This window comes from Solanum dulcamara, chromosome 4, assembly GCF_947179165.1.
Source record: "Solanum dulcamara chromosome 4, daSolDulc1.2, whole genome shotgun sequence".
NCBI lineage: Eukaryota > Viridiplantae > Streptophyta > Magnoliopsida > Solanales > Solanaceae > Solanum > Solanum dulcamara.
In genome coordinates this window covers 10,850,625-10,994,803 of record NC_077240.1, presented here as the reverse complement: position 1 = coordinate 10,994,803, position 144,179 = coordinate 10,850,625, and the positions used below count along the sequence as shown (strand labels likewise).

The 144,179-nt window shown below is 35.7% G+C and overlaps 10 protein-coding genes, 1 long non-coding RNA gene and 3 pseudogenes across 13 annotated transcripts; 4 read left to right on the top strand and 10 right to left on the bottom strand.

The window, feature by feature from the left end:
- The window catches only part of LOC129886185 (probable linoleate 9S-lipoxygenase 5), a 3,888-nt pseudogene extending 2,434 nt beyond the window's left edge, over positions 1-1,454 (top strand).
- LOC129886186 (uncharacterized) lies at positions 191-4,078 on the bottom strand. Its single transcript, XR_008766184.1, has 3 exons — positions 4,041-4,078; positions 3,652-3,835; positions 191-226 (listed from the first exon to the last, which is right to left on the bottom strand). It is a non-coding gene; the product is annotated as an uncharacterized LOC129886186 (long non-coding RNA).
- A 348-nt stretch (positions 4,079-4,426) lies between these two features.
- Positions 4,427-5,122, bottom strand: LOC129883980 (probable linoleate 9S-lipoxygenase 5; annotated as a pseudogene).
- Positions 5,123-5,173: 51 nt separating this feature from the next.
- LOC129886184 (probable linoleate 9S-lipoxygenase 5) lies at positions 5,174-7,517 on the bottom strand (annotated as a pseudogene).
- Positions 7,518-10,519: 3,002 nt separating this feature from the next.
- On the bottom strand, positions 10,520-14,605 carry LOC129886183 (probable linoleate 9S-lipoxygenase 5). 2 transcript variants are annotated; one of them, XM_055960762.1, is made up of 9 exons: positions 14,370-14,605; positions 13,800-14,071; positions 13,176-13,416; positions 12,769-13,092; positions 12,600-12,685; positions 12,289-12,393; positions 11,900-12,204; positions 11,529-11,792; positions 10,520-11,429 (listed from the first exon to the last, which is right to left on the bottom strand). In XM_055960762.1, the coding sequence occupies exons 1-9, from the start codon at positions 14,536-14,538 to the stop codon at positions 10,676-10,678; spliced, it is 2,520 nt and encodes an 839-aa protein (XP_055816737.1). In that variant the 5' UTR covers positions 14,539-14,605; the 3' UTR covers positions 10,520-10,675. The 2 variants fall into 2 exon arrangements, with proteins under 2 accessions (XP_055816737.1, XP_055816736.1); XM_055960761.1 differs by having other exon boundaries at positions 12,289-12,396; positions 14,370-14,604.
- A 1,209-nt stretch (positions 14,606-15,814) lies between these two features.
- LOC129883979 (probable linoleate 9S-lipoxygenase 5) lies at positions 15,815-16,530 on the bottom strand. The gene is made up of 2 exons (XM_055958374.1): positions 16,437-16,530; positions 15,815-16,284 (listed from the first exon to the last, which is right to left on the bottom strand). The coding sequence occupies exons 1-2, from the start codon at positions 16,528-16,530 to the stop codon at positions 15,815-15,817; spliced, it is 564 nt and encodes a 187-aa protein (XP_055814349.1).
- Positions 16,531-21,152: 4,622 nt separating this feature from the next.
- Positions 21,153-48,510, top strand: LOC129886181 (DNA polymerase zeta catalytic subunit). The gene is made up of 20 exons (XM_055960759.1): positions 21,153-21,403; positions 21,482-21,564; positions 23,091-23,148; positions 23,556-23,605; positions 23,717-23,829; positions 24,431-24,473; positions 25,140-25,208; positions 26,235-26,387; positions 26,479-26,650; positions 26,722-26,813; positions 26,899-27,273; positions 27,490-30,995; positions 31,918-32,221; positions 33,101-33,715; positions 34,015-34,173; positions 35,472-36,109; positions 36,743-36,860; positions 37,916-38,268; positions 38,740-38,838; positions 46,754-48,510. The coding sequence occupies exons 1-20, from the start codon at positions 21,292-21,294 to the stop codon at positions 47,934-47,936; spliced, it is 8,295 nt and encodes a 2,764-aa protein (XP_055816734.1). The 5' UTR covers positions 21,153-21,291; the 3' UTR covers positions 47,937-48,510.
- Positions 48,511-57,893: 9,383 nt separating this feature from the next.
- On the top strand, positions 57,894-59,124 carry LOC129886180 (probable 3-hydroxyisobutyrate dehydrogenase-like 1, mitochondrial). The gene has a single exon (XM_055960758.1). It carries the CDS (start codon positions 57,897-57,899, stop codon positions 59,016-59,018), a length of 1,122 nt encoding a protein of 373 aa, XP_055816733.1. The 5' UTR covers positions 57,894-57,896; the 3' UTR covers positions 59,019-59,124.
- Positions 59,125-60,896: 1,772 nt separating this feature from the next.
- Positions 60,897-66,056, bottom strand: LOC129883978 (receptor-like protein EIX2). The gene is made up of 2 exons (XM_055958373.1): positions 63,103-66,056; positions 60,897-61,107 (listed from the first exon to the last, which is right to left on the bottom strand). The coding sequence occupies exons 1-2, from the start codon at positions 66,054-66,056 to the stop codon at positions 60,897-60,899; spliced, it is 3,165 nt and encodes a 1,054-aa protein (XP_055814348.1).
- A 6,653-nt stretch (positions 66,057-72,709) lies between these two features.
- Positions 72,710-76,427, top strand: LOC129886178 (chaperone protein dnaJ C76, chloroplastic). 2 transcript variants are annotated; one of them, XM_055960756.1, is made up of 7 exons: positions 72,711-73,055; positions 73,658-73,738; positions 74,104-74,141; positions 74,323-74,402; positions 75,090-75,173; positions 75,390-75,498; positions 75,755-76,427. In XM_055960756.1, exons 1-7 carry the CDS (start codon positions 72,774-72,776, stop codon positions 75,894-75,896), a joined length of 816 nt encoding a protein of 271 aa, XP_055816731.1. In that variant the 5' UTR covers positions 72,711-72,773; the 3' UTR covers positions 75,897-76,427. The 2 variants fall into 2 exon arrangements, with proteins under 2 accessions (XP_055816732.1, XP_055816731.1); XM_055960757.1 differs by lacking the exon at positions 73,658-73,738 and having other exon boundaries at positions 72,710-73,055.
- A 230-nt stretch (positions 76,428-76,657) lies between these two features.
- On the bottom strand, positions 76,658-79,419 carry LOC129886177 (probable microtubule-binding protein TANGLED). Its single transcript, XM_055960755.1, has 4 exons — positions 79,077-79,419; positions 78,251-78,393; positions 78,106-78,161; positions 76,658-78,007 (listed from the first exon to the last, which is right to left on the bottom strand). Exons 1-4 carry the CDS (start codon positions 79,164-79,166, stop codon positions 76,893-76,895), a joined length of 1,404 nt encoding a protein of 467 aa, XP_055816730.1. The 5' UTR covers positions 79,167-79,419; the 3' UTR covers positions 76,658-76,892.
- Positions 79,420-81,375: 1,956 nt separating this feature from the next.
- Positions 81,376-95,804, bottom strand: LOC129886176 (sucrose nonfermenting 4-like protein). Its single transcript, XM_055960754.1, has 13 exons — positions 95,059-95,804; positions 94,710-94,797; positions 93,127-93,306; positions 92,407-92,514; positions 92,219-92,278; positions 89,188-89,277; positions 86,878-87,012; positions 84,889-85,033; positions 84,650-84,823; positions 83,224-83,287; positions 83,036-83,105; positions 82,283-82,400; positions 81,376-81,745 (listed from the first exon to the last, which is right to left on the bottom strand). Exons 1-13 carry the CDS (start codon positions 95,181-95,183, stop codon positions 81,651-81,653), a joined length of 1,452 nt encoding a protein of 483 aa, XP_055816729.1. The 5' UTR covers positions 95,184-95,804; the 3' UTR covers positions 81,376-81,650.
- A 2,213-nt stretch (positions 95,805-98,017) lies between these two features.
- Positions 98,018-104,781, bottom strand: LOC129886175 (cullin-1-like). The gene is made up of 9 exons (XM_055960753.1): positions 104,635-104,781; positions 104,194-104,341; positions 102,996-103,095; positions 102,400-102,585; positions 102,258-102,305; positions 101,976-102,179; positions 101,776-101,853; positions 100,411-100,497; positions 98,018-98,584 (listed from the first exon to the last, which is right to left on the bottom strand). The coding sequence occupies exons 2-9, from the start codon at positions 104,322-104,324 to the stop codon at positions 98,546-98,548; spliced, it is 873 nt and encodes a 290-aa protein (XP_055816728.1). The 5' UTR covers positions 104,325-104,341; positions 104,635-104,781; the 3' UTR covers positions 98,018-98,545.
- Positions 104,782-113,092: 8,311 nt separating this feature from the next.
- On the bottom strand, positions 113,093-141,882 carry LOC129886174 (protein MICRORCHIDIA 6-like). Its single transcript, XM_055960752.1, has 20 exons — positions 141,289-141,882; positions 138,715-139,061; positions 138,321-138,395; positions 138,171-138,205; positions 135,907-135,985; positions 135,696-135,785; positions 135,548-135,623; positions 133,744-133,822; positions 133,260-133,388; positions 128,581-128,679; positions 128,392-128,493; positions 128,150-128,296; positions 126,796-126,888; positions 121,589-121,640; positions 121,367-121,478; positions 120,941-121,140; positions 118,101-118,210; positions 117,020-117,093; positions 113,563-113,605; positions 113,093-113,463 (listed from the first exon to the last, which is right to left on the bottom strand). The coding sequence occupies exons 2-20, from the start codon at positions 139,052-139,054 to the stop codon at positions 113,353-113,355; spliced, it is 2,046 nt and encodes a 681-aa protein (XP_055816727.1). The 5' UTR covers positions 139,055-139,061; positions 141,289-141,882; the 3' UTR covers positions 113,093-113,352.
- Positions 141,883-144,179: the final 2,297 nt, after the last annotated feature.

Genomic DNA, 144,179 nt, shown 5'->3' with positions numbered 1-144,179 from the left:
TCAATGTACTGAGTAATAGTGATTGGAAATGTTTGTTCTTACCTTTTATGGTTGAATTCACATGCAGTGATCGAGCCATTTGTGATTGCAACTAATAGGAAACTTAATGTGCTTCACTCCATTCATAGGTTTCTCCTTCCTCATTAACGCGACACGATGAACATAAATGCTTTAGCAAGACGAATCCTAATCAATGGTGGCGGAATTCTTGCGTTGACTGTCTTTCCTGCCAAATATTCCATGGAAATGTCATCAGTAGTTTACAAAGACTGGATTTTTCCTGAACAAGCACTTCCTGCTGATATCATCAAAAGGTAAATGAAAAGCCACAAAGGTCTTTACATACTTTGTACCAAATCAGAATATAATTCACCAAAGCATTATTTTTGGTGTTACTTTCTTATTAATATGTGTTACACAATTTCAGGGGAGTGGTTATTGAGGACTCGAGTTCCCCTCATGGCATTCGCTTACTGATTCAGGACCATCCATATGCTGTTGATGTATTGGAAATCTGGTCAGCAATCAAAAGTTGGGTAACAGAATATTGCAACTACTATTACAAATCAGATGACGCGGTACAGAAAGACAGTGAACTCCAAGCTTGGTGGAAGGAATTCGCGAAGAAGGACATGGTGACAAGAAAGATGAGCCTTGGTGGCCTAAAATGCAAACTTGACAAGAGCTCATAGATACTTGCACCATCACAATATGGATAGCTTCAGCACTTCATGCAGCAGTCAATTTTGGCCTATACCCTTATGGTGGTTACCTCCCTAATCTCCCTACATTAAGCCAAAGTTTCATGCCAGAGACAGGAAGTGCTGAGTATGAAGAGCTTAAGACAAATCCAGACAAGGTATTCCTCAAAACAATCACTCCTCAGCTGCAGACATTGCTTGGAATTTCCCTCATAGAGCTCTTGTCAAGGCATGCTTTGGATACCCTTTACCTTGGACAAAGGGACTCAACTGAATGGACAAAGGATCAAGGACCACTTTCAGCTTTTGAGAGGTTTGGAAAGAAGTTGAATGACATCGAGGATCGAGTTATGCAGATGAATGGTCATCATCACAAATGGAAGAACAGGTTAAAGCCTGTTAAAGTTTCATATACCTTGCTCTTCCCCACAAGTGAAGAGGGACTCACAGGCAAAGGAATTCCTAACAGTGTCTATATAGAACTTTATTGAATCCATTTCTTGTCATTCTCAATAACATCAAACTATTTATTCCAAATAAAAGAAACCATCAGGGGAAGTTAATTGAATGCCATTGTAAAAAGAATAAATGAAACTCAATGGATTTCACTTATTTAGAGTTTAGCCTTCTTATCCCCAAGGATAGGAAACCCATAATTGGTTTTATTTTTCATCTTCTTTTTCTCGTTACTCTAGGAAGTTACAAAAGTTGCAATCTATTGAACCAGGACTTATTGGCAAAGGAATCTCAAAAAGTGTCTCAATATAAAGTGTTTATAGTTGACATTTGAACTATGGCTTGTTTCATTTGTGCATATACACTCATGATAACATGTTTTCATTAGACACTTTTAGTTCAAATTTGGAAACTTTTGTGTGCATGTCTTCAAACGTTTATTAGATAGTTAAGTTAATCAAATAAAACATATATCTCTTTTAATTAATATATGCATCAGCCTCAATTGGATCTGGTTAGAGATTTTACTTCTTATTGAGGCTAATGTATTCAATTGAAGAAGGTGATATGATATATTTTAACTGGTTAACTTATTTACATAGAACGAGCACAAAAGTGGGAAGTTAATAACCTAGCAATTAGCAATGAGCTCTAACAATCATATCGATCGATAGTACGACACGCACCACGAGGTGAGATTTATTCATTGTTCATCATTCCTGCAAAATTTAATGCGGATCTACCTACTTATATTCAGGTCTAGTTGTACTCTCTTGGTCGCAATTTATGTGATATATTTTGATTGGTCACATAATTTAACAAATATGAAAAACCTTTGTAATGTTCCAAAACTATTCTCAAATAAATGAAGTTTTAAATAGAAAAATACAATTTTGTGGACTTTGCCAAATTTTGATAATATCATTAAATATTTGCTAAATAAGAAAGTGTGTCATTCTTCATAGAACGAACTAGTAGAGTATATCAGTCATAATATTTAACCTCCTGGACAAATGATTGAGTCAGATAAGTTAGTATGGATGATGGAAAATAAAGTAACATTTTCTGTGAAATCAGCTTGGCAGTATATAAGGCATAAAGAAGTAGAAAATAAAATTTATAAGTGGATCTGGACAAAAAGGCATCCCTTTTAAATTGACATTTACAATGTGGAGATTATGGAAATTCAAACTACCTGTAGATGACAGAGTGAGAAGATGGGGCTGGAAGGTCCATCTAGGTATTGGTGTTGTGAAAAACCTACTTAGGAGACACTTGCTCATGTGTTCCTGAGATCTTTTTTAGCTAAGAGGACTTTGGTCCTATTTTTGTTCTTTTGCAGGTTTTAACATTGAAGGACTGCACTTGAGGGAAGTGTTAATGCTATAGTGGGAGACATATGTTAAAAAAGGAATGAGACCATACTATAGAGCTATCCCTAGCTTTATAATATGGGAACTTTGGAGTAGGGTATGGGCTTGGTCCTATTTTTGTTCTAGAAGCATGTAAACATAGCAGACAGGAACATCACAATAATATAATCATTCAAACAGACTTTATGTTATTGTACAAGATTCTAGAAGGAAAATGGTCATATCCCTGTATAATCACAGAGATGGTGACAAAAATCAAAACATCCTTATAGGACAAACAACATACATTCCAGCACATTCTCAGGGAAGGAAATTAACTAGCAGACTGCTTAACAAATATTGCAATCGATAAAGGAGGCAACTACCAAGATTTCAGTAGTTTGGAAGTAGCATGAAGAAAGATCATTAACAGTGATAAACTAAAATGTTCCTATTTGAGAGTAACTCCAGCTAAGGGATAGGGAGGATAAAAGTGTTAGTTGTTTTATTTTTGGTTGTTTGTTTATTTCTTTCCTAGTTGATTGGGCCATGTAGGGAATACGTTTTGCCCGAAGTGGTGTTTATACTTATTACTTCATTAATAAAATATCGAAATTACCCAAAATAAAAATAAATTCTCCTCAAATATGGCATAACAACGTCATGGTGGTTCAATATGAATTGCTTGTTGGTCTTGATTGCCTGTTAAATAAGAATACCAAGTTTTGTCACTACCATGACAGGCAATCAAGGCTAACAAGATATTCATATTGAACCACCATGACATCGTTATGCCATACTTGAAGAGAATTAACACGACGATAAACACAGAAACTTATGCCTCAAGAACTCTGCTTTTCTTGCAAGATATGGAACTTTGAAGCCACTGGGAATTGAACTAAGTTTGCCACATCCAGATGGAGATCAATTTGGTACTGTTAGCAAAGTGTATACACCATCTGATCAAGGTGTTGAAGGTTCTATCTGGCAGTTGGCCAAAGCCTATGCAGTAGTGAATGACTCCGGCATTCATGAGCTCATCAGTCACTGGTAAAACCTGAACCTTTATGTGAAACACAACTTACCCATAACCAAATTCAATGTATGATTGAGTAAAATTAATCGGGAACATTTATTATTACCTTCTCAGGTTGAATACGCATGCGGTGATCGAGTCATTTGTGATTGCAACAAATAGGCAACTAAGTGTGCTTCACCCCATTCATAAGCTTCTCTTTCCTCATTTTCATGACACGATGAACATAAATGCTTTAGCAAGACAACTCTTGATCAATAGTTTTGGAATTATTGAGTTGACTTTTTTTCCTGTCAAATATTCCATGGAAATGTCATCAGTAGTTTACAAAGACTGGATTTTCCCTGAACAAGCACTTCCTGCTGATCTCATCAAAAGGTAAATGAAAAGACACAAAGGACTTATAAACTTTATACTCAATCATCAATCTATAAATTCAATAAAACAATATTTTCGGTGTAGCTTTCTTGATAACCTGACCATAATTTTACTCACGTTCAGGGGAGTGGCTGTTGAGGACTCTAGAGCTCCACATGGCATTCGTTTACTAATTCAGGACTATCCATATGCTGTCGATGAGTTAAAAATCTGGTCAGCAATCAAAAGTTGGGTAACAGAATATTGCAATTTCTATTACAAATCAGATGACACGGTACAGAAAGACAGTGAACTCCGAGCTTGGTGGAGAAAACTCCACGAAGAAGGACATGGTGACAAGAAAGATGAGCCTTGGTGGCCTAAAATGCAAACTCGACAAGAGCTCATAGAATCTTGCACCATCACAATATGGATAGCTTCAGCACTTCATGAAGCAGTCAATTTTGGGCAATACCCTTATGGTGGTTACCTCTCTGAAAATAAGCAAAATAATACTTAGAAGTTCAAGAGAAATTTAGGTAAATGATTATCTTTTCATATTCTTTTGATCTTTGGAGTTTAGGCATAGCTTGGTGGGGGAAAACCCAGTCCTTGTAAATGGTAGCTGACATTTCCAGAGAAAACATCCCAGGAAAAACTGTCATTTCTAGAATTCCATCAGCATTGATGAGAATTTGACGGGCCAATGCATTAATATACATTGTGTCGCGGAAGTGAGGGTGCAGACGCTTATAATTGGATGAACACTTAATTGTCTGTTTGTTGCTATGATAAATGGCTCGGTTACTGCATGAGTGTGCAACCTGTGGTCAAAAGAGGAGTGGATTGTTGATGAATTAACAAATTTTACACTCAGGCATTGCATAATGATGAGGACTATATGGTAACAAATTTTACCAATGGGAAACAAGCTGGTGAACCCCGGAGTCATTCACTGTAACATAAGCTTTTGCAAGCTGCTAAATGGCTGCTTCAGCACCAGTTTCTGCCGGTGTATATACATCGCTAACAGTTCTCCCATGCTCATCCTCTCGAGTTAACTCAATAGCAAGTGGCTTCAATGATCCATCATCTTTCAAGAAAAACAATGTTCTTGAGGCATACATCTGTGTGGTAGTTGTGTTTATGTGTTTCAAGTATGGCATTAAGCTGTCATGGTGATCCAAAATGAACAGTCTCTTGTCCTTGATTGCCTTCATTGTATGTTTCCTTGTTCAAGCAATTACAATTGACATATCTGAGGAAAACTAGTTTTAAAAAAAACCTTTGATGCTTACCTGCTCTATGGTCAATCCATTCAGATTGTGCTTTACATGTTCCTCTGTGATTGTACTCCTCTGCTCACCAAATAAGGTTGGATCTAGCTTGCTTATCGGAGGAAATTCCTGTCAGCAGAAAAAAGAACAGGTCGATCATTGAATTTTATATTTCAAGAATATTCTGTTAGCTATCAAGGGATGACTTAGAAAAGAAAATCATGAGTGTACTTGGAGACAACGGATAACAACAGGGTTTAGTCCAGCCAGCATTTCTCTTGCAAATTCTTCATCAGTCCCCCATGCAGATTTATCCTCTGTCCTCCAAACATTTAAATGTGAAGAATTTTTCAATGAAATAAGTCTGGTACTACCTAGTTAAATAAAGTGTAATAACCATAACACATGCACATTGCCATATGCTTATTCAGATTCTTTAGAAAAAAACGAAAGTGTGCTTTTGTTTTAGTCCTTACCTCTGATTACTTGTGGCATTGGGAACTTAAAAGCATAATCACCATCAGATCGTAGCAGTTCTTTAAGCAGTTCTAATGGAAGGTGGTCTCGTATTTTGTCCACGAAAGATTTATCAGGCAACTTGATTCCACATTCATAGAGTTTCAACATATCCTTAAATGAATTAAACTCCAAGGGTGTTTTATTAAAAAGAGCTAAAAACCCCAGGACAAGGAACTGAAATATTGATTTCAGTCCAGTTGCTGCAAAATCAGACATCTTTAGTGGGCTGAATCTCTCATCTCTAGGCACATAAATATCCAAGGTTTTCCTTAATGGCAGCCGGCTTTCGCTTTTAGGATCTGTAAGAAAAGATAAACGAAAACAGCCTTCCTGTAATGAATGTCCTAAGTGAAGAAATAAAAATTGGACAGATGATTGAACTTTGAGATATTCTAACCAATTTTTGTACGTGGCTGGCCGTTCTTCCTCTACGAGGATAAGGGTAGTCAGATGATCCTCCAAGAATCTTGCGAATGTGTGTTTCACCCTTTTCAGGATCACCTAAATCATTATAGACATCGTAGTCGTAGACCCTGTCCCATTCCTCACACTTCCCAGTTCCATTTCCTCTCAGATTTTCCAGTTCTTCTTCTCTATAATACTGTAAGGGTGCTGATGCTTCATTTGGAAGGTAAGTCTACAGCATGAAATAAAAGGTTTTTGCTCAGCAGAGAACTAAATTTACATTGAAGTTAATAGGGTAAATATGCCACCAACAGATGTTAAAAAGAACAACATAGTTGCACATATTTGGCATATATCTTTCTCTGAGGACTTGAAAAGTCAATTTGTATAGCACTTGTCTTCCCAAAATACAGATATTCAATAAAGCAAATTATTATGACTTTACCAGATAAGGTGAATCATTTGCTACACAATTAGGCCATGATTTTCTGACTTTTAAGATGATATCCCATAAAGCTTTACACAATACAACAACAACCCAGTGATAAAGCTTTACACAATGTTAGCTAAAATTTTAAATACTGGTATAAGTCCCTTTTAAAAACTCAACTGGGAATGTCTAGCTTTAGTCTTACCTGATTGGCAAAGAAAACGGGATCTTTTTTATAGTACTCAGAGTGGTAAATCCAAGAATTGCAGACAAAATAAACTTTTCCCTGGCCTGGAACATCATCTAATGTCAAAGTTTTTAGATAGAATTCATTGTGGTGAGAGTTCTTGATCAAGAAAGCCCCCGGGACCCCAATCTCCTCATTCCATTCAAATTGACACTGAATGTAGCATCTCTTTCTGTTAAAGTTGAAATCTTCCAACCTTCCAAGTGTGCTGGCTTTCCAAGCTTCCCTCTGCCCTTATTAGCTAAAAATAAATAGAAAATAATGTTAGTCTCATGATCCATCTAAGAGTTTAAGTGTCTCATGTCACCTAAAATTGGGATTAGTAACTTGAAAAATAAGGCTTACATGTTACAACCGGTAAAATACACCGATATGTAAATATTCTTTATACTGTCAGAGTATACGACTCAAAATATGATGAAAAGTAGATCATACCAGGGTCAGTGTTAACAGCACTGATGAGCTGCAGAAAGACCTTATGTCCAAGAATCTCATCAATTTGGTCAACAACAGCATCCTTGGCATCAGTTAAATCCAAAAAGTTTTTCTTCATCAAAACAACTGTTCCCTTTATGGTTTTGGTTTCACCAGCCTCATATCTTGCCTTTTTGCTGGCATTTTCATACATGCTTGAATCTGAAAGTTTCCTAGACATAGTTGCTCAGAAGAAAGTTTCACTAAGTAAAAGAAATGAGAGCTAACTTTTCATAGTGAAAATGAGACATCTAGCACTTGTATTTATAAGCAGAGAGAAGTGTTGATGCTATATAGGCACAAGAAGCTTCACTTGTTCAAATCAGTCCTTGAGTTTTTCCTTCTTTAGTTAATTAGAAAGACTCTTGGCATGGACTTGATTATCTCATTTTATAAAAGTAAAACCATGGGCTACCTAATAGTGACTTTACAATTACCACCTTCCTTTGTTCATAAATGGTTATTAAATTTAGCGTTTAACTCCTTCACACTTCACTGTCAAGATAACTACATATAATTGTCCATGAAAGTGTGGTTAGTAACCTAGATTTAACTGATAATATAAAATTTTATTTACAGTATCGGCCAACATAAGTTACATTCTTAAATTCAATACCATGCTAGGGTGCAGATTCCCAGAACATGTATTATTATTTTTGTTTGCATGGATATGGGAGACCAACGCTTAGATCCGGCTCTACCCAAACTTTTCTGGTTCACCCCAACATTCCCCACTTGTCCGACTGTTGCTGAGCAGTTTTTGGATATCAAATTCATTTGGTTCATATTGTCATTGACTAGTCTAAGATCTAACCAACCTCTTCAATTCTTCTCAACTCATCTACTCTACTAGTTGTACTAAAATATTTTGAAAATTTATCACACTTCTTCCAATAATAGATCCTCACTGTGACCAAGGAAACAACCCCCCCCAAAAAAAAAAGAAATTCCATATTAGTTGAATTTCTAAGGTAATGCACACATATTAAGAAAAACATTCAAGAACAAAATTTGAACTATATTTTTCTCTATTAACATTTTGTTTAATCAATCTCATAAAGAAGATTATGTTACAAGAAGGGGAAGAAGGATTAGAAAACAGAAAATTGAAGCAATGAATAAAATGTAGCTGTAAATTGCTACACACTGCAGGGAAGAAGAAGAGAAAGTTGGAATATTTTTAAGTATTCTTCTTATTTCAAGATATTCATTTCATAGGCTACACACACATATATATAGTGTGTGTATGAGGACTACAAACCACAAAACAAGCAGGAAAAAAAACACACAATACATAAGTGGCCAGCTAACCACCACTCTTTGTGGCCAACTAACCACCACTTATTGTGACCAGCACTTAGTTTTAAATAAAAGACTTGGTTACTACATAAAAATATCTACTAAGTAGGAGTTTCTTAGATAAATCTTAATTTCCTAACACTCTTCCTTAAGATTTTTCATTGAAACTCCATGCAACAACCTTTGAAACTCAAACTTATTGATGGGAAGAGCCTTGGTTATACTCAAACTTATTAAGTGTCTTTTTAATAAATAAAAAATAATGTTTCAAAACAATTTTTATCTTAAAAAATCAAGACAGAATAATGTTTCAATTTTACCGTTGATATTGAAGGGGTAAAAAGTAATTAGCACTACTCATTGGTCAATACACTTTATAAATAAGGCCGACTTGATAACTAACGTTTTGTACTAAATGTGTTTTTAATCAACGTGTAATTAAAACCTTATGGAGTCGTTTGGTTGGTGGGATGGAATAGTCAAGAATAAATGGTGAGATAAAGTATTTTTTGAAGCTAATCAACATTTATAATCAGATGCGGGGATAAAATAATTTCAGATTCTATCTTGGAATTATTATCTTTATCCCACCAACCAAACGAATTAAAAGATTCGTAAAATTGGATTGGAGGAAATAGTAAAATTTTGACTGCCAAAAACTCTTAAAACAGCAATTTAGTTAAACAAATAATCATTTTCATCTTCTTAGCACAAAAACCATGCCAAATATGAACATGAAAAGAAGAAACAAAATTTTGCCAAAAAAGAAAAAGAAATAAGGGCTAAGCAAATAATGATTCCCAATTACATAAACAAATTATTTTCATTTTTTTGGTACAAATCTTAAGTATTATTCAAGTGCACAATTTGAAAGTTTTTTTTTCTAAAGTAAATTCAATTTATGTACACTTACAATAAAGAACCATTGCCTATGTCATTGAATACTCTGCATCATTTTCTAAATAACGTAGTTAGCATTCTTCAAGAAAGTCAATTAAACTTAGTATTTGTTTTGCTCCAAAGTTGTAAGTTCCTAATTGGCAACTTATTTTAAAGATGTCAGTTGGACTATTAGATTAAATATTTAATCAAGTACAAATTTTTGTTAAACATTTCATAAAAAGTCGTTCCGTTCTAAGATAAACTAATGGAGTAATTAAATTCATATAGTGTAATAAAGGAGTTTGACTTATCGATTAGATTATAATCAACCGACTACTTACAAGTACATTTTTTAAATATTAAAATTTTATTACGTAAAATATTGAGAAACAAAGGTGAAGTTGGACATCAATCTAATCTCACTAGCCATAAGATTGATTAACTAAATATCCTCTTTAGATAAATTTATGAAACATAAAAATAGTCGAAAAACAAAAACAAAAATAAATATCCATTTTGCTATCTGCTTTGGAAAATAAAAGTAAGGGGACCATGAGATTAGTGATGATATTATAATATCATACGATTAGGGATCAAATTGCATTAAGGGGATTAGTAGTCTATTTGAGGTTAACAAAATGTCATATGCAAATTATTTATCCACAGTCTCTGGATAACATGTTAAAAAATTAGCCCTTTGATTTGCTGATAAAATTGGAGTGATTATAAATTTACTAGATTTCTTAATATATACATATAAAGTGTAGGCAAAAGCTATTGAATTCACGTGAAGGATAATCAAGCAGCTTGATCTACCTCTATGTCGATTTAAATAAAGTGGAATGAACCAAATCAAAGTCGGAGACAAGTATTACAGTTTGAAAAGTCTAATTTTGATTGTAGTCGATAAACCGACAAGTCATACTATGGATTTACTGGATTGTACTTAAGTACAGCATTATCAACAGTTGGTACTAATTGGATCAAAAGCTTTATATGGACACACTGTTGGGAATAATATGATCCTGCTTGGTGTCTAGCAAATATATATATGCAGAATTAAGACCTGGAAGAGAAATTGTCATCAATCCAAAATTACAGTACCAACTTTCATATATAGTAGAAATATTTTTCCAAAATATTAGTCACAGACTGTTGCTGTTTGTCTTAACTTCCAAACTAGATAATTAGGAAGAGTATTATTGAAGTCTAGTGCCAAAAGATAATAAAGATAACAACTTTATATTGAGACACTGTTTGGTATTCCTTTTCCAGTAAGTCCTGGTTCACTTATAGGATAAAGCAATGTATATGGCATCTTAATAGGCCCCATCCTGTTCTTCCATTTCTTCTCATTGTTCATCTTTATAATTTTTTCTTCAATTTCAGCCAGCTTCTTTCCAAATCTTTCTAAAGCTTGTAATGCCTCTTTGTCATTAGTCCATTCAGGAGTGTCTCTTTGGCCAAGGTAAATTTCATCTGAAGAATGTGTTGACAAAATCTCGATTGCAGAAATTCCAATTAGAGTCTGAAGTTGTGGTGTAATTGTCCTCAGGTATCCTTTTTCGGGGTTTGTTTTCAGCTCTTCATACTCAGGACTGCCTGGTTCAGGCATGAACCTTCGGCTCATTGAAGGGCGGTTTGGTAGGTAGCCACCATAAGGATACTGCCCAAAATTGATGGCTGCATGAAGAGCAGAAGCTATCCAGATAATTATGGTGCATGAGTCAGTCAGTTCTTTGAGGGTCTGCATTTTAGGCCACCATGGCTCGTCTTTCTTGTCACCGTGTCCCTCTTCTCGGAGTTCCTTCCACCAGGCCTGAAGTTCAGTGTCCTTCTGAATCATGTCATCTGTTTTGTAATAGATGGTGCAATACTCCTGAACCCAACTTTTGATTGCTGACCATATTTCGAGCCCATCCACAGCATATGGATAGTCCTGGATTAGTAGACGGACGCCTTTTTCCGATTCAAGATCCTCAATTGCCACACCTCTACAGCACAATACAAAACACAAAAGCATTTCAAGAAACTTTTTCCCATTGTGTACTTATCGAAAACTTTAAGCACATTGCAGGGATTTAGTGAATTACCTCTTGATAAGATCAGCAGGGAGGGCTTGATCAGGGAAAACCCAATCCTTGTAAGCAACTGATGTCATCTCCATAGCATATTTTGTAGGGAAAACTGTTTGCTCAAGAATTCCTCCAGCATTAAGTAGAGTTTGTCTAGCCAAAGCATTTATGTGCATTGTATCACGAAAGTGAGGATGCAAAAGCTTATAGATAGGATGAAGCACACTTAGTTGCCTGTTTGTGGCGATAACAATTGGCTCTATTGTGGCATGAGTATGTAACCTGAGAAAAATGAGAGAGAGAGAGAGTCAAAAGAGGTTCTTGAAAAGAAAACAAACGAAATTGATGATCATTAGCCATAAAAAAAAAGCATTTTCAAGTCTAAGCACCAGTGGCTGATTAGCTGATGAATTCCAGAGTCATTGACTGCAACATAAGCTTTGGCCAATTGCCATATGGAAGCCTCAACACCGTCTTCATGTGGTGTAAAAACTTTGCTAATGGAACCAAGTTGATCTCCATCTGGATGAGGCAAGCTTAGTTCAATGGCTAATGGCTTCAATGTCCCATCTTTTTGTAGAAAGAGGAGAGTTCTTGAGGCATAAATTTTTGTACTTGTCATATTGATCTGTCTCAGATATGCCATAACTGTGTCGTGATGATTCAATATGAAAAGCCGATTCTCCTTGATCGTCTAACAAGGTAACATATTTATCAGATACAGGTACAATTTAGTTAAACAGGTAATCAGAAGTATCATAAAATCAACTCATAGAACCTCTTCTATAGTGAGTCCATCCAACTGATTTTGAATATGTTCTCTGGTTATTTTGCTAGTTTGGTCACCATAGACTTTGGGGTCCAGTTTACTAGTCAGAGGGAACTCCTACAGAAAAAGAGTTTCAGCTCATAATTTTTAGCTAAACAATAAATTACTTCAGATTCGTTCACATGACGAAAGATTGAGATAATGTGAATTTCATTAAGAAGTTAGGACCTAAGAATACTTCACGTTTGGTTCCTTTTTCCTTTCTTTTCATATAGACAAGAGTAGAAATTCTAGAGGAAGAAAAGATAATATTAGTTTACTTTAATGCCACAAATGCAGACAGGGTTTATTCCAGCAAGCATCTCTCTTGCAAATTCCTCATCAGTCCTCCAAGATGACTTATCCTCTGTTGCAACCATGTAAAACTTTGAGGAAGCACAAAGTAAAAAAAGAAAGTTGACTTACTGTTACTCTTTCATCCAAAAATACCTTTAATAACCTGTGGCATTGGATACTTAAGAAACCCCTGACCAGCACTTTGAATAAATTCCTTGAGCATCTCTGCACTATTTCTCTGCAAAACATCATCAGGAAAATTGATTCCTCCATAAATTTTTAAAATATCTTCAAAGCTGTTGAACTCATTGAGGTTGATGTTTCCTAAAGACTCCAGCTCGGGGACAAGGAGCTGAACGATGACCTTAAGTGCTATACCAATAAAGTCTGTCATCTTTAAGGGTGAAAATTTCTCATCCCTTGGAACATAAATGCCAAAGCTCCTTAGCAGTGGAAGCCGACTCTCTGAACTAGGATCTGCTCAAAATTTGAGGAAATCAGACATACTCAAAAATTGTATGCCTTATAGTAAAGATCTGTGTGATGCAGAAATGAGTTACCTGTTTTTGTTGGTGGTCTGCCGGTTCTTCCTCTACGCGGATAAGGATACTTTGTAGATCCTCCTAGGATTGGCCTGACATAAGTTGAACCTTTTTCTGAATCTCCAAGGTCATTGTAAAAAGCATAGTCATAAACCCTGTCCCACTCCTCAAGCTTTCCAGTTCCATTTCCTCTCAAGTTCAACAATTCCTCTTCCCTATACCAGCGCAATTGTACTGGAGTTTCACTTGGAAGCCAAGCCTGCATCAAGTAAGCAAAGTGCTCTATCATAAACCACATAGGCGTGTGGACATATATATTTGAAAATCAATGTTTATTTCATAATATTTGCCCCTTTTTCGACTTAAACGTGAAGTAGAGAATTTGAAGTTCAAAAAATGGTTCGAGGAAAATTTCAAGTGAAATAATGAGTTTTACTCACAGAACTTCAACTCTTTTTTTCCAGTAAAAAATTGTGTTCAGACATAGCTCTAACTTCTAAATGATCTTTTTGAGCTTCAGCTTCAGATAATGTCTTTTCAAGTTCAACCAAATATTGTCCAAATATAAGATAACTAGGCAGGTTTCTCTTCTCCTTTTCTTTTTGGGAAATAATCATGAAATGTTTTACATATTATGCTCACCTGATTCACAAAGAAAATGCGGTCTGATTTGTACTTTTCAGCTGGATAAATCCAAGAATTGCAGACGAAATGGATACTGCCATGACTTGGGTTATCAACTTCAAGAGTCAGTTTCTTGAAAAAGAACTCACTAGGATTAAAGTTCTTGATGATGAATGCTCCTGGAGCTCCAAGCTCTTCGTCCAAATCAAATGTGACACTGAACTTTGATTCATTGCCTACCTTATTCTCATCTCTCAAGTGTGTTGGGTTCCCAAGTTTCCCTTTCATTTCTTTCCATTCAAGAATAAAGACATCAACTTAAAAATTCACCATTATTCAAGAGTTAAAAATGCATATATAACACGAGACCAATAGGATGACCACAGTATTACTAGTATATAAAAATTTTACAAAAGGATGACCACAATATTACTAAAACAACAATCATAATTGACCATGTTGAAACATTTAAGCTCATCTCAGACCACTATTTTACAAAATAGAAAGAATTTCACTATATTTTCTACTGACAAAAGGATAACCACAGCGAAGAATAAGGAAAATTTGAAAAACGAAAAAAGTAATCACCTGAATCTCCATTAACAGAAGTGATAAGCTGCAGAATAACCTTGTTTCCAAGAATCTCATAAGCTTGCTGTTGAACCGCTTCAGATGGCACAAGCTCTAAAGCTCTCTTTTTTAAAAGGACAACAGTGCCATTGATCTTTTTGCTTTCAAGTTTACTAGTTGATGCCATTAAAGATGACTACTATCTTTGTGGTGTTTAGGCTAAATGAAAGAAACTATGAATTTATAGGCAAAGGACATGGTTGTGTTATGATCAAGATACTTATTTATTTTTTGTATTATAGACAAATGTTAGTGAAAGATAATGTACTTTTGAATGGAATTTTACTTTAATACCTAAAGTGCTAGATGATCAAGTAAATTTACAAAGATTCCTTGCAGCTTCCTGATCACTTAATATCCCTGAAGTTATAACCATGCCATGGTGGCTTTGCACGGACCTCGACTATTTCACCGGCTATCTATTAGTTCCTACTAGCACACATGTACAGAATAACTTTGTGTACCAATAATAAGACAACTAAGAAAATATCACTTAGATTTTTTGGTTTCTGCGGGGATTTGACCCCATGGTTTTCACTCATTGCCTCAACCACACCCTTGAGTGTAACGTCTTCGCCTTGCAGATTTTCATGGAAAATACTTTTTTTTTTGTTGTACAATGTAGAAATGACAACGTTGTTTCTTCAAAAGGACCTAATAAATAGAAGTCTTTGTCCCATAGAAGCAAGGCTAATAAATGCATATGTACAAAAAAATACAGCCAAAATTCCATTTACACAAGTAGGTGCTCTTTCAGGTATTTCCAACTCCTGAGAAAATTGCAATTTCTACTTTCATTGTGTAGAAGGAATCTTAGGAAGTTGGAACCATTTCTTAAAGTTCCTTCTAATACTATTTTCTTTATTATGCTACTAAATAGAGTTAGCATCACCATTTCTCAAGAATCCAAAAGTATGAAAATTTGTCTCTCTTTTGGCTCTTTTTACTTCTTAAGACATTGTTAAAAAAAATTCAGTTGAAAATAAATCAGTCAAGTTTTCAATAGATTGCAACTTTTGTAACTTTCTTCATGTAATATGGAGAAGATACTTTCTAATGGTAAAAATTTCATCCCCAAAAGAAATAACAAGAAAAAAGAGGTTCATTAATTATGTTGCAAGTATTATGGATATATCATATGGTACTCTATTACTTGACCTCCTTATTATGAAACATCACAAGCTAGAACTGAATTCTTGTAGACACAAATGCATTACTTATACAACTTGTACATTCGGATGATTGTTACCCATTGTTTCATAATGTATTGTATTGTGTTGCATATTATTTTGTGAAATACAACATTTGAATAAATTGTATCTTTGATGTGGTGTAAGTAATAATCAAAACAAACAATATATTTAAATAACAATACAATACAAGTTGTTATAGAATAGAAGAGTTTACAGCATTACATCCTTTATTGTAACTGGAATTTCTGAAAATACAGATTTTATTTGGTATATATATATACTGTTAGGAATTCCTTTGCCTGTAAGTCCCTCTTCACTTGTGGGGAAGAGCAAGGTGTATGGAACTTTAGCAGGCCCTGACCTGTTCTTCGATTTCTCATGATCACCATTCATCTGCATAATTTGATCCCCAATATCACTCAACTTCTTTCCATACCTCTCAAAAGCTAAAAGTGGTTCTTGATCCTTTGTCCTTTCAGGTGAGTCCCTCTGTCCGAGGAAAAGTGTATCCGAAGCATGCCTTGACAAGACCTCAAAGATGGAAATTTCAAGCATTGTCTGCAGCAGAGGAACGATTGTTTTGAGGAATACCTTGTCTGAATTTGTCTTGAGCTCTTCATATTCAGGACTTCCTGGTTCTGGCATGAACATTCGGCTTAAGCTAGGGCGATTGTGGAGGACTCAAGCCAACCACATGGCATCAAGCTAGTAATAGAGGGCTATCCATATGCAGTAGATGGACTCGAGGTTTGGTCTGCAATCAAAACATGGGTGAGAGACTATTGCAAATTCTATTACAAAACCAATGAAATGGTCCAGAAAGACACAGAACTGCAGTCTTGGTGGAAAGAAGCACGTGAGAAGGGGCACGGAGACAAAAAGGATGAGCTATGGTGGCCTAAGATGCAGACTTGCGAAGAACTCATAGATTGTTGCACAATCATAATATGGATAGCTTCAGCACTTCATGCAGCAATAAATTTCGGGCAATGTTCCAAACCACCCCTCAATGAGCAGGAGGTTCATGCCTGAACCCGAAACTTCTGAGTATGAAGAGCTTAAGTCCAACCCTGAAAAGGCTTTCTTGAAGACAATCACTCCTCTGCCACAAAGCATACTTGGCATTTTCTTGATAGAAGCATTGTCATTACATATATCTGATGAAGTCTTCCTCGGCAAAAGAGCTCCTGAATGGACCACAGATGAAGAACCATTACAAGGATTTGAAAGATTTGGGAAGACGCTAGAAGAAATTGACCAAAAGATTATTAAAATGAACAATGATCCAAACATGAAGAACAGATTTGGACCTGCCAATATTCCCTACACTTTGCTATGTCCTAGTAGTGAGCTTGGACTTACTGGCCGCGGAATTCCAAACAGTGTTTCAATATAATTCTTATCAGCCAGAGGCAGACTTAGCTAGGTTCAATGAGTTCAATTGAATTCATTTGCTTTCGACTAGAACCATGTTTACATAATAAGATTACACTTATAAACGGCCAATGACTCTAAATCGTGGATTCACCTTTATTTTTTATTAAAACTAACTGAAATTAGTTAGTTAGTTAGAGATGCTGTTAGTTGTTGATTTGCTGTCATTAAGTGGTCCCAGCTCAGTTTGTTAGAAATTAACTAATTTGGGATCTATAAATAGTCGATTGATGTATTCACTGAAGTTCAGGCTTTAAGCATCAATGAAATGAGTTCCTCTTCCTTCTTCTCTATACTCTGTATGTATAGCATCTGAGATTCCTTTTCTTCCACAATGTAAGTGCTTAATTGAGCACAATTTGACATTTTTAGCCAAATAAGAAGCTTATGTTCAGTCATCTTGTATTTGTCACTAACTACTGGGAAGAGGCATGTGCAGCAAACATGAATGTGATGTTTCTGTATTATTAATCAAAAGATAAAAGATTATTCTTTGGTTTGGAAGTAGAAAGCTGCTGAAAATTAAATATAAATCATGTATTTTAAATTAAATTTAGGGTCTGTTTGGAAAGCCACCTGGTAATTGGAATGGTGTAATTACTAGAGTAGTTAATTACCAGTCTAGTAAGTACACAACCTAGTAACTATGATGATCTGTTTGTTTGCCACAATATAATTACAGTGTAATTATAATTGTACTGTTTGGTTGTACAAGTATAATTATAAGGGTATATTAAATTTTTAAAAAATAATTCATTTATATTTTTAAAATTAGTATATTTTAATTAATTAATCATAGAAGCTAAAAATACAAGATTTCTTTGACCATCATGAAATATATGTTTGACAAAAATATTAATATTATAAATATAATGTCATAAACTTATTAAAACATTTGACAAAGAGGTGATATATCAAGTCTAACTAAAAAATAAATGGCTTGCAATATGAAATATCAAGTCAATACTACTAAAATAAATGAAACTGAGAATGTAACATAAGTTCTAAATTCAAAATAAAATTTTAAATACAATATTATTCTTATGTCAAATTTCAACATTTAAAAAAAAGAAAAACGTAAATTTACAATTTTATTCAACAATGATTTCTACTTTATTTTAAAAATCCGAATACTAGCAAAATTATGCTAATAAAAATAATAAACATAGAATAAAAAAAAGTAATACAAAAAAATTTATGGAATCACATGAAGTAAAGGTTGAGAATGAGAAGGAAATGAAATTTAAATAATAATAAAAAATATTTTTAGAAAATATTAAAAATAACAAGAACTTAAAAATATTAATAAAAATAAATTAAATGAAAAAAATATAAATATAAATAAAAGAAAGAAATTAAAAATAATCAACTTGTAATTACACCATGCAATTACACCAATTTACGCCCCCCTCCTTAGGACTATAGAGTGTAATTACACCCTGTCAATTATACATAATTACCTGCTGATCAAGTAATTACATGATCAATCAAACATACCAGACAATATAATTACATTCAATTACACCAAATTCAATTATCAGGTGACTTTCCGAACAGAACGGGTTAAAAGGGATATAAGTATGACTATGTGACTACGTCAAACTCCATAGCTATATATCTATCATTAATTCATGACTAATTTGTTGCAAGGCTATACTCATTTTACTGAATGACATGCAACAAATGGAGATTCGATCAAAATATCTGAAAGTCAATACATCTACATCATTATTCTTAGAGTTAAGATTTGATTATTTTTTAATTTTAATTTATGCATTTGCAAATAATAATGCTTATAATCTAATACACCCGCACGTACATGTAGTAAAGTTTATGTTGTTACCAAAGGATGTAGAGTTTTGAAGGAAAAAAAGAAGAAAAACAAAAAAGAATAATTAATTTTTAAAAAATAGTGTGAAATGACATATAGAGCCCGTTTGGATGGGCTTAAAAAAAAGTAACTTTTATGTATAAAGTGCTTTTAGAACTTTGAAATGCTGAAAGTTATTTTTATAAATAAGCACTTGAGTGTTTGGATAAAAGTGCTTATGATGTGAATTTTAGGGTTAAAAGAATAAAAAAAGGTAGTTTGAGAATTTAATTAAAATATAAAGGATATAAAAGTAATTTTCATGGTCAAAGAAAATGACTTTAAGTACTTTGGAAAAAAAGTTAGAAATCCTAACTTTTCATTTTTGACTGACTTTAAGAACTTTATGGCTTAAAGTCAGCATTAGACAAACACGTCCAAAAGCTAAAAAGGCCAACTTAAAGCCAATCCAAACGGGCTCATAGTTGCTTTTTCAACCAACTTTTTAGTTGATGTAGATAGTGAAGTCATAATTTTTCAGGCCAAATTCATCGGTGGTCCCTAAAGTTGGCATCAATTTTCACTTAAACATCTAAATCAGGAGATATTCATTTTAAACACCTAATGTAAGAGTCGAATGTGTCATCTTGACACTTTTTTGACAGTTGGCAACTCGCGTGTTTTCCACATCTCTGAGGCGTGTAGAAACTATTTTTTTTGTTTTTTTTTGTTGTTGTTCTTCTTCATTTTAACAATCCCCTTTCACTTCCATTATTAGCCGGAGAAGAAGACTAGCAAGTGCCCCTAAAAAATCCCATTCTTTTTTTTTCTTTTTTTCCCTTTCTTTTTCTCTGTGTAGATGCTTTTTTATATAATATACTAAATCTATACTCTTCTTATGTAATCGATAATCTGTTGAAATTACTTGAAAAAATCTTTTACTTTTTTCATCCATAGTTTAAGGTGAGAATTCATCATAGGGATTATGAGAATGACTCGAAGCCTATGAAATTTCCATATGAAAGTTCACAAAATTGAAAAGGTATGGAAAATGCAAAAACACCTCACAAAATCAGAAGTAGCCATAATTTCTATCTGTTGAATTAATCAAAACCAAAAAAATTTATACAGAGATAAATTTTTATTGAACTTGTTTGTTCTTATTTTTTTTATTAACTTGGATGTATGTATCGAGTTGGGTGGGGAAGGGGTTGGGGTTCGGGTGGGTGGGTTGGAGAAGATGACGGCGGGGTGGAGGAGGGGTTGGTGTTAGGGTGGGGTTGGGAAGATGACAGTGGGGTGGGTGGGGGGTTAATAATTGTTAATTTTTATTTTTTTGGATAAAAAAAATACCACGTGTCATTAAATTATTGGTCATTTTTTTCATTCAAAAGATATTATTTGATAATTATTTTTATGCCACGTGTCTTTATTTAATTTGCTGTTTTTGACAAATCAGGCGACTGTAAAAAAAGTGTCAAGATGACACATTCGACCCTTACATTAGTTGCCTAAAATGAACATCTCCTAATTTAGATGTCTAAGTGAAAGTTGGTGCCAACTTTAAGGGGTCACCGATGAATTTGACCTAATTTTCCATGTCATTTGTCACTGAGAAATTTTAGATAGAAAATATTATAATGAGGAGATAACAACACCTCAATATGTCAAAATTTTGGGATTTTAGATATAAATGGTCGTAAAAATTCATGCTGTTCCACTAGTGTCAATAGTATGACTTCTCTCAGATGTGGTCGGTAAGATAGAATCTTCTTTTTCCTTATAGAGGTTGTGGATTATATTCAAGCCTTTGAATAATATAGTATTTTTTTAGTAATTCATAATTTCAATTTATTCATTAGAAATATGTTTTTTCCCCCTTTTTCTTTTGTCTTTTAACGAAATCCCTATAAACACCATATTTTACATATTTCATTTCAGAAAAATTGATCCGCTTTACTTATAGTTACTCTTATCTTATTTTTTTGTATTTTTATTTTATTGTAATTATCTTGTATTCATTTTCATGAAAATAATAAAGATATTTTCTTTCTCAAGCGTACAAAAAAAATCTCAAAAATATTTTGAGCAAGCATCTTAGTAGGCCTATGATATTTTTGAAAATTTTATAGCATGCATATCATTTTAAAATTATTATTTCTCTATATATTTATTTTTTTGAAGAAATTGAAAAAGAAGGAAGCATTTTCTCTCTTTAAAATTTAGCCAATTTCATTTTCTTGGGGAAAAAAAAAAAGGATTGAAGGGGTAAAGTTGGCCCGGACCTACGGACCCAAATCTTGCAAGGTAAGTTTCCAAGTGGGCAAAAATAAAAAAGAAGAGTTTCAAGGCCTCTGATATAAAAGCGCAAAAGCGGCGCCAAACGGAACTGGTACCAATTTCAAAAGCAGATGAAGCAGAACCACCAAATCGAAGAAGAAAAATGGCGGATTCTCAGACCGATTCGAAATTATTCAGTGTTCGAATTGTTTCAGTAGACTATTATATGACCGCTCCCCTTCCTGGCTTCGACATTTGTTACAGCAGTTTCCAAGGTTTGAATTTGACTACACGCTCGCTTGAATCGAGAGCACATGTTTGTGATTGTTAATTTTTTGTTTTCTTTTGAATAGGTGGGAGAGTAAATGAGGTCCCTGTGATAAGAGTGTATGGTGCCACTCCAGCTGGTCAGAAGACCTGCTTGCACCTTCGAGGAGTAAGCCCGAATTCTATATTCTTTACATATTTTATACTTTTTTTGTTGTAAATATCAAACGAGTGGAGAGACTGTATTTATTTTTGATATATAAGACAACATAGATGTGCAAAATTGTGCCAACTGTAGTTAGTAAGCTTGTCACACAATGAGACTTTGGAAAATAGGGGTAAAGGGAAACTAATAGATTAAAGTTCTGTAGAGTTACCATAATTTATAGGGAGAGAAAGAAGGATATCTACATAAAAGAAAACTATTGATAGGAGAAAGCATAGGATATAGTGCCCAAGAAAAATGGGTTGGTGAGTGATTAGTAAGAAATAATTTCATACTAGGTATCTAAGTTCCACGAAGGATACTTTATCAATCAAAGAAAGTAAATAAATTCCACCAAGGATATCTTCAAAAGAGTGATCCCAACGGCTAGAACAGTGAGAGTGTACTCTTTTACTGTACTCTTTTATGAAGGATATGTTCAAAAGAGTGATCCCAACTCTTTTAGAAAAATACTGGTTTTGTAATTTCAACATTTTGAATATGGTGAACATATGAGCAGTAAGACCTGAGATTGCTTTACGTGTCTATCTGTACTGTTGCTGGCCCCTTTTGTTATTATTATGTTTTCCCAGATTGTGAAGAGAAGACGGTTTGGTGCGTCTGTTCATGAATTCTTTTGGAAACATAAGTTTAGTTTCTGTTGTCAGTAGTTTTTCCAAATAAGTTTTTCAATAAAGAAGAGTTTTAGAGGGTTTTTGTATTGAAACACCTCTTGCATGAAAAAACACTCATGAATCTTTTTAAAAAAGTACCAATTATTCAAACACACTTTCCTTTAGAACAAACATTTTTCTCCTAATATTGTTTTCCAAGAAGCTTTTTCCAAAAGTCTCCCAAATGGATTAACAGTATAAAATATGAGCTGGTCGGGTGTTTGGTTTTTTATTTTTTTTGGTGTTTTGACATAGTATAAAGGGGATATATTTGGATTATCTGAAAAATTGTCTCCTCACCTTACCAATTGAGACTTGAGAGTCAATGATGTATTTGGAGTTTGCTAAAAGTATAGGAGTTGTGTAAACATATGATATTTCATAATGATTGGAATCTATTGCAAGAGTAAATGAATGATATTTTAGCAGCACTTCTCAAATGTTTTAATGTTGATCAAGACATGTTTAATAATATAAAAGAGGAGATTATCTTTCTAGTTTTTTTGAAAAATTAACATTTCCAACAAGATGCTTTAATCCTTTGAGTAGAATTATAAGAAAGATCATATAGCAAGGAGGGTGAATTGTTATCTGCTGTTGGCACTTCCTCTTTTTAAAAAAAGTTGCATGCTTAAAGGACAGAAATCCTAGTCTATTAAATTTTTCTTTCTTTTTTCCTGTTCAACCTTGGCATGAAACTCTCTTTGCCATCCTTATCACAAACAATTGTTGACATTGTAATTGAACAAGTTAACATGTTTATACAGAGTGTTTGCTCTCGACTCCCTAGCTGACCTAACATGGATCACGTTGCAGGCCCTGCCTTATTTCTATGTTCCATGCTCGGAGCTCTTCCTCCAATCAGATGAAAAAGGTAAATGCACCTTTTAACTTCTCTCTTTTTGGGGGTCCATGGTGTGGAGAGTTAGAGGAAGTTGAAGTGGTATGTGTTTTGATCCAAAACTAATTACTTATAAGTGGAGAAACTGTTTATTGATGCCTTCACTTATAGTTAATCCAAAAGATTCATTTTAATTGGAAAAATACGTACAAACTCTTTGAATGCCTCGAGATATGTACTTTGATTGATTTTTACTAAGGTTTGTATTATATGAAACCGTGGGGTGCATTAGTAGTTCACGTGGTCTGTAGACAAGAACAAGTTAACTCAGAATTGGGTGTGCATAATAAATTTTAGAAGCTTATTAGATGATTTATTTCCTACTAAAGTTGATGTTTCACTGTTTCCTCTATTTAATTTTCTGGATTCAAATCTGTTAGGGAGCGAATGCACGAATGCTCTAGCTCTTGCTCTTGAGAAGGTGCTCAAGGTAAGTCTGATCTGAGTGGAGTATCCTTTAAGAATTTGATTTTACAGGTGACACCTTTCTGCAAATTGCTGATTCAACTTATGCATGGACTTGTCTTAAAATTTCTTTCAGCTTAAAGGCAATGCTGGTTCAAAACGTCAACATGTCCATGGCTGCAGCCTTGTACGAGCAAGGAAGTTTTATGGTTATCATTCTTCAGAGGAACTGTTTTTGAAGATCTATCTGTATCCTACATTACCTAATGTTAGTGTTTTTTGCCGAGAATTAATGTAATTAGGTAATAAACAGTCATAGTAAATTCAAAAATAGTCACAGTCAGGTGGTCCCTGCCTCTTTATTTCTCAAGCCGTGAGGTTTGTTAAATAATTGCCCTGAACTGTCATTCAGCCCTCTTTGCAATGAAGCTTCTTAATCTTTTAAGACATTGAGACTAGAGTTATTTATAGTTTTCTTATACTCTCTCCATTCCATTTTAATGTGCTGGGTTGATCTTCTCTAAGTTTTAAGTGTAACATGCTGGAGTGATTATTGTATCAAGTCTGGTAGAGGAGAGCTTGAGTGTGAAACATTTATGAGTTGGTTGAGAATATGGAGCTCCAAATCTGAAGTAATATAAAGTAGTATTATTTCATATTAGTTTGAAATGCTGGTGGCAAAAGGAACTTCCGTTGTAGGAAAGAGGTCATATTCTTGAGATGCACCAATGGAAAAGGCAGGATAAATCAAATGAAATGTATTATATTTACTTAAGAAACTATTTGGTGTTGTGCTCATATCTCTTATTATTTTGAGTTTTGCCTAGGAATTCCTTGACAGAAATATAAGCTATCATCCGCAGGACGTCTCACGCGCTGCCAATCTTCTTCTGGTACATGTAACAAATTCTTATTACTCTAGGTATTTTTGTTAAACATAACAGAGGTTGCAGGTTATTTACTTTAAAAAATTTCCTAACACCACATTGTTGTGAATTGTGATTGTAATACTTAGAAATCTAGGCAAGATATGTTTTCATGATAAGGTGCATGTTAGTTGTTATAATCCAACTCCATGAGAGTATTTAAGATGCTAATTAGGTCCATAAATCTTCTAGATCAAGCAAACATAAGTGTTTCGGAATTGTTTTGCCCATATCTCTGTTTCTTTTCTCTTATGTGCAATAAAATTTCAATGAGTTCTTGAACTGCATTGTAACTGAACTTGGTGAATGAATAGCCTCCAGGTACATCTTTAAATCAAGTTATCAAACTATTTTTAGCTGTTTCATGTTTTATTCACCGTTAACTAGAGTTTGCTTCTTCTTTGTTTTTTTGTGCACACTGTGGTGCTTGGACTACACATTAATAGGTAAGCTATTCCTTAGTAAATTAGAATGTGATATATCTGCTAGCTTAATGTTGCAACTGGCGAAGAAACAGCTGTCTCCTTGACACTGAAGTTTCTTTCACTGCCTTTAATACCTTAGGAATTGAAGAATGGACAATCATTTTATTTTTTCCTGTTTGCATTACAATTTTCTGTTCCTTCTTTACAGGGAGGTGCAGTGCTGGATAAGTCATTACAGCCCCATGAATCTCATATACCTTTCCTTCTTCAATTTCTGGTAACCACTTTTTAATTCATGGATAGTAAACTCTTGTATGACATGCTAAAGTGATAAGGGGTTAAAAGTTCTCCAGGGGCAGGGGGAAAGTTGTGTCTCAAGCATATATTGAAGTTTAGAAGTACTTAAAAGACTAATAGATATGCTATAATTTTTTAATTTGGGAATACATTTATACATACCACTATTAGCAGCAAATACATCTAGTGATGATCACCTCTGCATTTAAGCAATTGCCTTTTTATTTGGCTCTCCTTTGTGAATATTATAAGTTTTATTCCCTTTTATTAATTCTTTGTCCTGGTAAGTGGAGAGGTCCACGTATCGGATCTCAAACTGAAGGGGCATGTTTCACTTGTTATTTTTATTTCTATTCTCAACCACTGTTTCTTAAGTTCAGAAATCTAGAGTGATTACTGAAAACTAAGAAAGAGAACTGTAAATCTATTATTAACTTTGAAAAAATTAAGTTGCTCACAGCTAAGAAACAATTCTGTGTTAGTTAATTCTTTGGGAACTGGTTTGCCGGCTTCTATATAGACAATTCTGTGTAGTTGATCCCTTTGTATGTCTTCTAATTGAACCTTATTTGAGAACTGATTAGTATGCTTGGTTGTTTTTGTATGGTTTAATGATTTCTTATTACACAAAATTTGGTCTGAATAATTTGTTGATCTCTCTTTTTCTTCTCTTTTTCTTCATTTCTGTTAGATTTTCGTGGGTAACTTAAATTTTTGATGTAAATATATGCTACTGTTTACTTGTCTCTGCATATCATCGCTGTTTACTTTTTTCGATTTTCTTTCTGACTCTCATTGTTAATAGCTGGTGATGTTGGACATGCACTTAAGTGTGAAGATATTATATCTTAGTTTCTAAATTTCTTCTTAGGTGAAAATCATATACCATCTTCACAAGTGTATTATAAATGCTGCCTTAGTTTCTAATAAAATTTGAGATCCTTGCTTAATTCTCTCTGGCTTACTTATGAAATGTTCTTTTACCCTTCATGCATAAAACATTCAGGTTGACTATAATTTGTATGGGATGGGCCATCTACACATATCAAAGATGAAGTTCCGCAATCCAATTCCAGATACTTTCTCCCCAAGGAAGGCCAACTATGTTGACAGAAGAAGGCCTTCTGATATGTCCACTTCCACAACTGCAGAGTTTCAGGTAAAAGGGCTTTCACACTATAGAAAATATGCGTGCTGATAGTTTAATACGTGCTACAGTTATGGCATATAATATTGGTTACATCTCTTAGGTTGATTTAGATGGTGAGGCTTGTTTAGATATGCCAATTTGGATATCTTCTACAATTCCGGACAATTGGATGTGGAAATACTCTAGTCAGGCTGATCCTTCAACAGACCCAGATATCCCTAACATTAAGCGACAAAGTATCTCTGAACTTGAAGGAGATGCTAGTGTTGATGGTTGGTTGGTTTTTATGACTTTACACACAACACTTCGATTAAATTTCTTAATTCGGTGTATGCTTATGCAGCAATTATGAACCAGAAGTGGATATCCTATATGTCGCTCTCACAAACCTGTTCCCAAGAGAAAATGGTTCAGTCACTAATACCGATTTGGGAGGTTTGTTATTAACAAAGTTTATTTCAGGCCCATTCATTTTTTCTAATCACTCTGGTTTATTTTATATGCTACTTTCTTGTATCAGGAGGAGTTTGCAAGGAATGGGGTGCATGAAGTGGGCTTGCCTCCTGATCCTGGTAAACCACTTCGAGATGATGTCTTGAGAACACTTTCACATGAGATTGGATATGAAGAGATTCTAATGGAATTAAGCAATGATGTGAAGGTTTCTTCTGATATGCTGCAGTTAATCAACTCATCATTGAATGATGGGAACATTGCCAATATTGGACATTGTGGCTCTTTAAATAGTATACGAGAACCATCCAGATGCCCAAAAGAGGGATTATTTCAAGATCATGTTTTGAAAAAAAGGGTGGAAACATATGCATGTCCCAAACAATTGTTAGCTGATCAATTGGAAGCAACTGTTTCCATGGCAGCCTCACAGGATGTGAAGGTAAATTAGACCCCTGGTTGTTGACTCCGTCACTCTGTGCAACATGGCTGTTGTTTCAGATGCTGTTACTTTGTTTACTTGGGCTCATGTTTTGCTTGGATGTGACCTCTGGTTGAACATCCTGTGCATTTGTTGCGTTACATTTCTTTGATCTTCCAAGTAGTCAATTCTTAATTTTCCAGAATCCATTTCTGATTCATATTGTTTGCAATGTAGGCTTCAGATCAGGACACCTTGAGACTTCTAAATTGGCTTGCATCTTCTCAAGCTGCAGAAGACATAGACTCTGATGATGACCTTGCTCGGGAAACCATTTTGAGCCCTTTAATGCCCGCAACAACTATTGATACGGTGTTGGAGAAGGCAAATGTAGCCTATGAGAATGAATCTCAGAAAGAGTGTGAGGACATTCTTGATTCTGTTCATGATTGTTATTTTGAAGAATTAGACAGAAAGACTTCTCAGTCCAGCAGCAACGATCATTCATGCAGAAGTTCATCGAGTATGATGATTCCTCAGCTGGATGGCTCCAATGATGATCAAAGCCCCATTTATTTTGTTAATGAGTCATCTGAAACACATAAAAAACCTGGGACATCTTCCCAAGCAGATTCTTGGAATAAGGCTACTTTAGCTACTAGCAATAAACACAAAAAGGAAAAACCACGATGGTGCTCTTTACCAATTGCTTTGGGTCAGAATCAGAATGATTCACATCCAAATCCAGTTAACACCCCTAGCAGTCACATTTGTGACGAAAGAGATGGCGGAGGAACTTCTTCTCACATGAATTTTAACAAATACCAAGTGGAATCTAGTATGATAGTTGAATGCTCTACACGTGATTTGATGAGGGTCAAAAGATCCTATCAGGCTGAGCCTTCTGAATACGGAAATCAGGTAAAAAAGGTACAACTTGGTGCAAAAGGAAAAGAAGATTCTTTTCTTTATTCAGAATCCAGTCATGATGAGAAAGAGAAAATGCCCCGTGATTCCTTGATATCTCGATCAGCAATCACGGATCAACCAAGAGAATGTCATGAGAGGAACTCATGTCTTGCACTTCAGATGCAGGTTGAGCCTGGTGACATCAAAGCTGACAAATCACATAGTCCTTCATATGGTAAGTTGCCACTTCTATCCAGCTCTATGCTGAAAAATGCATCAAAAGATGGAGTGTTTCTTTCTTCTGAAGGGCATCATGTTGAGGTCGGCAGCAGAGCATCTGCAGGTTTGCAGAATTATGGAACGAGTGGTGCATCAACATCACAAGGGACTAAAGATCTATTCCAGCTTCCTGATGTTGAGAATCAAAAATCTGCTGTTTACATGGGAAGCTGTGGATGCTGTAGTTGCGAAAATGTCGACAGCTGTGTGAAATGTACAAAGATTTCAAATCCTGATCTTTGTACTTCTGTAGTTGCTCCATATTCTCAGTTCACATCTGAAACTGAAGAAAAATTTCCTGGTTGTGGGAAATTGCTGCAAAAGAATGCGGTAGGTTTAAGTCAATCTCCTGCTGGTCCTAGTCATTCAATATCTTCAGTAACCGGAGTATCTGGTGATGTTCTTGAACTTAAAGGCATGACCTTCATCAAGAAACCTCCTAAGGTGGAGTTCACAGATGAACCTAGACTCAATGCTCAGTCTGCATGTGGTACCCCTAGTAACCATGTCAACAAGAAAAATAAAACAAGGACATGTGATCAGGATAGAGGTTTAGATAAATGTCCCCCTTTCTTTGAGGGGAATTTCCTTGTAGGAGAAAAGATTTCCAGTGCTAATTGTGGAACAAGCAACTATGTTCATTGTCAAGACAATTTGTTGGGTGTACCCGTTCACTATAAAAATGATGGGTCTTATTTATACATGTTGACTCCTGTATATTCACCACCACGAAGTGAAAGTGTTCGACGATGGCTGTCACTTGATTGCGTAGATTCTTCTAAAATGAATGTGGTTTCAGGTCCACCAGTGTACCCATCAACAAAGGTTTGCTCTCATGATTTAGCAGAATCACAGGGTTCTCAATCCACCTTTGGTGTACAAATGAATCCTGTTGTCCCTGATGCAAGAATAAAACAACGAGATGAAGGGATTATTTTGAAATGTGAACCATCAATGCGTGGATCTCAAGATTTCTCCCAGATATCCGGTCCTGATAGAAAATCAAGGCTAACTCCATTAAGTCAAACTGGCTTTCGACACCCGGCTAGTATTGGGGTTGGACAGCAGTTAACAATATTGAGCATAGAGGTCCAAGCAGAATCCAGGGGTGATCTGAGACCTGATCCTCGGTTTGACGCCGTAAGAATTGTTGTTCTCGTTTTTCAGGAAGATGATGATTTTAGATCTGATACTCATGTACTTTTGCATTGCAATGGTGAATCTGTTCAAAGGGACCTTGATGGAGTGTCTGAATGTAAAGTTTTAACTTTCTGTGAAGAGAGGCAAGTATTTTTTCATTTCATAAAGATGATTAATTCTTTTGACCCAGACATATTTATGGGCTGGGATATTCAAGGTGGTTCCCTTGGTTTTCTTGCTGAACGGGCTGCATACCTTGGCATTGGTTTGCTTAACAAAATATCTCGCACTCCATCTGAGGGCAACATAGCTTCTAGAGACTCTGAAAGAGGAAAACTAAGCGATTTTTTTTCTGAAGCTGTGGCTGCTGACCCAATGTTTCATGAAGATGCTGCAATAATCGATGATGAATGGGGCCGAACTCATGCCAGTGGAGTCCATGTAGGGGGTAGAATTGTCCTTAACGTTTGGCGACTGATGCGTGGTGAAGTGAAGCTGAACTTGTACACACTTGAGGCCGTGGCTGAAGCAGTGCTGAGACGAAAATTTCCTTATATTCCTAACAAGGTATTGACAAATTGGTTTTTAAGTGGTCCTGGACGTGCAAGATACAGATGTATAGAATACTTTTTAGAGAGGGCAAAGTTGAACCTTCAGATCATGAATCAACTTGATGTGGTAAATCGAACATCAGAGCTTGCACGGATATTTGGCATAGACTTTTTTTCAGTTCTTTCTCGAGGTTCACAGTACCGTGTTGAATCTATGTTCCTGAGGCTGGCTCATGCACAAAATTATGTTGCCATTTCTCCTGGAAACCAACAAGTTGCTTCTCAACCTGCCATGGAATGTATACCCCTTGTCATGGAACCAAAATCTGGATTTTATGCAGACCCTGTAGTCGTTTTGGATTTTCAGTCACTTTATCCATCCATGATAATTGCATATAACCTCTGCTTCTGTACTTGCCTTGGTAAAGTTACTTCTACGAAAGCTAATATCCTCGGTGTTAGTTCATATTCACCTGATAAAAATGTGATGCATAATATAAATGACGAGATATTGCTCACTCCAAATGGTGTTATGTATGTGCCTCCCAAAGTCCGAAAGGGGGTATTACCCCGCTTGTTGGAAGAAATTTTAGATACTAGGATTATGGTCAAAACAGCAATGAAGAAATTGGCTCCTGGACAGCAAGTTCTTCACCGGATATTCAATGCAAGGCAACTTGCTTTGAAGCTAATAGCAAATGTGACCTATGGGTATACAGCTGCTGGATTTAGTGGGCGCATGCCCTGTGCTGAGCTCGCTGATAGTATTGTCCAGTGTGCCCGTAGAACTTTGGAAAGTGCAATTTCATTTGTTAACACAAATCACAGGTGGAATGCTAAAGTTATTTATGGTGATACGGACAGGTATTAGTTTATGCTGACTATTTAGTTGAAATGCTTGCCAGGTTTTAAAATCTCAACAAGCAGTAGTCAATATTTAATGCTTGCATTGATCTTGAAATGCCACATGGTTCTGAGTCATATGAAATAGCGAGGTGTAATGTAATGGGGAATAAATGAAATGAGTTTATTCATGCGCATGCACTTGTTGTATTTGACGATTCCTTTTTCTCCAATCAGTCCAGTATGAAGTCTAATAATTTATTTTCATGCTCCACTCTTGTTTCTCTCCGTAGTCTGTGGCTTCCGACTTTGTACGTTGTGGGGTCATTGTTATCTGTAATATCTCACATTTTTATGATGGCAAAGGAATGATTGTAGAATTGGTAACGAAACTAGGACTGTCAATTTTTTTAAAATGTCTGTGGGACATAATCAAGTTCTCACTAGCATGTTTTGATTGCATCGTATGAGATATTTCTCATTTCAGCAACCATCTGATCTTGTCTGTGAATGCTACTGAAAATTGCTGGTTAATCTTTGGCTATAAAGTAGTTTTTGAAGTGTCCATGTTTATTACAAAATCAAGTTCTCAGTAGCATGTTTTGACTAGATCATATGAGATATTTTTGAGTTACGCATTGGTCAAATCAAAAAGTAGTTTATTTTATTGCAATATGAAGCATTTAGAGATTTGTTAGAGTTAAGTTATTTTATTTTGTATTTGTAGCATGTCTTTTCTCCTCAAAGGACATGACAAACAAGCTTCCAACCACCCCACGAAGTTGCACCTGTGATGAACCCAAATACTGTCTAATTAGAAATGGAAAAACCAAGGATTCATTCATCAGACTTGATGTGTTGCCTTTGATAATTTAGAGTTCATTTCTCCCAGTATTGTGTTGTTCTCATGCTTCAAGGTTGATCCATGCTTTTGTTTTCGCAGTATGTTTGTACTCCTCGAAGGACGGTCTATTGAAGAAGCTTTTCGAATTGGTCATGAAATTGCATCAGAAGTAACTGCAATGAATCCAAATCCAGTCACGTTAAAGATGGAAAAGGTTTACCATTCGTGCTTCCTCCTTACTAAGAAACGATATGTTGGTTATAGTTACGAGAACGTTGACCAAAGCAAACCAGTGTTTGATGCTAAAGGTATTGAGACAGTACGAAGAGATACATGTGGGGCTGTGTCCAAGATAATGGAGCGCTCTTTAAGAATCTTTTTTGAATATAGGGATATTGAGAAGGTAATTTTTATGTGTACGGGCCTATGTGGCTTCCTTTGGTGTTATTAAATTCTTTGAATATTGAAAATCAACGAAGTTAGAACATGCTTGAGTATGCAGCTCTATAGCGAGTTCTGACATGTCAGGACATGTCTGTCTATGCATGATCATACACACTTTTCAGGCATTTTACAGACCATCTCCTTTTCATGAAACCTTTCTAAGCATGGAAAATTTCCTGACTAGTTAATTGCATTAACAAAGTATTGACTGGCAAAATAAACAGTCTTGAGTTGATGTTGAGCAACAATTACTGGTAAACTAATGACTGGTTTCTATCTATTCTGGTTTAGAACCAGTGGCTATTCGACTTTAAGCAGTCTTTTCATTATGTGTATATGCATGTGATGTGTTCGTTGAGTATTTATCTTCAGTTCCTATAAATCTCTCATCATAGCCATAGCATCATATTCTTTTAGCCTTCTAGAGCATGAAGTGTAACTTACATTGATTGCTATTTCTTGAAGGAAAATCCCTTTGGAAGTAATTTTATAGGAGTCCTCCAGATGAACATCCCTTACCTTCATGCACCTTCTCCAATTGGGGATGGGGATGATTCATATTGCCGACCCAGCTAGTTTGGATTGAGATGTAGTTAATCTTACTTATCTGCATGGTGACTGCTGTTTGTGAATCCTGAGTTTGGAATCTCTAGAATACCAATGAGAGGAAGTAGTACAACAGCTCCAGCTAGTTGAATTTAAAATAGTAAAATTACTAGATACTCATTTTCTGATCGGCTTGAAACAGTTATTGTCAATGCCATCAGGTTGATCCGTCTGTTAATGGTCTTCCAAACTATGTAGTATCTGTTACCTAAGTTCTTTTATTTGTGCACAGGTGAAATCTTACCTGGTTCGTCAGTGGAAAAAGATCATATCAGGCAGAGTATCTCTTCAGGATTTTGTGTTTGCGAAAGAGGTACGGTTAGGCACCTATTCTGCACAGGCTTCTTCACTTCCACCAGCAGCAATTGTTGCCACTAAAGCAATGAGAGTAGACCCTAGGGCAGAACCTCGGTATGCAGAGCGAGTGCCTTATGTTGTGGTTCACGGTGAACCGGGTGCCAGGCTGGCTGATGTCGTGGTAGATCCCTTGGATGTTCTTTCAATTGATTCACCTTACAGGTTAAATGATATATATTACATCAAGAAACAGATAATCCCAGCTCTGCAACGAGTATTTGGGCTCGTTCGAGTTGACTTGAATCAGTGGTTTTCAGATATGCCTCGTCCAGAGCGGGAGGCTGGCGGTAAACGTCACCTATTTACTGCAAATGCGCACAGAACTAGAATTGATTATTACTATCTGTCAAAACATTGTATCTTATGCGGAGAGCTGATCCAGGCATCTAGTTACGTCTGTCAAAACTGCTCCAGAAATGAAGCTGTAGTTGCTGCTGCTTTAACAGGAAGAACTTCAGTGTTGGAAAGAAACATCCAACGCCTTGCTGCTGTGAGCACTTTAACTTGTCGTGTTTTATACTTATATAATTTCTTTATTAGATTGATGTTGATAGATGTTAGTTTCAAGCAAAAACTCACGGCTCCACAAAGTCAGGGTTGATGATGATCCCCCCCCCCCCCCCTACCTGCTAATTGAGCTTCTCCTTTCTTTTTTTTTTAAAACCATGATAATGATCCACTAAACAGAGCACATTTTTCCTGGGAAATTCCCCGATACTCCAAATTCTTTTTACACATAATAGCATGTTATCTCTGATATACATGCTTATGATTGTTGCATCCTTCTAGATATGTCGGCACTGTGGAGGAGGAGATTGGCTCATAGAAAGTGGGGTGAAATGCACATCTCTCACATGTTCTGTTTTCTACGAGAGGAGGAAAATCCAGAAAGAACTCCGATCTCTTTCTGTTGTTACTACAGAAGCAGGTTTTTATCCCAGGTGCATGGTGGAATGGTTCTAACTAATGCCTCTTCTGCGTCAAAGGTTTTGAAGTGTGAAAGGGTATTTAAATATCTAAAGAACAATGTCTATACATATGTTGTACCACATTCTGTGAATCTTTTGTAAAAAATATATGCAAAATAAACTAAGCCTTGTATACTATAGGATTTTCATATATACTAATGGAATGTATTAACAAAATGTTGTAAAGAATTATTTTACAGTATTTATTTTTAACCAAAAAAAGCCTTTGATGGTAAGTTGATTGTGCGAATGCAAATCATATGGAAGTGTTCTCATGTGATGGCAAACTGATGTTCAAAATTCCATGCCGCTACGTTGAGCATACATTTTTTTTGTACAAGATGTTCCTTGCTTATAGAATTATCCAAATACATAATGAATGCATTTTACATAAAAAAAATATAAGTGAAAGACGTTAATAAATTTATGCCACTGTAGAAAGGTGAAATGCTATGCCACTGAAAGAAGATCTCATGAATGTAGAACAATGTAATAAAAAACCACCACCTCCACCTTTGTTGTTACCACTAACATCAAAGCCTTCTTTGCCGTCATAATCACCCTCGCCTTCACTTTACAATTGTTGAACTTGTTGTAACAGGTAAGTCATTTTTTAAACTTTATGCCACTCAAGAAGATCGCATGTAGAACAATGTAATAAAAAATGTTGAAAAACTTAGAAACTGGTGAAGATTTAACAAAAAATGTCTTTTAAATCTTATTTTTAATATTGGTGAATTGAACTTTTTCTTAATTTTGAAACTCTTTTGTCACCTTTAATTAAATTCCCTAGAAACTGTATAGGGGCTTTTGAAAATCAAACATTGCTTATATTTTCTGGTGCCAATGAATAAAACATTGCAAATTTTATTTTGAAAACAAAGGACTAATACCCCTATGTTTAATTATTTGGTGAGAAAGCAATCTCTAGAAAAGTTTCTTTCTTTAAGATAATAGTCATGTTATATTTATATAAGAGGTTCGTTTAGTTTAATTGCATGATGCTGTAGTGATAACAATATGGTAAAACTAAGATAAAAATAATAATGTAGAAAAATATTTTTTTTTTATTATTCAATTCTTACTTCATGATATATTATTAATATTGATATTAGTTATGTTAAAGACTATTTTTCATGTATTATTGGATTTGATGTATTAAAAATAAGAGTTCGGAACGAAAGGGCCATATATTGAAGCTAAAAACCAGCAACATTCTGTTCAATTGCAAGGGTTTAAGGTTTCCCTCCACCTCCTCCAATGGCAGTGAGGGTTTAGCAATTTCTTCCTTTTTCCAGTTTCCCAATCCAAGCAACCATGGTTCTTTCTCTCCTTCTCCTCAAACGCTTATCTTCCTTTACACCAAAACCCTATCTTTTCACCCTTTCACAAACGAAAACCTTCTCTTCTTTTTCACCTTCAGATAAGCCTTCTTCTTTATCAGCTCGCATGAGCTTCGTGTTCGACCAAATCGATGCTATTGAGAAAGAACGGTCCGAAAAGGACCAAACCCTTCAACGAATTCGGGCCTGGCGTGAATCCAAAAAGGGAAATCAAACTCAAACCCAAACCCAAACCCAAGACCTGGTTGGTTCAAGCTCGGGTTTTTCTGATGTGGGGTCATCGGAAATGGAGTTGGAATCGAGAAAAAATGATGGGTTTGATGGTGGTGGTGGGTTGATGAGTAAGAAAGTGGAATTGGTGCATCCGTGGCCCGAATGGATCGAGTTAATGGAGCGCTTGGTTCAGCAGAATTACTTTGATCATAAGAGAAAAGATGAGGAAAAAATGATTGAGGATTTGGGGTTTAATTTAGCTGGCGTCGCTGAAGATGAGGGTTTTGATTTTACCAGGGATTGGAAGACTGTTCAGACTGCTCTTCTCAATTTTGGCAAAGACCGTTTCGATATATTAAGGTCCATTTTCGATTAAGAACACATTTTAAACCATTTTTGTTCCCTTTTTGCTTTCTGGATTGAACTTTTAATTATCAGATGAGTTTAATTGAGCCGCATTGTACTCATTGCGTAAGTGTTTAGCTGGGCAATGCTTTTCAAGCTAATTAGATATGACGGTGTTCATTTTATCCCCCTCAATTCATGTTTCTTTAGGTAGCTATGTTAGTAACTTAATTGACTCTCGCTATTGAGGAGTTCTTGTTTTCTTCTTATATGACTATACCATGAGAAGTACTCCTAAGTTTTGATAGATGAATGAGATCCATAGTTACAAATAATAAATTGGGTAACAACCTGAGAGTCTAGTTAATTAACTTGTGTAGTTTTCACTGTTCCTTTTATTTTTAAATTTTAATTATACATAGTGGGAAGGGGAGGGGGAAATGGACCAAGTGATCCCACAGTGAGTTTTCACTGTTCTTTCAAAAGCATTGCTAATAATTAGATTGTTTGGTTATTGATCAAAAGGAAGCCATAGATTTTTATGGGATTAACCTCACCTTTTTATGCCCTCCCTACAAATAAAGTGTGCAATGATTTTCTAGTGACAAACTATAACTCTTGATGCATAGGGTGATTAGTTGATTTCAGGTCATTATCGAGACAGGATCTCCAAATTTTGGTTGGTTATGGATGCCCTAGTACAGACAAGAAGGTGGTTTTTTCTGCCAAGTTATTGAGGAAACACGTCCATCTGGACGAAGGGGATGTAAGTTTGGATTCTTTGTTGTAAATATGTATTGCATGCCTTATTAGAAGTCCCGTTATTGATTCTTTATGAAATGTGGTTTCTCATTCCTATTTCATGTATTTACTTCTTGTTTGGGCTCAGTTTATTTCTTGATAAATGTGAAGTCTTGACAAGATTTTCCATGAATGGAGGAAGTTCACATTCTTGTCATTTCGTGCATTTTCTGAAAGGCATTGTCTATTTTAATCTTCTTGTTCTCAAAATGCATTAAAATCTCCTGTTGGTGACTTTGCTTTCAGAAAGGGATAAACTTTAAACTTAGCAGCACAAGATTTTGATATAGAATGTTAAACTTCTATAGATTTTCTGTGTAAACTTATTAATATGGGAATAGTCTGTGTACAAGCAATATACCAAAAAGTAGAGAGCCTACATGAAAAATGGTTCCTTGAGAAATAGTACTCAATGTGGAAAATAGGAACCTCATGGTGCACTAAAATGAAACTAAAAACAAGAGGTTATTTCCCAATGGGAAAAGTTATTTTCTGCTCCACCAAAGGCTCTTTATTAACTAAATAAAATTGTTCATTTTGTAGCAGATTATGCTTTTATATGAGGTGGTTACTCAATTCAACAATGTATTAGCCTAAGATCTAAAGAAAAATCAAGTTCTTCACCTGATTCACATATAAAGATGGTTTCAGATTAGCTGAATTGCTGGTAATGTTTATCTTGCACTTGGAGTGCTTGAGATTGCATCTTTAAAGCATCTGAAGATAACCGTGTTATTGGACATACTATAACATCATGATTCATGAACCAGTGTAAGGAAGCTTTCAAAAGTCTAAAGTGAGGTGAACATTGTTCTTTTGTTCGGTGAATATTCACTATGGTGACTTCATGATTTGTTGAGTATACTATGATCTGGGCTTTCGCTATCTGTATTATTCAATGACCAATCCAAGTTATTGCATGGTTATATTTTGGTATATCTCTTGTGTACGGCTAAGATGACCTTGTTATTATCAATGAAAACCCTACTCGATCTAAAATAAATTGCATGATTGTATCAGGTTTGCAGTTCTTGCAATTTGAGGAGTTCTTGTGAAAGGGCATATTTACTTACCAATAAGGAGGATGAAGCAAGGACAATGGATGCCATGCGTGTCCTATTGACTTATGGTTTTGATGCAATCAATGGATCAGTTGTTAATGAGAGTCTTATGAAGAAGAAATCTGTAAAGACTGTTGTTCGTAAATTGCTTCACGAAGTAGTCAAGTTGAGTGCTGTTCCAATAGATCCAAATCTTCCACCTCCAGTTTTTAAAAAACCACCTCCAAAGGTGAAGCAGCCACCTCCCCCTCCGAGGAAACGAGTAGGACGTGACGACATTGAGATGAAAAAAGGAGATTGGCTGTGTCCAAAGTAGGTTTGATATCTTTTCTTATGCGCTAAGCTGCTGTCATCCTTCTTTGGAAATCCACAAAGGGCTTTCAATATAATGAAGTTGTATTTCCTGATCCATCTTAAAACTTTATTTGGACATTATTTATGCTGTACAAATTCCATTGTTTAGAAAGCATCCCAATTGACATATGTAAGACATTGTCTGGCTTGATGTGCTTTGATTTGATCAACTTTTTTCCGTTTGATGGTCCTGAAAGGTCTGCTATGACCGGTTAGTATGCCCAGCACAAGCAATGCAGGGCTTCACCTTAAATAGGGTTAATTGCGTGGTGATAAATTGTCTTATCATCTTTCTAAGTTCACTCTTGACCCTAATATCTGTTGATCTTGTATTTGGTTTTTATGATATGAACTTAGAGGGCTGGTGAAATAAATTGAATATAATTTGTCAAATCTAGTTGAAACATTGCTAACAAGTTACACTGCCAGGTGTGACTTCATGAATTTCGCGAAGAATACCATATGCTTACAATGTGATGCCAATCGGCCGAAGAGACAGCTGCTTCCAGGAGAGTGGGAATGTTCCCAGTAAGTCCCCTCTACTTGCGTTTTGTCATCAATTCTCTCTCTGCTGTTGACATGAGTATATTGTTGATTTTAGAGCAATATGTTAAGTTAGTCAGGAAAAGGGGTTCATTTTTGCTATATTTATTCAAGCACCACAATAGTAGATGTCTAGGCTGAGGCTTGAATCTAGTTGTAGTGGCAAACTTAACAAGTTCATCTTTTTTTTGAAAATGGTAAGCTTTACTTCTATATTAACCACAGGTATACTGCACTAAACATGTAGTCCCCCATCACAAAAGTTGTTTCTTACAAAATCCTAATATGTGTAATTACAGCCAGTCGATAGCATTAAAAACATTTTCTGTGCTGTCTACAACTACTTGTTTACACCAAAAATAGTAAAGACCTAAGCAGTCTATCTTGATCTTCTGTATGTTGCTTCTTTTGCCTTCAAAACATCTTTGATTCCTCTCTTTCCATATGGTCCACCAAATACATGCTGGAACCATAGTCCACCTCTCCTCCTCCTTCCCTGCATTACCATCACTGATCCAGCTTCTTAGTACTTCTTTGATTCTCCCCGTTTTCCACCTTATCTTCCTCTTGTGGATGAACATCTGCCACTGCCACAGCTGGGCTGTCCATTTACAATGCAAAAAGAGATGGTTGACTGTCTCTACCTGCTCTTCACATAGATAGCATCTAGAGCATAGGTTGAATTTCCTCTTGCTAAGGTTTTCATGAGTGAGGACTGCTTCCTTTGCCAGTAGCTATGTAAAGTAGTTTACCTTATAAGGCACCTTGGTCTTCCAGATCATTATCTCCTGAGTATTTGTTCTTGTCAAGTCTTTGTAAGCTGACCTAACAGTAAAAATACCTCTGCTATCCATCTTCCATACTAGTCTGTCCTTTTCTTCTGTCAAATTGAAATTTTGAGGGATTGTATTCTGAAAAGCTGCTATCAAGGTTATATCCCAGTCATTTAGGTTCCTTCTCAAATGGAGATTCCAACCTTGTCCTGTCCATAGTTCAGCCACAGTAGCATCCTGAGCTTGGCTTAAATTATATAGTTCAGGAAAAGTCTACTTCAGAGGCCATTGCCCACACCATATACCCTTCCAGAAGGCCACTTTCTCTCCATTTCCTACCTTGCAACTTGTTCTTGAAGAAACTAGTTGCCATAGGTTCCTGATGGATCTCTGTACACTACAATTATAAGGGGTTGTCACCTCCTCTGTCATCCATTTGTTCTGATCACCTCTTTCCATAAAGCTTCTTTTGGAACTGCAAATTTCCATAACCACTTCATCATCATACTTTTGTTGTGTATGTTTAGTTCCCTGATATTCAAGCCCCCTCCTTTCTTACTTTCCAATAGCTCCTCCCATTTCACTAGATGGTATTTCTTCTTTTCTTCACTTCCTTTCCATAGAAAATTTTTCCTAACAGCATCTAGTCTATTAGTCACACTGACCGGGGTAGGAAAGACTGACATCATATATGAAGGGATAGAATTCATTACACTATTAACCAAAGTGAGTCTACCACCTGAGGATAAGTATTGACTATTCCAGTTTGCCAGCCTTTTCTCACTTTTCTCTATTACTCCACTCCATATGTTTTTGGATTTGCTCTTAGCTCCTAAGGGCATTCCCAGGTATGTGGTTGGGAGCTCACTCACTTTCCCCCCTAATTTTTCTGTCAAATCCTCAATGTTTGGCACTATATTGACTGGGTATATGAAGCTCTTTCCCCAGTTTATATGCAAACCAGATACTGCTTCAAAAATATTGAAGATAACTCTGAGAATCAACATTTGTTCTCCTGTGGCTCCACAAAACACTAGTGTCATCTGCATATTGCAAATGTGTAACCTGTAGATTGTTGCCTGTTCTATCTCCCACTTGAAATCCTTTGACCCATCATCTGATTTTTGGTGTATATATTAGATTGCTTAGTCCCTCCATGGCAAGGTTGAAAAAGAAGGGGGATAGTGGATCCCCTTGCCTTAAACCCCTATGGGAGGAGAAAAGGCCACGTGGGCTTCTATGTATCAGAATTGAGAACTTTAATGTGCTGATTCATTGTCTAATCCACCTGAGCCACCTTGAACCAAAGCCTATTCTCTGCAGCATATTCTTTAAGAACTCCCAATTTAGGTGATCATACTAGGGAATTTACTTGTCAATGAAATTCCACTCATAAGTAGGTTCACATCGTGATCTAAGTTCCATATGATCCCTGCCTGTTTGTCTTTTTGTCTTGAGTCCACACACTCATTTGCCACCAACACTGCATCCATGATCTGTCTGTTCTTTATGAGAGCCATTTGTTGCCTATCTACTAACTTATGCATCACTCTTTTCAACCTTTCTACTAGGACCTTTGCAAAGATTTTATGTACTCCCCCCACTAGACTTATGGGTCTAAAGTCATTTAGTTCCATTGCCCCTACCTTCTTTGGGATTAAAGCCACAAAGTTAGCATTTATACTTTTCTCAAAAGTCCCATCCTTGTGGAAAGCCTTAAAAGTTGCCACTACCTCTTTACTGATGATGTTCCAGCAGTGGCTGAAAAAAGCCATTGTAAAGCCATCTGGTCCTGGTGCCTTGTTCCCAGCACAGGATTTGATGGCATCTACAATTTCCTGTTCTTCAAAAGGGCCCATTAGCATATTATTGTCTTCTTCATTGATCATAGGACAGTCTCTCATATTTAGGTCAGGCCTCCAATCTTCAGTTTCTGAGTACAAGTTGTCATAGTACTCAATTGCCATCTTTTTCACCTCTTCTGGTTCAGTCACTAACACCTCATTGACTTTTAACTTGTCAATTGTGTTAACTCTCATGTGTGCATTTGTTGTTTTGTGGAAAAACACCAGTGTTTCTATCCCCTTCTTTAAGCCAAGTTGCCCTGGACCTTTGTCTCCAAGTTATTTCCTCATGGTTTGTTATACCTTCAAGCTCTGAGGTGAGTGCCAGCTTTGAAACTACCTCCCCTTCCTCCAAGCTTCTTTGTTCTTATATGATCTCCAATTCAGCTAACTGATTTAGGACTAATTGTTTTTGTTGTTTCAGATTACCATAGACAGTTCTGCTCCATTCTTTCAGCTTGTCTTTCAATGCCCTCAACTTTGATACCAGAATGAAATCAGGTTTGCCATGGAAATTGAAAGATTCCCACCAGCTTCTTACTCTGTCATTGAAACCACCAATTTTCAAACTTGAAATATGACTTGGACACCTCCCATTCTCCACATTGTAGAAGTATTGGATTATGGTCTGATACTATCCTCTGCATTACTGATTGTTTAATGTTTCTGAAGGTTGAATCCCAGTCTTCTGAGAACAGAAATCTATCAAGCCTGGCAGCTGTGGTGTCATTGATATTTTGATTCTGTTGCCATTGAACTTTTCAGATGGATATCTGACTGTATTAAAGTCCCCACACAACACCCAAGGTCCATTGATTAGACCTCTGGCTGCCCCCAATTCCCACCATGTTTCCTCTTTTTCTATTCTGTCATTTGGTGCATACACACTTGTGATATGCCAGATGAGAACATAATTCATTCCTTTTAGGCTACAAGACACTGAGTATTTCCCTACACTACTAACCATCCCTTCCTAAATTCTTTTGTCCCACATTATGACTATTCCTCCCCTTGTTCCACTTGCCTCCAAATGCACATGATCAGCCCATCTGCTGCCCCGTATCTCTTTGACATAGTTTGTAATTTCCCCTTCTAGCTTTGATTCCTGTAGACATACTACATCAGCTTTCCATATCTTCAACATATTCCTAACCGTGCTTCTTCTCCTCTTGCAATTCAACCCACTTACGTTCCAAGATATTATGTTCACCTTCATTATTGGCGGAATCCATCGGTGCCCCCCTAAAGTTGGCACCAACTTTCACTTAGACACCTTAACTAAGCTTTGTTCATTTTAGACACCTCAAGTAAGGTCCTGATGTGTCATTTTAACACCTTTTTTACAATCACCCAAATATCTAAAATGTGTGTAATACACTTGCCGATGATGTGTCAAAGTGACCAATTAAACGAAGACATGTGGCTTCGAAGGGACATTCACACTTTGATTCGTGAGCAACTTCACGAGAACATTGACTTTTGAGTAGAAAAAGGTGGTCATTAACTTGATAACATGTGGCATTTTTTACCCAAACAATAATTTAAAAAAAGAAGAAATTATCACTTCTAAAAAAAGTGATTTTCGAAAAAAAAGAAAAAAACCCACGCCCCACCTAGTTGTCTTCTTCACCCAGCCCACCCATCATCTTCTCCACCAACACTCAGCCCAACCCCCACCTAACGTAAATTGTGCACTTCACTTGTCATTTTTTGTCATCTAAAAGCAGTCACTTTAAGAATATATTAACGTTATGTGCAGAAAAAGCATGGACGAAGGAAATGGTGGTTGTTCTGATTGTGTTTGGCACTTAGCCAGTACAATTGTTGCTAGACTCTTGGGAAATCTAATGCTTATAGCAGCTTTCGTGTAGATTGCACCATTTTCTTTTTCTTTTTTGTTTTCCTGCCCAATGACAATGAGATTACAAAATCAAGGTCCAAAGTTATGGAGGAAAACGTCAAGAAGATGGAATATCAACTATAAAATTACATGACAAATGATGTAAAAACGGATGATTTGCGCCGGAAGCTTGATATTCTGATAAATTTTGCCTAACAATGATGGAATTTTGCAGAGTGCTCCCATTGAAACTCAGTCTGAAAGGTTTGATTTTGTGAAAAAATTAAAGCTTGAAAAATGGTAGCGAGAAAATGGAGAAGAAGAAGAACAAGAAAAAAAAATTAAAAAATATTTTTTAAAACAAAAACGCTCTTCACGCGCTCAAAATGGGTGCAACACACGCAATGTGCTAAGTCAGCACAAAGTGTCAAAATGACACATCTGGACCTTACTTGAGATGTCTAAAATGAACAAAGTTTAGTTGAGGTGTCTAAGTGAAAGTTGGTGCCAAATTTAGGGGTCGCCGATGGGTTCCGCCTTCATTATTCCATGATGGCTAGATACCCCATCATGAAATTGAGTAAGATGGCAGGAAAATATGAGATAATAAATGCTAATGAAAGAGTTGAAGAAAACATACGTCGAGCTTGTTAACGTATTTACTCCAAATCTGACGAGGCCAAAACATGCGACACTTGGGTACTTCATTTATGTCTTCCAGATAATCTCTAATGATATTTGTTTTCTGCAGTATATGGCAAACATTGCTGTTACTGCAAAAAACACTCAAAGATGGTTACGTTAGTAGACTTTTCAATTTCTGTAGCCCTCTTCTTTCGCCATTTCCCAATTCATTTTGTGGTCCCCTATCTCCTTGCTTATTTCTCTCTATCTTCATCAACATTTTCTTTGCTTTTTCTTCACATCCCTTAAAATTAACTCCAAACTCCATGCTGAGTCGGACTATAATCGGCTGTATCCATTCTGATATTTTTGAGCCAGACTATTCTTCTTCTGGGAGTTGGATTTGGAATGGCATAGCATCTTCTGTTGTTTGGCTCTGATTATCTTCTATTTGTTGTTCCAAGATCACCATTTCTTTCTTTTCCGCCCTTCTCCTTGTTTTTGATTCGAAATCTCCATTGTGTTCCCTGTTCCTTGTGTTTCCCGTTCATCCTCATTTCATTGAACTAATTTTGTTTGGCCTGTTTGTTCCATAGAATTAGTCGAGATTTCGATATTAGCTATGTCAAAATTTTGGGTCATCTCCGCTAAAATTTGCGATTTTTCTAGTTAGAATGGATCGGTCCTACCTATCCAATCAATAATTGTTTATAACTGACTCGCTATTCACTCAGTTTTAACTTATTCCCCTGCTATTGGGTCTTTGAATAAGCCCAATATTTCTTTCTGGCCCATACCCTTTTTATCTATCTTTTTATTCTCTCTTTCTTTTAATGTTGGGCCCCCTTTGGCATGTGCCCCTTCAGTTGAAGTGCCCACGTGCCCCTCCAGATATTCCGCCGACAAGAGTTCTGAAAATCCTTCCTCGACCTATCTTTGGATAATTTCCATGGAATATTTTCCCCTTTCCTCTCCCTTCTCCGATACTCTCACTGTCACCGAGGTTTCACACCACGCCGAAATGGTGTATGTGAATCCTTCACTGTTCACCTCTACTTCCTTGGGAACATCGCTGCCGTCCCCTCTCACTTTAATTCTGGCCCGGTGGAGATGATTTTTTAGCAAAGTCTCCTCCTCCGTTTCGATATATCCTCCAACGTCGATTCCCCATTTCCTCGAGAACCTTTTTGGACGATAGATTCATGGGTAATCCTAGCAGCCTGATCCAGACCCAGTCTCTCTTGATTTCCGCCGGCCAACATCCGGTGGTTGGTTTTCACCAATCAAGATCTAGCTTCATCCTCTTCCAGATCCATCGGCTCGTCAGAACATGCTCTACCGCTCTCTTTGTCGGAAGTTCAAACAAAAAATGTCTATCGTTCATTGCAAAGACTTTGACTTCTATTGCTGATATCCAGGAATTACAAGCCCATCTCCTCACATCATTCAAACTGGGAATTTCTTGTCCTTGATTTTGGAATTTCCCAACAACGCATCTACCCAGAATGTCGTTCTCTTTTTGTGTTGTTTCCCCGATGATATCAATGTTGTTGGTTGTGTGTTGGATGTTAGCCGTCTCAACTGACTCCGTCATCCATCTGCTACGATTAAAAGCTTCTTTATATGATTTCCACTGTTGCACTTTCTCTTTTCTGTCTATCCCTTGTGCTCTTGCAGGTTCATAAATGAAACCAACTATTTTGTGTGCTATGTTCCCCCAACCCCCTTTATTTTTTATTTCAGGTGTAATAATGATTGATCTATTCTTACCCTGAATTGCAATGAAACTGATGTATCTCCCCTTCAAATTGTATTTAAGAGTGCAATAGAACTCCGCATAGTGGTCCTTCATGTTCCACCTTTTAACTGTCCTCCCCTGTACTTTTGAAGCTTCAATAAATATGGCTACCAACCACCCCAGGACTTTAATGCTAATTTTGACTACTCTTATCTGAAATTGGCTGTGTTCCACCCATTCGAACCATACTTCTGCTCCATTCTTAAATCCAGTGATCTCATACAATTTGAAACCTGCGTTGTAGTAGATATACTTGTTCCCCGCTTGATGTGCTCCGGTTGGGTTGCCGGCCTCCATCAGAACCCTAATCTAAAAGATGATCTTTCTTAAAAAAACTACCAGACCTCTTTTTTGTGTAACCTCGAAAAATGTGCCTGTTTTTTTTTTTTTTATGGGTCTGCTCGGGAAAAATTTTCCAGTGGCCGGCGAGCAGATCTGGAAGGGCTGAGAAAGAGAGGAAGAGATCTGAAGGTTTAGCTTTCAGATCTAGAAGGTTTCTAGAAGAGAAAGTCTAGAGTAAGGCTAAAGAAGGTGAGAGAAGATTTAAAAAGGAGAGAAAATCAATGGTCCGACCGGAAAAGGTATTCCGGCGACCATTGATGAGAAAGGAGGAGAGGGTGTGACGGAAAAGGTGGATCTGAAACTTACCTTGGGACCCATGTCAGAGAGAGTCTGACTTCATTGTTCATGACAGCTCAGAAAATTCACAAGTTCATGGTGATGAGGAGGACAATTAAGAAGCAACTTTTCGGTCTTCTCTTCATTGTCCAATCATTATTCTCTGCTGTGGCTGGAACAAGCTGCAAATTCTATTTATGATTGCATGTATGCCCTATTAAACTTGTACACTCATTTACATGCTCGTTTAAGTTGGCACTTACCATTTGTGTAAAATGTTCGGAAAAACATTGTTGAAACGCTTTTTGCTTGAGGCTTTCACTTTCTGATATGTTTCTTATATATTGATCTACCCTTTCTGTGGCAATGGCAAAAACACTTATTTCCTTTTATGAATTGGCAGGTGTAATTTCTTGAATTATAGGAGAAATGTGGTATGTTTTCATTGTGAATGCAAGCGCCCAGCTGATGACTATATGGCCGCTCAACAGCAGGAGAGGCAACAAGGATCCAAGACACAAATGGATAAAATATCTCGCCGCCAAGATGTTTCTAATGCATGGAATTTTGATTTTGATGATGATGAGTCAGATGGTGCAGACGTTGCTGCCTTTGAGACTGCAGATTCTCAGAAACTGGATGAAGATTTTCCCCTGGATAGTCAAGAACGAAGAGATACTTCTAGGACCAATGAGGATGGTTTCCACAAGAGCAGTAGGCCTCCAAAAGGTTACGAAACTGAATACCCTGCACCTGGGAAACCAGGGGTAGGATTTAACGATTTTGATGATGAAGAAGATGATGTTGACAGCTATGAGATAGACAGTAATGGAGCAAACAGAAGTTCTAGAATAGATTTCTCGGATATTGAGGACAACTCTGAATCTGAAGATATTGATAGTGTTGATGACACTTTGCTTGTTGGTAGAAGGAACAGTTCCATCTCAACTGATGCACATTTTAGACCGAGGCGTCAAAAAGGGGCTTTTCGTGGTTCTGAGGATGCTGAAGTGGATTTTGACACAGATGACGAGCTTCCAATTAAAACTAATATGAAATCTAGCCAGGTTTCTTATTCTAAACCAAGATCTAGGAATAAAGGTGCCAAGAGTTTTGACTCAGATGACGATTATGGCCTCAGTTCCGACTCTGATGATAGAGATTTCACAAGTCAGCAGAATAAAGGGAATAAATGGGGATCAAGAAAGGACTTTGGAAGGAGAAGGAGCTCGTACAGCGAAGATGAGCCCTTCTCTGACTCGGAGAGCAATAAAGGTAGGTCATTTCACAAAAATAAGCAAAGAGGTGGTAAGACAGGTCAAAATGGCAGATGGGACTCATCCGAAGGTCGTGGTGATAGGATAAGAGACAAAAGAACCTCTTTTAGAGATAACATGAAAAGAAGTCCCAGAGACTCACGTGGAAGCAGCAGGAGAAGCCAAGATAATGGATATAATGATTATAGAAGTCGTGGACGTGAAGAATCTTATAAACAGCAACGAGGAAGAAAGATTAATTATGGTGATCAATCAGATAGTTACTTAGACGATGAAAGACATAGGAGGCCTAGAATAAATGTACGATAAGTCTCAACATTCAGTTTATCATTTCAAGAGCTGGTTGGAATAGCACTGTGGGTCTCCCGAATGAGGAAATGGAACTTCACGAAGGGCTTTCCAGAAATCAGAAACAGCATGCCAACTTCTGAATAGCCATCAGGTACGTCAGCTTGAGAGCTAGAAGCTTCTTACACTAGAGATGCGCTACAAGGAAAAGTGTTTCAGTGACTGGGTATATATACAAGCCGGTATACAAATTTGATTGACTAAAGCTTCCTACAAATAAGCCAACCAGGAAAGAAGTAATGATTCCCAGGCAATGACTTCCTCGTAGCAACCCTATGCTTGACCTGCAAAGGTGCAGTATCTTCAATCTTCTTTGAAGTTTTTCATTTAGTTCAGCTGATGATCAGATCTACGCATTGTAACTATAGACATTTTTCTGTAAACAATAATTTGCTAACTATTGATATTGGTCCTGGTTTTTCGTAGTATCCAATAGAATTACACTCATCAATGCAATTCTTACCTTATCTGGTTGCCCAAGTCCTATAATTAAAAGAAGGGCATTGAAATGTTGAGGTTTTCTTTTTTTCTTGAATGGTATCGGTTCATTTGTTTACTAAAATTTCAAGTCATTCAGCTACTTTTACTGAGTGGAATATTACTGAAAGCAATTTAGCTTATTTATCAACTTCCAGTTATACCTGAGTTACGGGTTAAAGATAAGGCTAGTAATTTCTATTTCATGAATCGCTAACTCAAGCGACTAATACTTAAAATTTAATTTTAAAATATTAGATTTCAAAATTAATTAAACTCGCGAAGCAGAATATAACGAGTATTAGAAATAACCTGTATTTCACCCAAAAACAAATTAAAATATTAAAAAGTTGCTATAGGAATTTGTTCCATATGCAAGAACTAGACACAGCTGCCTCTGATAGCATCGGTCCAATATATGTTATTTTTTTGTCTCAATTTATGTGACATAAATAGAATTTAGAGGATCAATTAAATTTTAATATGATTTTTAGATATTTTAAAAATTTTAATTATTATGATCTATATTACTTTTACGTCATTTTCAAACAATATATGTTACTAATCTATCCCTATTTATGTGGCATTTATTCTAGAGTCGATTGAATTTTTTATATGTCTTTTAAATATTTTAAGTTGTTAATTATTATAATTTATAGTATTTTGTACGTAGTCTTGAAATCATAAATATTACTCCTTTTGTCCCAATGTATATAACACAGATAGACTTTCAAGAGTCAATCAAATATTGTTAATTATTGAGATTTACAATATTTTTTACGTAGTTTCTAAATTAAATAATACATGTTACTCCTTTTATTCCATTTTATGTGATACCGATAGATTAATTACAAGAATCAATCATTTTTTTTTATGTTTTTAAAAATATTTTAAGTTGCCAATCATCATTATTAAATAAAACAAAAATTAAAACGGAAGAATCATCGAAAAATTACACATATTCCATCAAACTGCTCAAGCAGGCATGTCAATCTGCAGCATGCTTGAGCAGCGGAAAGCTCAAGTTCTTTAGTTTTCAAATTGAATAATACATGTTACTCTTTTTGTCCCATTTTATGTGACACCAACAGATAATTTCAAGAATCAATCGAATTTTTTTAAATGTTTTTAAGGAATTTCAAGAATCATTCTACCATGACTTTCTCACTTTTGTTATTCCTTGTTTTCATCTTGTTTGTCCTTATCTGACCTCTTATCTTGTTTTTTTCTCTTGAAGCCGAGGGTCTTTCGGAAACAGCCGCCCTACCTTTCAAGGTGAGGGTTAGGTCTGTGTACACTCTATCCTCCCCAGACCTCACATTGTGAGATTATATTGGGTTTGTTGTTGTTGTTGTTGTATAGTATATTTTTTGTAATTTTTAAATATAAAAAAATAACCCAAATAAATTAAAATAAAAAAAATACTAAAAAATTACAGATATATCCTCAAATTGCTCAAACAGACATATCGACCTGCTGCTTGCTTGAGCAGCTTAACTCCCTCTTAATTTTGTTGGATACATTGAGTAATTGCCACACAAGCACACGTGACAATGAAACACAGGTGCTAAATGTGGCTTTTTATATAAGGAAAAATATAAACCAATGTTTTGTAAGTTGGCACTAGTGGATGTCCCACTAGGCAACTTACCTATCAAATTGTCATCTTTTTGTGGCTATAAATATAGCTAAGCACCGAAGAGTGAGAGACGGCAACATACATACGTTTTCTCCTCTGTTATCCTTTCTTTTCTTTTACTCTCTCCTTCCTATTTTGTTAAGTTAGTGTATTTTATAATACGTTATCAGGACGAAATTCTAATTTTCTGCAGATAAATTAACTCCTAATATCAGGTATATTTACTGAAAAGTTTTAATTTTACTTGTCTTTGTTCTTTCTAAATTAATTTCTATCTCAGTTGTCATCATGTCAAATTTATCAAAACTTGAGTTTGTGACACTTGACATTTTCGGAAAAAATTATTTATCATGGATCCTTGATGCTGAAATTCACCTTAACGCTAAAGGTCTTGGTGATACTATTAAACAAGAAAATAAAGCATCAAGCCAAGATAAAGCAAAATCCATGATTTTTCTCCGTCATCACATTAATGAAGGATTAAAAACTAAATATTTAACTGTGAAAGACTGTAATATCCCCTAAAAACGTTGTATACGATGTTTCAATTTTTGCCTAAACATGACACAGCCTCTGTATTTTGGTCATAACTTTTCATAGAAATATCCAAATTGAGTGATTCAAATTTCTGAGTAACCACAAGATCATTACCTACAACTTTTATGAAGACCATATTTTAAGATTCGGAGGTTAAGTAGGTCAAATAAATTAATCTTTGTAAGGTAGGATGCTGTTACGGAAATAAGTGTTTATAGAAGAAAAATCATATCTCACTGTAGGTTTATCCAAATTGGTTGATTCTTGAACGATATGAAACTAGACATCCATAGCTACAATTCTTATGAAGACACCAAATCCTAATAAGGAATTTATCTTATTCAAACGCAGCTCCCAAAACGAGTATTCTGTCAAAGATAACTCATTTCACCTACCATAGAAAGATCTAGATACATTTGACATCACTCATGACATAAATTGTCCTCCATTTAACATCATCCATGACATCAATATAATCCACTAAATTTTCAGATTTTTATTTATAATTATTTTATTTATTGTTAGGTCCTCTTTCCCACCTATAAATACCCACCTTATTTCCTCATTTTATTCATCAAGCTTTCTCAAGCAAATCTTCTCTCTATACACTTCTTTACACATTCTCAAATATAGTTTTAGTTCTTAGTAGTGAAGAAATACTATTCCGGTAATTCATATATTCCGGGTAGTACACAAAACGTTCCGGCAAGGAGAAAAGCTAGGACTCAAGAGTGGTCATTAAGTCTTCCGGTACCAACTAAAGCTTCGGTTTCCAGGTATGTAAGGCTTCAATGAGAGTATTTCTTCCACTCTCATGTCTAAATTATTTTGATTATATGATAAATTATATTTATTTTCTCTAAGCTCTACTCTAAGTTATGTGGGTATTTATCCATGGGTTCTTCCACCCATGTAGTCCAAAAACTCTTTCAATTAAGTCTCTTGATTTCAAGTAATATTTTCTTATGGTAATTCTTAATTTTACTTAATAATATGAATCATGGTTAAACTAATGATTATTGCTCTATTTTGATGCAACATAATTTCATATGTATGAATTGATGGTTTACAAGTAATTCTTTTATTTATCTATTTAAAGGTTCTTGAAATTCATGGTGGGTTGTTTAAAGCATGATTTTTAATTAATGGATTTCAAAGTATTTATGTATATTTATTTACATACATATTTGCAAGTTGAAGTGATTTGAACCCACCTAGTTTTACTATGTTTTTAATAAAGTTTGACTTGAAAGCTTTGACTCCAAATAAATATTTATGAAAGTAATATCTATAATAAAAAAGGGAGTCTTATGAAATGAAATAAGGATGAAATGATATGAATGATGGATTCTTTATGCAATAAGGACAATTCTTGCATATTTGAATTATTAAATGTTTTAATGAGCTATTCTACCGAATATGATGTTTGAATTCTCAAGTTATATGCTATGAATATTTTGAAGTATTAAACTATTCCGTGGGATTGACTTAGCACCGAATGAGGCATTGAGGTGGGATTCGGTAAGGGAATCCTAGTAGCAACCCCTTGTCTCATTAACTATGTGCCAACATAGGAGCCCTTGTAGGCTTAGGCTAATGGATCCATAAATAGCCCTTAAAGTTAAAGTTAAAGAAATGAATGAAGTTGACGGAGTTCTACCTGGCAAGTAGTCTCCCCGGCCAACGTAGGGGGTTATGTTGGATTCCATGTAATAGCTCGCATGGTCTTAAATGTCGGTTATGGTTAATTTCCCACAAAATGAATGTTTTAAAGGATATCCATATGATTTATTATGCATGTATTACATTATGTTCCATATTACATAAATGTTATAATATTTTCTCAATGTTCATGCATCCTTACATACTTAGTACATTCAAAGTACTAACGCATACTCTTTTGCCTACATGATATCACCATGTAGGGATCAGTGCTCCTTCTCATTCTCCTCCACGTGGCTAGTTGATATTCCATTGAAAACTACTTTTGGTGAGTTCCCATGTTCCGGGAACAATACTCCTTTATCTTTCTAGTTTATGATATGTTAAGATATTTTACCATGGAATTTCTTCTATTATGATTGAGGGTGAGCTAGGGACTTGTCTTAGCCCCGTTAAATCTAATAGTTAGAGGTATTGTTGGACATATATAAGTTGAAGATTTATTATGATTTCCGCTTGTTTATTTATCATCATTACCTATGAAAGGCTAAAAGAATGCTAAGAGGCTTGTTTGAGGTACTTTCGGGTTCCTCATTCGCCATGTCACGTCTAGGCCGTAGGCTTGAGTCGTGACAAAGACCCCCTTGAATTATGGACTAATTTGAAGGAACGATATCACCACCTAAAATTTACGGTGTTACCAAAAGCCCGATATGACTGAATACACCTTCGATTTCAAGATTTTAAAACTGTGACAGAGTATAATTCTACTATCCATAAGGTAAGTTCCATGTTAAAATTATGTGGAGATACTATCACTAATGATGACTTACTTGAGAAAATTCTTTCCACTTTTCACGCTTCAAATGTGTTGCTACAACAGCAATATCGTGAAAAAGAATTTAAGAAGTATTTTGAATTAATTAAATGTCTACTTGTGGCTAAGCAAAATAATACTTTGCTGATGAAAAATCATGAAGTCCGTCCCACTAAGTCTGCTCCATTCTCTGAAGCAGATGTTTTAGCAGCACATAATCTGTCTGAATCAAGACAAAATAATTATCGCGGCCGCGGTTGTGGCCGTAGTCGTGGACGTGGATGAGGACATGGTAGAGGAAGAAACAATTATCGTCATCATGATGGAAATAAACATGAGAACAATAAAGTTTCTCAAAATAATTTTTCCAGAGGTAAATCCAATATTTGTCACCGATGTGGTATGAAGGGTAATTGGGCACGTGAATATCGTACGTCTGATCATTTTATGAAATTTTATCAAGCCTCTCTCAAAAGAAGAGATAATAATGTAGAGGCGCACTTGAACTTTCGACATAATGATAATGAAGCAACTACCTCAAATTAATATGAAGATATTGAGGCGAATCTTGCTTATAAAGATGATGATTTTGAAGATCTACCAAATATTACTCATTTGAAAGCTGAAGACTTTATGAATATTGACTGAATGATTGATCTTCCAATTGGAGATAAATATTATAAAAAATAGTTACTGTTTTTCTTATTATGTTTGATATTATGTTGTCCTTCGTAAAATATTTCTTAAGGCAATACAGTTTCTTAAAATTTCTTATGTTGTTAGTTTTTCATGTTCTTATAATGTATCTTTTTGTTTATGAAGAATATGGAAATTCCAGTCCTCGGTTGGATTCAAAAACAATTATGATGATATATGTTTTATTGATAATGCCACAACACACACTATTTTAAGAGATAAGAAATATTTCTCTTATTTGATTATGAAAGAAGCTAATGTTAATACAATATCTGATAGTACAAGATTAATTGAAGGATCCAGAAAAGCTAAAGTTGTACTTATCGGAGAAACAAATTTAACAATTAATGAAGTATTATATTGTAATAAGTTTCAAAGAAACTTATTAAGTTTCAAAGACATTCGTCAAAATGGTTATCATATTGAGACTACAAATGATGGAAAAAATGAATATCTTTACATTACTACAATGATGTCAGGTAAAAAATTTAAACTTGAAAATTTACCCGCTCATTCATCCAACTTATACTTCACAAGTATTAGCATGGTTGAAACACATGCCATAGTAAACCAAATCAAAGATTTACTAACTCAAATAATTTTATTATTTGGCATGATCGATTGGGTCATCCCGATTCTAATATAATGTGCAAAATAATTGAGAGTTCACACGAACACTCTTTGAAGAACCAAAAGATTCTTCAATTTAAAGAATTCTCTTGTGTTGCATGTTTCAAGGCAAATTGATTACTAGACCATTAGTAATCAAAGTGGGCATTGAATCCCCAACATTTCTGAAACGTACACAGGGTGATATATGTGGGTCTATTCACCCATCATGTGGATCATTTAAATATAATATGGTTTTAATAGATGCATCTGCAAGATGGTCACATGTATGCTTATTATCAACTCGTAATATGACATTTGCGAGATTACTTTCTCAAATAATTAAGTTAAGACCACACTTTTCAGATTATGTAATAAAGAAAATTCGTCTTGATAATGCTGATGAGTTCACATCTCAGACATTTAATGATTATTGTTTGTCCACTGGATAATAGTTGAGCATCTGATTGCTCATGTTCATACTTAAAATGGTCTAACAGAATCATTAATGAAACGTCTCTAATTAATTGCTAGACCAATGTTTATGCGAACAAAACTTTTCATTTCATTATGGGGTCATGCTATTTTGCATGCAACAAGTCTTGTGCGGATCAGACCCACAAGTTATCATAAAGTCTCCCCATTACAATTGACTTTTGGTAAGGAGCCGAACATTTTCCATCTTAGAATATTTAGATGTGCAGTATATGTTCCAATTGCTCCACCACAACACACAAAGATGGGACCCCAAAGAAGATTGGAGATATATGTTGGGTATGAATCTCCTTCTATCATAAAATATTTGGAACCTATGATTGGAGATTTATTTATTGCAGAATTTGTTGATTGTCATTTTGATGAATCAGTATACCCAAAATTAGGGGGAGAAAATAAGCAGCTGAAAAAAGAAATAGATTGGAATGCATTATCACTATCTCATTTAGATCCTCGTACAAATAAATGTGATCTGAAAGTTCAAAAGATAATTTATTTGCAAAATATTGCAATTCAACTTCCAGATGCATTCACTGACCTATCACGAGTTACTAAATCTCATATTCCAGCTGCTAATGCTCCAATTCTAGTTAATGTCCCAGTAGGATAATTAATTAATGCAAATGAATCTAAACCATTAAAACGTAGTAGACCGATCAGTTCCAAAGATAAAAATCCTCAAAAAAAAAGAAGCAAACAATCAAGATGGTCATGATATGAAAGAATTTGTTCAAGAAGAGCGAGGATACATAACAATTGATAAGACCTTGGAAGAGGTTAAAATGCCTGAAAATAATAAAGAAATTTCAATAAATTATGTGTCATCAGAAAAAATATGGAACTGAAATAATATAATTGTAGACAATAGTTTTGCTTATAATGTTGCTATTGAAATAATGCAACAAAATGGAGATCTTGAACCAAAATCTATCGATGAATGTAGACAGAGGAATGATTGACCAAAATGGAAAGATGCAATTCAAGTTGAATTAGCTTCACTTGAAAAACACGAAATTTTCGGACCGATAGTCCGAACATTTGAAGGTATAAAACCAGTGGGGTACAAATGGGTCTTTGTGCAAAAACGAAATAAAAAAAATGAAGTCGTAAGATATAAAGCACGACTTGTGGCGCAAGAATTTTCGCAAAGACCTGTCATTGATTATATGGAAACATATTCTTCTGTGGTGGATGCAATCACTTTCAGGTATCTTATATATTTGGCAGTTCATGAAAAATTTGGCATGCATTTGATGGATGTCGTTACAGCCTATTTATATGATTCTCTAGATAACGATATTTTTATGAAAATTCCTGAAAGATTTAAAATACCTAAAAGATATAAAAAATTTTGCGAAACTTGTTCAATAAAACTTCAAAAATCTTTATACGAGCTGAAAGAAGGATATAAAAATGATCCAATTTGCCCTTGTGTCTTTATGAAAAGGTCTGGATCTGAATTTTTCATAATAGCAGTATATGTTGATGATTTGAATATTATCGGAACTCTTGAAGAACTTTCAAAGGCAATAAAATATCTGAAAAGGGAATTTGAAATGAAAGACCTCGGAAAAATAAAATTTTGTCTTGGTCTACAAATTGAACATTTTGCAAATGAGATATTTGTCCATCAATCAACATATACAGAAAATATTTTAAGAATATTTTACATGGATAAAGCACACCCACTGAGTACCCTAATAGTTGTGAGATCTCTTGATATTAATAAAGATTCATTTCGACCTCATGAAAATGATGAAGAGCTTGTTGGTGTTGAAATACCATACCTTAGTGCAATTGGTGCATTAATGTATCTTGCCAACAATTCTAGATCAAATATAACTTTCTTAGTAAACTTGTTAGCAAAATTTAGTTCTTCCCAACGCGAAGACACTGGAATGGAATTAAGCATATATTTAGATACCTTTGAGGGACCACAGATGTGGGATTGTTTTACTCAAATGAATCTAGTCAGAATTGATTTGGTTATGCAGATGCAAGATATTTGTTTGATCTCCATAAATATCGATCGCAGATGAGCTATTATTTACATGTGGTGGTACAACTATATCATAGCGTTCAACAAAGCAAACTATGGTTGCCACTTCTTCAAATCATGCAAAAATAATAGCCATTCATGAAGCAAGTCGAGAATGTATTTGGTTAAGATCAATAACTCAACACATTCAAGAAACATGTGGCATTTCTTTGACAAGAGACGCTCTAACAATATTGTATGAAGACAATGATGCATGTATAGCTCAACTAAAGGGAGGATACATCAAAGGAGACATAACAAAACATATTTCACCAAAATTCTTCTTTACCCATGATCTTCAAAAAAAAGGTGAAGTAGATGTTCAACAAGTTCGTTCAAATGATAATTTAGCAGATATGTTCACCAAAGCCTTGCCAACTTCAACCTTTGAGAAATTGAGATACAAGATTGAAATGTGTCATCTTCAAGATATTAAATGATGTCTTCATCAGGGGGAGTATAATAGCGATGCACTCCTTTTTCCTTAGTCTAGGATTTGTTCCATTGGGTTTTTCTAACAAGGTTTTTAATGAGGTAGCAATCAAGGTGTATTACCAGGTGTGTGTACTCTTTTTCCTCCATTAGGTTTTTTTCCACTAGGTTTTTTCTAGTAAGGTTTTAACGAGCCACAACATCTATGGATATTCAGGATAACTATGTATATTATTTCTTGTAAAGTTTCTTTTATTACACGTGAACATTCAAGGAAAAGTATTTTGAAAGTTGGCACTAGTGGATGTCCCACTAGGCAACTTGCCTATCAAATTGTAATCTTTTTGTGGCTATAAATATAGTCAAACTCTGAAGAGTGAGAGATGACAACATAGAACGTTTTCTCTCCTCTGTTCTCCTTTTTTTTTCTTTTACTCTCTTCTTCTTATTTTGTTAACTTAGTGTATTTTATAATAATCAAGACTTTTTCTCATAAAAAAAATAATAGATCTTCCTTGCATGAACTTCCTCCTTAAAAAAAAAATAAAGAAAATAAATCTTCTTTTCTCTATGACTCATAATATATCTTCTTCCTTCCCTAAATTTGTGCGGCTCCTGCGTATACTTCCCCACCATCACTACCACTGTCGCTACGCGCCTCAAAATATCTTCACCATCTCCGCCGCCATCTATCTCCGCCGTACTATGGCAACCGCCGTTGACCCATCCAATACTCGTCTGGGATGGATCGGTACCGGAGTAATGGGCCGCTCTATGTGTGCGCACCTGATTAACGCCGGTTACACTCTCACTGTCTTCACTCGGACACCATCCAAGGCCCAGGAACTTATCTCCATGGGAGCTCACTGGGTTGACACTCCAAAGGCCGTCGCTTCCCAATCCGACGTCGTTTTCTCTATCGTTGGCTACCCTTCTGACGTTCGCCAGGTAATCCTCGATTCAAACTCCGGCGCTCTTTCCGGTCTTCGCAGAGGCGGCGTCATCATAGATATGACTACTTCCGAACCTTCCCTAGCTGTTGAAATTCACTCCGCAGCCTCTGCCGCTGGCTGCTCCTCCATTGATGCCCCCGTTTCTGGAGGCGATCGCGGAGCTCGGAGTGCTTCTTTATCCATCTTTGCCGGTGGAGAGGAATCTGTTGTCCAAAGGCTTAATCCATTGTTTAACCTTCTCGGCAAAGTTTATTACATGGGTGCCCCTGGAAAAGGGCAGTTCACAAAATTGGGAAACCAAGTAGTTATTGCTTCCTCTATGGTGGGACTATGCGAGGGCTTAATTTACGCCCATAAAGCTGGTTTGGATTTGAATCAGTTTTTGAATGCCATTTCAACAGGTGCTGCTGGCTCAAAATCATTAGACTTGTATGGGAGTAGGATACTTAGTAGGGATTTGGAACCTGGATTTTATGTGAATCATTTCGTCAAGGATTTGGGAATATGTTTGAGAGAATGCCAGAATATGGGTCTCGCTTTGCCTGGGCTGGCGTTGGCTCAGCAGCTCTATCTCTCGCTTAAAGCTCACGGTGAGGGTGATTTGGGAACCCAAGCTCTCATTCTAGCGCTTGAGAGGATTAACAATTTGTCCCTTCAATCTGATGCTTCTGCTATTGGCAAACCTTAGGTCTCTTTGATCCTTGACTACTTTGTATCCGCTTATGAATGTTAATGTTCTTACATTTGTATTATGTATCCATTTATGAGTGTTAATGTTCTTACATATAACAGAAGGTGAGAGTTGGAATAATCTCTAGTAATTTGATGAGACTTCCAGGGCAAAAGATCGACTTTTGTCACTACACCGAGACTTGAAGCTGTTGGCTACAATTTCTTTAGTTGTTCATCATTAATCAGGGTATTAAAAGGCACAGGTACTCCTGTAACTCTGGCTCTAATTGAATGCACTTGAACATAGGCTGTCCAAACAAGCACTCTCCGCACGGCAGTTGAAGAGCCTTTTGAAGGCTTTCCTCCTAGAGGAGAGGAGGAAAACTAATGATCCATGCAGTTCATACAGTGGCATTTCTAGCTAAGCTTATCATCTTATCACATTTGACATCAATTTGCTTCACTTACTTTCTTGTTCAGTTGCTTTGACGCCATTTTATTTAAATACCCCAACTAATCTGGTGATTATACCAGTATTTAGATTTGATGAATTGATTTTTTTTTGATGAAGTGAGATTTCATTAAGGCATCCAGTAGATGCAAAGATACAAAAGGGGATCTGTCAGCTCAATAAGAACAAAAACTTATAGAGCTGAGGAGCTGACAAAATCCAGGCAGTGATCTAAGTTGTTTACAGGGGAAAAGTTAGCCCAGCTAAAAAGGTTAACCAAACAACTAGCCTTAAGCTTACAAATTGGAGTTAAAACTCCATCGAAACATCTCTTGTTTCTTTCATTCCAAGTAACCCAGAAAATACAAGCTGGGGTCATGATCCAGATTTTCACGATTGGTTTTCTTCCTTCCTTAGAGCTCCAACTAGTGTAGGCATCTCTGATATTGAAGGGCATGGACCAACTTATACCAAAAAGCACTGATGAATTGATTTTCTATTGAGGGAAGTTGATAGTGGATAGAACTTAGAAGAAGAACTTTATAGGCGAAAGAAAGATAAGGGCAAGATTGCAGGATGTCAATTTAAAACTTGATTTCTTCATTGGGTTACTGTTTATTTGATTGCCCAGCAACTTCACGCCTTCGTCTGCCCCGGCAAGCAAAGCTTCTTTCAATGGCAACCATTATCAGCAGCCTTCTCCAGACTTCATTTTTTAAAAAAATAATTGCTTCTTAGTGTTATATGTACTGTCATATTCATTCACTAGTCATGATTTGCACTTATTCGGTAGAACTGGCACCTTACTGTTATCGAGGTGATGAATTATCCAAAGAATTTATTCTCCACAAGTTTCCAAATTGTTGCTCAAATCATGCATCACGAAGCACAGATCCTGAAACAACATTGTGCCACTCTGCTGCTGATATCCTTAATGTCACGCTGAATGGAAGATGTTGATAGTTCTCTTAGCCTATGGATTGATGGTCAAAATAATAGTGGACCAAAATGTAAGCATTATTATGGTACCCTTCTTCCATAGTAGGTTAATACTTGCCATACTGCAGTTCATTCTCTCATCCCAATTGTTTATATCCAGGTAATCATTGGATGAAGTATTTTGTATTTCCTGTTTTTGCTTGAAAATTTTCTTAGCTCTGTATTCCCTATATCTGGAAAATAAAGGAAGACCTTTATTTCAGAGCAAGCGAGAACTAAGTATTTTGAAAACCACATGCGATACAGGTAGGCAAGGTTCTAAGATGGCATAGTTGTGGTGGAATGCCGTCAATAATGTTATCCGCAATCTTAATTTTCACAAAGATAAGAGACTTTTGGTTCTGGTATGGCACCATTGATTTTGTTCTCTCCAATATCAAGTGTAAGCAAGCTTTTGCAATTGCTTAGTGATTTTCCAAGTACCCCAGAAAGGTTATTGTGGCTCTATGTCAACCACAAAAGTGAAGTAGTTGCTAATTGCGATTTATACCACCAATCAGGGATCTTTCCAGGCAAATGATTGTCTGAAAGGTCCAATCTCAATAGCTGCTTCACTCTTGTTATGCAATATGGTATTGATCCTGTAAAAGCATTTCCAGAGAGATCTAAAACTTTGAGTTTTGTCATCACATGAACAATATTTAAGGTAAATATCCTGAAACAAAGCTGTTTGCAAGATTCAAATGTGTCACATTTGGCCAAAGAAGTAACTAACCATGGAAGTGATTGGAACTTTAGTCCAGTACTATCCAGCTTGAGATTGATGGAAAATTTACTAACCCGGAAAGATTCCTACCAATGTGATCATCTGATAGATCGAGCCATTGCAATTGTGAGCACATCACATCTTCAATTCTGGTAGTTAAATAACTTGTCTTAGAGTTTCCTTCTATCCTCATGATAGAAAGGTGTGATAAGTGGTCAGATTGTGTAAAATAATGTTACACCATCGGTACGTATAACTTAAACTCTTTGTTAATACAATGGGCAGTCCCATCTCTGCAGATATGCTACTTTATGATTCTGCTTCATTATTGCTATCCTACATAACAGGTAACTTGCACTTTGTGTCATTGAAAAAGGACAATTTTTTTGAAGGTCAAAGTCCTGTACTAGATGTGCTAACTTGGGGAATGGAAGGCAAAGACTAGCTCTATATTTGTTTTCCACTGTACTGTCACGGACTTAGACTTCAAACTAAGACCTCCGTGCGGCACTTGACAACTTACTCACGAATCTTTCACGATCTTGTAAGCTCAAGTAAGCCTTTAAGACTAGATCGCTAAGGGAACTCTAGAAATGAATGTCCCCTCTATTTATACTACTCCTTAGGGGCTTAAGTATAAATAAAAACTACTACACAAGTCCTTCCATATTTACAAACTAATCCCTCTTCTAGATTTCTCTACATAACTAGAAGATTCTAAGGACTTTCCATGCAAATCCATGGAATTCGAAAGTCAGAAATTCTCCACATGTCTCTAGAACCTTCCACTATGGACTATCATTTTTCCTATGTAAGATTTCCACATGGACAACTTTGTGACATGTGGCACTTACATGACGCTTATGTGGCGTGATGATGTGGCGGGTCATCATAGTACGCTATAAATATAGTGAAAGTGAATGATGCGTACTTGATGAAAGTGGATTATTCAACTAACACAAGTACTGTACTTGTTCACCTGTGTCAAGTTGGGGTACAGTCAGTTCACCAGGAGAGAGAGCGTGAGATAGTTGGTCAAATAACTAGTCCAGCTTCCTTGTATCTGAAAGCGACTTACATGACGCTTATGTGGCGTGATGATGTGGCGGGTCATCACAGTACGCTATAAATATAGTGAAAGTGAATGATGCGTACTTGATGAAAGTGGATTATTCAACTAACACAAGTACTGTACTTGTTCACCTGTATCAAGTTGGGGTACAGTCAGTTCACCAGGAGAGAGAGCGTGAGATAGTTGGTCAAATAACTAGTCCAGCTTCCTTGTATCTGAAAGCGACTTACATGACGCTTATGTGACGTGATGATGTGGCGGGTCATCACAGTACGCTATAAATATAGTGAAAGTGAATGATGCGTACTTGATGAAAGTGGATTATTCAACTAACACAAGTACTGTACTTGTTCACCTGTGTCAAGTTGGGGTACAGTCAGTTCACCAAGAGAATCGCCCTCCCACTTCAAAGCTTTTTCCTTGGAAGTTGACTCGTGACTATGGAAGGGCGGTATGCTTTGCATACATTGTTGTGTTGTTACTAAACATTCTCTGTGTTCTATTCTTATTCTATTACTTTTCAGAATTTCAGTTCAAAATTTTTATGCTTTTGGAATTGTTTCGACTCTAATTAAAAAATCGAATTGGAATGTGCAAACATGATAGTATGCTTCAGAAACTACATGATCTCAAAAATAGTGTTTTTAGAAGTAAAAAATATTAAGAAACTCCAGTAGGAACAGAAGACAGAGGTCATCCTTTTTCATTCACTGCAATAAAATCAAGTACTATGCTGAAAAACACCACAGTTAAAGAACTATCAAAAGTACAGTTAAGCAGAAACAGTTCCTGGTTTTAACAAATACTTTAGAAACTAATTCCTTTTGATTCTGAAAAGACTAAACAAGCAAGCCTTGAAAACAATACAGCACCTGATAATGCTTTCTCCAAGTTCCTCCACGAAATTGAAGTAACTATATCCCCAAGACTCCTTTATCGTCAAGCTGCTAAAAGTCACCAAAAATGTTACAACAAATCCTATTCCTGCGCTCATCAAAAACCACTGTCTTTCATCATCATCATCATCTTCAATTTTCTCATTCATTTCTCTTTTTCTTGGTGGAGAACAATCTGTAATCAATGGTTTCCCACTGAGTTCTGGATTACCTTCAAAACTTGAAGGATTAATGAAGGTTCCAAATTGGTTTTTTGATGGGATAGGGCCACCAAGGTTGTTATATGACAAGTTAAGATAGCTCAGTGTGGTGATGGAAGTCATGCTCAATGGGATAGAACCAGAGAGATGGTTAGATGAAAGGTCTAGTGTCTCCAATTGCTGCATGCTCCCTATGTCCTCTGGAATTCCTCCTGATAATTGGTTCCAAGATAAATTCAGAGTGCCCAAGGCTGACAGACCTGTAATCTCATCCGGGATTTCACCATGAAGATTGTTGAAAGAAAGATCAATAAGATTCACTTGATCTAAGGTAGAGGTGTATGTCATCCTTGTTCCCTTCTTAATCAACACCATCTTGGGCGTAAAAACATAGTTGAAATAGTAGTAATTGGGATGCCACTTGTAAAATTTCACCGACTTAAGACCTCTCAAATTTCCTAAGCAGGAAGGGATAGAACCTGTCAAATTGTTATGGGAAAGATCAAGAATTTGAAGGTCAAAGAGTTGGCAAAGTTGTGGTGGAATGTGTCCACCAATCATGTTGTCTGTCATGCTAAGCTTCTGCAAAGATAATACACTTTCTCCGAACCACTCGGGTATGGTGCCATTGATTTTGTTCTCTCCGATATCAAGTGTAAGCAAGCTTTTGCAGTTGCTTAACGATTTTGGAAGTTCTCCAATGAGGTTATTGCGACTCAATCTCAACCAAAAAAGTGAAGGTGATGAACATAATGAAGGAGGAATACCACCTGAAAGATTATTCCCCGACAAATCTATGACATGAAGTTGTTGCAAATCATCCCACCAGTCAGGGATCTTTCCGGACAAATGATTTTCTGAAAGGTCCAATCTCATTAGCTGCTTCACTCTTGTTATTGAATATGGTATAGATCCTGTAAATGTATTTCCAGAAAGATCTATAACTTGGAGTTTACTCATCACATGGCCAATGTTTATGGGAATTAATCCTGAAAACAGGTTGTTTGCAAGATTCAAATGTGTTACATTTGGCCAAAGAGGTAACAAACCATGGAAGCTATTGGAACTTAAGTCCACCACAACACCATCACTGTAACTAGAATAGAAGTCCACTGTCCGGATTTGGGATGACGGAAAATTTACTAACCTTGGAAGATTTCCACCAATCTCGTTACCTGATAGATCTAGAAACTGCAATTGTGAGCACATTGTCCAAAGCCAAAGAGGTATAGGATCTGAAATGGAGTCATTGGAGAGAGTAATAGTGCGAAGCTGCTTTTGAGTTTTCAGCCATGTCGGTAACTTGGAGCCCAAACCGCATTTTCTTATCTCAATATATGTGAGGCTAAATGGAGGAATCCATTCACTGCTCAATTTGACAGCAAACCTTTCTCCACATGATATGGCTAAAAACTTCAGTTGATGGAGTCTTGCAAAGTCATTTTGTGTAAGATTGCCTTCCCAATCATTTGTTGCAAGGAATAACTGAGTTAATTCAGTGAGATTAAATATGCTTTCAGGTAAGGCTCCCTTCAGTTGGTTTTGTCCCAAGTCCAAAATTTCCAACTTTGACAGCTGCTCAATAGATGTGGGAATCGTGCCAGATATCTGGTTAAAAGATATACTAATCATCCTTAAGTTCTTCAAATGTCCTAATGAATTTGGAAACTGCCCTGTCAACCGGTTTCCAGCAAGGCCTAAGAACTCTAGGGTCGTGTTGCTGCAGCCAGACAATCCTTCCACTACTCCACTTATGTCTCCGTGAAGTTTATTCTGTGTTAGATACAAATCCCGCAGATTACAGAATTTACCCCACTCAACATTGGATATTGGGCCTTCAATGTTGTTGATTGCTATATCAAGTGTCTCAAGGGTGGTGGCATTAGACAACCATTTAGGCAACACGGGATTAACAAAGTTATTTCTTGAAAGGTAGAGATAAGAAAGGGAAGTCATATTCCAGTTGGGAAAGGAGTAAGGGAGATGGTGAAGATTACAGTCTTGCAAACTGAGAGTCACTAAAGATGGCAGCTTATTAAAAGACTCGAGCCAATGTGTTGCCGAAGAAAGGTTCAGATAAGAAAGATCAAGATACTTCAAAGAGGACAAACCAGAAACCCAATTCAAATCTTTGATCCAACTTCTTTCAACAGTAGTGTAAGGATAGGAATATGCACCTAGGCTTAAATATCGTAAATTTGACAGATTCCCAAATGAAGGAGGAATACCAACGAGGGATGAACGACTGAGGTTGAGGTATTGTAATTTTTCAAGAGAACCCAAGAAAGTAGGAGTGGCAAGTCCTTGGAAGTCATTTCCACCTAGGTCTAAATGCTCTAAATGTTGCAAGTCAAGTAAAGCAGGACTTATCTTGCCACCCAAGCATGATGAATTGCCAGAAATCAGATATCCCTTTTTCTTCTGATAGCAATTGCCTGATGTATCTTTGAGATCAAGACTGATGACATTACCTGTTTGTATGTCACAAGAAACACCTTTCCAGATGCAGCATTCTTTGCCAATCCAAGAAGCCAGTCGGTCAGAGGGATCCGTGAGACTTTTCTTGAATCTTAATAGACCATTCCTCTCGCTCTCAATACATCTTACTTTGGCTTCAGTAATGTTTGTGAGAGGTAAAGAAGCAGTTCTATTGGCTTCAACTGAAACAAGTAGGGGAAGGGATTGAAGAAAGAAAACAAGTACAGTAACTAAAACTTTCCAACATGCCATTTTGAGATAATCTTATAAGTAAAATAAATGGTAAGTTTAAAGTATATTGCTTTTAGTTGTGTGGTGCCTGTTTATATGGAAAGGCAACTATAAACAGAGGATAAACAATTCAAAAATGTCACTCTCTAAATTTACGATGGAGGAAGGAACATACCAAGTTAGTCATTCATTGCCTATTTATATAAGTCCAAGTAAATCATTTCACTCTCTTAGACTTTTCACATGAGACTAGAAAGAGAGTTGAATAGTACAAGTTGCTCCATTCAACTATCTATTTTAACTCAGGGTACTAGTGTGAGATGAAAGTCAGTATTCAATTTGAATTTCGACTATATATTCTAAAACTAAACTATAAGTACTGTGATTTAATTTGGTTTTTCTCATGTTAATTTATGTGTATAATTATTTTTTTAAAAAAGACAGTTCGATGTACTAAGTTCTTGTTTGCGGTAAAGACAAGTATTATTTGTGGTCCTCTACGTACCTTAACTGGAGTCAATAAGAAAGACATAGTGAGACTGATTATTCAACTCCAAGATTGAAATTTTATACTAGTTACATGAAACAAGAAGAAAAGTCGGCTTACAGTAAATGCACATTTAAGCAGAAAGAGAAATTGTTGGTTTTTTTAAAAGATGGCCAACAAAAAATGGTTAAAAAGCTTTCAATTGCTTTTCAATTATTTTATTAAGTATTGGAGGGCTTTAAATAGCCAATATAAGCATAATTTGAAATTTAAAACAACCTAAAATAACTCAACAACTCTAACAAACTAACTAAAATTCAAAATTTAAATTTATTTAAATAAAACAACTTATTTTGCTAAAAATTACTGCAGTAACTAAAAACAAATTTCAACACTCCTCCTTTGCTTTAGTTACTGCAATTAAAAAAATGGTTCTTCCTCAATTTTTGTTATAACAGTTGATGCTGAATTTTTTTTGGTTATTTTTGAACTTGCACATTTTTTGGATATTGATCTTTCTCTTTTTCTTCTTTTGATTTTGTGCTTCAAAAAAACCTTCCATGACATTGTCTTGTGTAGTAGAACTTCTTTTGAAAGTGTTTTTATTTGGATAATTGTAGGATTTACAAAGTGTTGTTATTATTATGTATGGATGTCCTCTTCCATGTGGGACCCACCCATTTGGAAGATAAGTGGACAAACCACTTGAGCAAATTGCCACAGCATTAAGTTTTCCTGTCTATAAAATGGTAGGTTTTGCAATTGAAAAATATACACACAGAAACGAAAAAATACATCCATAATTCTCTCTTCTGTTCTCTTTTAGTTTCCTTACTTTCCGGCTAATTATTTGTTAAGGTAGTATATTCATAACACGTTATCAGCACGAGGCTCCAGCTATTTTTAGAAGGTAAGAAAAAGTGGTAAGAGTTTTATTTAAATTTATTTTCATAAAATGGCAAATATTTCAAAAATTGAATTTACTGCTCTTGATATCTCTGGAAAAGGCTACTCATCATGGGCACTTGATGCCGAAATTCATTTAGAATCAATGGGTCTGGCAGACACCATTAAAGATGACAATATGACATCCAATCAAGACCATGCCAAAGCCATGATATTTCTCCGTCACCATCTTGACGAGGGGCTAAAATTACAATATCTCACATTAAAAGACCCCCTTAAATTGTGGAAAAATTTAAAAGAAAGATATGACCACCTGAAGTTGGTCATGCTTCCACAAGCTCGTCATGATTGGCTAAATCTGAGATTAATGGATTTCAAAAATATAACTGAATATAATTCTGCTCTGTTTAGAATTATAGCTCAGTTAAATTTATGCGGAGAAGAGATCACTGAGCAGGATAAACTGGAAAAAACATACTTCACATTTTCACCCGCGAATATGCTCCTGCAGCAGCAATATCGCGAAAAAAAATTTAAAAAATATTCTGAATTACTTTCTCACCTTCTTATTGCTGAAAGACATAATGAACTATTAATGAAAAATCATGATAGTCGGCCAGTTGATTCTTTGCCACTCCCTGAAGTGAATCAGACAAATTCTAACCAACGAGAAAGAGGCCATGACCCCAGTCGTGATCGTAGTCAAAGAAGAAATTTTAATCATGATACTCGGCTGGCACCGAAAAATAACCAGCAATATAAAAGGCAGGGTAAAACGCCAGAAGCTTTACCGAAGAATATTTCAGAGACAATATGTCATAGATGTGGAGGTGTGGGGCACTGGTCGCGGATTTGCCGGTCGTCAAAACGTCTGGTTCAGCTATTTCAGGCATCATTAAAAAGGGCAGAAAATAATCCCGAGAAAAATTTTATCTCTGAAGATAATATTGAGCCTATGCATCTGGATGTAGCTGATTTTTTTAATTTTTCAGACGAAAATATGAATATTGACAGAACTAATAATATGTAAATATTTTTTTTTATCTGTATTAAATATGATGTTTGTATTTTCCTAGTCAATGTAAATAAATAAAATTTGTGTAATATACCATGTGTTGATACTTATTTTATTTCTTATTGAAGAAAATATGGAAATACCTCAAATCTTGTTTGGATCAATGATAAATCAAGAGGATATTTGTGTAATTGATAGTGGAACAACTCATGCTATTTTTAAAGACGAGAAATATTTTTTCAATTTACTTAGAAGAAAAGCTAATGTTACTACAATTTCTGGTAATTCAAAAATGATAGAAGGCTCCGGAAGAGCTACTATAATTCTGCCTAAGGGGACAAAAATTGTTATAGAAGATGCACTATTTTCTTCTAAATCCCCAAGAAATTTGTTAAGTTTTAAAGATATCCACAGAAATGGATATCATGTTGAGACACTAAATAAAATGAATATTGAATATCTTGGTATAACCAAGAGTGTCTCAGGCCAGAAATATATTTTGGAAAAATTACCAACTCTGCCATCTGGCCTATATTATGCAAAAATTAATGCAATTGAAGCACATATGATCGTAAACCAGAAGTTTACTGATCCAAATATATTTATGCTATGGCATGATCGAATAGGTCATCCTGGATCAATAATGATGAGACGAATTCTTGAAAATTCAACTGGACATCCGTTAAAGAACCAGAAGATTCTTACAAATGATGAATTTTCATGTGCTGCTTGTTATCAAGGCAAATTAATTGACAGACCATCGACCCTGAAGGTTGGCATCGAATCTCCTGGTTTTTTAGAGTGTATACATGGAGATATATGTGGACCTATTCATCCACCTAGTGGATTGTTTAGATATTTTATGGTCCTAATAGATGCATCATCTAGATGGTCTCATGTGTGCCTGTTATCATCTCGCAACCTGGCGTTTGCGAAGTTGTTAGCACAAATAATAAGATTGAGAGCGCAATTCTCAGATTATCCAATTAAGGCCATTCGCCTTGATAATGCTGGAGAATTTACATCCCAAGCATTTAATGATTATTGCTTATTAATTGGGATAAAAATTGAACATCTTATTGCTCCTGTTCATACTCAAAATAGCCTTGCAGAGTCATTTATAAAGCGCCTACAATTGATAGCAAGACCTCTACTAATGAAAACAAAATTGCCAATTACTGTTTGGGGTAATGCTATCTTACATGCAGCAACACTTGTACGTCTAAGACCGACACATTATAATAAATACTCTCCGTCACAATTAGTATTTGGTCATGAACCAAATATAGCCCATTTAAGAATTTTTGGTTGTGCGGTATACGTGCCTGTAGCACCACCACAATGTACAAAAATGGGCCCTCGACGAAGGTTGGGCATATATGTTGTATTTGACTCACCCTTCATAATTCGATACCTTGAATCGTTGACTGGAGATTTATTCACTACTAGATTTGCCGATTGTCGGTTTGATGAAACACTTTTCCGCCATTAGGGGGAGAGAAAAAGGAACCCGAAAAAGAATAAGAAATTGCGTGGAAAATTTCATCACTATCACATTTTGATCCACGTACCCGCACATGTGAGCAGGAGGTCCAAAAGATCATCCACTTACAAAAAATAGCAAATCAAATGCCAGATGCATTTACTGATTTGAAACGGATAACTAAGTCACATATCCCTGCAGTGAATGTGCCTATCCGTATTGATGTCCCTAAAGGACCATCTACTAGTATCATAGCTTTTGAATCCCAAACACGCCTGAAGCGTGGTAGACCACTGGGTTCAAAGGATAAAAATCCTAGAAAAAGAAGCGTAAGAAATAATAAAGATGATACTACACACGAACTTCCTGAAGAAGGTCAAGGTTTGAGTAATCCTGATATTCTTGAAGAAATCAGTGAACTCGAGACTCAAGTAAATGAAGAACTTTCAATAAATTCTTTCGGTGATGAGATAAATTTAGATCGATCTAAAATCACGGTTGATAATATTTTTGCATATAATGTTGCACTTAACCTCATGCAAGATAGTGAAAGTCTTGAGCCTAAATCCGTCGAAGAATGTCGACGTAGATGTGATTGGCCAGAATGGCAAAAGGCAATTCAATCAGAATTAGACTCATTTGCTAAACGTGAGGTTTTTGGACCTGTAGTCCAAACCCCTGAAGGTGTAAAACCAGTTGGCTATAAATGGGTTTTTGTTAGAAAACGAAATGAGAGAAATGAAATTGTAAGATATAAGGCACGCCTTGTTGCACAAGGATTCTCTCAAAGACCCGGAGTCAACTATGAAGAAACATATTCACCGGTTATGGATGGAATAACATTTCGATATCTCATCGGTTTAGCTGTACATAAAAATCTTGAAATACACCTAATGGATGTGGTTACAGCTTACCTTTATGGTTCACTTGATAATGAAATTACATGAAAATCCCAGAAGGATTAAAATTGTCTGAAGCATGTAAAAAGTCTTGAGAAGTATACTCAATAAAACTCCAAAGATCATTATATGGTCTTAAACAATCAGGGCGCATGTGGTATAATCGCCTAAGTGAGTACTTAATAAATGAAGGCTATATTAATGATGTTATTTGTCCATGTGTTTTTATTAAGAAAACGAAATCAGAGTTTGTTATACTCACCGTTTATGTTGATGACATAAATCTCATTGGAACCCCTGAAGAGGTCCAAAAGGCAATTGAATATCTAAAGAAAGAATTTGAAATGAAAGACCTTGGAAAGACAAAACTTTATCTAGGTCTGCAAATTAAACATTTAGCAGACGGAGTTTTTGTCCATCAATCTGCCTACACTGAGAAAATCTTAAAAAGATTTTACATGGACAAAGCACATCCATTAAGTACTCCAATGGTTGTTCGATCACTTGAAGTGGAAAAAGATCAATTTCGACCTCCAAGAGAGGATGAAGAAATTCTTGGTCCTGAAGTACCATATCTCAGTGCTATTGGTGCACTTATCTATCTTGCTAACGCAACTAGGCCTGATATAACATTTTCTGTTAATTTGCTAGCAAGGTATAGTTCATCCCTAATGCGAAGACATTGGAACGGTATCAAGCATATTTTGCAATACTTACAGGGTACCATTGATATGAGTTTGTTTTATACTAATAAAAGTTGTGCAGACCTTATTGGTTATGCAGATACAGGTTATTTATCAGACCCACATAAAGATCGATCTTAGACAGGCTATCTATTTACACACGGAGGAACTGCTATATCATGGCGATCTACAAAGCAGTCTATTGTTGCTACTTCTTCAAATCATGCTGAAATAATAGCAATTCACGAAGCAAGTAAAGAGTGTGTGTGGTTGAGATCGATGATACAGTTCATCAAAGAAAGATGTGGCCTGGGAAGTGATGTCAAAGTACCCACAATTATATTCGAAGACAATGCCGCGTGCATAGCTCAATTGAAAGGTGGCTTCATAAAAGGAGACAGAACGAAACATATTTCACCAAAATTATTCTTCATACATGATCTTCAGAAGAATGGTGATATTGATGTACAACAAGTTCGTTCAAGTGATAATCTTGCAGATTTATTCACAAAGGCATTACCAACATCAACTTTCGAGAAATTAAGATATAAAGTTGGAATGCGTCATCTCCAAAATATCAAATGAAGCTTTCATCAGGGAGAGTAAAATACGCGCTGCACTCTTTTTTCCTTAACCAAGGTTTTGTCCCACTGGGTTTTCCTAGTAAGGTTTTTAATGAGGCGGCAATCAAGGCGTATTATCAGATATGTAGACACAACATCTATGGATATTGAAAATAACTATGTATATTATTTTTTATAGAATTTTTAGGAAGACACATTATAAATGAACATCCAAGGGGCAGTATTATGTATGGATGTCCTCTTCCATGTGGGACCCACCCATTTGGAAAGATAAGTGGACAAACCACTTGAGCAAATTGCCCACAGCATTAAGTTTTCCTGTCTATAAAATGACAGGTTTTGCAATTGAAAAATATATACACAGAAACGAAAAAATACATCCATAATTCTCTCTTCTGTTCTCTTTTAGTTTCCTTACTTTCCGGCTAATTAATTGTTAAGATAGTATATTCATAACAGTTATAAGTATTTTAGTTCCATAACAACAACATATATAGCATAAGCCATAAAATATAATTTCATTTTTACTGACCAAATCTGATGTGAAGTTTTTGGAAATAAATATCACCCCACGTGTCTCACAAGTAAATAAGGACCACTTGAGTGGCTACAATATTGACCCAAAATATCTTACTTTAGCCCTCTGTTGCCTTTTTTTTTTTTTCTCAATGATGAAGAAAGATGGAATGCTCATCTCTGTACAACAAAAATTCTGTGATTGGAACTTCAGCTTTCTTTCCAAGAACCCCTGAGAAAATTAACCTACACACTTTTCCATCAACCTGTACTTTTCCATTAAATTCTACAAACCCCTTTGCTACCCTTTCTTTTACTAATACAGTGAAGTGTTATGGTCAGAATTATGGGGATGAAGAACCCCTCTCTGCTTCTCTGGCATATGATGTTCTCGGTGTTGCTCCTAATTGCTCTGCAGATGACCTGAAATCTGCTTTCAGGAATAAGGTACTATTCCTTCCGTCCCAATTTATGTGAAAATTGTTTGATTGGACACGGAGTATTAAGAGAGAAGAAAAAAAACTTTTGAAACTTCTGGTGTAAAATAAGCCATAGGAATTTCTGTGGCTATAAGGGTGAAATGGGACGTTTGAAGTTAAATTAGTTGTACCAAACATAGAAAGATTGATATTCTTTTTTGGGTATTGATTAAAAAGGGGAAGAGTGTCACGAAAAATGGGATGGAGACAGTATAAAATTTGCATTTATTGATAAACCATTGAAGAATCCATGTTGATTTTCCTGTTTTCTTTTGAATTTCTGGAAAAAAAAAAGATTGACTCCTTGTATTTATGGAACCTCATTTACTAGTTTGAAGTTGAAAAATAGATTTCATGCAAATTGCACAGTGAGTTTTGGGTATAGGTTCTATGAAGAAAGGAGGGGAAGTCAAAAATTTCTGAAAAATCAGCTTTTTATGATTACATTGGCAATAATCTCGCTAAAGGTGGATTATTTAGAGCAGGTTCAATTGATAACGAGGATGGAATAGCTGCTTAAAAATTGCTTATGATGGTTCTTTTGTTTGGTTTAATAATTGACGGAAACAGGTTAAGAAGTTTCATCCTGATGTAAGGAGAGGTGGCAATAGTTCAGATAAAATAATTCGCAGAGTCATTCGAGCCTATGAGGTAAATAGTCCTTATTGCTAAGGACGGCAAACAAATCAGCCAATTTGGTCTCATGCTTTTTGCTCAACATTCTAGTTAGCTTTGAGTCATATAACAGGAAAATCCAAAGGATTTGTCTTTCAAGGGAGAATTAATATGATTTTAACTGAGTCGTATGCAGACAGTAAGATAGAAAAGCTGCAGGTAGATAGTCCTTTAATACCAGTTTTCTCATGTTTTTTGATGAAATGGTACAGTACAAAGCAATTTAGGATCATTCTGTACTTAGTTATAAGAATTGGTTCCAAAATCAAAATGCTTTCTTTAGTTGCTTAAATTTTCTCTCTCAAATGATAGCTGACTCCTATTGATTGAAATGAACGCAGATGTTGTCCAACTTTACGAAGTCAGAGATCATTGAAAGGTAAATTGGCTATATGTTCATAATCTTAATGAATCTAAATCCTGAAATTTTGAATTTTCACATCCTAATCTATTGATCATCACTGCAGCATTTTGTCCGTTTTTTTTCTTTGGGGGGGGGGGGGGGGTGAGCAGTGGTCCTTCAGGAAATAAGTTTATGGCATACTCTTTGAGTTCTGCAGGGAATGCTTAGATCCATTTGATCAGCCAGAATGTGAAGCATTTGATCTCTTTGTTAATGAGACTGTTTGTATTGGAAAAGGTAATATCTCCTTTACGAGAAATTTCTATCATGGTCACCAGTTGCAAATAGAAGATGTTAAAAATAGTTGTTTGCTTCTTGTGAAATCCTGCTATCAGCTTCTTATTAAAGGCCTGCATTTCATATTTATGAAATAAATTTGGCAATGGCCAAAAGTGCAATGGATATCCAGGATGTTTTTATCAGTTCAACATCTGGGCCTGGTATGTTAACCAGTTGTAATAAATCATTAAAATCAGTATTGATGCTTTGGTAATACTTTGATACCATTGCTGATCAATGCAAACATGGTAATGCAACAAAGAGAGCTCTGAAGTGTAGCAAAACCATATTTTTCATATTTCAAGGGCTCTGTTGGCCGTGTCTGAGCACTTAGTAGTGGTTAGTAAGTTGTCACACCTTGCAGAAAAGAATTTCTTGACTTATCCTGATACTAGTTAGTTTTCTAAGGTCTCCACGGATATCTAAGCTCTACTCCAGCGATTTCCTAACAATTTAATTTTAGTTAGTGAATCCTGTTATGACCTCCTCCATCAGTTTCTGTGAAATTATCTTTCGAAAAAATGCCATAGCCTGCAAGTGATTCTGCCTGTAGACTTATGGAAACATATCCCCTCAAATGTCAGAATGCTTTGAATGATACAAAAAATTATAGTTCCTGATTTCCCTCTTTTACTATATCTGCAGGTTGTCCATTTTCATGTGTTAAGAAAGCACCTCACGCATTCACTTTTTCCTCGCTGACAGGAACTGCGCGAGCAACTTCTCAAGGTTATTAGTAGTACTAAATACTGAACTGCTTTGTTACTTCTGTCAGAAATTAGTCTGCTAACAGGAAATTTTCTAGTAAAATGTAGTGAACAAAAGGAAACATGGCTACCACTGAAAGACAAGATAACCTCCGTTATTTTTGTTTGGCCTATTAAAAGAAGGTTTTATCCTCTATTTTTTAAAGGCTAGTGAACCAAAAGTTCTATATATATTCAGGACATGGTGAAGATTATCAAGTCCAGCTTGCAGCTGGTCAATGCCCCAGGAGTTGCATACATTATGTTACACCTTCTCAAAGAATAGTTCTTGAAGAGCTACTTGGCAGGTATTTTTACTCCGCAACTCAACTTTCATCCTGCTTTTGTAAAATTGGAAAAGGCAAACTTTATAACAGGAAGAATCCCAAAAGAGAAGTTTATATATATGTTTACACAGGACAGCATCCTATGTTATAATGCAGTCTTCTCTCTTTTTTGCCTCCAAACCTTTGTGAATTATATTAAAATTTTCTTTTTTGCTGCTACTGTTGTCCTCTTTTTCCTCCTCCTTATCATTATTTTTGTGAATTTTCAATTTTGTAGCATCATGAACACACCTTATGATACATCAGCAGAAGCAGACTTGCTTTATTCGCTAATTGTAAAAGCCCGTTTTGAGAATAATCGCTACCAGAAGCCCAAGAAGCAACCTAAGGCCTCAACTAAGCATGTAGACTGGTTCTAAATGTTGAAATGGCTCCTAAGAGAACACCTTGTGTTCCAAACATAGCATGTGAGCTTTGATGAAGACTTGCATCACTATTTGTTTTCTCGTGGATCGATTGCTCATTTGCTTCTTCATTTGGGCATGAAGTATTCGGTGAGCCCTTGGAAGTTGAACATAGACTACCACTTCAAAGGCTATGCTATGCTGAAGTTATCTCATGGATAATTATGGAAAATGTTATATCAGTCAGACTGTCACCCTTAAATGGTCTAACACTCTGCAGCATATGACATGCTGGGGATATGAACCACATGTGATGCCGCAACTGACTGTCTGACTATTGGGTGATATGAGATCGATGTAAATATGGAAAGTTACGGATCGAATAAGGAAAATTCACTGTTACATAAATTATTCGTACATATCAATGTATTTTAAACTGTTGTAACAGGCAACCTTCTTTTCTAGTTCACTAATTCTATATTTTATGGATGATTATTTGTAGTTATCTTTTAAGTGACTTGATAATCTGACAAATATTTTGCTCTATCAGTGTATAAAAGTTGCACACTTTCCGAAAAGATATCAACTTTGTATATATTATACCTCTGTCTCCAACCCACTCTCACATTCTAAGCTCAACGAACCTCAAAAGACAGATTGGAGCTGCAGCTTCTATTTTTATTTCCTTGGTCGCCACAGTTTTTTTCTTCTGGACAAAAACGTACCATTCATTGAGGAATGGTTACATTATCTTCTTAAGCTTGTGAGAATGTATGTACCAGAAATGAATGACACAGTTAAGGCAAATCCCATCTGGAAAACCATTGTTATTTACCTTATTGAGGAAGTACCTCACTATTTTACAAATCAAATTATACAATCTTGAAAGTAATAGGAGGGCTGTAAAGGGGAAAATTCTCCTGTTGTACCAACTAAGAAGGACATCGAGAAAATATCTTCAAACAACGAAGAATCCTTCAATCTCAAGCACAAACAATAAATGATCACAATTCACATTCCTTGAACTGAGAATTGCTTTGATGTGGTTGAAGCTCGTGGTCGTTGTTTGAGTCCACTCATCATCATCTTCATCCCATCAATATTCTGTACAGGTTTTTTGCTCTTTAATGGTGAAGCTAGCCTACTTACCAATCTTGATGGAGAAAATGACATCATTTTGGAGGGTGAAGAAGCTATCTTGTTTGCCAATCTTGATGGCGAAAATGACCTCATTTTGGATGGTGAAGAGGCTATCTTGTTTGCCAATCTTGATGGAGAAAATGACCTTCTCAGTTTGGCAGCTGCAGACATCTTTGGGGACCTCTTGCTCAAACTTCTTGCTCTAGTAGGAGAGACAGAAATTTGTGGAGGGCTCCTGATTTTCACTTGAAACTTTGGTGGAGACTTCGCCAAAAACTTAGTGCCCAAACTTGTTACTCTGGTAGGAGACACAGAAAGATGTGGGAGGCTCCTGATTTTCACTTGAAACTTTGAGGCTTTAGGAGGAGACTTTGCCAAAAACTTAGTACCCAAACTTGTCACTCTGGGAGGAAATGCATGAAGTTTTTGGGGGCTTCTGATTTTCGCTTGAAGCTTTGGGGCCTTGGGCGGGGACTTCACCAAGAACTTATGGGGTGTTTGTCGATTTCTTGCAATCACGGGAGATTGCATTTTTGATAATTTCTGCTGTTGTGAAGTTGGTGATGAATGGAACAATGGGTTCGGAAAAAGGACAGTCTTTTTCACCCATGGCCTATTCCTTGGGGAAACTCTATTTGCAATGTACTTGCAATTTTCTTTCTCACATTCCCTATGCTGCACTGGAGAAACCTTGAAGTTTATTCGTGATTTTGCTCGTCGTTTTGACGGTGTATCAGAATCTGTCCTCATTGTTTGCAAGGTTACCTGTTTCTCTCTCTTTCTACGTGATCGGAGCTCAGAGTTTTCAGGGCGTGGCTTCTGGTTTTGCCTCTGTGTGAGTGGAGTTTTCGGGTCATCGGATACTGTTTTTTTCCCCTTGGAACTTACTGCCTCCACTATATCTCTAGCAAATTGACTAGCCTGTTTAATTTCAGCCACTGTTTCTCCCAGAAGCATTGCTGGTAATGACATTCGCCTCCATTCCCCTGTTCCCACGAAAGTCATCAAACTTTGAAACAATTTTTGAAATCAAGGGAAGGAAAAACACAAGTCAATAATTACTTCGTAAAAGACAGAAAGATACCAGCATTTGTAGGCAATTTTCCTGGGGGAGATTTACGGGAAGTCGCATTCTTGATCCTTTGAATTGGTAAAGAGAATTGGGGTTACACATTACACAGAGATATTAAATTGTAAAACTCAAGCTAGATTGAACAAGGAGTTTATACCTCAAAGATTCTTGTTTGCATCTGAGGCTAGTTCTCAAATAGCCTCTGGTGCTGCGAGGACTGAGAGTTACACCTGAAATCACCATATTACCACCTGTAACTGTGTATTGAAGCTCTTGCAATCGAGCCATACACTTGTCCACCTTCAACAAAATTACTTCACAAAATTAGCTAAAGCTCTCAAATTTTCTATCAAAATATGATCCTTTTAGAGGTCCCAAAAGGGTATTCAAGAAAGAGCAGAGAGCCTGGATGAGCACTAGAAGATTCCAAAAACAATTAAAATTACGAGTCAAAATGAAGTCAAAAGGAAAGACATTCTTTTGCCAGAAAGAGCAGACACCATGGAAAGATCGAAGGAGCTTTCAGTATCAGGAGACACCAAAAAATCAAAATAAATTTCGTAAAATTATAAATTTTGAAGTCCAAGCATAGGTCCCTTTATCATAAATACCAGTTTAAATACAAAATGAGAACTCATTTCTTAGAAACGACAGAATCCCACGACTGAAATCACTTGATATCAGACACTGCAGAAAAATAAAACACTGTTGAAAGAATTAAGCACTTATAACTATAGATTAAAAAAAGAGAGAGAGAACCCAATTGACAAAAATAAGAAATACCCATCACTGATACTTTAATAGATTATCCTAATCCACTTTAGAAAACAAGTACATTAAAGAAGATCAAAAGAGGAGGAGGAGCGTCATTGATGTTGAGAGGAGGAGTGGGGGGTGGGGAGGAGGGGGGGGGGGGAAGAAGGAATAAACAAACAGAAAAACAAGAATATTTTTTTCTTGATTGTAATAATGAATCGACCAACCTTGTTTAGAGTTTCTCTAAGAAGAATGGGGTTTAGAGGAGGCACCACCATTTTCTTTTGGTGCAACTTTGGTGGGGTTCTTGCTACCATTTTCTTTCACTTGCTCTTCTCTACGCTCCGAAGTGGAAGTCAAAATAGTGCGTTTTGTTGGGGGGGTGGGGGTGGGGGTAGGTGTTGAGTTTCTACTTGCTACACGAAGCAGAGACAAGTATAGAAGAAAAAAGTGTCTGACTTTTGCTGCCAACGGATATTTGGGTTGTAACGGTCGAATTCATCACCCAAAATCAATGGAAACGGCTAATTTAAGAATTACATGATATTTGTTTCTTTATTGATTTTGCAACTTTTGGGCGGATTACTTTATTTGAAATCTTTTTGGGCTACAATAAAATAAAGGCTTTTTAGTAGGCCCATTCAGAAGATAGGTATCATCTGGTAAAAAAAAATAGAAAAATTAGTTGATTGAGTGCTTTTTAAAAATTAATTATTGATTTTAGCGATATTTTTTATTTATTACCATTTATAGCAATATATAGCAATATTATGATAAATCTACACTTGTATTAAAAGTGAATTATGCATACAATATAAATCTATTATAAGTGTTTTAAAATATATATTATGTTTGTGTAGTAAGAAACTAACATAATGTATTATAAGTCTATTAAAATATGTGATAAATGTATTATCCATCTATAAAACTTGTATTATATATGTTTTATAAATAGTTCTCTGCAATATGTATTAAAACTGTATTATAAGTGTTCAGTGAAATTATTTTTTTATTGCTATAAATGGTAAATATTTTCTTAATATTGTATATTTATGTAAGTTTTCCAAAAAAATTGTCATCGGCATAATAACTTAAACATAATCAATTGATATAGTTTGGCGTAAACAATGAGTGCAGGTAAGTATTTATCAATTGTCTTATACCAACTTTTACAAAGAGAGCTTAGTCACAAATATGACGTGCCTTCTTTGTTTAATTATATGATATTTAAAATTGGACATGAACAAATTGAACAACTAGAATGAAAGTAGGGTAATTAAAATTATGTGACAGATACTACAAGCTAGTTCAGAAACTTCTTTTTTTATTGACATTATGTCAACATAAGAAAAGTGCAAGCAGACGAACAATTTGATATCGAAGAAAAAGTATGTTTCGACTAACCACAATTATTTCATCTTTCGCACAGTGCATCACATATATGAGGATTTCACAAGAAGTATGTTTCTGTATGCATTTCTATCATTCACTTGGCAAACAAGTGACATTATTCCGTTTTGCTTCGGCTTGTCTAGGGTATCCCCTCGGTATAAAAAAATAAAAAAACTCCAACTTATAAGGTATACAACTACACAGAGCCAAGAAAATAGGAAAGCCCGTCAAAGACCAGGTAACGAGAAATAAAAGAGTGTGGACCTTAAAATAGGCTACATCTTTAAAAAGATGGCCCAATTTCTCACCAAAAGAAAATGGATACAGAATGCCAGCTTTAGAATAAGAAAAGGACGGTTCCAATAAAATTTAATTCTACAGTAATTGGGTATTTGTAGAGTCTGGCCCGAGACTCAGCTTCGCCTTTTCCTTCTCTACTCCCACACTAAAAGGGAAGTCCCGAAGGCGCATAAGCAATCAATCCTCCGCATTCCCACTAAAGCTAGGGGGCATTTCAACCTCGCAGAAGACTTGAAACAGATAGGGGGCATTTCAACCTCGCAGAAGACTTGAAACAGATTTCCCAAGCAAATGTAAAAATAAAAATGTTGAATTCACATTCTTTGGATTAGATTGAGAGGCAATCCTTATGCCTCTTTATCTATAGAATTCCCATCAGTTTCAATCTACGGTGAACCCGGAACATGTTCTACTCTCAACCTCCCCATCCGTCATCAGTAATCCCATTTAGTTCAAACATGAAAAGTACCTTCCACCAAAAGGGATATCCAGTCAATCCATAGGGAATACGAGTATATTGCAGATTGGTTCCGTTTAAAGGATATAAATGAATTAAACCAGCCAAGATTTGTTTGTCATTGATAACCATAAATGTATCCGACTCGATGACCACATCTGACGGTCACCAAAATGTGTCATCATCAAGCAAGATTTGTTTCGAGCACCAGAGAGATATTAGAAGGAAGAAAAACTAGGAAAGCAAGATTACTTTCCATCAGCAATCAACCAGCATCATGAGAAACTACACAGCTAATCAAAACCTCCATCGCCATTCTGTTAGCTAGATGATAAAAAAAAAAAAAAAACGGAGCAGCTATACTACGACATGGTTGATGATAATAAGGTTGTGAAAATTTAAAATATAAATAAGGGAAAATTTGGGGATCCTCTCAATTTACAGACATTTCTTTCTGAACTCACATCCTGAAAAAAGAGGGGGAGTCAAAAGCATGAGCCCATCAGGACTCCACAAATTCCAACCAATTACAAATTCTTACTATGAGGAGAGGGCGTTGCTGAAGAGTAACTAACATGAGTGCCAAGCAACGGCTTCTTCATTAAAGTCACCACAACAAAACCCTAATAGGCAGGGTGATCACCTGGCTGTATCAGCAGCCGAGCAAGAACCTAAATACATCAGTCACTGAAATAATTCCTTCTACACGCTTGCTGCCAGCCTCCACAATGACAAGTCTCCTTGCTCCTGAAAAATACACAAGATCGTCAATAATTCTCTAAGTCAAGTCATTGAAGGCTACAAAATGTGCAGGAAAATGTGTTATAAACTTTGATTCATACAGTAGATTCTCACAAGGAAAGCAACACTAACTAGGAAGTGAGGGGGAATACAGTTATAGCAATCTCATACATCAGCAAAAAAGAAATGCAATGTCCAGAAACAAAAGAAGGGCAAACAAGATGGAGAAAACAATAGAAGGCTGATATAGTGGTACAAAATTGTGCTATACACATAATAGACCTCATGTAAAAGTCGTTCAAAGAAAATGGGATATTTCCATCTAAAAGATAAAGCAGGTGATATTCCTCAAGTGTTTGAATCACCCCCATTACATCAGAAACAGATACAGCTAAGAACAAGACTTTCCCTTTGGCAAAAGTTCAGCAGCCAAAACATCATCAGTTAGCCCAAAGAAATCTCTGCCTCGAGGTAATTATCAAAAGCAAAGGCACAGAATGCAAACTGAAAGTCTCAAATAAATGGAAGACTGAAGACATTTACCAGGAACAGCAAGTCGCTCCATTACTTTATGCAAAGGATCGGACCTTAGACACATTTGACACCTCTGTCCATTGAATAATCCATGAGGAGAACTTGCATCTTGTCCCAATTGTATCGCCTGCAGATGAAGCAGATAAAATGAGAGATCTAGTAACAGTTTGGGCATTAAATAACAACCTAAACTTGCATAAAAGGTACATATACATGCAAAAAAGATGTTGTCCATACAATTTTTGTCGTAACTCCTCGGTATTATAGCATTAAGGATAAGCATAAGCTACATAATGTGGATAGCAAGAAACAAGTAATCTCGTACTATTCTTACAGGGCATGGCATGTTGCAAATATTGATGATATGATATCAACTGGGAAATTTCTCAATACAACTTAAAGATCAAAAGGATCTATAGACCAGACAAAGTCAGAATTTCCTGAATGTACATAGTATTCTGCTCAGAACAGAATCATATTAACTTAAGCCACTACTGAGTCAGCACAAGAAAATTCCCACTAGCTCAAACTTTAGCAGATCAGTCCATCTCACAGGAATCAGGAGCCGCAGATGGTGAAGAGAACTGTATTAGCAATTGGGACCAGACATGCATCCTTAAATAGAATGGGACTGGACATGCATACTTAAACAGTGGGACGATTGAAAAAGAAAGGGAGAATTTGATGTGAACATGCATAAAGGGGTCCAGTACAAGACAAAATATCTAATGTTGTAGTAATATATATTTTAGACACGTTTACCTGATGAATACTCAATTCATCAAGCCGAATCTGTGCGTACGCTCTGTCCTTTGCCAATGCAGTAATGTCACTGTCACAAAATGACAAAAAGGCACATCATGTTGAACCAGGATTGTAATAGTAAAAGAATATGTCAGAAGATTACACAAAGTAATAGCTGCACTGTAGGTTTACATAGAGCTAACTACCTTCTACAGTAGATATCCAGCAAGGAGTCATTATCATCCACAATTGGTATCGCACTAACTTCAGCTGTAAGGCACAATAAAGAATAGGTTGGATGGCAAAGTGAACATAAAAAAAAAATGACATACTTGGAGCAAAAATTTCTTAAGTATCTCTTTTGGATTATAAGAAAGAATCACGGTATCTGTTGGCAAGTTGAGCGATTACCAGTAAATTGAACCAATTTTGAGAAACTTAGATCAAATGCTTGAACATTCGACAAAAAAATAAAATGACGTCTCTGTGGCATCTGATTCCCTCTAAAGCTTTATGCCATAGGTCCTAGTCCCCTCCAAGGGAAATGTTGTAATAGAGGAGATTTGGTAAAAGAATATTTTTGCAAAATTTTTAGAGTATAGAAGAGCTTAAGAAGTTGCTACACTTTGATACTATTGTTTGATTAAGTTAAAGATGTACTATTTTGGCTCAGATATTTGAATAATGTATCCTATCATCTTAACAAGCCTCAAAATCCAGATTTCTTTTTGTGGAAAGCTGACTGAAAGAGAGGTAATTAGTTTCTAACTTCCATCAATTATTTTACTGTGTAGTGTGTTCTATTCTCAACCTACTCTGATCAGAGAGCTTGAAATCTAGAGGGCTAGGTAGCTTGACTGTTAGGTCTTATTCAATGATTTTACACTGGGGAAAGTTCCCAATTTTTCCTCCATCATTGTCTTCTGTTTACTAGTCTTGATTCTTGAGCCCCAAAATGCAGCTCAGCTGGTTCTTAACAGTAAATTGAGTGCTAATGACCCACTAAAGTTACACCAAGACCCACGAAAGCTCCATTTGAACTGCAGTGATGTGAGGAGAATTTGATCTCTTTTTTTGACGGCTCATCTACTAAGTGTTGCAGAAATATTTACTTCATTCCCAGTGCTACACCCTCTACAACTCTGAATGATACCAAACATTATACAGGACTCTGATGTTCGCATGAGGTAAAATCTTAAAAGTGCTCTGTCTACTATACAATGTAATTTATTTGGATTGGAAATGCACAAGACCAAAATGCTGATTCCAACTTATGTATCACTCTCCGTTGTTATCGAACCCTAGGGTGTAAAGCAGTTGGAATTTGCCTCTACAAACATAGTGCTATCCTACTTGCAAAAATATTGGAGTCTTGTATCTTATTAGCTTCAAGTATCTGAAATAGAACAAGTTTTTTGTCCAAGTGATTTTTTTCTTCTAATTCACTAGTCAAACTTTTTCCCCTCTACTTTTACAAAGTCCTTCCAGAAAGCAAAACAGTTATTTAAGAAATAAATACACAAATAACCAAATGAAACCAGAAAAATAAAATAGAAACATGGGGAGGTCAAACAAGGACTATCCCGACTTCAACTAATGATTCAGAAAAGAAATAAGACAGGGAAGAATCACCTTGAACTAATAAAGATAGAGCAGCACCAAGAGAAGCATTTGGTCTTAGCATTGCAACTGGCTTTCCACTTGATTCCCCAATTTTCGGAACCCAAGTACCAATAGGAATTGAGCAAATTGGTTGCTGAAGAATTGGCAAGGAACTAGAAGAATGTTTAAAATGCCGGCAGATACCTGGACATTTCTTAGACATTAGCCAAGGACAAACAGTTCATTCAGCACATGAGAGAGTAACTTACACTTTAGAATCCCAGAGAGGGTGGCCAGGTGTAGCAGCTGAGGAAATGAACCATCAGGTGAAGAAGAATGGATAATGGGAATAGTTGAGACCTTGTTTCGCAGAAATCTTAAAGCAAGATCCTTCAAAGAGTCATAAGGCCCACCCTGCATGATGCAGAAGTTGGCAAATATTAATGCGAACAACGATATGCAGAAGCTAAATTGAAGGGAAAAGCAACAGAATAATTAAGGCCAGTAGTGTATCAAATGACAAGCACTTTTACCTTAATGTCAAACATCACTTCCCCATCCCCAAAACAAATTCACAAGGCTAAAATACAAGCGAAAGAAGTTCAAGTGGTTCTGAGACGAACACATTTACAAATAAAAGAACAAATCAATATGCAAAAAGGACTCTCAAGGGCCTTGAATAGAAGATTCTTCAAAACAGAGAAAAACTCAAGTAATGTGGAGTAAATTTTCAGAAAATAGCAGCAGCTCTGCCTATATTATGTTGCATAAGCATACACCAAACTTTGACGCTATACACCAATCAGGACCCCAATCATATAACGTACCGTGCAGTGAATCTCAGAACTCTGAAGCCAAACTTCCAACCAGAAGCCTGCCCAGAGGCTTACTTTACAAAGGTAACTAGATTTTATGCTACATATGTACCACTTAAAAGCACATTCTAGAAAGCATTTCTGTGCCTTTTGGTAGTATCCATAGGTATGGAATCTTCCTCTTTTAATTCATCTCTTTGATCCACTCACATTAAATTATAACTGGTATCATTCATATCCTATTTTGTGGTCTTGTTTATCACGCCTCTATACAACAGGATGCCAACCAGAGGCCTAGACTCCTGAACGTTCCATAACAAATGCATTTTAGTTCAATAAATCTTCACATTTACCAATGTCATAATTCGGTTTCCTCACTCCCAGTGCTACACCAGCAAACTGCACATGCTTCAAAATTCAAATTACTTTAAAATATTAAAAACACAGAGCAAGAAAATTATGAAGGGGAAAAAGACTGCCATGTCAACAAAATGCTAAACAGGAAACAAATCAGGCTCTCCGTAATCAAGATAGGATACTCTCTTAAAATTTACGAAATGGCAAAATCAACGGAAACAAAGATTCTATTTTCAATAGTTTCAAAGGCTTGAAGGAGCTTAGCCTTGTTCAACAGGAATTGATAGGATTTTCTCCTACAATGGATAAGAACTAAGAAGCAATGAAGACTGTTTATGAACAAATATCACATTAAGAAAGACTACAAGCCAAATTTCACTCAATAAATAAACTATACTTGGTGTGATTTCTATATGTCATTTCATCAAGTGACACGCAACTAGGCCAAAATTTTGTGAGTAACTAGTATCAAAAAATATTTAGCTAAATAGATTAATGCTACAAGCAGTAGTATACAAGGGAATTCAATAACAATTAGGGTGTTTAGATTGGCTTATTTTAATTGTTTTTGGCTTTTAACCTCTTTTTCTATTTTTTGTGGTGTTTGGGAAAGATAAAAAGTGCTTAAAAGCACATACTTTTAGGCCAAAAAAGTACAAAAATAAGCTAAAAGTTGGGTATGACCAACTTATGGCTTTTAGCTTTTCGCTTATAAGTTATTTTTTAAAAAAGCCAATCCAAAAACCCTCAAAATCATTTCAGATTTAATTTAGCAACCTACATATCTGCATCCACAGAAAACATCAGCGATACTCAACCAAATAAAGTTTCAAACAGACTCCGTTTTCTTCTTTTTCTTGCCTCTCTCCTATCCGCTAGATTTCCTCAGAGGATTTTGATGGAAAGACTTGGCTAAGGCTCTCAAGAAGCTAGAAAGAGAAAAGCTCAAGGGCACTCGTATAAATTCCTGGAAAAGTTAAAGACATCCTAATACCTTTTGGCCTAAATCAGGAAAAAAAAAATGATACCAAATGTCAGGAGAAATGATGAAAATATTGTAAATGATTAGCTGGGAATTTCACTTACATGGATAAGTCTTCTTGAATACGAATTCAAGTTACAGTCAATTTGCCTGTTGATGCGAAACTTTCCCCCTTTCCAAGCAGATATAGAATGTGTCTCGAGCTCTTCCTCCGTCAGGTTAGATCCATGATTCCCAAGCTGAAGTTGGATAACATATAGTATTTATATTCATTTATTTGGATTAATAGTGTTTATGTTCATTTAAGAAAGAATGATGTCAAGTCCCTTAAACATTACTTGATACCATTCATAGCCTCAAACATTGCATTCTTTTACTAGTTTTTCTGGTGCAAACTGGTTATTGTACAAGATGTAGATGCAATGTTAGACAAATAGCAGATTTGCACAACCTGAACGCTTGTAGCACTGGCTTAGTGATCTTTTTGCTTATAAAAAGAAAAGATACTATGATTCCACTAAGAATAATAGTCCTCTAGGATATTCACACATAACATGTCTACCATGAAAATAAATAAGTAAACCCTCACTTTCAAGTTAAATAGCTCTGTTTGACTTAACAGAATTTGTATAAAAATATAATCATTTGCTGAGTAGGAATCCAAATTACAGGATGTTCCGTGACAACATATTCAAAAGTAAGATGATGGACTTTTTGGTTTCACTTGGATGTCTGAAAGCTGAAAGTGGGATCCCTCAAAACTTTGACTGTATATTATAAATGGTAAGATATTTGATTTCAAGGAAGTGAATGTTGATTTGACTTGGTGCCAGAAAGGAGAGCATAGCATTCAATTTGGAAAGGACCAAGTAGCCATATTGCTCCTTTGAGCAGATTTTACAGAATTTCCTGTTTGAAGATAAAAGCTTTGCCAAGTGATGAATATCAAACAGTAGATACCGATTGAAACAACTTGTGTTAGTGCCCGTTTGGATTGGCTTACTTTAGGTGCTTTTAAGCCAAAATAGCTTTTTAAACAGTTTTGAAGTGTTTGGGTAAAGCTAAAACGTGCTTATAAGTACTTATTTTTAAGCAAAAATAACAAAAATAAGCCAAAAGTCTAACTTGTGGCTTTTGGCTTATAAGTCATAAGCCAAAAGCCAATCCAAACAGGCCCTTACTCTACTTTAGTGAACTTTCATGGGGTATAATCAAATCGAAGCTAAGAACCAAATATCTGCAGCTTTTCTAGTATATGTTAAGAAACCAGTTACAAGCATGTCAGTGTTGATCTTCTTCATGCTTTTTATGAGAGAGTTTGAGAGAGTATCTCACAACATATTATTGAAGGGCCAACCGGGTTGATCTTTTTCATGCTTTATCTAGCTCTAATACTTAACTTCATTGAACGAAGTTGTGGAGGAAGAGAGAGAAATTTTCAGATAAATCAAATCTTAAATCAAGCATCTCAGAAATAAGAACAAGAAGAACCAAACAGGAAAGTTTTCTAGATGAAGTAAGCAAAATTGAAGGTTGAAGTAAAGCTCAAGAATGACTCCACACGTAGATGGTGAGATAAGGCAAAGTTTAAAGTGAAACCAAGAAACAATATCCTCAGAGAAGAATATCAACCACTTCTTTCTTCATTGAAAGTTTACTTCTTAGTTATGCTATATGCTCTTCAACGTCTTGAGTCTAAGATGGTGTATGAGATGCTCTACTCTCCATTCCTTCAATGTTGGCCTGGAAGGGGTATCCAGAAAGCTACTTTTTTCTTGATTTAGGTGACGTAGTCTTATCCGATGAATGGCAGTGAGAAGGCGGAAAAGGTCATAAAGGGCTAAGCTAAGGGAGGCTACTCTCTCTGGAACACCATCCCAGCAGCCATTTGGTGGGCAATTTGAAGGAAAGAAACTAGAGATTTTTTTTCAAAGAAAGAAGATTTTGTACTTAAGATCAAGCACAACTGTATAGTTTTGCTTAGACTATGGAACAACATGACCACATTGGATGTAAATGATAGCTTGCCTATTCTTGACTTTATTAGCTCATTACATAGCTTGTAATGGCCTTCCCTTATGTTGCAACTTCTCACAGCACTCTCTTTATGCATTTTTTAATGAAGTAAACAAAAAATTATTAATGAGGGCACCCGTATACTAGTATACCCAAAGGTAGAAAACCTTACAAAAAAATATGGTTTTCTACAAAAGTCACCCAATCTTCTATGCAAATAGGAAACTTGTGGGTGACCCAAAAAGCGATAAGGGATAAGAGACTACTCCTTAATTGTATAAAATCATTTTCTTTTCCATCAGAACTCATTATGCTGTTTTATGAATGAAAACTACACCTTCCAATAAAAAAAAAAGAGGGAACTATATCCTGAGAGAAGGAATTACTATAATACTCACCTCCATAAGGATTAAGATGAAGTCTATCGCAGTGAGAACTCCAACAAATTGACCCATGCAAAAGTCCCACAAAGGAGCAACAGAGATTCCCTGGGAAAAGCTTTAATCAGATGTCAGCAATTCCAAGCTGTAACTTGGTGAAATGAACAGCAAGATAAATTCAATTACTGTTCACAGCAGTAAAAGGAAGACAGGAGCTACAATTGCAATGACAAAGTTGCTTTTGAAAGACTGTTGTTAAGGGGATTTTAATCCCCTCAACATGTAATAAAGTGTGTTGCACCCCCACCCCCCCACATGCACGGAATGATGATGCAATATTTAGTTATTCAATCATCCCATATTATACCTACCTAATTCTAAATTATTCTTAAAATTGCTCCATAATGAAGATAATTAAGCATTTATAATTATAGAATTTTGTTTTGATTTTCTTTTAAAAAATGCTAATTAATCACATACTCCTCCGTTTCAATTTGTTTGTCTTACTTTTCTTTTTGGTTTGTTTCAAAAAGAATGTCTCTTTTCTTTTTTTGGCAACTCTTTAATTCTAACTTTCCACATGAGATGTTTAAGACCACAAGATTAAAGGGCATTTTGGTACATTCTATATATCTTTAGTTTAAGACCACAAGATTCAAAATTATTCTTTCCTTATGTCAAACCCACACAAACAAATTAAAACGGAGGGAGTATTAAAATAATATATATTAAATTGGATAACATAATACAAATACAACTGAGGGTATTATTGGAAAATATTTATTCAATTTAAAAGCTCAAATACTTAAGATCATATATAGTACATCCATATTTTGATAGATTAACCAAACATCCAATAACAATTACACTATTACTTACCATATATTTTTAGAAGCCATTATTGCTTACCATATTACAGTTCTTGTATTACAGATAATGTATAACTTGTATGCAAACAATAGCTCCTTATGTTAATTACAGCAGCAAACTTCGCTGCTACTCTTTCTACCCCCGGCGATTATTTTCTCTGGTGAAGCCCAGTTAAAGATCTGCCACCGTAAGCTCCACCACTGCTCACGCCACCGACGACCAACAACCTGATTCATCTCCTCCAACTGTGCGCTCAACCACTGACCACTGCTTGACTGGGACCGCCAGCGGCCTAGATCTGTCGCTCCAGCGACTTTCTCACTTCTTGGTTCTGCCCGTAAACACTGTTCACCAGGTACACTCGTTTCCCCCTACTGTTTGGAGTATACTTCTTGATTTGTTGCTGTTGGAGTTTTGTTATTCCTTCATAGATATATAATCCCAGTCCCTGTTCTCGCGTTTTGCCTACTGTTTATTGTATATTTTGCTTACTGTTTACTGTATATATTATAAATTGTATTGTTCTGTTTTTCTCGTTGGTTCGGAGTTTCTTGTTTTCTTCAAGATTGAGCTGCATTCTCAGTATAGTGTTCCTGCCTCTAATTTCTTGATCTATATCCTTCTTCTTCCATAGCATACTTTGTATCGTTCGTCTCTTTTATTGATTTATGGTATAGTTAGGGTTCCTGCTTACTTCTTCCTGATTTACCGTATAATTTGGAATTATTGCTTGTTATCTTGCATTTCAGATTATATGCTTGATTTAGCATCCCTTAGTATATTTCTTTGGTGAACAATGATAGATTAGGGTCATGTCTTCGGTTGAGGCCGCGGTCGAGGGGAAAGAGCGGTAAGTGGGTTGAAGGTTCTCCTAGGTTGAGTAGGATCTTGGAATATAGGGTCTTTGACAGGGAAGTCCATAGAGCTAATGAAATTCTTAAAATGAGGAAGTATGATGAAGGCGTGGAAGTGAGGCTTGACACACAACCTAACCCTAATAAAGAAAATTTCAAGAACCTCGGGTTTGTAATCCAAGAAAGTGGGAACGTCGACAACGATATCACACATCATATTGGTGCATCATGGATGAAGTGGAGGCTTACCTCTGGAGTCTTGTGTGATAAAAAGGTACCACCAAAACTTAAAGGTACGTTCTATAGAGTGGTGGTTAGACCGATATTTTTGTACGAGGCAGAGTGTTGGTTAGTTAAGAACTCCCAGGTTCAGAAGATGCATGCTGCGGAAATAAGGATATTGAGATGGATGTGTGGGCATACTAGCAGCGATAAGATTAGGAATAGAAAGCGGAGATGCGCAGATGCCCTAGTGATAAGGTGCGAGAGGTTGGATGTAGTAGGCATGAGGAGAGATAGAGGTAGGCTAAAAAAGCATCGGGAAGAGGTGATTAAACAGGACATGATCCAACTTCAGGTTACCAAGGACATGACCTTAGATATGAGGGTGTGGAGGTCATGTTTCAGGGTAGAAGGATAGAAGGTAGTGGAGTGTTTTCTTGTTTGTTAGTGTTTGTCGTTGTACTAGTCGTATTCTTGTAGTTTCAGATACTGCACTATTTAGTTGTTGTTCATATTCTTTCTTTTAGGCTTTATATTGCTTTTTTTATTAATTGTTATGTTTTCATCATTGTTTTCTTTCTTTATACCTAAAATAGTTGCACTTGAACTGAGGGTCTTTCGGAAACAACCTCTCTAAGGTTTATGTACACTCTACCCTCCCAAGATCCCACTTGTGGGATTTCACTACGTATATTGTTGTATATGTTTCGATAAGAATCATAAAAGATATATAAGCAAGCAGAAAAATGAAATGTTTTCTTTTGATCAAATTAAAACTCCTTAGTAGATTGGATAACTTGTAGCCAATTTCACATGAAGTTTGGCATAGATAGCTTCGAGAAATCTAAATATACAAATTCATTATTCCTAATAATCATCAATTACATAAGAACAACTAGTCCAAGCCCTCAAAGGTGACGAACACTACGAGCAAGTACAGACCAACTCATTCCCCCTGATTTCATTATGATTGCCTACATCAACAACTAGCAAGAAATTCTAATTCCATCAGGTAGACAGCCAGATCTTATACAAACAGAATATAAATAATCAAAATCTACAGCCTATAACAGCATGTCTTCAATATGTATAACAGTATTTACCTGCTCATAGAGAACATGAAAAGCTTGTTTTACTGGAAGATTTACATCCAAGGCAATCACCTACAGAAGAAAGGAAAAGGAATATTTTACATTTTAACTAATAAAAAAGAAAAAAAAATTGCATCTTCTCATAATTATCCTGGACGTGTAGTAGGCAGAGAATAGAGACGACATAAATGTGTAGTTACCTTGCCAGACTCTGGGAGTAACTCATAGGCAGTATGTGTAGACAAAAATGCAGATATACGTTGACGCGATAACTCTATTTCAGCCTGTGATATCTGTGGAACTGCATCCTGCACATAGTATCTGATGGCGTGAACAAATTTGTACATCACATAAAAAGGTAGTGATGTTGTGATGCAACTTTTATTTGTTGAAATGTGATGTCCTCGATATTGAATATCAAAGGTCAACTATTCTACCAATGTACTAGGTAAAATTTCAAACAATTAAAAGTCTTAAATTTCCACTGCAGGGAAAAATTAGAGACTTTCAAATTACTGCAAAAATACGATGTCTCTGCCAGGACCTCAAATTGTATTCACAATAGTTTCAACCACTGCATAATATTCCGCGACAATGAATAATGTCGCAAAAAAAAGTAAGCTGAGAAAAACAGAACCAAATAGTCGCACAGAAAGATCTCTTCTTCTCTATCAGGATCACAGAGCAATAAAAATGACAGACTACTCGATAGCTTGAGAATATTCCTTTACCCCAGAAATCTTATCCACACAATCCCTGCGGATATTGAAATTTGTGGCAGAAAAGAATGCAAAAGCAAAAAGGGCCAAAAAAGGTATCAAGTAACATGAAATAAATTCAATAGAAGTGAAGCAGGGTAGGAGCCAAATGCATCATCCAATAGAACAATAGAGTCATATGAACTATGTTAATCCTCTTACCAGTCGAAGAAAATCATTATCGACATCCATATTAGATCCAACGGGCACATCTGGACTAAAAAGTTCAGGAATAGCATCCGACTCCCTGGGCAAGAAAATTGTGTTGACTACACCATAATTTCCACTTACAACTGACTGACGCTCATCATGACGCCATTCTCCATCAACAAAGAACTTGTACTGCAAGTGAAAATGCAAATCAATTTATGCACTATTACAAAAACATTTTATTAAAATCCTAGTTTTTATTGACTATGTCATTTGAATTTAAGTGAAGTATTAATATTTTCATATAATTGTCATTTCAACTATGTTTAACCAAACTTAGGGTGAAAATGTAATTCAAAAGAAATGAAAGAAAAAAGAAGATAATGTAAATCTCGCCTCTGCTAAACATATTCTCTATCAAAAGAAGAGGGGACTATGATAAAAGAACTATTTACAACGAAGCATTGCTTCCCTTTATTTCTTTTTACACTGAAATAGAAGAAAACATAAGCATTGTCAAACATTATAGTATGGAGAAATGAACAAATTAGTTTTTGCTAAGTGGATCATTAATCTTGGCCTGCCATATATGTAACACACTTGTCGACTGAGAGGACTAGTACGCAGTAACAAGAGGTTGCTGGTTTCCTTGAGCACACAGCTTGCAAGATTTCTTCAGCAGGCTGAGATAGTGGAAACTGATCCCTAAGATCAAAAGGAACTAGGAATTGAGAGTTCCTAATTAGCTGGAACTTCAGCGCTCCTATATCTTGTACTAAGTTGTGTTTATGATGTAGTTCCAGAAGTATATGTCTGATTATGCAGTATGTTTGCCTCATTGTCTGCAATTAATATGAATTGCCCAAAAAAATGTATACTCAGTCTGATTTATTAATAGAATTGTGAAACTCTATAGGTCAACCACTCACATTTCAATTTCCTACTTCATTGTTGTGTGTTTTTTTAGAATGATTCAATGTGTTTGTTCAAATCCATCTGCACAAAAACCAGAGATATTTGCAGATATAATACAGGTAAGAAATATTTAAAGAGTCTATCATCTTCCTTGATATGCTTACAATGAATTTGCATGCTACAATTGGAAGATTCACTAGTTTCTGTTATATAGGTTTACGTTGGGATTTCCTGCAATTGATGTAATGATTTTAGATCTATCTTGTTTAATTCGTCATAACTTTGAAAGAAAATTTCACTCAAATTATCTTTCCTTGCAATTATCCACCCAATACATTCAAACTATTCTCCATCAAGCAAAACCATAAATCTCCTTCATCCAAAGAAAACAAAACACTGCACCTAAGAGACTTTTTAATTTCCTGCTTCACAATCTTTGAAAAGTTTACTCCCTATTGACCTCTCAAACAAAATAAAAGAAATGGTTTTTTGAGTGAAGTTACCATTTGACAGTCACACACCATCAAATAACAGCTCATAAAAGCTCACCAGTAAGGACGTTAAACTAAGCATTTCTCTTAGCAACGGTCAGCAACAAAGCCACTCTGTCTGAAAGCTACCAAAAACTTTACAAAGTATGTATTATAGGCGTAGACCAATGCTTGATATAAAAAACAAACCTGGTGATGTCCTGGTGTTAAGTTGCAGACAACCTGAAACACAGTTGGGCAACCCTCCATGGGTAACATTGTTATGTGATCTTGCCACCTGCATAATACCAAATTCCATTAAAAAAATGAAAGACAATCTCTCACTTAAACCAACATAAAAATGACTAATAACAGAACAAAGAATAGCCCCCAGTGCTTTGGTCTGGTGGTACAAGCGCAGCACATATGTGGGTTAAGCACGATTTCAACCCTGCTGCACAAGTTCCAAACTGCGCCTCTGGATTTATCGTATCAAAAATATACCAGAAATAAAAAAGTAGATATAAATAACAAACAAAAAAGAACATCAACTCCTCACCTAGTGAAAGTGCCACTGAGCAACACTCTTCTTCCCCCATAAGGCCATTCAAAACGTGTTGGCATCAAAACAGTACCTGCAACCCCAGTATGATTCTGCCCACTATCACTACCAGACCCAAACATCTCCCCTTCACAAAGATTTACACTTGACCAGAGAAAAATAAAAACTAACCCCCAAAAAAGACTGAATTTCCACTTCAATTGATAAATTATCCAAATAAACAATCTACAAAAACTAAATTTCTCCAATGCCCACTAATTTCCAAAAATCACCACAACTGGGATCCTCCATGCTACAGCAGGGGACCCCTCCTCACATCCTACACATGCAAACACAGAATCGAAACCCTAGCACAAATTCTCAATCCAGAATCTCAAAAAAAAAAAAAAAAAACCACCCAAGTTTCCAATAATGGACGGAACCCTCTAAATTATCATCAATTCACGAATTATAACAAAAACAATGCAATTCCAAGTCTGATCTAAACTGAATCCCTAGATTTTCCGTACAAATCGAAGGCGAAAAAAAAGAAAACCCTAAATTCAGATTTCGGAGAGATGAGAAAATAAAGATTCAGTTTTTAAGAGTAAGGATAGATAGTATCGACATTAATGATAGATCTTTGAAGTTTGTGTGCAATGTGGCGAAAAGTGGAGAAGAGAGAATCATCTATGGAGAAAAAGGCAAAAAATAAGTTAAAAAGAGAGGCCAAACTGAAAAAGAAATAAAAAGACAGATGGGAAAAACAAAAAAAATGGTGAAATAATTGTATGTATGTGCGTGCATGTACAAAAAAGATTACGTGTACGGATGTGCAGCTGAGGTGAAGAGAGGAGGAAGTTAGAGCCTACTTTTCTTTATATATCACTTTTGAAACTCACCCTTGTGTTTTATAAAAACAAAATTGAACCCAAAGAGAAGAAAAAATAATTAAAAAGCTCTAATTCTAAGGTAATATGTAGAGAAATGATTATTATCAAAATTTGGGATTTAGTAGGGGGTGAGCGTTTGATATTCAGATTGAAATTTTTTGAAATTTTAAATTTGATAATTTGGTAATCAATAGTTAAAAGGCAATATTAAAATATCAAGTTTTTAAATTTTGATTTGATAATTCGATAATCGGTAAATTCATTAAATAAATAATTCGGTATTTAAAGTCCATCTATAATTACATTGTACACTAATTTAAGATAAATTATTGAGAAATTACATTAATGTGAAGTCCATCTATAATCACATTATACACGAATTTAAATGTAAACAACACATCATGCATTAGTTTTCTAAAAGGTTAGAAATATCCCATTGAAGATGCAAAAGAAATGTCGATGCATGTAACATTATTTGATGAACTCGAATGACTAAAGAATTATGCTCAAAAGTTGAGGATGAAATAAAACGAACATCAAAGACTAAAATAATTTAGAGCCTTAAAAAAAAATAACTCTATGATTAACTACTTCAAACTCTAATCATGTTCTAGGAAACACAATATTTGCTCATTAGCAATATAAATATCGAAGTATATTTTCGTCCACTTTTTTTTTTGAGTGCAACACATTATATTTTTTCAATCAACATATAGATACTAATAAAAGAATATACTGGACAGAAATAATCATATGAAGTGCAGTTATAGATTTTGCTATATAAAATGGTTAGCAATTTCTCGAGTAAAGAACAACCACTATCTATTTTGCTATCATCCCAATTTCTCGATGATTGACACACTTTTATGACGAATTAATATATATTTTTGGGAGAACAATTAGTAATCAAGAAATCACAATTTGAGCTATAGTTCTATCTATAATATTGAGCAACTTTCTAAAGATTGTTGCTTGGAAATTTTTTTATAGTTGAACAAAAAAAAGATCAAAATTTCCAAATGAGCTTTTTTGAACCGACTAATTATGGTGAACAACTTCAATATAATATTGTAGGAATTGTATCAGGAATCAACTTTGAGCACCCTTATTTAAGATATTTTCAATTTTTTAAAACTATTTACAATGTAGCTATAGTGGTAAACGTCAAATTACTCTGCGTCTTCTTAATTTTCTTCTTTACAACTTCAACACAACAAGAAGAAGCCACGTGTAGTCCCAAAAGTGGAGTCTGAAGAGAGTAAAGTATACATAGACTTTACTCCTACCTCAAAGAGACAGAGAGGTTGTTCTCAACTCGAGTAACTCACGCACACACTTAACCAAGGGAGTGGTTACGTTCACTATGTCCCCCTTATTCCCGACATGCTATGGTGAATTACATTTTCTGAAAAAATGAACAAACCTTTGGATTGACTCGCCGTTAACATGAGAAGAAGAGGATTTGTTCATTTGTACAAAAGTGAAAGTAAAGTATGACAAACCTTAGGAAGGTGCACCTTGTTGATCTCTATCAGTTCAAACTTTCGGATAAAGCTGGGCATGACAAACCCGCATGTCTGAAGTTTGAAAACTTCACATGGTCTAATGAAATATAGTTGAAAATCAAAAGTATTTAATATGTACTTAGCCACTTCATAGTCAAATTCAGACCTGTGAGATTGAAATTGAAAATTGCAGAAACTTCAGACATATGGATGAAATTTGAGAATGTCAAACCTAACTTCAGACCCAAATGATTGAAGTTGAAGTCGAACACAAGTTTATTTGTGCACTTGCCCTGCACCATACCCTAACTTGGACCTACCGAAAATGTCTGGAACAAATCCAATCTTAAGAAGAGGCCACTTGAAACCATTGAAGAGATTATGGACAGAGCTAAAAGTGATGAAGGATACGAAACTTAGATCATGTAATGACTGATATTGTTCAACAGAGACATTTCAATTTATGCATATAAAAGCTTGCATATCTCTCTCATGTGCAAGCTCATATGCTGCATGTTAACTCACTGAACAATATGTCATTCTAAAGAGAGAACGACCAAGAAATCTGAGACGGTAAAATGGTTAACTTTTGCTGGAAAATTTGCTCATGGAGATTGTAGGCAGATTGAAACAAAATCAAATTATATACAGGCAAATACAAAAAAACAAAGCATATGCCAAAGCAAAGTCAGTTATAATATCTGAGATATTGCAGCTTTTTGGTAGTTATGATTGCATTCCTCAGTCGGCAAATATGTATGAGATTTCTGCATCAGTGAAACTATGAAGTATCTTCTCCCCCGTAAGAGATGTATAGCATATACTGCAGAAATGTGCAAATTAGTAAAGTATATTTACTTCTTACTAGTGAATATGTTTGCCCTGCTAAATCCCTAGACACTTTCAGCTATGAGTAGCGCCAAAAAAGGAATTAAGGACCTAAATCCAAGCAGCACCAATAGTGGAGCCGCAAAAAATAGACTCTGGGAGAGATCATCCAAATCGTCACTGGTCAATAACACTTTTGGGCTTTTTGTTAGTGTTTTTTGTTCCCTTTCCTGGGGTACTATCTGACACTATAATGTTGGTAAAAAATGTGGCACTTCTTTATCCAATGCTTAAATTGGAACATCTGGACAGTAATTCCTGTAACAAAATTAAAAAATAAGCAATGTTATCAGAAATTACTTGTATGTTATTATTTTTGACAGTAATTACTTATAATGTTTTTATAAGTGATGTTATAAAAACTGTACTGCAGAACTATCACATGTTCTCCCTCTGGGATCAAGATCCAGGAGGAACATGGGGTAGTGGGCTTTTCTTATTCTTCAAATGTGAATTTCAGGTTTAATGAAAGACCACGCAATTAACAATTAATGAAAAATTTTCAAGATCTTTGATATGTTTCGACGACAAAGAGACATAATGTAGCAATTAAAAAGCTATTAAGAGTATATTTGTCCTAAAAAAGCCCACATTTGTTACTATTCTCAAAAATTCCACACAACACAGCACCAGAAATCAGGGTCATCCAGATGCTACACCCCTTTTGCTCTAGAGAATCATGTGCGAAGATAGAAATAAGTACATGGGGGGAAGGAATATCCAAAACTTGAATAAACTTATCATGCAACACTTAGCAGCATATATTGAAGAAAAAAAATAGACATGCTACATCAGAGACTAATGGCCGAGGTGGAATAAAAATAGATTTAATCATTCACAGAAATAAAATAGAACATAACTAATAGACAACACAACAAAAAACATGTGAAGGTCATTGCTGAGTTGAGCCTAAAGCATTACAGATTCTACAGAGAGAGCTCACATGTAAAGTAAAATTGGTTTTGAAAACTCAATCTGTCAACTCTCAAATTATGATCACATAAAATATAAATTCATTTTTTACTTAAGAATCTAACTTAAATTTTTAACTGGATCGGGATTGATTTTAGCATCTAAATCCAATTTGCATTTAATCCTCACATTTGGCTAAATTTGAAGGTTGATCATGACTTAGAAGGATATTTTCTGGACATTCACTAATAATGGATTAATTACAGAATCTTCATTTTGTTACATTTAACTACTACTTAATGTATGCTACACAATGAACATAGGTTATTGATGCACTAAAAACTCAAGTACATCTAAACATATGCTGGTTATATACTAGCTTCGATATTGACATATTTAATTGTCAAGCACTATAACTGCATGCTGGTTGCCTGGTTTATACCCTAGCTTTGATCGTAATTAAGTTTTTTCGAAGGATGCTCTCAAAAAAACCCATCTAGATGTAGTTTATTCTTCAACAAAGTTGATCTACAAAAAAACTAGATCCCCCCCCCCCCCCTACTTGCTTAGTATGATTGAGAAAATAGGATTGAACTTCTCCAAAATCTCACGAGTTCAGAAACCCTACCTTTTAATTTTCCACATTAAAGGACTCAGAACAATGCATCTTAAATCTTCTCAAGTAAAATATAGACAATGGTGGTGCAAGTTGTGATGTTTTGCAGATACTGATGCAATATAAATTTGTAGAAGGTGATATTAACCCATGGATCGAGTGTTTCAACCAAAAGCAACAATTAACTTTATAATTTTAAAAACATACCCAAAAGCACGATAGTAGGACTAATATGGGTCACCTACATTGCTGGAGATGATACAAGAAAGTTACGAAAAGCTAAAATCCATTGAGAACATTTTTTATAACCGTGATGTCCGAGCCAACTTGTGCGCACCTCGTCTAATTCCACGGGATACCTGTCAACTCCCACTAGGTACCAGGTAACTCTGTCCACCAAGTCTAGGACAGATTGGAAGAAATCGCCTAATGTTTTTTGTATAAGACTCATGGTTTTCAACCCACTTCATTGACCACTGAGCCACACCCTTGGGTGCATCGAGAGCATTTATATGTATTTTCTTTTAGCATTTAGAGACTAATAAAAAGAACCAACCTGATATCTTGTTGAGTTGAGGTTCTCAGCCGTCTTTTTTTCAATCAGCTGGCTTGTAGTTTCACCAATCAACTTCAGATGCACAACCTGAAAAGAATTTTCAGATGAGAATCACTAACTGGTCAACTGACATTCTTTTTTTATGAAGTAGTTTCATTGATGGCATCCATTAGATGCAATGAGTTGTTCACTAACATATTTTATCAAACGAAAAGAGATTAGGTGACAAGAAATTACAGTGACCATTCTCTGAAAAAGTAACATTCTTTAGAATGATAGTACAATTTATTGGTTTCTAAAGCAACTGTAATCCGTGGGTATGAGAAGCACTTGGAGAAGTTATTTCAAGTACTATAGTTGTGTACTGTTTCGCAGGGTTTGGTCCAGTCACAAGACTGATACTCCTGAGCAGGTACACTCACTTATTAGTAACATAGAAAGAAAACGAACAACCATTCTTCCACCAAATGACATTAGGGCAAAATGTATCACTAAAAGGTATATTTTTCTAGAGAGAGAATACACTTGATTAAAAGTTCGCTGGCACAATGTTGTACCTTCATTCAAGCACATGAAACCCAAGAAGAATGGTCTATCCTCGTGGTTCTCCTACGTAGAGTAGTTAATAGAAAATAAGTTAGCAATGGGTTGTCTGGGAGGTTTGTGACTTGAGCATTTAACTAGTCATGAATGCTAAAACCACAGTCTCAACAAGCATTTAACAATTAGCTAAATCTAAGTGATGAAATATCCCAAACCATGTATCTTTGAACAAGAGATGTTTTGGTTGCATCTCAACTCCAAATTACTTCTTGAAGGCTAGATGTCTTACAAATCTATCTAGTTGGTCAAAATTGACCCCTGTAAATAGCTGAGGCCAATTTTGTTAGCTCCCTAGATTTCACTTAATTTACTTATCTGGAGCTAACCAATCTCTTTTTGTTATCTCAATGGTGCACTCTTGTATTTTTTGCATCTACTTGATGCCATTTAATTTCAAAAAAGAAATATCCATAGCCATGTAACATATCCACACACAATGCTCAAGTGATCATGTGTGAGAAGAGACTTAACATTAACCCCGTGAAACCAGACATTTAGCTTCTCAGATTTTTTAAAAATAAAGACATTAATCATGTGAAACCAAGGATTACAAATTTTATACATGTAGGATATCGAACAAGGAGGATAGAACCTTTATACCCTCAAAATTAAGACTGCAATCACATCTATCACCATTATGATAAGAACAAACTAGTTTAGCGAAACATCCACAATATTTGAATCCTTTAGCTCATATCATCAAATAAAATATTAAGAACTTGATCACAAACTGTAAGAAAGTAAAGGAATAAACAGTAGTACCTGAAGTAGCTTCTCTACAGAGAAAGGATACATGTACTGACTCAGCTTTCCTTTTTCATCATTCAAACACCGTTCCACCTAACAATAGCACCTTTAATTAGAACGATAGTACAGAAGAATTTTTTGTTAGAAATGGGAAATCCTATGAAAGAAACAAATTCATCCAGCACACTGCTATTTTTAAGACAAGCATAGAAAACCTTCAATATATAATCTGTCGATGAATAGCTAAGAAGCCACTCGGAGGCAAATCGAGAGTAGCAGCTGGATGTATCTGCAAGCAATTTCTCCTCAAACATGTAATAGTACGTTCCTTTCTCTGACCCACCATTTTCCCAGAAAAATGTAGAGAGGCCCTGTAGTAGGCTCCTGTCAATTGGTTCCTCCTTACGGTCTTGACTTACCTACATGTGGCATACTGTAAATAACTAGCTATTCATAGTTGGAATCAACAACAAACTTGACATGCTTCTTAAAAGTACCAGTAAAAGTGCAGCATCAAAAAGTTCTGGAAGGAAATCACAGCAAACCTGAAATGGGCAAAGGAAAATCAGTATATTACGAAGTTTCTGCGTCTACAAATTAGCAAGAGATGATTTTATGTAGATATACAGAGACATTTACCCTATTCTGGAAACACGAAAGAGCAACCTCTTTAAGGGGTGCAGAACTTTTCTGATCGGTGCATTTTTTATCAAGGTAAAGGAAAAACCCTCCAAGACACTTCACCATTGCTTTGTAATTTGTCCAGGCACGTAAGAATTCAGCTAACAGAGAGGCACCACTCTTATCTTTCAGAAAAGGCAGAACCTAGAAGCAAAGTGAAAAGTGATATTCAACACAGGATATTAGCCAGTGTTAGACAAGGAGAAGTTGCTCATAATAGAAAAACCCACATTCATTGCATTCCTTAGACAAGTCATCTTTGTTACTACAGAATTTTGGTTGCATTTAGTTACAATATTAAGGAAAAACAATTTTGTGAAGCATTTCATATCCAAATTAACCAGCAAACAGAAATAAACAGTACATCATCTGCATTCTACCTGTTCAAAATGTAATGACGACTTGTATGCTAATGACCAAATGAAAGACAATATGTTCACATTGAATTAAGATACTTTAGCAGATGTAGCCATAGTTAGGATAACACTGAAGTTGTTTAGAGAGAATATGATTTTTTGAATGAAGTTTGCCACTGGTGGTCCATAAAAACTCACCTTGAAGTATACACTCTCATCTAAGACAGCATGATACCTTTGAAGAAGTTCTGCTGATAAATCATGTGGGGGAGGTCGAATACACAAGAGATAAACAGAGCTATCAAGAGTTAAAGATTCAAACTGCAATGGAAAATAATACTAGCACCAAATTTTCAACTATATTACTACCTAAGAATTAAACAAACAGGACAAGTATAACGGCAAAGATAATAAAAGGAATGCTAACACATCACTTGGAACATTAGTGAAAGGAACATAGTCTTAGATCTAACTAAGTTAGGTATTACTCTAATGCAACTAAAGAAAATAATTGAAAAACTAACCCTCATGGTAGTTTCAAATCAGCAAACACAGAAATGATTATCTTAGCTAATATCCTGGTAGAAGCCATGTTAATATTGACATACAAACAAATTGGGTATATGTGCATGCACTAACTTCTCTTGCATCTCTTTCTTCGCACACATGAAGATTATAACGGTATTTCAGACAATAAAATAGCAAATCATTTTTGACTAAATCTGTATGCATTTTACGTGAACAAGCCATCGTTGTTGTTGTACTCATAATTACCATCACACATTTTGATGCAAGCATATTCAGCTTATTGTGAAACAAATTAGAATACCAACAAGGAAAATACAAACAGAAAGGATCAAACAAACAGCCAAACGAAAGGGAAACACTAACATCAACACCTACTACTACTACACTACAGTCCTAACTGTACCAACCAGCTAAAAGTAATTTACCAATAAATCACCCATCTTTTTTCTTCTTACATCTCCCCTCAAAACAGACCCAAGGCTTTGGTTTAGTGGTAAGAGTGTATCTTGTGATATGTGGGTTAGGTTTTCTTTTCCCATTTTATTAAGTATAAAAATGAATTCAGGCACGTCAGGGATTTAAACCCTGCCACAAACAAAAGCTTGGTACTTAAGTGGAGAAAGGTAGAGGGGGTAGATCCATTATCCATCAAATTTTGGACCATCTGCCACTCGCCTCAGGGAATTCTCAGTTATAATTTTTTTTTAAAAAACAACAAATCTCTTCACCATTCCTTTCGTGGGAACACAATTTGAGATGACAAATTTCAAGAAACTTATTTTCTTCGAAGAAACAGATTCCCTCAAAACATGGTGTAATACTACTAACAATAAGATTAATGCAAACCATAACAAAATTTCAAGGATACTTATAATATCTCATGTATTCTTCAGAAGTGAACAGCTTACAGGCAGGGTAACCATCCATAATCAACTTCACTTTCGTAATGCCCTCCTCTAGTGTCTTCACACTCTCTTCTGTCCTCTTCGCATTACTCATTCTCTCAATTCTTCAACCTATTCAAATTTCAACAAAACAACCACAACAATCAACAACAACATAGCCAATGTAATACTCTGAGGAAGGTAGAGTATACACATACCTTACCCCTACTTCGTGGAACAACCACAACAATAAACTAACAAAATTATGTAAACACTAACAAGAAAAAAATAGCATGCACAGGGTACATCACCCTACACATTACTGTATACATGTACATTAAAAAAGATCAAGAACACGAATACAATGAACGATGAATCACTGAAAATTAACGAAAGAGAGAAAATCTGGGGAATCAGAGTGTTACCAATTAGGGTTTATGAGAAGGAAATTTTGTACTTTGCTTGGACGTCTGTTTCTATGTGATGAATGCATGAAAACTGGGGGAAAAAGTGAAATAAGTAAAGTTGAAAGCTGCCTTAAAAGCCTGATATTTCCAGTTGTACAATTAAACGGTGTCGTTCTATTCTTGGTCATCTCTATAATTATGGATTTTTATTGGGACATTCGGCGCATGCTTAAAATGTGGAGAAATTAGATTATGATTTTGTTACACCTTAAATGAAGCAACAATTATTCAGTTAAGACTACCAAATATATCATGTTTGTTTTTCCTTTTCTACTTTATTGTATAATTATACATTATACGTGCAGCATTTCTACTGGGTAGAATTTATGAAGGTAATGTTTTGAAAACTATATGCACAGCGGAAACATACCATAATCTTATTGCTTATTTAAATAATAGATAACACATACGTTTATGCTATAACACACACTATTATGCTATAGACTACATAAATTTTCTGAACTATAATTCAATAAATACCTTTTGAAGCGTGAGCAGATACCTTCAAGTGAATCCACAAGTTAGACTGCAGTTTTGCGGTCTTCTACAGTGATTCCAAGTGCACAATCAAACTCTCTCAACACTTGGGTGGGCAAGTATTGTATAGAAAATCTATTCTCTTTCTAAGTTAGAAGAATTCTACTTATAGAGATTTCTTCCTAGTCCTAAAACCATAAGAAAACTCACTGTCTATTCTTGGAACATAAAAACAGGCTACTTTCTCCATTTTTCCTAGAAAATAGAATTTTGAGTTCTAGTAAAATATGAGCACGGTAGGAACTACACAATTTATTATTGAGCCTCCCTATTATGAAAATAATTCAAATAATTAATTTAAATTATTCTTAATATAATAAATCACAAACCATTCCACTAGAAATTCGTAATTGCACTCCTCAATTTATATTTCGAAATACCCCATTAAATACTTATTTAATTTCTCATGTTAAGATTACAGATATTAATCTGCAAATTAAATTACTGACAAATTCAATTCAACGATTAATTTTCTTTAGAGCACTGCTGAACTTATTTCACGTTGTCGAATTCATAAATCTATTTGCATAGTTTGACACAATGAAAACTTATAAGCTTCTCAAAAAGTCATATCATCAATCTCTATATAAGTAAATAGACAGATAAACTAATATATGATCTATTAAAATTGAATAAACAATTGTTTTATAATAAATATTATATCTAAATTCATAATTAATAGTATATATCCCAACATATTTTATTTTTTTCGGTACAAACAACAAAAAGTGGTGCCTATTCTATCAGCTTCGACCATCGATTCGGCAAAGGAAGGTGGACTGTCAAAAAGTGTTAACATGGCCAAAGCTTTGTTGTTTGCTCCATGTTTTTAGCTAGACTATCCGCTTTGCTCCCTGTAAATGTGAGCGACTACTGGATGAAGGACCCGCAATCGATCTCACACTAGAATGTCAATAATCTCTTTTTGTACTAGTAGAATAGGCCTCTTCGGCCCATCTAATCCCTCTAATGTTTTACTTTAATTAATTAATGCAAGTTATCTTTTCTACCAAAAAAAGAGAATAGGTGTGTGCAGGGTAAAGAAAAGTAAAAAGACTAAAAAACCGAAAAACAATTGGAAAATTGAAACTGAAAAAATTAATCTACATTAGTTTGATTTAATTTATAATAACAATAGCATAATCAGTGAAACTCCACAGCTATAGTGTGAAGAGAATGAGATGTACGCAAATTTTATCTATATCTTTATGGGATATAGACGTTGTTTGATTTAATTTATAAATTTGATAAATTGAAATTGAAAAAAATAATCTATGTTGGTTCAGTTTAATTTAGGGAAAAGGTCTTGATATATCCCTCAATTTTGTCATTTAGAGTTGATATACCCCTCGTTATGAAAAATAAATTTGACCATCAAAATAATAAATTCAAATTAGCCGTTGAATAAAAAAAGTAAAAAAATAAATTATATGTGAGAAGGACCAAATATACCCCTATATATATTATTTTATTAATAAAAAATTTCAAAAAATTAATTTTTCACTTCCGTTAGAAGAAAAAAATCACTTTAATAACGAGAGATATATCAACTCTAAATAATAAAATTGAAAAGTATATCAGACCCTTTTCTTTTTAATTTATAACAACCATCAACAGTGAAATCTCTAAAATACGATTTGAGGAGGATGGGAGGTATGAAACACCTGGCTTGTCAGGTGGGACCACTCCAACGACTAGATCGATATAGTTCTTGAAAAGATAATAAGAATTGAGATAGTAGAAGCAATAATAATAATAAGAGAATAAGAATTGAGACTTGAAATGATAAATGAATAAAAATGACAAAACACATATGCCTTGATATCTTGTTACAAGTGTAATGTCCCATCAAACAATGACAGGGCAGATTTCTTTATTCGTGCTCGTGTAAGAAGGTGTCTGTTAGTGCAAGACAAGGATCCAGGTAAAGTAGAATAAAATGGTCTTTCTTTTTATTATTCCCTCAATAGTGGCATAATTTTCTGCCCTTAAGATTAAAAAGCAGTTTCCTCTTGCCAACAAACTTGTCAAGCCTCTCTACTTTCACCATCCCCACACCCTCACTTGTGAATTACACTAGATATATTATTAATAAACTTGTCGAGTCTTTGCTCAACCCTACTCATCAAGATTTCTACAGTCACAAGTCCAATTTATCTGGGTAATTAACTCGGTAATGATGTGTCACGACCCAAAATGGGTCATGAGTGGCACCCAACTTAACCTCCTAGGTGGGAGAACCAACGATACAAAACTCAACTAATAAATATAACAATAACGCGGAAGCTCAAATAAATACGTTTTTTCCAAAACCTGAAAGTCATCACATGAAGGACATCTATTTCATCAAGCCTTCTATATTCAAGAAACCATTTTTGATAGGGCAAGTTCAAGATTATGGATTTCATGGCCTCGGGATTTCAGACCAATCACAATAACATATCAACTATCCAAACCAAAATAATTAAATGCGTAGTAAACTTCACACATTACTCAATGAATATCAATCACTATTAAGAGTCTATCTATGATATAGAATAAAAATCATAACATATCTCAACCGAAGAACCGAAGTAAAGCAATCTAATCCACCAATGTCTTTCCTTTCTTCAATGCCTCAAAACAATTTTAATCTATCAAATATATAATATTTATAAGTAAACTAATCCGTGAATACCAATATTATATATATGTTTAACCTAGACCCAATAACTCACCCAATTATATGAACACGTTCCTAATCTTGATGTCACTTAACATGTCAACTCTCATATTTTCTGAATTTCAAAACTAGGGTTAAACCTCAATTAAATTAAATAATCAATTTAAAACTTGAGTCTTTCGTGAAGCTTCCGAATGATCAAAATCTATTCAAATACATAATCTTCATAAGAATACAAATCTAATGACACCCATATTGCTATATTTATTTTCGAATCAAAAATCGGATCTTAAGTCATCCCGAGTCATTAAGTGTGGGTGACACTCATGACCCATTTTAGATCGTGACAAACTTGGTATCAAAGCTTTAGGTTTGGTGATCTCATCATATAAGGACAGGTCTAGTAGAGTCTTGCGGAACGCTACGGGGACGCCTTTACTTTTCTTCGAGAGGCTATGGGACTTTAGGAAAACTTCATTTCTTCTTTATTTCGTGTTATTACTTGAATCCAATGGGTATCTAGGTGATACAAATTGGTATCTGACCTTCTTCACTCTATTTTCGCAAATGTTCAGAACTAAAATAATAGCATCGCCTGAGCCAGCCATTAGGGATGTAGCAAGAGGGGATATGAGTTCCAAAATATAGAGCAAGGGAAGATATTCATTGTAGCCTGTGAGACCAGGTTTCGTGTCTTATCGAAATATGCTACACAACTTTGCTTCAGTCCAGAAGAGCGGATTTCGCCACTTTGTGAAAGGATTATGGTCAGAATCTCTACTGCAGTTTCATACATTGAGTGTATATAGAAGAGGGCTAGGATATGACTACTACAATGATATCGATGCTTACTTGGTTGGATTATGGATTGTGTTACTTCTTCTAGCGACCTGACCTACGAAAGAATGTATATCGCTTGGGATAGAGACAGAATGGGTCAAATTTGGTAATGTTTTGCAGTTATTCAATGGGTAGGAAGGTGCAGGTCATTTGGGTACGGTTTTCTTGATAGGTATAATGTATTCTAGGGGTAGATCTTAGATACGATTAATGCATTTAGGTTGTTGAGTATATTCCAAAGATTCTAAATAAGGATCTGTGACTTCATCGTAAGCTCCAAAAAAGTGGATCGATGTAGGAACGACAAAATTATGGGTACAAGAAGACCTAACAATTAAACTTGGGTAAAGGCAATCGAAGATTTTAGTAAGAACGTGCACATAAAATTGGGTTAGACCTTTAGAAGTGGTTGATTTTGTGATAGAAGTGGTTGATTTTGTCATAGAGGTGGACAGGGTGAAGCCAGATAACTTCGCTACAGAGCCTATTGTTATGCTTTTCCCGGAAGGTTAGAGACAGAGACATTCGATGCTGTTATCATAGGTACTCTTCTGGTCTGCGATAGCTTGGCTTTCGTATTGTTTGAACCTGGATCCATATTTTCTTATATATCTTCTGCATTTGTGGATGGAATCGATTTACATTGTGACTTACTTAACATGCCTATTCGTGTTTCTACTACTGTTGGTAAGTCTGTGCTAGTTGAGAAATTGTATAGGTCTTGCCTTGTGACTTTTGTAGGGAGCAGAACTTATGTAGATTTGATTATTCTAGAGATGGTTGACTTTGATGTAATCTTGGGTATGACTTGGATCTCTCCAAATTTTGCTATCTTAGATTGCAATGCTAAGACTATGACATTAGCCAAGCCTGGGATGGATCAATTGGTATAGGATGGTGACTATCTTTCCTCTTCAGTTTGGATTATCTCTTTTCTTCGTGCTACGAGGTTGGTAAGTAAGGGTTGTTTAGCCTTCCTAGCACATCTCAGGGATGATAGTTCTGAAGTGCTATCGATTGAGTCTATTTCTATAGTGTGTGAGTTTATGGATATTTTTCCCGCAGACTTACCTGGTATGCCACCTGATAGGGATATAGATTTTTGTATCGACCTGGAGCCCAGCACGTGCCCTAATTCCATTCCACGTTATAGAATAGCCCCAGCTGAGTTGAGGGAGTTGAAGGCCCAACTTCAGGAGTTGTTGGGTAAAGGTTTTATTAGACTGAGTGCCTCTCCTTGGGGTGCTCTAGTTTTATTTGTAAAGAAGAAGGATAGTAGCCTTCGTATGTGCATAGACTACAGGCAGCTGAACAAGGTGACTGTTAAAAATAGGCACCCCCTTTCTCGCATTGATGACCTATTCGATCAGTTGGAGGGTTCTTGTGTTTTCTCAAAAATTGATTTGAGGTCCGGTTACCATCAGCTAAAAATACGGGCTGCAGATGTATCAAAAATCGCATTTCGAATCGGATATGGACACTATGAATTCTTGGTAATATCTTTTAGGCTTACAAATGCACCTGCTACTTTCATGAGTATGATGAATGGAATCTTTAAGCCATATTTAGATCTATTTTGTTATTGTTTTTATTAATGATATATTGATCTACTCAAGAGAAGAAAAGAACATGAAGAGCATCTGAGGATTGTTTTGGGTTTGTTAAAGGAGAAAAGGCTATATGCCAAATTCTCCAAATGTGAGTTCTGGCTTGATTCAATGTCCTTCTTAGGGCACGTGGTTTCTAAGGATGGAGTGATGGTGAATCCCCAAAAGATTAAAGTAGTGAAGAGTTGGGCGAGGCCCACTAATGTCTCAGAGGTAAGGAGCTTTATTGGTTTGGCTAGCTACTACCACCGGTTCATCAAGGGATTTGCTTCTATTGCTTCCCAGCTGACCAATCTGACCAAGCAGAAAGTTCCATTTGTGTGGTCGGACGAGTGTGATGAGAGTTTTCTGAAACTCAAGACCTTATTGACTACTGCACCGATTCTTGCATTGCCAGTAGAAGGTAAGAATTTCATTATTTATTGTGATGCATCATATTCTAGTTTAGGCGCAGTGCTAGTGCAGGAGAAGAATGTAATTGCATATGCTTCAAGACAATTGAAGGTGCATGAACGTAATTAACCCATATTTGGAGTTGGCTGCGGTTGTATTTGCATTGAAGCAGTGGAGACATTATTTATATGGGGTAAAATGTGAAGTGTATACAGATCATCGCAGTTTACAACATATGTTCACTCAGAGAGACTTGAATTCAAGACAGAGAAGGTGGATAGAATTACTAAAGGACTATGATATCACTATCCTTTATCACCTGGAAAAAGCTAATGTAGTGGCTGATGTCTTGAGCAGAAAAGCAGGGAGCATGGGAAGTTTAGCTCATTTGTAGGTTTCCAAACTCCATTGACTAGAGAGGTTATCACTCTGGCTAATGACTTTATGAGGCTGGAAATAACTGAGAAATGAGGATTCTTGGCATGTGTGGAGGCAAGATCTTCTTTCCTTGACAAAATTAAAGAAAAGCAGTTTGATGATGAGAAGCTGAGCCGAATTCGTGATACAATCTTACGGGGAGAGGCCAAAGAGGTTGTGATCGATGAGGAAGGCGTCTTGAGGATTAAAGAGTGGATATGTGTACCCCGTATTGATAATTTAATTTAGACTATTCTTGTAGAGGTTCATAGTTCGAGGTACTCTATACATCCTGGTGCAACCAAGATGTATCACGATCTGAGACAATATTATTGGTGGAGCAGAATGAAGCGTGACATTGTTGATTTTGTTGCCCGTTGTGTAAATTATCAGCAGGTAAAATATGAGCACCAAAGGCTTGGAGAGACACTTCAAAGAATGCCCATTCCTAAATGAAAGTGGGAAAGGATTGCAATGAATTTTGTGGTCGGCCTTCCAAAGACCTTGGGTAAGTTTGATTCGATATGGGTGATTGTTGATAGGTTAACTAAGTTTACTCACTTCATTCCAGTCAATGTGACTTATAATGCTGAGAAGTTAGCCAAACCCTTTATCCGCGAGATTGTTCGATTACATGGAGTTCTGATTTCTATTATATCAGATAGAGGTATGCAATTTACTCCTAACTTTTGAAGGACCTTACATGCTGAGTTAAGTACTAGATTGGATCTTAGTACTGCATTTCCCCCTCAGACCGATGGGTAGTTTGAGAGGACAATTCAAGTGCTAGAGGATAAGCTTCGTGCATACGTGATAGATTTTGGCGGTCATTGGGATCAGTTCCTACCCTTGGCAGAGTTTTCATATAATAATAGCTATCACTCGAATATTGATATGGCTCCGTTTGAGGCATTATATCGAAGGAGATGTAGGTCTCCTATTGGTTGGTTTGATGCGTTTGAGGTGAGACCTTGGGGAACTGATCTTTTGAGGGAATCATTAGAGAAGGTGAAATTCATTCAGGAGAAGCTTCTAGCAGCTCAGAGAAGGCAGAAAGAATATGTAGACCGAAAGGTCAGATACATGGAGTTTATGGAGAGAGAGCAAGTGTTGTTGAAGGTTCACCAATGAAGGGTGTGGTGAGATTTGGTAAGCGAGGTAAGCTCAATCTGAGGTATATTGGGTCGTTTGAAGTTCTTAAGCATATTGGAGAGGTGGCCTATGAATGGCTTTTCCTCCAGGTTTGTCTGGAATGCACCCAGTGTTTCATGTGTCTATGCTATAGAAATATCATGGTGATGAAAACTATATTATTCGCTGGGATTTGATCTTGCTTGATGAGAATTTGTCTTATGAAGAGGAGCATGTAGCTATTCTTGATAGGGAGGTCCGCAAGTTGAGGTCAAGGGAGATTGCGTCTATGTAGGTTTAATGGAAGAATCGTCCGGTTGAGGAGTCCACTTGAGAGACTGAGGCGGATATGCGTGAAAGATATCCACATCTGTTCGTCGAGTCAGGTACCCTTTTCAACCCTTGCTCTTCGTTGACCGCTCGGGGACGAACGGTGGATAAATTGATATCTGTTGTAACGACCCATTAGGTCTTTTTGAGAAGTAGAGCTTTTTATTTCATAAAAGACTAATCCCGTAAATTTTTAATGGGTATTTTGGACTATTCAATAACTATGATTATTTAGTTGAGGGGTGAATTTAAATAACTAATTGAATTAACCATTAAAAAATAAAATAAATTAACCATTAATTCAATTAGTTATTTAAATTCACCCCTCAACTAAATAATCATAATTATTGAATGGTCCAAAATACCCATTAAAAATTTACGGGATGAGTCTTTTATGAAATAAAAAGCTCTAGTTTTCAAAACGACCTAATGGGTCGTTAGGTGATGGTAAAGAAGACACCATTATTTCTGATTAATTGGCAAAGTGACCATATTCGAGTCCAGAAAATAAGCCCATCTTCATTTGAGTTAACTCGTAAAATGAGTTACCAGTATACAAATACACAGATATCAATGGGACAAACGCTAATCTGTGAAAACTTTGAGTCCACCTTCCATTCTGTTGCATAAACGAAAGAAGAAAACAAGAATCATGGTAAAATCCGTCACAACAGAGAAAGGAAAAAGATTTTATCAACAACAGCTAAAATTAAAATTCATTTGCAAAGAGCTAACTATAGTACAAGGATGGGCACTTCGTTAAATACAAACATCTTCTTCAGGTTTGACTTTGTCTAATAACCTTGATTCCACTAGCAAATGCGCATAGGTACGTTGTGCTTCTTTCAGCTCCTTCCGAAGCTTATAAACCTGCAACAACCACATGAACAAGATATATGATGATTTTCATTTTGAAATCAGGTATTGCTTTCAACTAATGACAAGGAGACAAAAGTTACTTAAGCACACCTTTGAATGAAGTTCTTCCTCCCTTTTCTCACATTCCGAGCACCTGGGACAGGAACAAAGTAATCACACAAATATATTTTATGGATATACAATGGCACTGCAAACACACGTGCGTGTTCATTTGATTTGATAGCAATTGAATTTAATATATTCCTACGAGATAATACAAAAATCATCCCCTTCAACATGTTACATTTTTTCAACTACACACTTAAACTTTGAGAAGTCCTATAACCCTCCCTAAACTTGTCCGAAGAAGAATCATTAACCCCTTCGACAAAAACCATATTTAAATGGAACAATGCAAGTCATGCACTACCCTTGTTTTAACCGAAAGAACTTCTTGCGCAATTCATGTTGGGAAAAAGGCACCGACTAATTCCCATCCCTTTCGAACTGTCTTCAAGCAGAAAATAATAACAGAGAAATTTAAAGAGAATAACAACACAAGATTTAACGTGGAAATCTAATGCGGAAAAAACCACGGACCACTCAGAAAAATATTCACTATATGAAAAATTATTACAACCATATAATACACTATTTCTCTCACTTACCCCAATTCTTAAAATACTATTCCCAAGGAGATCTTCAAGAGAATTATCTCTAAACCTCTCCTATAGTATACAAAGAATTGAATTTTTGGTGATGTTGTATTCATGGTGGAGATGCCTATTTATAGGCAATTTAGAGGCATGGTTGGTGCTTATGAACACATTTATACCACCATATTTGATAAAATGTGTGAAAGCAAATAGCCTTCTTTCTTGACTTCCACCAATCAAATGTCCACAATTTTGACATTTTTCTTCTTTATTCAAACAAATATAACAATTCATGCCTGAAGTCTGCAACAAATTCTAGTTTCGGGGTCGCCAACCCTTGTTTTCTCATCTTATTTTCTCCTGCTTCTGGTCATCTTCTACATTGATTTTTTACTAAAACTGTCATTATTGAAAATGTGATGTTTTACTCCTTTTTTCACTTCTTTTTCACCCTTATCTTTGGCCATCTTCCAAATTGAATTTTTACTATAATTGTCATCTTCTACACACTCCAATGTTCCAAAGATTTGAAAGAAATCCTTAAATCTCTCACCTTTTCCGTGAAAAACATACCCGATATCCCATTTTTGACCGGGCAAACACCATCATTTCCAGTGAAAAAAATGGTCTGTAACTCTCAATGCTTAGACATTGAACAGAGCTCTTCATGGTCGCCATACCCACAGCTTCTCAAGACAGGTATTATTTTTTTTGGTATGAAGTGTGAAGGAATGGGTTTTCTTAACAGGTCACGGTATATAATGAACATGGTCTCTGCGTTTAATGGAAAATGGGTCTCTTGGGAGAGGGTTTTGCTTGGCCTTAATGCTAAAGTACTTGGTGAGAAGTTAATATGTGCTTATGCCACATATTGGAATGTTATGCAAGTTTGAAAATAGGAATAGCTTTCCATATGATCTCTTGAAGACATAATTAAGTAAATAAAGTGTGTCCTCTCTAACAAAACTTGAGTTCTTTGATAAGATAGTCACACACTTCAATATGCTGTCAAAGATAGCAGAGATCCTTAGGTTCAAGTCTCATCGTCACCCATCAACCTAAAAATCAAATTCCCAGGATAACTTATCCTCGGATAAAGTATGTAAAATAACAAAAATATCCCCCTTAAAATCTCTTTTATACACCACTTTTTACATTCATATATATTAATATAATTTTTAACAACATTTATAATAACATTCACAACCTTAATTAATCGTTGTTTTTATGATAATATATTTTTCTATTAAAAAATTACATTTTACAAATACAATTTCTATTTATGAATATATTATAAGTTGAATTTATTTGTCTACTTCTTATGTTTGTTTAAATTTTGATTTCTCTTAAAATGTTCACTTCTCTACTAAATTACATATTTTTAATTAAATAATTTATTACTCACTTAAAAATTAAAATGTAGATGACTTTAAAATGTAGATGATTTTAATAATAATTTTTTTTACTTTAATAAACTTAAAATGAAAGTTTTATTTTTAAGCTAAATAAGATGAAAGTTTTATTTTTAAGTTAAATAAGATGGAAATTTTATTTAAAGCTAAATAAGATAAAAGTTTTATTTTTAAGTTAAATAAGATGAAAGTTCAACTCTAAAAAATACACGGCACAATCATGAAAATGCACACACAAAAATATTTAAGTTAAATAAGATAAAAAAATTACTTTAAAGAATGAATAACTAAAGCTTGCAAAGAAAATGTAAAAAAAAAAGAAACTAAATGAGGTGGAGGGTATTTTTGTAAACAAACAACTTATTCTTAGAAATTATGCAATGAATATAATTTTGAATATGCCAAACCAAACAAGCAATAAAAACTACACTCATCATAACTAATCCTAGCATAACTTATCCCAACATAACTAATCTAATCATAACTTGTATCCAAACCAAACGGCCCCTAGAGTTTAAGCTAAGGTTTTAGATGAGATAACACAATTCAATATAGTCAAAGCATGTTTTGCCATGGCTTGGTACATCACGTTTTCCTACTACTGTCTTGAATATCTCGTTGCACAAGGCCTTCTCTTCTAACAATCTTTTGCTTATCTATGAAAATTGCTAGAGGAGAATTTCTCATCGGAAGTAGATTGGGGGAAAAAGAGGTCAAAATTATTGGAACAGGATTTGGAATACAAAGGTACAGTACAAAGACAGGACAAAACGGGAAAAGAGTTAAGAGCAAAAAGCTGAGTGCTTGTGCAATATGGAGAAAAATTATGGAATGTGCATGAGTGAGCAGGAATTTTCCTTTGAAACTTAGTGTGTGTTTATTTTTACTTTTCCAAAAGAAGCTTTCCTGAGTGTTTGAGTGAATAGGGCGTGAAGACGTGAAGCTGGTGGCCGAAAATCACTTGATGGAGGAGTGATAAAGCACAAAGTTGCCAGAAATGGCTTTTTTCGACAAGTACTATCCATATATTTCTAACCATAACCAAGTTTTGAAAAAAGAGATAAGAGGAACATCAGTTTTTTTGGCCTTCATTTTTCAACTTTTCACAAGCTCGGTGGAGGTGCGTAGATTATTTTTCAATGATAGCACTCAAGGGTGTAAGATTCCACTGTGGATAAACGTGAGGGTTATAGGTCGCCCTCAAAGTTTTAAGTATGCAGTTCATAATTCAGCCAAAATTGTGTAGTTCATAATTCAGCCAAAGTTGTAAGGGAAATTTATGTATTATCCCTATTTCTATATAATTATATTTTGATTTCTAGGTAAACACACTGCTCCTCCCTGGGCCTCACAAGAAAGAGAGGAGAAAAGAAAAGTTAAGTTGTCAGACTACAGAAAGTGTTTGTCGTCCTTGCATTTCCTTCTATTAATAAGATAAAAAACATAATTTGGAAATCGCATTATGAGAAGATGACAGACTCATTTATGAAGTATACTTACTGTGCGCGGAGCTTTTCATTCTCTTGAATGAGATGGGCAGCCTCTTGATCTTGTAAGCCACTTGAAGTGAAAGTCTACAATGGTCAAAAGGCAGAGATATTGAAAGGGAGAAGAAATAACACTAGAATACATTCATTATAAATGGCCGGTTCACTATGTCTCATCTTTGTTATCAATCTTAGCTCTGCAGGCAAAGTAACTTAAATGCAAGATAAGTGATTAAGGTCCATAATAAGATCTTTCAGAAAAGATCGAGGAAAAAAATCACATTAACCTGTAACTTATTATTGACAAATTCAAGACAACTTAGGTTCTGTTAGTACAAAGAGAAAAGTAGTTGAAAACATTAAAACAAGTACTGAGCAATGCACCCCGGAGGAAAACACTCTTCTAGCACAAAGTACAAGGTATTTCTTCTGGTAGTATTGTGGGTTTCTTTTTTAACCAAAAAAATCCCAAGGGACAGTGGGGCATAGTTCAAAATTCGGTGGATAATTTGCTTGTCCCTCTATTCTTCTCCACTTAAATACCAAACTTTCTGCCAGCAATAAGTCTCTCCACTAAAATACCGGACTTTTGCCTGCAATAAGTCTCAAGCCTATGACAATATCATACACTGTGCTTTTACCACTAGATCAAAGCATTGGTGGCTTTTGGCATGTCAAAATAATAATAAATAATAAAGATGAAGTAACTCAATCGTTCATGAAAATAAATTACAAATAACACTTCAGTGATAGTCCCTTTTTATAGGAATTAATAGTGTCTTAGTTTAACAAGGTCATTGACAGCAGGTAAGCTACTTCGATGGATAACATGCAATCAATATGCTAAGTAGATTTATCCCTTCTTCAAGCTATAACGCACATTCAACATGCAATCAATTGTCAAAAGCAAACACTAAGTCTGACCGAGAAACAGAGATGAAGTAATATGCCTAAACAATTTCACAAACCAAATCCAAAAGTCAAAATATCTGATTTCAAGATACCAAGGAATAGTGATGCCATGCTTTTTATGGATGCAACTCTATAAAACAATACTAGTGGAAGGAGAGGAGAGCACACCGAAGAATACATACCAGAATTTCTTGACTTCGCTCACCACCAGTTAAATCAACTACTAGTCCAGCTGTCCGTTTCAAGTTTTCATGTTTTATTGGACGATCAACTGCTTTCCTCTTTGAAGCTCCTGAGGTTCAAAGCAGACAACAATATTGTCAACGGTTGAAAAAGTTTATACATAGTATTCCAATTTCAAAAAGTAAAAGATGGCGATTCATCTAATTTCAAAAAGTAAACGATGGTGATTCGTATATCCAAGCAGGCAACTGCACAAAATTGCATGAGTTTTGTGGGGGTCATAACTAATGACTTCATAACAACATACCCAATGTAATCCCACAAGCGGGGGTTGGGGAGGGTAGTGGGTAGGCAAACCCTACCCCTACCTCGTAGAGATAGAGAGGTTGTTTCTGATAGATCATCGACTTAAATAAAGCATTTCCAAACTGATTGGAAAAGGGAAGACAGACATGGGACCAGTAACACCACGCATTAATAATGCGAAATGGAGAGCATACACAACAAACATAAGAAAGAACAGTAACGACAAGGAAATAATGCGATAACCGGAGCATAAAAAACACAAGTGATAACCAAAATCGAATAACAAGAAACTATGAGAATAGTGCTAATACTGCTGGTAAGAAAGAAGATTCAAGTATCACCACTAAGCCTATCCTGAAGGAAAGCGAGATAACGATCAACTACCAACTAACCTTCTACCATAATCCGCAACCTTTGAACTCTCCTATATAATGTCATGTCCTCGGTAAGCTCAAGATGCATCATATCTTGTTTAATCACTTCTCCCAATACTTCTTCGGCCTGCCTCTACCTCTCGTGACGCCCATCATTGCCAACCACTCATACCTCCTCACTGGAGCATCTACACTTCTCTTCACATGCTCAAACCATCTCAATCTCTCTTCCCTCATCTCGTCCAATACGGGGGCCACTCGTACCTTGTCCTGGATATCTTCATTCTTAATCTTTATCTCTCGTAGTATACCTACACATCCACCTTAACATCCTCATCTTCCCAACTTTCATCTTCTGAACATGAGAGTTCTTGACGGGCCAACACTCCACCATACAAAATAGTCGGTCTAACCACCACTCTGTAAAACCTACCTTTAAATTTTGGCGGTACCTTTTTATCACGCAATAATGACTTCCTAGCGTAATTAAATCATTGACAACATACAGAAATTCTGACAATGAAAAAGGAAACCCATTGCATATGCAATCATCTAACTTTGATAACTAGTAAGGCATTATGATAACTCAATGGTAGCAAATGAAGCCAAAGCATTGAAATTTGAAGCGACAGTAAAGGTATGAAAGATAGTCAGCAAATGAAGCAAGATATCCTAAATTTACAAGCCGTGGTTGGGGTATGAAAGTAAGTAAATTGGGGAACTCAGCAACCAACCACCATATGTTGGAACCTTCACTGAGTAGTCATGAAGAATTGGAGGACATGGAGAGAGAATATACTGCCACAACACCAATATATCCAACAGAGCCAACTTATGTGGCAGAGATATGTTCAGCGGTAATGACCTCAGAAAATGCATGTTCGACATTCACCAAAGGATCTTTCCATCATTGTTAGGCCTAAAACCCCAACACTAAACAGGAGCAATGAAACTATATATTCAAGCCATATAACATGTGAAGTTCATCTTCTTACAATCAGGATTTATGAGATTCTGAGGTCTGTAGTAGTAGTTAGTCTTTCATGGACAAGGAACCAAATCAAGATGTCTGCTTTTATCACACCCCACCGAAATGAGGGCAGAGAGGGAAAGACCAAGACTTTCCCATTGTGCTACAAGAGAGAAGGATTTTCCATCCCTGATGACTCAAATCCCAACTTATTAAGAGAATTGGAAATAGTTATGTTATTAAGAAAATCTATTCCGTGATGGCAAGTTACTAAAAACAATCTAGAGAAAGAAGGTCCTCCATCTCTCTAGAACTCCATTTAGCAACACTGTTCGATCTTCGAAATACTCTTCTCTCTGCGCTCTCGTTCCCTCCTCTCCCTCCCCCCCCCCCATATTTATGACGCGCGTAAATTGGCCTGAACATCACCATTAACAAAAGAGAAAGACATTGGATGGTATGGAGCTTTAGCAAGTAGACATCCAAAATACCTAGCTGTCCAGAAGATACTGATTGGGCTCAGGGGAGATGGACAACTCAAGTAGGAATTAAGGTGAAGGAGATGATTGAGATTTTTTTCAATTCAAAATTCTTTATTTTCATTCTACTGAGATGAATCAATATGAGCTCCCAACATAACATAAAAGGAGACAACAAAATCTGAGTGCGAGGATATGTTCATTAAGCATAAAAATTAAGGTCATTTGTACAAGATGTTCGCAATTAAACATTTCCTTAGTGTAATCCAATGTTCAAAATTGAAAAGAATGTGACTTTTCATGAGTATTAACGCAGTCCAATTTCTTTGTCTTCAGTGAAATCTACCAATGCTGGTAAGTTATAAATATTTGGCAATATCCAAAACCCTATTACTTTGACCAAACCAAACGAACATTCCATTGTAGCAGCCATGTCATGCCCTATCACAGTAGGTATTCTAGAAGCAGAAAAGTTGAATACAATAGGTCGAAAGAGAAGCCTCAATAAAATAAGCTAAGACTGCATACATAGGAAAAAGAAAAGCTCCTTTCTGATTTTCAAGGCCGTTAAAAATCCTCTCAACCATGAAATACCACACACAATAGATCTAGGATAACTCCCAAAGATACATTAATTGATCGAATACACAATTTAAGAGAGAAATGTCCATTATAGAGGTGAGACATAGCTCTCTCAATAAATACATTACCTTGTTTAGAGTTATTTTGAAAGACTGGTGTTACAGTTCCCCGAACTGTAATGTTTGAACCAACCACACCGGAGGAGTTTCCCAAGACAACAGGTTTACATGACCCATGCTGTTGTCTAAATTCAGATGAAGCCTGAGGAGTTATCGGTCCCTGAAGTTTTTTCTTTGGAAAGTAACCAAGGAGCCCGCAGTGATAATCCCTGTCAAAGGATGTGTATTAAGTGAGGAAAATATATACGTAGCTGATTATGAAGAACTTAGATCTGCCTTTCCCATCTAATTCCATGAAAAGATAGAAAATTGCAAGTAAAAGCTGTTTAAATCAATGCAGACAAGCTAAAAATCTAATCCTCCAATGCTGCAAGTTACCTCCATCAATACAGAAACAATTCACCGACCCATTCTTAAATTCAAGTAATTGCTTACCAGTATTCCCATGTCATCTCCTTTAATCGTACTTCAAGCTTTTGAAAAAGAGGGGTTTTCTCGAAGTCCTGCTTATTATGGGTTGGCTGAATAAAGTTTGCTTCTAGAACACCTGAAGAGGAAGGAAATCGTCAAATAACCTCTCTAACCGGGTTAAGGGGAAAAGTGGTACAAGCATAAGGAACAGTGAAACAATGTAAAGTGGTTCAGAGGCTTCTTTACCAACAACTCCTCTGCCTCTATTATCAGAGTACCTCACAACATGCCAAAACGGCTGCAAAGAGATGATAAAAAAGATGTAAGACTTTAGGAGTTAGAAAAAGGTATGTAAAGAATGTCTATCTATTGAATCAGTTCGTAGAAGAACAATCCATCAAAATTGTTGATAGGTCATTGCTAGCCCAGAAAGCAATTCTTACAGGATAGAGCAGGTACAGTAAAGAACAAACCCATAGAAGACAAGACATAGAAATTCTTGCGTAGATGTCTACAGTTAGATTTTTAAATGTCAGATTCACTTTCCTTGAAGAAAAAGGTCATTATTTTTAGAGCCACAACCTGCTTTCTAAACTTATACCATGAAGGAGAATTACGTAACATGGATAATAAAGAATCCTTAAGTCCACAATTAATGTAACCCAAACGATAACAAGTGATCAAGTCTGAATCAATGTAATCAAGGATAGCGGGAGGACTCCAAGATCCATCCATATAATCCAGTTTACTAACCTCACTAGCTACTCAAGCATTTCGATGCAAGAACAAAATTGTATCCTTACTTAGTTTCTTATAACTTATAATTCTATGAGGAAATATACAAAATACATAAAAAGGAAGTCAAAACTCGTATTTATTGAAAATTCGAAGAAAAGCCCTTTCGCCAGAAGTAAGAGAGTAACTCTCTGGGAAAAGAGGACCGGAATCTACAAATTGATTCACAATCTTTATGATCCATATGCATCAAAAGGCGCATATACGGTTCCTAAGGATACAATTTTACCCTAATCAAACGACTTTATCAAGAAAGATTACTTTTTTAAGCCAAGAGGTTGATAACAATATTTTGAATCAACTTATTGGTCATATGGTGTATCACAATATCAAGGATTGAGAAAGAACTCGTAACCAAAATTGAATAAATCGATGAAGTGCAACAATAATTTAATGTGACAAAGTATCAAACTTACAACAACAACAACATACCCAGTGGAATCCCACAAGTGGGGTAAAGTATCAAACTTACATTGTGGAATATAGGATAAGAAGTTCCACATCGGTAAAAACATAGGGAAAATGTTGGATATAGGTCTTACACACTAGTGACGAGTTTTAAAGTCGTACGGGTCTAGGCCTAAAGCGGACAATATCACTAAGGGGTTGGGCCGTTACTGATGATATCAGAGTCACTCTAGTGTCAGCCTTGTTAACATGAGCCAAAGTTAAACTGAGTTAAGACAAATCCCGATAAGGCGGGACAAACATCATTGTTGAGTCTAGGACTCTAGGTAAATCTCACGCAATGGGGCTAACCTCAGCGAGGACGTTAAGTCCATAAGAGGGTATATAATTAAGTAGGTCTTGCACACTACTGACGCGTTTTAAAGTTGTGCGGGTCTAGGCCCGGCGCGTACAATATCACTAGTGGGCAGGGCAGCTATAGAAAGTATCAGAGCCAATCATGTGTCAGCCTTGTTGGTGTGGGTCAGAGATCAACTGAGTTTAGGCAAATCCTGATAAGACAGAGCAAATCTCAGTGTTGAGTTTAGGCAAATCCCATGCGTCGAGGTAAACCTTAGCGAGGATGCATGAGAGATGTTAGGTATAGTAGTAAGCCAGCCTCACACATTAGTGACGCGTTTAAAAGTCGTGCGTGTGTAGGCCTGCTCTAAAAAGGTTTGGGCCATTAAAATCACACAGGATTGCTTGTGGATTGTGTACTATCCAACCTACCCTTTATATTGTGTAAAACAATACCATTGCCTTACTAATTTTATTGTTTCCCAAAAAATAGAAAGTGTGACAAGTGATTTTGCTAAACTGATAAATATGAATTGATAAGAGTTGAAATGCCTTACATTGTTTTAAAATGTTTCATATGAGTACTTTACTGTATCTAAAGAAAAGTATAGTTTGGGAGTAGATCCTGATGGATCTCGTAGCTAACACAGGTTCATTAGGCCTGGTGCACCTTGTATTTACAATTACTATTACAACCCTGGAAAGGTAGAACTAGCATACAATTACCGAAGTTAGAGCATGGAATAAAGACATGTAGTAAGTGGGGATGCTCGACAACATGCTCTTAATAAACACTTCCCTTCCCTTCTTTGGACAAATATCTTTTATGCTACTCTGCTAGTCTCTTCTCAACCCTCTGAAGAACTGGATTCCACATCGTTTGATCCTTGTTCGAAACACCTAATGATACCGCAAGATGAATAGTCAAAAAGGCCCAAATCTTGCAATTCAATACTTGAGCAGGTGATCCAATGTTATTCAACTCCCCAACAGGAATAATCTCACTTAAATTAATTTTGAGGCTTGACACCGCCTAAAACCAAGTAAGGACTTGGTCATCCAATTAGGTCTCAGCTGCATCACAAAAATTCAAGATATCATCCGCAAACAACAAGTAAGATACTGAGACTGCCCCTAACCCTTTAACCACAACATTAAAACCCTTTAAGTATCCCCAAGACAGCTCTAACCATCATCCTACTCAAAACTTCCAGAACTAAATCAAACATCACTGAGAGAGGCCCCTTTGTCTCAAACCCCTTGATCTCCTAAAAAGACGCAAGGATTACCATAACCAGCACAAAAAATCTCATCAAAAAGATGCAAAAATGAATCCATTTCCTTCGCTTTTCTCCCAAATCCAATTTAAAGCATAATGGAATCTAGGAACCTCCAACTCACATGATCATTGGCCTTTTCAAGATCAAGTTTGCATAACAGACCTATCACTCCTAGCTCTCTCCTAGAATCCACCACTTCGTTGCCACCAACGCTGCATTCAAAATTTGTCTACCTTACACAAAAGCATTCTGCGAAGTAGAGACAGTCTCATCCAACACCTTTTTAAGTCTAATGGAAAGCACCTTAGAAATGATCTTATAAATGCTTCCCACTAGACTAATAGGTGTATAGTCTTTCATTTTCGTAGCTCCCTCCCGCTTAGAGAGGATGACGATGAACAAAGCATTCCAACTTCTCTAAAAGCATGTGTTAAGTTAATGTTTAGGAAAAATAATGTTTAATGCATGATTGTTATTTTGTTCATTTTTAGTTACTTTAATCCATGTGTTACCAAATTTCGTATTCTTATTCCACCTTTTATGCATATAAAGGCATTGTTTGTTCCAATTATTCTGATAGACCCAGTTCTAGATGCTCTCCCTACAACTATGTTATCTATCTTCCACCTTACCAAAACAAGATATGTTATATATCTTCCATATACCCCAGTCAGTAGTTCAAAGGTTGGATAAAATCAAAGAAACTTCTTGTGGCAAGAAAACTAGGAAAGGAAAGGTTTTCACTTGATCAAATGGAAGAACATTATCAGAAGCAAGGAACAAGGTGGACTAGGTATCAAGAATCTCAAAAAGCAAAGCAAAGCTCTCAAGATGAAGTGCTATGGAGGTACCCTTCTGGTACAGGGTAATCAAGAGCAAGTATGAGAAATTGAATAAATGGGTAACTAAGAGGTTAATACCCCTTATGGTATTAGCCTCTGGAAATCTATTAGTCTGCTGGCATTTTCTCAGTAATCAATCAATTCTCAAGGTTCAAAATGGCAGAAAAACAAGTTTTTGGGTTGATAAATGGATAGGTACTGAGAGCCTTAATGATCTCTTTCCTGACATCTTTGCTTTGGCTCAACATCAACAGAACACTCTTGCTGAAATGTGGTCACAACAAAGATGGAATCTGGTCCTTATAAGAAACTTGAATGACTGGAAATTCGTAGAATGATTGAACTTTTCAAGTTGCTAGAGAATTTCCAAGGAATACAAACAGGTGAGAGTTTATAGGAATATTTATGGTGGCATGGGCACAACAAAGGTAGATACAGGGTGAATGAAGGATATAAACAGACAAGTCTTAGTGATAATCAAGATTTCAAATGGCCTTGGAAGCATATCTGAGAATCAAAGTGCCACACAAAGTGGCATGCTTTACCTGGCGGCCAGCCAATGAAGCAGTTTTAACATTGGACAATGTGGCCAAGAGAGGTCTCTCTCTATGCAACAGATGTTCCCTATATGGTAAGGATCTCCCTATGCGGTAAGGTTACAGAGATAGTGAGACACCTCTACTACACTGGAATTTCATTGACCAACTGTGACAGATTTTCCTTGATCTCAGAGAGGCATTTCCTGGAGTATGCCTAGTAAGATTCATGAGACTCTATTCAGTTGGGAGGAGGCTGGAGTTGGGGCTACAACAGGAGAAAGATGGAGGATGATCCCTGCTTGTATATGATGGACTATAAGGAGAGAGAGAAATGATAGATGTTTTGAGAATAGGAACAGCAACCTGCAGGAAGTCAAGCTTAAATGTATTTTGTTGTTCTGTTTTTGGTGTACAAATGTCTACTCAGTTTTGGGGAAGATTACACTTCTTTTTCTTCTTATTTGTAAATATGGTTTTCCAGTACTACCTAAGTACTGACTTAAATACAAATGTTACCAGTGTCAAAAAAAATTAACATAACATGAAGAATCAATTTCAAAAAAACTGATCGTTATAGCAAAATGTTGTTATTACAGGATGGCTAGTATATTTTTCATGTATTTTCTCCCTACTCTCTCACCTCAATGTTGACAATATTTCTAGAACTCATATTCTTCCTCTTTGACCGCCTCTCACTCTAAATAACACGCAACTCTCCTAGAATTGATGCTAGCCTTACCAATATTCTACCCCTACTCCCTTTCCTCTATCCATCACATAATGGTTTCCTGCATTTGCTAACTTTCTATAAGAAAACTTACAAACTGAGTCGAGACCCTTTTTAGTCGACAATTGTACCTCTTGCGACTAACGTATCTCCTCACCTCTGAATATTCTCCTTCGGGTTAACCAATGGTGCTCTTTGTTTCCCATCAAACGATCCACTACTAAAAAAGGTGACCATAGGAACCCATTAGTGGTGATTGCCCACATAGATTAGATGGATGTGTAGTGCCACGGAGAAAATGTTCCTGCACATTCCACATATTCCTCTCTCTTTTTTGTGGTGTACATCTGTTATGTTACCTAACAAGGAAACTATCTCACGATCCGTCAGTTCTACTAAATGTGGAATTATTTGACTCTTATTCAGCTTACATACAAGATTTTGAGATATGTACAAACAAAGCTAATTTTCCTCAGAAGTTCAAATTCACAATTTTTTAAAAATATAAAGCAACACTAGTCACCAGTATTAAACGATTTTTGTGGTAGACATTGAACCCATGAATATTCACCACTGGAGCTTCCTTTAGGAAGCCAATAGTAGTAATGACTGAACCCTGCAACCACCAAAACACGGAAAACATTTGAGAAGTTCTGGAAACATTGGAGCTTAAAATGTTAATAGCAAACTTTAAGGAAGCAAAAGCAATCTAATGGTCAAAGGTCAAGCATTATATGTATCTGATCCAGTTAGGAGACTACTTTGAGAAAAGGGAAATAGACATGCTACAGTATGAATCACTTTGGATACAAGACATCACAATTACTTTGAGAAAAGGGAAATACACATGCTACAGTATGCATCACTTTGGATACAAGAAGTCACCATTACTAACTCAAAATTTGAACAATTCCAGAATTTCCTCACATACCTCGACCTCTATCTCTATAATCAAGAAAGTTCAAGCACTGTAAATAAAAATGTTGATACTTGAGCCAACTTTGTATACATCTTTCAAACAAACTTGACCCTTTTAGTTAATAAAACTTTATTACCTATCAAAAAATCTCTGAGTAAAATTTTGATGTTCAGAGCCATCTAATCAATGTGATGGTCTTCCACAATTCAAGAAAAGAGAGAAGTTCAGATCCATCTAATCAAAGTGAAAAGGTGTTACAAGTGATTCCTCCCTCCCAAGTCCCAACGTACTCAAAACACAATTTCTGGCTTCAAAATTCCAACAATGTTTGACACTCTTTGAATAATATTTTGCTCCAGATATAATTTCACAAGTTAAAGTTCATATAGCAATCCAAATTTTAAGCGCCATACAATGTATTCCTGATCAAAACGAACTTGTCAAAAACTTGAAATATTTACCCATGTTTATAAATGAAGCGAAAAGTGAAAAATGAAGTGCACACTTCTCTACAGTAATGCATAATTTATGCAATGGTACTGTAATAATTAAATTGCTATTAAAATGACTAATTTCATTCCAATATATAATAATGCCAATGTTAACCAACTTCTCAAGGTTGAGATTCGAAAACCCATCACTTTTCTTTTGAATCACTTTGAGCACTGTTTGAAGTGCACATTTATCTGAAATGCATGGCTTTGCCAGTGAAGTGATAACCCCTCGCTTCGCATCACTTTACCCTTTTGCTTCTTTTTTTTAATTGTTAATTACCTTTGCTTTCTAGAACAGTGACATTTACTTCTAGTACCACCAAGATTATATACAAAACAAAGAACATCTTAATCTTCAAAAAAGGCCAACTTTTGCCACGTGAAAATGGGTGGAGTGTGCAAATATATTATAATATCTATCGCACCAAATACCACTCATATTAAAAGCAAAATCTGGTATATACCTCTTTGAATCCAACAGTTTGAGGCTTGTACATGATAAATTCAGGGTACTTCAGATCCTTAGCAATGTTATGGAGTTCAACAACCCGTCCACGTAACAGAATACAGAAGTTGTCTGGGATCCGCAAGTACAACACTGATAAATATGCCTGTTCAGTATGGGAACACCAAGAAGATAATGACCAGTAATCCTCTGATTTAAAAATAGAAGTATCAAGGCGAAACTACTAGAAAGATAACTTACACGGAGTGAGTAACGAAGACGGTTCGCAAGATGCTGGTCACTTGCTTTATTACGAGAACCACTCTTCTCATTATCGTTTGCATCCCCCGAAAGGAGAATATCCTGCAGTTATAGCAAAAAAGACATAAAATAAAGCTATAAATGACACAAACAGAAATCAGAAATCCCATAAAGATAGTCAAACCGAACCTCAGGATCTGCCTCAAAGTCGAGCTCCATTCTGCCTTCATCATTATACCACAAATTGTAGACAATCACCTTTGTGCCATGATCACCAACGTCATCAAACTGAAAATTATATAAGGGAGGGAGCCAAAGTCGACATTCGTAAAAGGTTAGGAATAGCCTCACAGGATTGTAATGCAATACAGCAAGCTTTAATAGGAAAATAGGGAATTGCCGGGAACAAAGCTGAGAGCTATATTTGAATTGCCAATGTCAGAAGGTGCTAGTCGGTTTGGGAGTTAAATTTGAATGTTTGCAAAACCACGTGATATTTTCTTGGAAGGTCCGCGTGAAGTTAAAGTTGCTCTGACAACCTTCTGCCACTAAAACCTGCTGCGAAGAGCCTGTTTGGCTTAATTTATCTAAAACAGCTTATAAGCTGAAAGCAGCTTCTAAGCCAAAAAAAAAATAAGCAGCTTCTTTTTTAAAGCATCTTATACTTATAAGCTGCTTTAGATAAGTTAAGCCAAACAGGCCCAATTATTTTTTGGGGCTTATTTCAAGCACAAAATCGTTTTAAGTTGGTCAGCCAAATACTCAAAAAAGCTGAAAACAACTTATAAACCAATCCAAACGGGCTCTAAGTCTCAACATTGGAGTATTGCAAGCTGGAAAATTCAAATGATACAAGCAAAACCTAATTGTAGACTAAACGGATAACAATGATATAACAAAACAAAACGGCTAGAAAATGAAAACTAACTACTCTAACAACACAGTTTCAAGTACTTGGAAAAAAATTACAATTTCTACTATAAATCCAGCCAAAATCAACTTAAACCATTGCACTTGTGACACTCACAGACTTGCTAGACTTAAGAATCTGCATCATTATTTAATGCAGGAATGAAAAGGCATGAGTCAATATATCTATTCACACACATCGTCATGCATCATTTTGAAAGTGGTAGTGCTATGAAAGGAATAAAGGTGTGGAATAATACCAACACTAGGTGTAAGAACTCTAAATAGCAAAGGGCATATAAGTCATTTAACCAAGAAAAAAAGGAGAAAAGCAATTAATGGGTCAAAAAGCCATGAAAAGTTTTCCTCACAAGTTTGCATAAAGAAAAGGGGGATTTGAATGAAGCATTAGAAATTCACTTTGGCGCAGAACAGGGACTACAGAAAGAGAAAATCCAAGGGAATAAAAAGAGAACCAAAAATATAAAAACAGAGAATTGGCATAATGCTTCTTGATTTTCTCTTTATAGTTGCTGCCAGAAGCTTTTCATTCTAATGGTAGATACAGATTATCATGGTTTGAATTAAATATGGGTATGGTGAGCTACAACTGATTCGCATTCAAGAAACGCCATGAACAAAACTCAAATTTTATTCTGAAATAGATTAAGTAATGAACAAATCGATCAGGATCAGTAACTGGAATTATGACTCGGTGTTGCTTAAATTGAGAATTATGGAGTTAGTGAGCAAACATAACTTGACGAATTGAGAGTCAAAAATAAACGCAGACCCTCGGGTATGAATTAGCCTAAACAAGGAAATTGACACAATATCAATATGATTTTATTTTAGTTTTTTTTTTGAGAATGGTACCTTGAGTATTAAAGAAAAAGGCACTAGGATAGGCCAAAACCATAAATATAGAGAGAAAGGACAACAGATCTAACTATGAAATCCTAACCGTTACAGAGCACCTAACAGATCTACTAAGGATACTGCCTCCTCTACAAAACGTTCTTTACACCAAAAATGAAAAGGAAGAAAGCACTTCATCTTAAAATTCTGTAAAGAGCTACTTCTTCCTTCAAAAATTCTTAAATTTCTTTCTCTCCAAACTGCCCACCATATACAAGCAGGACAACATCAATATGATGTGATTATAGATTGACTAAATGATTGAAGGAAGTCGCACGGATTGCTTGAGATGACGTGTTTGGTATTTCAACACGAGTAATGTGAGTATTGACCTTAATGCAACTTTTATTTCCATGTTTTCATAATTTACACATGGTTTTGGAAACTGAAATGTGTTGTCAAATGTCTTGAAGTGGGACAAGTCCTTCACTTCGTATGAATTATGATATTGAACCGTTTACTTGAGATGTTTGATGTTTACTTTAAATGTTTTCACGTTACTAGACATGTTTTACCGCTACTTGAGATGTAATTACCATTACGGTAATACTTGTACCATTAATTGAAAGAAAGTTATCTTGACAAGTATTTTTGTAGAAGTTTGACACATAGCATGATTGATAAGAGCTTCAATGCCCTGTACCGTCTTGAAAATGTTCATAAGAGTATTTAACTGTCTATAGAAAAAGTTTAATTTGGTAGGAGACTTTAGCGGATCTCATAGCTAAGGGCAGGTTCATTAGACCTGGTGCACTTGTATTTTTGCATTACAACCCTCGCTAGTGGAAGGTAGAACTAGCATGCCGATATTGATTTCTCTCGAGGTAGGGGGTCACACCGATTACATGGTACATACTCGGAAACCTCCCCAAGTATGTATTTGACATGACAACGTGTTTTATGGAATTTATACTTGTGATTGTGATCATGTGATGATAGGGTTAAGATAACACCCGTTTATTACCGAATTGCTAATTGAATATTGTTAACATTATGTGTTTGATACCAGATTTGACTACCACTTACCTTTACTGAAAGGGGGCATTGTGTTTGGTATGAAGGGGAATATTTTCCATGGAAAATGTTTTCCTAGAAAATGTTTTCTTGGAAAACAAGTTGGTTTCTTACTTATTTTATAGCGTTTGGTAAGCAAAAAAATGTTAAAGCACGAGCATTTATATGTAATCTAGCAAAAAACTATAAGGGTGGGAGGATGGTGGGGTGGGGCCTCAGGGGTGGCGGGAGTGGGATGATCAAGGGGTAGGGTTGGGGATGTTGGGTGATGGGGAGGATACAATAAACATAAAATGTCACTTACAGAACTTGTTTTCACTACTTTAATTAAGGAAGTCATTCTCCTCATTTTTAAGGAGCCTATGTTTCCTAGAGAAAATATTTTCCAAAAATTTTGTCCCACCAAACATGAAAAAATAAGAAAGCATCCTCCATACCAAACACACCCTATTTTTGAATACTATAGGTATATTGGCATGTTTACTAACTTGTCCCCCATTAAAAACAATTGTGGTCAAGCCTTATTACTCACCAAGCTAGCGACTCACTCATTGATAATGTTTTTTTACAAAGACAGCAGTTGACGCAGACAAGGATTGGATTGAACTAACTAGAGCGCACGAATTGACGGTTTCTGGTGAGCCTCGCATTGGCTTGCATGGGAGAAGAGTTTATTTATTTATTATCATACTTTCTTTAAAACTCTTAAGATTCTCTCTTTAGTCAGTTTGGTCTGTCAGGTTCCATAAGTACTTTGGCTATTGCAAGATTTAACGACTTATAATTGTGCTAAATTAGTTTGTTGTATTTTGACAGTGGAACTAGTATTGGGGTGTTGAAATTGGATGATCGATAAAGGTGGTGACATAGTTTGAATTGGGTTTGTTTGTTGTCTTATTTAGCTGACAGGAACTTTTTATTTTTGGATAGGTATGGATATAGGGAAAACCCTGCGCAATTTTTTGTAATTTCCAGTTAAAGCCTGCTTGGGGATCCTACCCCTTAGCGAGGGTCACGGCCCTAAATTGGGTTGTCACACTAGGTCTGTTCTATAGAGGAAGACATACTTGTACTTGGCAAATAAGGTGATTGTTTCGTCGTTACTTCATTCAGGTGGCTAAAAGGGGTGTGAAAAAAAGTTCCAAATGATATCTATCTATCAAAGTATCAAAGTAGTGGTGGAAGTATGCCTGTTCATCAGAGCCACTGATAGATCAGAATATCAATACACAAAGCAGCAATAGTATTCCTTTTTTTCCCGATAACCAAAAGACTGGAATTTTTAGCTTAAAAGCAGTTAGCATTCTTAAATAACAATTTGAAGACATGTTAGAAACAAAATCCAATACCTTTATTGCAGAATCCAACATTCTTCCTACTATGCAGACATTCCAGAATGAACAATTTGGCACACAAGATTTGGAATACTATAGCCATTGGTTATTTGGTGGATAATTTGGACAGAAAAACACACCGAATTCTTTTTTAAGGCAAAGAGAGGAATATATATAGCCTTAAGAAAAAGATGTGACCTTTGCTAGCTTTTTGGCGCAACCTTGTAAATGATGTAGATTACTAGTTAGAAATGATCGAAGACTTCCACAATCTGTAATTTTTGACGCACTACCTAGTCTGCCTATACCTTCTACAAAATTCACCCTTATCAAAAAAAAAGTTCATGGCTTTATATCTCCGGTAATTTTTCAGGTACAGTTAAATACTCAGGTATACTTCCAATTATGGCAACTAAAAGCAAAATATAACTGATACTTCCAAGGAAGATTTGGCAGATGACTCTAATATAGATCATCACCACAGAGTGATTTTTAGGTTGACAACATGTTAAAGAATGACAAAAGAAGTAAGTTAGATCTATAATTGTTTCACTTTCAACACACACAAGATGCAAGGAGGAGAACTCACATAAAGGAAGAAAGCCAAGCAAAGAGGAAAAGGAAGTTTTATTATAAAAAGTACAAGGAAACTGCTGAAAGAAAGCAACAACCTTGAAGACAGCAAAAACTTACTTGCTTAAGAAGCTCTGTCTCTGTTGCAAATGGAGACCAGTGCAACAACAACGAGAGGTTATTCCTAAAATGTTGTTCGCCATGTAGCGAACTCCATTTTCTAGCTGCTGCACTGAACTCAAAGTCGAGCTGCATCACCAGAACAAATACTTTAAGGAAAGGGAGGATGAAGGTTGGAAGGAGAAAGAAAAAGCAAGAAAGTAAGCGGGAGTAACTGATGTTTGGATTACTGTTATTTAACAGCTTATGATCACATGGCCACATGGAATAATGCAGGTAGTCCCCCCCCCCCCCCCAATTTACGAATGTATCTTATTTTTTCCTCTTTCCTCTTTCTTCAGGGAAACAGAAGGAGTTAAGTAATAATAAGACATGCATATACAAATTTTGGAGACCCAGGGAAACCACCATATCAAGGTTTGAGCTATTGAAGACTATTCAGACTCAAATGCACGCTTAGTCGGGGAAAGGGAAAAAGGCTCACCAAAGGAACCACTATTCTGTCAAGGCCTACTCGAGTCAGAAATGTCTGAGATAGAAGCCCAATGCTTTGTGTCCTTTTCCTGGTCACAATAGCAGCACAGAATTAGAAGGGGTTACCCTGAGCATAGATCAGTAGCCTGGGTGAGCAATTGATATCACAAACAAAATAAAGCTTCCATGTCTTCAAGTTAAAATTGGGGTTTTACTTTTTCTTTTTTAGGCCTAGAGATTTCAAGGCAATACCCTCCCTGAAGCTATGCATTAGACAGATTGCAGATCATTCCATAGACAACTCTGTTAGAATATGGTGCTAGAGCAGCCTTTAATTGCACATGCTCCTCAAACTCTCAAAGAGGAAATAAAGCCCCTCAAATTATATTTGGAAAAAACTGAAGTTCTCCTAAGGATACTCCAATTAGTAAGCAAAGATCAACATTGTTAACCTGGAAAGATAACTAATAAATCTGCAAGATCATGTGAGTAATAAATCTGCACGATCAGAACTTTGGCTAGCATTTGTATTTATTTTTTATATTAAAGATTTTATTATCAGCATCTAGAGGATGCATGAAAAATACAAAGGAATTGATCCCCTGTCAATATGAGTAACATCTCTGAGATAACATTTGCACTCCTAACCAAAAAAATAATAATACGGAGCTAACAATGTCCAAAAAACATATAAAGTGTTGGCACAAGCTAAGTTGCTTGGACTCGGGTGCGGGTGTCCGTTTTGGGTGTCGATCTAGAGGTTAGGTCCTCTATGATCTAAATTTTAAGATTCGGGGATACGGATCCATGTATGGATACGGGTGCAGGGATTCGGCTAAAATAATTCAATAGAGTTATAAAACCTAAATTATGAGATATTGTGTGGAAAACTTGAGGAGAAAATATTTATCAATAGGAGAATCCTGGAGGGAGATAAAAATAAAGGGAGTGACAATAGAAATTCATATATACAAGGCATTTCATTTTCTTCAATTTCACCTTAGTTTTTGTTTTGATTTACAGAATTCATTGAATCTGTCCAAAATTTATCCCTCGAATTTAGTCAGAGTACCCAAAACCGGTTGACCAGATCGGGTACGGATCCCACACCCACGTCGTATCGACATGGGTGCGGCACCGAAAATAAAGAGTCCGAGCAACTTAGGACATAAGAACTTTGGCAAAGCATGTTTCAGTCTATGGCTTTCAACAGAATTAATTTTTAAACACGGCAAGTTTTTTTCTACAACAACTGCCACTTTGGCAATTTCAAAACGAGCTTATTCTACTCAAGCTCCATCACTCCAGTATATATATATATATATATATATTCAGCCAATCTTACTATGTTGAACGTTTCTCTTCCCCTCAACTATCCAGCTTTTGGGAGAGGGAACTCACCTTAGAACTCCACCAGAATAAATTCTTCATTGCTCATGCACAACATACCTATCGCTGAGGAGCAACTTATATGGGGATTTTTCTAGAGTTTGGCATGTCACGATATATAGAATAAACAAAGATGTACACGATATTTACATACTATCTTGTTTGGACTTCACACTTATTTTTCCACTATCACCAACAAGCAGTCATGAACATGTAGACATAATGAATCTACAAAATAATACTATGTCTTAGTCACAAACAGGATGGAGAGTCTCACAGAATACAAGTCAAAGAAATCATAAAAGACTCATTACAACTGCTAATAGACTTGTAGTTGTTTTGATCAGTGAAAAATGAAAAGAATAATCAAAATGAAAGGGAGAACAACGAAAGATAACGCAGCAAGCGCAAGAATACTACTGTACCTGTTCTTTGTGCAGCGGCTAAAGACAATAACATCTGCCCCAAGTCTCATTGAACTGGTCTTAAAACCATTTCCATCTAAAATGCTGAAAGTTAGGAATTAACAAGACATGACACAGAAAAGGACACCATGATTATTAAAATGCGTACACTGTCCAATAGTTGAAGCTGACTTCTTATCCGAAAACCCAAAGCTCATACAACGACGTATGGCTTCTGGATCCATTCCACCGCCATCATCTGAAACAGAGATTACAAAGGTTCACTATCTCATACTCTAACCATTTTCTTCAAACGAAACCAGACCAACCAAAGCATCAGTATCAGGTGCTATTCACAAACAACAAAAGAAATGGAATACCTTGAACCATTAAAGCTGAACTTCCGTTCCTTGGATTTGGGGTTTTATCTACAATAACAAAGGAGGCTCCATTTTGTATCTAACCAGTGGAAGAAACAAGGGTGCGACATAGAAAGGAAAATATTAGCATGACGGTTTGGACAAAAGGGTTACAGAATCTCAACATTGTTGATACCTTATAAGGCACATTACCATCAGGGGATCCAGAATAAACTTTATTCAGCAAAACAAAATCGATTCTTAGAGCAAACTTGTGAACATATACATATCCATGTCATGAAGTACACATCCAGAGGCCAAGAATATGTCCCATAGAGTCTCATCCAATGTGTTACCCATTATAATTTCACTATCAGGCCAGCTAAGCATTTACTTACTTTATTAGCATATGGGTTACCAACCATATTATACATAGCATAAGACTTATATTAGGAGCACCTCTAGTACACTGTTAATTAAGACAACAAGTTTTCCTATTCCACATGGTATCACGGCCTTTGCGATCTTGGTAGAGACTCAAGTAGCTTCCGCTTCCGTCTGGTGGTACCTGCCAATGTGTGATGCCCACTGACCCAATTTTTTCTTTTGTGCTTCCTTGTGGTGCCTAGCGATTCTCTTCTCTTTGGCAATAAGTGTCGTTATCTTTGGATGACTGTTCAAGCGTCACTCCTCTCTCTACAATAGTAAGCACCGCCATCTCTTTGGGAACTGATGCTTCTATCTTTTACATGACCGAGTGCCCTCATCTACAACTACATCTCAATCCCAAACAAGTTAGAGCCGGCTATATGAATTCTAACTGACCAATGTATTATCATTGTTCTGCCAATTCAAGTTACGTTGATGTTCTAGAGATTGCAACACCATCTCTTTTCAGTGATTGAGAATAGATGTGCAGATACCAACGACTTTCCGGAGGAAAGAATTGCAACATCTCTTCTCTTTTGGGTAATGTGCACATGCCAGTGAGATTTTGGCATCAATTTTCTATATTTTCAAAATAAGCTAACTTAATTTGTTTTCCCCACTTTGAGTTTGAGGAGCATGTTAGAATTTCAAGTGAATAAGTGTCTAGATTCAAACACAATAGATTTTTTGACTTGAATAAGGAAATCACATAGAGTATCATATGATATTTAAGGATATTTTAATTATAAAATATTTACTTACTTATTAGCATAAGGATTGACTGCATACCATACTATATATACCCTATGACTCCTATATAAGGAGCACCTCTTGTACATTGTTAATTAAGTCACTTAAAAGCTTTTGTACTTTCACACTGTCCTCTTTTGTAATAAATAAGTTGGTGTTTACTAAGAACAAAGAGTGGAAACTCAGCAGCCAAGAAAGAGTGCTATAGAAAAGAACTAGCTTAGTGTATCCAGACATCTACACAAGGATTGACTGCATACCATACTATATATAGCCTATGACTCCTATATAAGGAGCACCTCTTGTACATTGTTAATTAAGTCACTTAAAAGCTTTTGTACTTTCACACTGTCCTCTTTTGTAATAAATAAGTTGGTGTTTACTAAGAACAAAGAGTGGAAACTCAGCAGCCAAGAAAGAGCGCTATAGAAAAGAACTAGCTTAGTGTATCCAGACATCTACACATGCAGGGATTAGCTACGTGTTCTAAAAATACACCAGAAAAATGTTCTTTATGTGTGGCAGTAAATATTCCTTCCCCAAAAATGCCTCTCTGTTCCATTCCTTCCAGATTGTCCATATATGGCATGTGGAAAGATCTCTGCCATTCTGCTCATACTTAAAGCATTCTAAGAAGTTTCCAGCATTTCAAGAACTCAAAGCCTGCTTTTAACATTACCCTGTTATACCTAATAGATCCTACTAGATGAGTACTAAAAAGCACCATTTCACCAGAGTATAAATTTATTAGAGTATTGACTAATTAAGTCTTTTTAAAAGGAAAGACTCCTCACCGTCTCTATATCTCCAGCTACCTCTACTTTTTTCCTTCTCCTTTGATATATATCTATTGTTACCCTACTTTTTTCTGGACTACTGCTTCTTTAGCTTGCTGTAACTTTTTCTTTCTTTTCATGTATTACAGATACCATTCATTGTTCATAGTGAACAACCTTCTCTCCATGTATTTCAGTTTTTGAAAATTTTCAGCTACCACCAATGATAATCATGTGCCCCTAATACAAGTGTAGCCCGCCAAAAATGGAAGACAGCTTGTGCTACAAAAAAAAAAGAGAAACAAGAATAAGCTTGAAAAAGAGGATTACCTCATCAACAGCATTGTCAAGAAGCTCTGCCAAGGCTTTAGACACCACAGAACAATAATGACTATGTTAACACTCCGGTAATAGCATTTGCAATATCCTATTATCACACAAGAATATGGAAACGAAAAATCAACCAGCAATTGCACATACCACCAAATGCCCATTTATGGGAAGTAGCGTTTGAGTGAAGGAACTTCGGGTGAATGTGCAGGAAACTGGAGCCTTCTGTATAATGCCACAGATAAAATGATAACAATATTAGATGCAAAACACATACTTGAATTACAGATAAAGTATTAGGCTATAAGGCAATATAGAAAGGTAAGCAAAGAAATAGATTGACCAACTACTCAAAACAACTCATTTAGCAGGCATGGTTTATGCACGGCTAATCAATTAGTTGTAGCCAACAATCTTCATTTGGTCTTTTACCCAATAGAATATAATGATCATTTGCTAAAAGTACTTTTTTTTGAGAAGGGATCATTTGCTAAGAATAAATTTTAAAAAAAAAGGAAAAAATGAATACTTCAAAGCATAATACTTTTAAGGGTGGACTTAGTAGCATGCGCCTCATCATAATTTCCAGCTTTCCAGAACTGGCGAGATAGGGGTGCTGAACATATTTGTGATGTAGAACAAAGGTTTGAATCATCTATCAGAGACTGATCTTGATCCAAGACAGTGGTTTCACTCTGTTCAGTAGCTGTAGAATCTTGCCTCCCGCAGCTGCTTGAGGATTTTTGATATGGCAAGGAATCAGCTTCACAGTATTGCATTTGTGGAATTGAACTTTCAACCAACTCTGGTTCCAACTTAACAGTCTCTCTCTCCCCACCTCCAAGATCGTTACTACACAAGCCAACCATATTTGTAGAACTCATCCCAGGACTAACAAGAAATTAAATAAGGGAAAGTAAGTATACAAATAAATAATCTAAAATGCGAGATAGAGAGCTTGAGGGTCGAACATGATTGACAATGCTTGAAAGTACAACAGGAGGCCAGTAAAACAGGACACAAGACTAGGGATACTTGCATCTCCTAGAAATTTTGAAACCATGCTAAACATCTGGAGACTCAAACAAGAAATAGATCAACCCTTTTTTTACAAGGTCCGGTGTGGGTAAGTTTTACCAATGCCTGCTTCAGACTCACATTTATATGGTAGAAAAGAAATAGATCAACCCTTCACTTCAGTCTTTTACATTTTTGGTGTACGGCAAACCGAAAAAAGGAAGTACTAGAAACACCTCGCAAAGGTCATTCTCACAACACATCTTTGTGCAATACATTAGACTTCATCTTACTATCACACATTTTGGCCCTAATGTCAGACTAATCAGATCTTGAAACTAGGTGCCAAATAGGTGGTCAGTTTTGCCTTGTTTAACGCTTCACCTAGAGCACTACGGGGTGTGTGCCTCATTGCACATGAATTTTGTCTTGAAGAGAGTAAAACCGAACAATAAATACCTCACCTAATTGAATTTCTTTCGATTCTTTTTGTCTAGTCACAAATTCTTGAAGGGACTAAAGTGATTACCACACCATAAGGGATTGGTTAGTATCGACTTTTTATGACATTATAAGAACGCACTGCAAATGTTAATAGCCAATTCCCTCTCATGTTACAAGATAACTAGAGATATTGCAATGCAATGGAAACTGTAGAGCCTCCCTGACTTCGAGAGGTACAACTATGAGGAAGAATAAAAGGTTAACCAGTTCCGGACAACACTTGACATAGACACTAGCACTGTGTAGTATGAATTTTAAATCTCCGTATATAGTTTGACAAATCTCACCGCTTGAATAGTTTTAGGGGTTGAATGAAGCCCAAGGTCTATTTTTTAATATGGTATAAGAGGCAGACACGTCCCTGATGTTGGACCACTCATGTTATTCCATGCTCCAGATGGTCACCTTGGGTGTGCAAGAAGTGTGTGAGAATCCCACATTGATTAAACATGTACATTTTAGTCTTCTTATATAGTCTTACACATTTCTCACCATTTAAACTAGCTTTTGAGTTGACTTAGATACAAGGTCCATTTCTTAACATAGATCAATCAAGAGCATTGACTACTCAAAAAAAAATAAGGTCTTAATTCCATCGGCCTTGTTACAATTAGGATCACATTGCTACAGAGATTTTGGAAAGACTATCAAAAGGACATGAGTTTGGTAGTGTTAGATAGTTTTAAAAAATGTACCATTACAAGTATCCAGACTTCAATTTCAAAAAAAAAAAGTACCATTAGTAGCCAAACTCGTCCTTCACCTCATTAACAAACCACATAAACTTCAAGCAGTATAATTTCGGCCAGAGATGATATATTTATCAATCCTTCCCACTAGAACTTTCCAAAATGCTACAAATCAAGCTATAGTGGAGTTAGATCTATCATCTCGTAAATGATTGTCAGACTAAAAAGGTTAAATATGTGTTGCGAATTGCCATCCTTAGCGTAGGTTTTCGTACAAATTTTCCTAACACTCTTTTTACAGGAAATGACCTCGTGAAGGTTGTGTATTGATACAACCCCTCTCCCCAACTCTCTTCTTTTGAATTCATCTCCAAAGCAGGGTGGCTAATTTTTTGTTAAGGCACGAGTGAGGTGGCTGTCGTGAATAAATTACTTAGGGAGGCATTGATAGTAGCCAAAACACTATAAGACAGCTTGCAAAAGGGTTAGAATCTTCAGTTTTCTACCACTCTATATTTCACTTTTTAAGGATTTGATGGACCATGGAACGAATTGAAACTCTCTTCTCTCTCAATCTCCCTTCTCAGATTCTCCCTTCTATTCTCTCTTATTTCCTTCTTTCCCCTTCCCTATATATTCAACCAATTCTGTGAATTAAGTTTGAGCGTAACAGATCTCTAGGACCGAATACCAAAAACTGATTTAAAGATATTAAAGATTAGAACATCATCCCCAACAGAAAGTTCAAAGATTTCTTGAGTGGACATTATTTTTGACACCCAAAATTCTTTTCATGCAAAATTAAACAAGAGAATTGCAAGTTTGCAACCTATTCACCCTAAAATAATAGGCAAGAAAACCTCAGTAATAATGGCGACGAAATGAAACTTCTCAAAGATAAACCAAACCTGATGCAAAGAATTCAAACTTCACTTTTCACAACCCTTTTTGTGTCCCCACAGCTGGATACCAGAAGGAAAAAAAAAAAATCAAGTCTCCAAGATTTAACTCTTTCTCCACCAATCCCACTAGGTCATCTTCTTGCATCCACATTCAACTTCCTCAATTATTTTTCCTCCTCTAAGTGAGAAATAAATTAGCCCCTAAACTTTAATTTTGCAGAAACTTCAGAAGTTACTACTTTCAATTCCAATGAGAACAAGAAGAAAAATTAAACAAATAAAGATATGGTGAATGTTGTTAGTCTAAGTGAAGGAATGAGGGATCTAAGTTAACAAAAAAAATTGGAAAACTTTTTGAAAAATTCAAGAAACAGTAGAGAGAGGGAATCTGCAGTTGATTTCAAAAAAAAAAAAAAAAAAGGACAGAGACTTGGGTGTTGGGTCCCTTTGGTTCCTGTGAATTGAAGCTCCAAGAGCTAGGGCTGAAGATGACCAGACCTTCTTGACTGCAATAAAATAATGGCAAAATTTGTTCTTCTCTTCTTTTAATTAAGGAATGAGCCCGGTAAAATGGAAGAATCAGGTAGTTTGCTTTACCAAATCTGTCCTTTGCCTTAAGGCGAATTATATGGTTGGGACTTCAGTTTTTCATTAAAATTTCAGCCCAGAGTTGATCAACATGTTAATTCCATAATGAATTGATCCATACGAGTAATGATTCATTTGTTTGTTTTATTTTTTTTTGTTAAAGATGACGATTTTGAATTTTGGATATGGATTTTTTTTTAATAAAAAGATAAATTTTTTTTAAATAGATCATATGTTATGTGGTCATAAACCAAATTAATAATACTTGGTTATTGATAAAAGAAAAAAATTGATTAATATTATAATTAATAGGACTATCAATAAATAATTGAATTATTTAATACTATAAGTATATATCTATCGATGATTGGATTATTTAATTAAATAAAAATAAATATATAATGTATAATGTGTAATATAAAAATATGCATTTGGTTGCTCGTGAAAAAAAAAGGATAATTTTATTTTTAATTAGAATGTTTGCTTTTTGAATGACTTTAGAAGAAAATATTTAGAGAACATTACTGAAATCGAAAAAACAAAAGAGAAAAGAAAAATAGAGAGAGAATACACAATATTTGTTACATTGAGTCATTACATTAATTCTTCCATAAAATGAAAGGTTGTGTCACTTAAAAAATACTAAATTAAAAGGAAACGAAATATTCTATAATTAATGTAGATTCTAAGAAAGAAAAATAAATATTTTACAATATTTTTAGATTAAAAAGAAAGGTAAAAATTCTACGATTAATTTATAGAGGAGAGTGAAAGTAATTTTAACATTTTCTCTCAAACTCAAGTTAGTGTTCTAATTTAAGTTTGAACACTTGATTTTTATTTTTTTTGAATAATGTATAAAATTATTTTCTAGCGTCATAGTCACTAATTAATTGTGATATTTTTCGTCAACGGAGAGTTGAAGAGCATTTAGAGATATATTGATATTGTCATGGCTCAAAATAGACTTGAATTAAGACAAGTATTGATTAAAAATAATATTAATTAAAAACTGGAGTCTAATACATTGAAAGTGAGCATGAGTTAAAAATATTGAAGCTCTATAGGGTTAAGAATAAATCTTTGAGGGCTCAAAATGAACTCTAACATGAATAGAGAATGACTATATTATATATATATAAGTAAATATTAATTGCATCTGAATAAGTAGATTTTACTTTGAACTTTTTCTAGTGAACACATATCAGATATACTCAGTCAATCGGTAGAATTGATATCTTTAAACCGTTGAACTTTGGTGAAATAACATAAGTCAATCAATTAACTCTTTAGTTCTCACTGTTTTATTCGTTTCAATCATTAATTCGTACTATTTGCTTCATAAATGCATAGTAAATTGACCATATGAATTTCTCCTTAAAGCATCTTACATTCCACAAAACATAAAGGACTCATAAACAAGTTATCCTGTATATACACATTGTATCAAACTTGGAAATTGGTAAGTCGTCTTAACACTTTATTCTTGATATTGAACATTGTCTCAACATAAGAATGAATCAATAGTTCTTTTTTGACAATGTTTAATTATCAGTGAATTTGCTCGATCTCCTTCGATCTACATCTTGAGATCTTCATTATTTTGAGTAGAGTTACCATCATGATGACTTATCTTTAGTCATAGTGCAATTTTCTTTGATGATCTTTCAATCATCTTTTTAGTTAGATTTTTCAAAAATGGATCTGATACATTATTCATTAATTTTACATAATTAATTATAAAATATTCGCTAGAAAATAATTTTTTTTAACACCATTATGTCTGTGTTCGTATGTGATAAACTTACAATTATACATAATGCTCTCAACCCTTTTTATTATCGCTTGATTATCGCAATGTATGGATATAAAAGATATCAATTTGGGTTAAGATGAAATTTCTTCTAAAAAATTTTGGAGTCATTCAGCTTATTGATAGGCATGGTCTAGAGCTATAAATTTAAACTCCATGTAGAGCAACGATATATGAACTGTTTAGATGATTTACAAGACACTACTCTTTCACCAACGATAAAAATATATCCGCCTGTGGATTTACTTTTAGTCGACATAATGATCCAAATTTGTATCAATTTATCATCCTATATCTCTCGAATATTTGTAATGCAAAATAAAGTTTTGAGTATGTTTCAAGCACCCCAAACTTGTTTTATAGCTATCCAATGATTATAGTCGGGATTACTTGTACATCGACTCAGTTTACTTATAGCACAAGTTATATCTAATCGTGCACAATTCATGTTGTACATCATTTTTTTCAACACTCTGGCGTAATTCTATTGAGTCTT

Bases quoted from the DNA above. Each gene is read 5' to 3' on its own strand.
- LOC129886183 (XM_055960761.1), bottom strand. From the start codon at position 14,538: ATGGCATCAACTAGTAAACTTGAAAGCAAAAAGATCAATGGCACTGTT. The intron at 14,072-14,369 runs GTGATTACTTTT...TTGAATGGAAAG, and splicing joins TTCTGTTAATGGAGATTCAG to AAATGAAAGGGAAACTTGGG. The intron at 11,430-11,528 runs GTAATTCACTAA...ATTGTGCTGTAG, and splicing joins CCTGCTGATCTTATCAAGAG to AGGTGTGGCAATTGAGGATC.
- LOC129883979 (XM_055958374.1), bottom strand. From the start codon at position 16,530: ATGAGTTCTTCGCAAGTCTGCATCTTAGGCCACCATAGCTCATCCTTT. The intron at 16,285-16,436 runs GTTCTGTGTCTT...GGTTGGCTTGAG, and splicing joins TTCTTTCCACCAAGACTGCA to TCCTCCACAATCGCCCTAGC.
- LOC129886181 (XM_055960759.1), top strand. From the start codon at position 21,292: ATGGCGGATTCTCAGACCGATTCGAAATTATTCAGTGTTCGAATTGTT. The intron at 26,651-26,721 runs GTTGGTTGGTTT...ATGCTTATGCAG, and splicing joins AGGAGATGCTAGTGTTGATG to CAATTATGAACCAGAAGTGG. The intron at 38,839-46,753 runs GTAAGTCCCCTC...ATGAATTGGCAG, and splicing joins GGAGAGTGGGAATGTTCCCA to GTGTAATTTCTTGAATTATA.
- LOC129886180 (XM_055960758.1), top strand. From the start codon at position 57,897: ATGAACTTCCTCCTTAAAAAAAAAATAAAGAAAATAAATCTTCTTTTC.
- LOC129883978 (XM_055958373.1), bottom strand. From the start codon at position 66,056: ATGGCATGTTGGAAAGTTTTAGTTACTGTACTTGTTTTCTTTCTTCAA. The intron at 61,108-63,102 runs GTGCTGTATTGT...GCTTTGTTTCAG, and splicing joins CTTGGAGAAAGCATTATCAG to GATATTTACCTTAAATATTG.
- LOC129886178 (XM_055960756.1), top strand. From the start codon at position 72,774: ATGGAATGCTCATCTCTGTACAACAAAAATTCTGTGATTGGAACTTCA. The intron at 73,056-73,657 runs GTACTATTCCTT...TGACGGAAACAG, and splicing joins AATCTGCTTTCAGGAATAAG to GTTAAGAAGTTTCATCCTGA. The intron at 74,142-74,322 runs GTAAATTGGCTA...TGAGTTCTGCAG, and splicing joins AAGTCAGAGATCATTGAAAG to GGAATGCTTAGATCCATTTG.
- LOC129886177 (XM_055960755.1), bottom strand. From the start codon at position 79,166: ATGGTAGCAAGAACCCCACCAAAGTTGCACCAAAAGAAAATGGTGGTG. The intron at 78,394-79,076 runs GTTGGTCGATTC...ATTTTGTTGAAG, and splicing joins TTAGAGAAACTCTAAACAAG to GTGGACAAGTGTATGGCTCG. The intron at 78,008-78,105 runs GTATCTTTCTGT...TCGTGGGAACAG, and splicing joins AAAATTGCCTACAAATGCTG to GGGAATGGAGGCGAATGTCA.
- LOC129886176 (XM_055960754.1), bottom strand. From the start codon at position 95,183: ATGTTTGGGTCTGGTAGTGATAGTGGGCAGAATCATACTGGGGTTGCA. The intron at 92,515-93,126 runs GTAAGAGGATTA...TACTATGTGCAG, and splicing joins ATAATGATTTTCTTCGACTG to GATGCAGTTCCACAGATATC. The intron at 81,746-82,282 runs GTAAATGTCTTC...TGTATTTTTCAG, and splicing joins GGAGCGACTTGCTGTTCCTG to GAGCAAGGAGACTTGTCATT.
- LOC129886175 (XM_055960753.1), bottom strand. From the start codon at position 104,324: ATGAGTAATGCGAAGAGGACAGAAGAGAGTGTGAAGACACTAGAGGAG. The intron at 102,180-102,257 runs GTACTTTTAAGA...TGCCACATGTAG, and splicing joins TTGATGCTGCACTTTTACTG to GTAAGTCAAGACCGTAAGGA. The intron at 100,498-101,775 runs GTACTACTGTTT...AATTCTTTTCAG, and splicing joins CTGTAGAGAAGCTACTTCAG to GTTGTGCATCTGAAGTTGAT.
- LOC129886174 (XM_055960752.1), bottom strand. From the start codon at position 139,054: ATGAGTTCTACAAATATGGTTGGCTTGTGTAGTAACGATCTTGGAGGT. The intron at 135,624-135,695 runs GTACGCATTTTA...TCAGCATTTTAG, and splicing joins AGCTTCAACTATTGGACAGT to ATGGAAATGGTTTTAAGACC. The intron at 113,464-113,562 runs GTGTGCTTAAGT...TGGTTGTTGCAG, and splicing joins AGGAAGAACTTCATTCAAAG to GTTTATAAGCTTCGGAAGGA.